A 140,119-nucleotide genomic window follows, 5' to 3' on the forward strand; every position below is an offset into this window, starting at 1 on the left:
CACAGCAAGCATCCCCTCTCTCTTCACACACATGCAGAGGTGGGGCAGTGCAAAGAGACTTGAGGATGTCATCATCCTCCCCCCACCTTTGCTGGCTCTGACCCCAACAGCCTGACCCCTGACCCCACTGTACTGGCCTGATCTCCCAGTCCGAGTGGGTTAATGGAGACCTGGAAGACCCAGGAAAAGTCAGCTGTATGAGTCAACGCACACGCACAGGGAAGACTGAACATCTGTGTGAGGCAGAGAGAGACCGGCCTGGGTCAGGGTGTCACACAGCTGTCTGGCTAATACTCTACTGGGGACTGGGGAGGAGGGACAAGGGAGGGGAGGAGAGGAGAGGAAAAGAAAGAAAGAAAGAAAGAAAGAGAGAGAGAGAGAGAGAGAGAGAGAGAGAGAGAAGAGAGAGAGAAGAGAGAGGAGAGAGAAAGAGAGAGAAAGAGAGAGAGAGAGAGCACACACACACACCCCTGACGTCCGTGTAGGTCAGAAAGTCAGATCAGAAGAAAACAAAACCCTGTCGTGATCTGCCCCCCGGTCTCTCTACGAGATAGGAATCAGGGCTGGGGGACGGTTCAAAGACCAGGACACAGGAACCGAGAGGCCAAGACTGCAGACAATGGGAGAGAGGGAGGAGGAGGGGGGAAAAGGGAGGAGAGGAGGGCTAGGGAGGAGGGAGGAGATTAGAAGGGAGAGGAGGGGAGAGGAGAGGAGAGAAAAGGAAAGGAAGGGCATAGGAGAGGAGCCCTCTCACAGGGGAGCAGCACTCCCGGCTGGCCAGGGACCAGGCTGGGCTGACACCCAGAACTTTGATCTCCTCCACTCATGGCCTCAGACTCCTTCCACCTGCAACCCCCCCCCCACCCCCAACACACACACAACCCTGAGAAAGGGGGATGCACTTGGACTAAGCAGGCCTCAACAGACATTTATGTATGTTACTAGTTTGTGTGTGCGCGTATGTCTACATACGTGTGTAAATGTGTATGTGCCTATCTGTCTGTATGTGCACGGGTCTGTGTGTGTGTGTGTCTTTGTGCACATGTGTGTATGTGTGCATATGTGTGTGTGTGTGCGTGTGGGGGGGACCGGGAATCTAACAGGCAGTAGCTAGTTCTGAAGCCTTTATCCCCTTACCGTGGCGGGTGGGGCGAGGGGGGGGGGGGGGCGAGAAAGATCATGTAACAGATCGTGAAAAACCTCAAAGGAGACAAATAATGGAGCAGTCAGAAGTACACGTCTCTTATCTGAGCCGCCAGCGACTCGTGGAACATTCCAGAACACGAGCCTGGGAGACGAGCGCTCCGAGGGAGCGCGGCGTCGAACACCAGACACCTGCCTCTCTACACGTCTCATATACCTGGCCTCATTCAGGTCAGGGAAGGAATTAACAGTATGAGGCATGAGACAAAAAGATGGCTGGAGATTTAAGGGTTAAAAACGGGCCTGTGTGTAATAGAGACGGAGGCACACACAGACATGCTGCTGTTACAACTACCGAGCAGTATTGCTCAGTAGTCTGCTCACAACAAGCGATTATCCAGCACACACACACACACACACACACACTTTCTCCCGTCAGCTGCTTAACCCAGACTAGAGCTGCTCAATCCATAACAAGCTAATAGGATCCCACCTCTTTGGATCACACTACTTTGACACACACACACAGCACACCACCCTCCTTCAGCACCCCCCCCCCCCCCCCCCCCCCCCCGAACGTTACTCCGTCTCTGACCACCGTGATCAAGTCAGAGCTAACGCACTTCCAGCCGTCCACCTCCCACTGCTGGATGAACACAGTCTGACCGTGTCAGGAACACCTGCTTCTCCCGCCTGACTCGCTGAGGGGCCGTGGGCTGGTAACCAATCACAGCCAAACAATTACCTTTTACTCATTTAGCAGACGCTTTGATCCAAATATAGAATGTTTGCATGTAGACAGACAGCAGAGAAAGGTAGGGAAAGATCCATGTGGCGGCATAGTACTAAGCGTGTTTCAGTCAACGAACGGTCTGTATGTACCAGGCACAGTGCAAAGTAACCCCATGTCAGCTACAGGCAAGGTGTAACAATGACAATATCTAAAGGGCAACACTAAATTCTCAACTATAATATGACATTGTACAGTGCAGCTAAAACGTCACAACACTAAAGTTCTGGACCTTTAAGTAGTTCCCATTCTGCTGATCTAATAATAATAATAATAATAAAGTATTTATTTAAGAGATGCTTTTATCCAAAGTGACCTACAGAGGGGGATTTGAACCTCTGATCTCCAGTCAAATGTTCTAACCACTGAGCCAAACCTATCCCCTTGATGTAGCTTTGCTGCAGCTGACCGGAAGAGAGATAAATATCTGTTGGCCCAACTACTGATGGCTCAGCCTATGTTGTTTTCAGCGCTGCAAGACAGCTGGCTCTCTTCGGAGTCCCTGTGATGATAGCTGTTCATCTAGGGCAAAAATTACAGCGCGCAGTAACGACACATGCTGCTTTGTATCCCCGCAGATTACGTTATGTTGCGCTGCGTTTTGGCACCGGCCAGCACAAAACCACATTCGTGATCGCTCATCCATACACACCGAGCCACAAAGCGTTGTTACTCACCCTCACGGGCGTGCTCTTGGACTGGGTTCTCTGAAGCTGCGCTCCAGTGTCCCCTGCTCCCTCGGCCCGACGGATTGCACCCTGACCCCGGGAACAGCCGTGCCGTTGGCACAGACTCCGGTGGCGGGCCGGGCCTCGAGGCCGTTGTTTGATCCCGTCGAGAAGCCGTACCAGGAGGATATTACTGGGTAGCTCGTCCACTGCGCATTCCACGAGCGTCCGGCACTCTGGGCACCGCAGCTCCCCCCGCGAGCCCAAGATTCCCTGAAGACATCGCCGGCAGAACGTGTGCTGGCACGGTAGGACCTTAGCCGAGGCGTCCAGACGCTCGAGACACACCGGGCACTCCAGCAAGTCCAACAACACCGATTCGTCCATTCTCGCCGTCCTCTCCTCTGTGTGTGGTTGCTTCTACTTCCGTGCTACGGGCATCGCGGAGGTGTTGAGCTTTGTGTCGGGAAACTGTGGAATCTGTCACGTCACTCCCATGCCGAGGTTATGGCCATAGCGTCAGCATTTAGCTGTAGTACAGAGAAAGGGAACGTACAAACGGTCAATAGCTGTCATAAACATTTCTTGTCACCGATCCAAGTCCAATTAATCTACTCTGCACGGTGCACACAGTCTCTCCAGAACTTTGCCAGTCTTATACAACTACAAACTATGTGGTACGTTACAAGTTCACGACTGTAACATTCCAAAGTCCCGCTGCTACGACATACAGCTGGGTAACAACACTGTAGCGATGCTTGAAAAAAAATATTCTTGCTTGTTCCCAGTCCCGCGGTCATTAAGCATCGAACCCCGTCAACAGCACGATAATGGAATCAAGACCAGTGATGAGGCACAAAGTGCCTTTGTCCGGTTTATTACGTTAATCGTCGAGGTCTAGCTGTATCTAGCCACATCCAGACGAGAATAGGAAAACCGCGCATTGTACAATTGTACTGCGTCGACAGTCAAACCCAGCTACGAGCTAGCGCTGAGAAATACAACTTAATGTTAAGGAAGCTTGAGGATCACATGAACCCAAAAACCTCAATTTTGTCTCTTGTTTGTATGTTTTTCTCGCAGTTAAAGCAGTTATTTAGTGGCTATAAAACTGTTAACTGGTAACACAAAACGTGAACCAACTTGGCTAGTCTAACTCCCCGACAGTACGGGGGTTTTAAGAAGTTGTATCCCTACTCATGCGTCATACTTTGGTTAACTGACTGGATGTGAACAGTTTTTATGTAAAATGCAGTTATTATCTATGAGAATTTGTGTTTTCTGTGTGACTCGCTGAGAATATGTGTCTTAGCTAGAATATTCACGTTGTGTTTCGTCCTTGAAAACAAGTCTTACCTCAGAAAAGGCCTCCGTCCAGCTCCCCTCTCAAAACTGAATTTCTCTATAGGACCCCTCTCTGCTAGCGCAAGCGAGGAATGTGCTAGCTGGCTAACTTAGTAAAGATGTGTTCGGAGGACTCGTCGGGAGTCCAATGTTTTAGGATTTTTTTTTACAAAGCCTCTCTGTATCCTGATTTACCATAGTAAAAAAAAAAAACTTTGATCGCCGGGGAATACGCGGTTACAGAAGCGCAGACAGGAGCAACCAACTCCGGCAGCACTCCCCGAACGCCATGATGAAGAAGTGAACTGGAGTGGATTCGTGGTGGAGGGCGTGATGTGTAGAGGAGGGGGTGGTAAGTAACACTCTACACGTGTTGTTGATGCAGTATTTACTTCCTTAAGAGATTATTCATTACATTTAACATGAAAATAAATAACTGACTAAATGAACATTAGTATTTGTAATGTATTAGGTATTTCGCTACTTTTTGAAAACCGTGGTCGATGTCTGCATTATTGTTAGATTTGTATCATCGGCCGCGACAACATTTCTGTCTGTTTTGTGAACATGTAAGCTATAATTGTGTGTGTGTGTGTGTGTGTGAGAGAGAGAGAGAGAGAGAGAGAGAGAGAGAGAGAGAGAGAGAGAGAGAGAGAGAGAGAGAGAGAGAGAGAGAGAGAGAGAAAGACAGAGAGCCAGTAGGTTCTTCTTCATCTTATAATCAGAATAATATGATAACGAACATAACGGCCGACCCAGGGGTATGAAGAACCAGAAGGAGGATACAGAGGGAAAACCATAAAAACTATGATTTATATTGATTTTCCTTTGTTTGAGGACACTGCATACTGATCAAGAGCAGAGAGAAGAAAAGTCAGGAAGAGGCAGAGAGGGAGAAAAAGGAACCATAAAGAGAGATTTATTCGCGGTTGGCCCTTTTCTGTCACTGGTGATCCCACAGGACCTGACAGGACTGCAGCTCATATTTCATCAAGTTACAGAGACACTATCCTCCCCCAGTGGGTCTGGGGACAACTCGCACACACACAGAATACCCCCCACCCCCTCAGGTCTTAGGCTGGGACAACAACCCCTGCACGCCTATTTACTCTGATGGCACACACATAGACACACACACACACACGAAGACACGCAGACACGCACACAGAAACACCTCCATCTTACACCCCTGGCTAGCCTATTGTATTCACCCTATCCCCCCCCCCCCCCCACACACACACACACACACTACTATACCTTACCCCGCCCCCCCCCCCCCCCACACACACACACACCCCACTTCACACCCTGACTGAACTGTAACCCCAGGAAGGGGTGGTGGTTGTCAGCAGAGAGCATGAGTTATTCACCTTGGGAGAAAATTACTGTTCAATATGACCCCCATCTGAAGACTGAAATAAATTGGTTCACAGAAGGGGATAAACATGGGATGAACACACACACAATGAACACGCACATACACACACACACACGACTAAAAACACACACACTACAAACACACTTGCATACATCACAAACAAACACACACACACACACTACATACACTACGAACAAATACACTCACATCCACTACAAACACTCACCCGCACACACACAGTTCTAAAAACATGATGGAGGTGACAGCTGTTATTGCCTATAAACAAAGACAGGGGGGGGGGGGGGGACTAGACGACACATATGGCCTCCCAACCTGCCCTGCCCCTCCTACCCCCCACCCCCTTCCCCCCGGGGTATAAGGAGAACCTGTCTGCCAGGATGATGTGCTTGAACATCCTCATACACAGCAGGCCTGTGAAGGAGAGAAACAACAGACTTTCACTCCTACATTATATTTAATTATGCGTTATTGTGTTACACAAATTAATGACATGACAAGTCTTCTTTTAGTCCATTTAAAGCCCAATACATGTTGTTTGTTTTTTGTCAAAACCTTTGAAAAAGTGAAAACATCTGTGGTCATGTTCATTGAATTAAATTCATGATATCTAAACGTCAAAAATAAATTGTTGCTATTCTATATGGTAATTACTTTTTGCGATGAAAAGTATTATTTAAATCTAATGGTAACATTCACTCAGCATCTGGTGGCATCTGTTGTAAGGAAGGATTTCAACACTTTCAATGGATCCTTATTTGCATTCCACAGATAAGGGTTTTAACCTGAGGCTAACAGCTTTCATATTAGAGTAGACACTTGAGCTGAATGTAAATGTTATTGAACGCGTACGTGTGTGAAAGTGTCTGTGTGTGAAATCTGTGAATGTGCGTGAGAGACTGCGAGTGAATGTGTGTGTGTGTATGAATGTGTCTGTCTATGTATGTGTGTGTGTGTGAACAAGTGTGTCCGTGTCGGCGTATGAATACGGGTGAGTGTGTGTGCACCTTCCTCTGAGAGCTGATCATCAAGATAACTAATGGGCTGGTGGGAAACGCAAACCACAAACTCATTTAACGTGCTCCCCAGGAGGTCCCAGTGAGAGGAATATGACAGAAGAATATGGGCCGGCTGCCTATTAACCCTGATCCATTTCAGATCAGGCTTTTTAATCTCCCTCGTAATCACCGCTAATTGTAGAGAGACGCATACTGATGCGGTGTTCACATCCCTGGCCCAACAACAGGGGGCACTGTCTATTATATCTATCTATGGAGTCAGGTGTCTGAGCGGTGAGGGAATCGGGCTAGTAATCCAAAGGTTGCCAGTTCGATTCCCGGTCATGCCAACTGACGTTGTGTCCTTGGGCAAGACACTTCACCCTACTTGCCTCGGGGGAATGTCCCTGTACTTACTGTAAGTCGCTCTGGATAAGAGCGTCTGCTAAATGACTAAATGTAAATGTAAATCTATATCTACCTATCCATCTCTATCTCTCTCAGCCTTCTAATCTCCATATTCTCCTCCTCCCTTCCGCACTCTCATCTATATCTGTATATCTATTATATCCATGTATTTCTCTTTCTATATACCGTATAAATATACTTATCTCCATCTATATCGAGATGGACCCAGTGGATCCGATGGACATATGTTAAACAGCTAGGCTCATTAAATATTCATCACATTCACCATGATGCCTTGCACAGTACCAGGGGTGTACATAATATGTACATAACATCAACAGCAGGCCATATATTCTAACCTGGGGCTCTGTGTATGCATAATGATATTTTCCTGTGGAAACAGTCAACAAACAGAAGTGGGCTGGCAGGAGATGGAATGGAATTTATGAAAGTAGACAAGGTGGAAGACGTATGATCCTGAAGTCAACATGATGAATATTAAAACACCTTGCTAGCAGGAGCTGAGCACTCAACAGCATAGTCAGACCGTCTAGTGTGTGTGTGTTCTGTGTTCACAGACCAGTGGCAGTGGTTGATGCATCCTCAGTTCTGCCCCAGCCTCCAGTTCTCCCTCAGCCCTCCAGTCCCACCCCAGCCTCCAGTCCTCCCCCAGCCCTCCCTCAGCCTCCAGTCCTGCCTCAGCCTCCAGTCCTGCCTCAGCCTCCAGTCCTGCCTCAGCCTCCAGTCCTCCCTCAGCCTCCAGTCCTGCCTCAGCCTCCAGCCCTCCCCCAGCCCTCCCTCAGCCTCCAGTCCTCCCCCAGCCCTCCCCCAGCCCTCCCCCAGTCCTCCCCCAGTCCTCCCCCAGCCCTCCCCCAGCAGACCTCTTCTCCTCACAGAGGGATAGGAAGAGAAGCTACAATTACCCAGCAGCCACTAAACACCCATCTGCCCTGTGAGAAGAGCAGTTAGAGGAATGCTTCTGAACACTGCAGACTGAAATACAACCTTGCAGTTACTCCTCCAGTCTGGCCCAGCCATGCTGAGTCAGTCATTACACACGCACGCACGCACACCTCCAGTCTGGCCCACAGACGCACACACAAAGTGTGTATTTTTTTGTGAAAAATGTAAGCATTTATTGAATATTATAAAGATGTACAATATTTATACTTTATCATCAAATAGTAACAGTGCTTTAAAATCTAGAGCCATTCTTCTTTATATACCTCTTTACGATCCTCTCTGTAGAGTAATAATCTGATCTCACATACATAAGCAGACAGAAATCCAGTACAGCTGCTACTATGGCAACATACAGTATAACCTTCTCACCAGAAAGTCTCACCTTTCGCTGCGATTGTTAGTGTTAGCTGAACCGGTAAGAAATGTGGAAAAAATGCCTTATATAACCTTTGACCTCTGCCGTTATGCAAAACACGAGTAAGAAAAAGGTTTCGACTGGAATCTGAACGAGTCTGAGAAGAAATGTAAGATCGTGTCCGAGGTTGACCTGGTTTCGGTAGGTACAGTAGCGACTGCAGTCCGGAATGAGAAGCAACTGTATCTGTGAGGAACCGAAGAATCTACTAACAGTTCCCTGTGGATATACTGAAGATTCACCAACAATACTTGTGGGTCTACGGTGTTCCTCCCCACCTGCCAAACATGCTTGATTCTACCAGCACACACCTGACAATACAGGAAAAAAAATTCTGAAATACAAACACAGACATCTACAGTTGACAAAACAATAAGTGTCACTTTGGTTACTAGAAAGGTCAACTTGACTCCCTCACACGGATGCCAGTGGTAAAGTAAATATCAGAATGTTGAATGTGGAAGCAGGAAGTGAAGTCGTACACAATGTTCATCATGCATGGACGCCCCGGGGGCCAATCAGAGGCCGTCCTCTGGCTCTCGCTGAGCATCATGGGAAGACGTCAGATTGTCCTTTGCTGCAGAGGGCTCGGTCACACACACCCCTATTCATCATTATCTAGAGGACAGTACAGAGGGAAGGCAGAGAGAGAGAGAGGGACGAGTGAAAGGCAGGAAATGCGAGAGGGACCGAGATAGGAAGAGAGAGAGACAGAGAGTGAGAGACAGATAGGGAGACAGATTGAGTTACAGACAGGAAGTGGGAGAGAAAGAGAGCGAGGAAGAGATTGAGGGTGACGGAGGGAGAAAGATAAGAAGCGGGATAGAGACACAGAAAGAGAAATATGTTTAACCAAATGACTCATTGGACAGTATGAGTAAACAGAGAGCCCGGGGGTCAGAGTTCAGACAGAGAGAGAGAGACAGACAGACAGAGAGAGAGGGAGAGACAGACAGAGACAGAGACAGAGAGAGACAGAGAGAGAGACTCCTCACCTTCCTGGTAAGCCCCGTCTGCCATTACCAGGTGCAGGATGTTGGGGTACAGGTGCTGGTGCCCAGTTCCCAGGATGCTTAGCACCATGCTAGAGCCCATGTCAATGTTCTCGTCCTCGTCCTCGTGAAATGCCTTCACACACACACACACACACACACACACAACCTTGTTGTAGGGTTAGGGTTCCAAAACACCCAGGACTTTGTTGTGGGCATCAGATGCTCCCTACCTTGATCTTGTTGTAGGCCTCGATGAAGTTCTCGAAGCCCATCTCCTGCTCCAGGTTGAAGCGCAGCTCCTCCAGGCGGCTGAAGATGCTGTCCTGCTCCTCCGCCTCACCTTCCTCCTCCTCACCGCTCCCGTCTGCAGAGACAGGCGGCCGTCACTATACTGCCACTAATACTCCCCACTAGCTTCTCTATACTCCCTAGTCTAACCTTGTGCTTCTACCATGTGACCTGGGGGGAGGGGGGGGGGGTGAAGGAGGTGACCTTTGACCTCCCGACCTACCTGACTGCCACTCCTCGTTGAGCTGGCTCTCGCTGCTCTGAGGCTCCTCCCCCAAGCCGTTCGTGAGCGTCTCTCCTGGATCCTCCTCCCCCAGGCTCCGGTTAGACCCCTCCTCCTCCTCCTCCTCTTCATCATCATCCTCATCATCGTCGTCCACCACCATGCCTGTGAGGCCGTCCTCCTCCCCTCCAGCAGCAGGCCCGTTCTCCTCTTCCTCCCCGGGGGGGTTTCCGTTGAAGTCTCCCTCCTCTTCCTCTTCCTCCTCCTCCTCCTCCTCCTCCTCCTCCTCCTCCTGCAGGAGTCTCTCCATGGAGGCCCGCAGCTCACGCAGGTCCTCGTCCTCGTACGCGCTGAGGGGACGGCACACACCGAGTCAGCCACACACACACACCTGTCTCTCTCGCACACACACCTGTCTGTTGCCCATACACCATTCTCGCACACAAACACCTGTCGTCCACACACACACCCACACACACACACACACACCCACCACACACACACACACACATCATCCACACACACACCCACCACACCCAGCATGTCTGCTCTAAAAGGCACACAGAATATTCTCAGCTCGAACACTTTAGTGTAGCTCAGCTATAAATAGAGAGAGAGCAAGAGAAACACAGAGGAATGTGTGTTTGTCTGTGACTGTGTGTGTGTGTACGTAACTGTGTGTGACTGTGTGTGTGTCTTACTCCTCAGTCTCTGAGTTGTCCTCGTCCTTCACCGCCCCCTCCTCGTCCAGGTCGTCCATCTCCAGGGGGGGGAGGGGGGCGGCCTCCTCGCCGGGCCCTGCCGGGTCCTGCACACAGCCGAACACTCTGCTGAGGTCTGGCAGGGAGCAGGTCCTCAGCATCTACACACACACACACACACACACACACACACACACACACACACAACCAAGGTCACACACAGTTACACAAACACTCAAGCACACCCCTAATGTGACCCACACACAACAAACACCACCCACACACACACACGCCCACACACAGTGAGGATGTAGGTTCATACTTGTCAGAGTTGGAGTGCGCTTGAGTGCCAAGCACATCTGAGGTTACGGGTCTGAGTGTGTGTGTGTGTGTTTCAGGGTCGGTGGAGTGGCCCCTGGTATGTGGAAAGATTGCATTAATAACGCTCTGTACAGAGGGAGCCATAAACAAAACACACACACACACAGCTCACCTCGTGTAAGAGAGGACTCCCTGTCTCTGATGGGTGTTATGAAACATGCAGGATGATGGATGATCCCTCCCTCTCTCTCTTTCCCTCCCCTCTCTCCATCTCTCTACCTCCCCCTCTTCACCTCCTTTCCTCCATCCATCCATCTCTCGCTCCAGAAGCCCATCCAACGTTCCCTCCATCATCCCTCTGCTCCAGATCATGTGATTAACAGATATGGCTCCATTCCAGGGTTCTTCATTAATAAAACAACCTGAAGCGGATTCTAAAAATACCCCATCCCTCCCTCCACTCCACCCCACTCCACCCCCTCCACTCCACCCCACTCCACCCCCTCCACTCCACTCCACCCCACTCCACCCCCTCCACTCCACCCCACACAACTCCACCCCCTCCACTCCACCCTCCACCCATTAACTCCCACACCCCCTTCCATAGAGATAGCTGTGCTACGCAGAGGAGGACGTCCAGAGCCTGGACACCGAGGAACCACTACGGTCACCTCGACCTTTTGACTCTTGCCCTCACGCCGTCGCGCGGTCACCTTGGGGTTGTTGGCGTCGAACATGCCGGTGGAGAGTCCGATGAAGAGGGCCTGGTGGTTCTTGGAGCGCAGGGGGGACACGGAGCGCGAGCGCGAGGCCAGGGACGAGGAGGACTCGTCCAGGGAGGACTGGGCCGAGAGGGCGGCCAGGGCGGCGGTGCGACGGTGGGCCGGGGAGAGGAGCTTGAAGAGGGGCTCCTCGCACACTGAGACAGCTGGGGGAGGAGGAGGGGGTGGCGAGAGTGGGAGAGAAGGAAAGAGAGAGGAGGGAGGGAGAGAGGAGAGTTGGAGGAGGGAGAGAAGGATAGAGAGGAGGGAGGGAGAGGCAGATTTGGAGGAGGGAGAGAGTGGGAGAGAAGGATAGAGAGAGGAGGGAGAGAGGAGGGAGACAGAAGGATAGAGAGAGGATGGAGAGAGAGGGTGGGAGAGAAGGATAGAGAGAGGAGGGAGGGAGAGAGGAGAGTTGGAGGAGGGAGGGCGAGAAAGTGGTGGTGAACTTCCAAGTACAGCAAAGAGGAAACCTAAAGAAGACTCTAGAAGACCATTCCTCTCATCTAACCTGAGGGTTCGGGTTGAGTCTCTGGTTTCTCTGCAGCATCTTCAGTCTCTGCTGGAGTTACACTGCCCTCTGGTGGCCTGACAGGGGAAGCACAGAAAAGTCAAGGATATATTGCATACCAATAATTCATAAATATGATTTTGACTCAGGGAATGACTGAATAAGGATTAGCCTTATATTAAAATGATGATGACATATTTGAGTATTGAATCCTCAATGTTGGCCTCTCCTGGTTGTCTACATCCAGACAAGGAGGAGGTGCCAGTCAACCCACCCAGGCTTGGTGGCCTCGTGCTCCCACGCCAGCACTACTCCAGCAGGGGGATGTGAGGCCTTCCTGGGGCCGTCCTCCAGGACCATGGCCTCCAGGTCTGCTGGATCTAAGAGGGAAGAGACAGCGTCTCACTAGCTGTTGGCCTAGATAAAGAGCTTAAGCCCTCCCCCAACCCCCACACACATCTGTCCCCCCACCCCACCCGGCACCACCTCCCCCCCCACACCACCCAGCACCACCACCCCCCCCCACCCCCCCAGCTCCATCTGCATGAGCCCCTCTCACCTTCCACACCTGGAGACGGTGTTGGCAGCATCTCCTGTACGTGGGCCGGGCTCTCCTTCTGCCCCTGAGTGTCCCCAGAGGTCACCCCTACTGCCTGACCCTTGACCCCTGCCCTCTGACCCGCAACAGCAGGGGTCAGCTCTGTTGGTGTCGCCGCTGTGGCTCCTCCCACAACCTCCATCTCCACCCTCCACCCACCGTCTGGAAAGCGGTCAGATTCGTTTGACATTTGGTTAATTTAGCAGACACTTTTATCCAAAGCGACAAACAAAACCAAAAATCACAGCCCAACCTGTGAGCTGATAGGCTTGCTATACGCTAGGTGGATGCTGATAGGTGGTTGAGTAGTGACTCACCAGGAAGTGGATCCCTGCAGACAGGAAGTGGATCTTTGCAGACAACAAGTGCATCTTTGCAGACAGGAAGTGGATCCCTGCAGACATCAAGTGCATCCTTGCAGACAGGAAGTGGATCCCTGCAGGCAGGAACTGGATCTTTGCAGACAGCAAGTGCATCCCTGCAGACAGGAAGTGGATCCCTGCAGACAGGAAGTGGATCTTTGCAGACAGGAAGTGGATCTTTGCAGACAGCCAGTGCATCCCTGCAGACAGGAAGTGGATCCCTGCAGACGCTGACATTCTCCAGCAGCTGAGTGAGTGGCTGAAGCTCCGCCTCCTGTAGAACCTTCAGCACCCGAGAATCGGGGCTCCGCCCCCACGCCTTCCTGGGGGCTTCCTCTTCCTGCAGAGCCTCCATGCAGATCACCTCACCAGTAGTGTGCTCTGAGACACACACACACACACACACAGATACATGAACCCACATGCACGCACAAACCACACACCACTTTAGACAGATCTCTCAGGTCAACATGCGTTGCACCCAGTTATGGAGAGCGTGTGACTGACCAGCCGTCCTGAAGCAGGTCTCCTCCAGAGTCTGCTGGGCCACAGAGAAGACCGGAGGACCTCCAGCCTCCCACCTCTTCCGATCTCCCCCAGAACACGGCCTCTCTTCTGGGGACAGAGTCTGGGGGCCTAGGGGGGAGATGGAGCAGAAGCACAGCACTTAGCAGCAGCGCATTTAATTTTTTCTGTATGTTCTTCCTGCTGTACTGTCCATATGCACCGTTTGTCTAAAAGCGTCTGCTAAATGAATGAAAGATAGCGTGAGAGAGCCCAGCTCACCTGCTGTCCTAGTGCCCGTCTCTTCCAGGGTCTGTTGGGCCACAGAGAGAACCGGAGGACCTCCAGCCTCCCACCTCTTCCTGTCTCCAGCGGATGACGGATGCCCCTCGCCAATTGGTCGATTCTGCAGGGGGGCGGGGCGTTTTCCATCAGAGGGTGGAGCCGAGCCACGTTGCTCCTCTTCTTTATTCTTCTTCTCCTGGTTCTCCTCTAGGGTCAAGGTTCTCTGGTCCTGGTTCTGTGCTGAGCTGTGGGTGTCCTGGTTCTGGTTTTGTTCTGGAGCCTGGCTCTTTAGGTCAGGGTTCTCTTCTGGGCTTTGGATCTTCAGGTTGTGGTTCAGTCTGCGAAGAATCTCCTTCTTCTCACTCTGGAACACCAAAGCCAGAGTTAGCAGACTGACCAGCAGACTGACCAGCAGACTGACCAGCAGACTGACCAGCAGACTGTCCAGCCAACTGACCAGACCAGGGGACAGACCAACATCACTCACCAGTATAACTGCAGCTCCCTCTGCCCCACTAGACTCCTCCTTCAGGGGAGAAATCTGCCCAGACGCAAGATGAGACACATACACAAGCTCTTAAACATGACACACACACAATATTAAGTACTCATGTGAGGAGAAACGCGATCGGCCAGGTGTACTGACTGCACCGACGTCCTTTAGCGCGGCCGTCATGGAGATGACTGGAGCAGAGGGTTTGGATGCGGGTGGGGCTTTAGCTACAGCTTCCGGAGGAGGGGCGGGGCCTGGTTGAGGAGGGGGAGGGGCTACAGCAGCTACCGCACCATTCGCTACCATGGCAACCTTGAAGCCTCGAGCTGCAAGCTAACACAAAACACAGGGGAGGGTCAGACGCTAGTGGAGGAGGAGGGAGAGATGGTGGGGAGGAGGGGGGAGAGAGAGGAGGTACCGGGGTAGGACAGAGGGGGGTGGAGAAAGGAGGTGAATCGGGGGCAGGGGGAGAGAGGGAGGAGGAGGGGGTGGAAGAGAGGGAGGAGGGGAGAGAGAGGGAGGAGGAATGTGAGCTTACATGGTCCTCCCAAGCCCTCTTCTCTCTCTCATAAGCTTCTCTCCTCTTCTTCTCAAGTTGTTCCTTCAGAATGATCGCCCGGGCATTGGCCTGGGCCTGCCCCCCCCCACACACACACACACACACACACACACACACACACACACACAGAGTTAATTACATACTCTCAGATCTACTGGTGGTGTCTTTAAGAATCTTCCTCTTCAATGATCAACAGACACTGACACCTTACACACACACACACACACACACACTACAGACAGACAGACACACACACTACACACCTTCAGAGCCTCAATCTTCTTCCTCCTCAGTTCCACCTCCTCACTGGACTCCTGGCTGTCAGAACCATCACTGTCGTACTGAGAGAGAGAGAGTTAATGGAAACGACCAGAAGCATCACCACCATGTCTGGGTTAGAGGACCTGATCAAAACCATCATCTTCACCATGTCTACCAGGTGTGGTGTGTAACCAGGTAGGTGTGTAACCAGGTGAGGGTCCGGTACCTTCTGTCCTCTGAGACGGGCCTTCAGCTGCTGACGCTCGTTGAAGTTCTGCAGCCGGATCTGCCTCAGCCTGGCCAGATACTCCTGGAACAAAACACACACACACGTTACACACAAACACATGATGCTGGAACACACACACACACACGTTACACACAAACACATGATGCTGGGACACACACACACACACACATTACAGTGGGACTCACTCACACACACACATGCAACATAGGACAGACACACGTTTGCATATTCAAACAAATGTATGAAGACCACAATGGTGTCACAGTGACATTCACAAAATGTAGTGTTCCCATATTAAGTGTTATAACACACAGCTTTGAGCTTTAGGCATCAGCATTTACAACCAAGCCACGTCAGCAGTTTAGACACGAGAACAGTTGATATCCTGTTAACCTTTCCTCTGCATGACAGCATGCATGTCGAACAGACCAGCCAAACAGTCGGACAGGCAATATAAAGGAGCACAAACATTTCATACAGAGAGGACCAAATAAAAGAGCTTAAACGGATCCAAACAAATTAATATATCAGGCCTGACACATCTGCTAGCCAACACACACACACACACACAGCATGCAGTATAGGGCGTGTCCAATGGAGGGCGCTGTTGAGGGCGTGTCTGGAGGTAGTGCCATGCAGACACCAACAAAGAAGCAGCCAAACTCCGGATGATGTCAGAGAGATGGAGGCTGGAGGGGTGAGGCATGGAGGAGGCTGGAGGGGTGAGGCTGGAGGATGGAGACTTGAGGGGGGAGTCTGGGGGGGGCAAAGCATGGGGGAGACTGGAAGAAGCGGGATGGACAAGTGGGGCCGGAGGGATGAGGCATGGGGGAGGCTGGATGGGTGAGGCGTGGGTGAGACTGGACGAGTGAGGAGGGGGGAGTCTGGAGGGAGCAGGCTGGACGAGTGAGGCTTGGGGAGTCTGGAGAGGTGAGGCCCTACCTCCTCCTCCTTGGGCCTCCTGCAGGGGGCAGAGCTGCCCCGGCCTCCGTAGACGGCTGCCAGGTTTTGCCGAGCTCCCTGTTCAGCGGTCAACCACACTTTAGACACGCATAACCTATCCCTCTCTCTCACACACAACCTCCAACACACACACAACCTCCTTTCCTCAGACTTAACACTCTGCTCCTCCATTGACCCCTGAACCAATTACACACACAGCAACCTCAGAACCCCCCCCCCCCCCCCCCCTCTCATTGTTTTTCCAAATCAACCAGCGGGGGAGGGGGATTCAAACCTGCAACCTCAAGTCAGTTAAACGCTCTCCCACTGAACTACACCCACATTCCCAGGATGGGAGGAGGAAAGGGAGGATGGGGGGGGGGGGAGGAGTGCGTACCAGCTGTCCCTCCGCGCGGACCTTGTTCAGCATGGCCTCCCTCTTCCTCTGCAGGAACTCCTCCACCTGACACGCCCTCCCCGCCGCCACCTGGCCGCGCTGCCTGCAGAACAAGGCGCACGCTGATGACATCACTAACCCCTAACCCCTACCTGCTGAGGTGGGGGTCATTAGCAGCTGGTGATGGTGGAGGGGTTATCAGGTAGAGATGGTGTTACCTGCTGATGTGGGCGTGTTTGGTCACGTGCTCCAGCCTCCTCAGCTCTCTCCTCACCGCCACGCGGTCCGGCGCACGGGCAACACCGCTGGGCAGGACTGGACCGGCCGCAGCGGGCACACCCCTGACACACACACGTCATAATCAGGAGCAAGGCAGTCATAAACACAGACAGCCTCTCAGCCATTCACACCGACAGTCGTACATCCACAGGAGCCGATGTGAACCCTCACCTGATGGGAATATGGTCCCCCATGGCAGGCCCTGGCTCTCTGGCGCCCTCTCTGGGCTGGGGTTTGCATAGAAGATCCAGGGCAGAGTGGTACTGCTCATATAGGCCTCTGCCAGGGCCTGGGGCTGGGCTGGGAGAAGGACCAGGGGCCAGGTCTGGACCCCCCCCCACCCCACCACCTCCAAAACTCTGCTGTGAGGGGAGTGAGTAATGGAGAAAAATTGAAAAAAAAAAAAAAATATATATATATAATAATAATATACACATTAAATAAAATAATATATATATTTTTTCAATTTTATTTTAATCATTTTAAATATAAAGGATGATGATGATGAGGTCTCACCTTCCTCTCGGGACTGCTGCCCCCACTGGAGGTGAGGACGTGCCTCCAGCCCTGCTCTCTCGCCCGGTTGATCCTGTTCACCTGGAGGCAGAGGTCACAGGTCAGAGGTCACAGATCGCTAGGGGCTTTACAGGCGTGTGTCTATCGGACATCGACCGGTCACTCACCTTCTCCCTCTCCAGCCTCTTCATCTGTCCTGCTCTCAACAGGAACATCTGTGGGGGACATACAGGAACATGACATGAGGCTTGAGGGGGGAGGCTGGAGGCGGGACATACAGGAACATGACATGAGGCTGGAGGGGGGAGGCTGGAGGGATGAGGCTGGAGGGGAGAGGCTGGAGGAGGGACATACAGGAACATGACATGAGGCTGGAGGGGGGACATACAGGAACATGACATGAGGCTGGAGGGGGGACATACAGGAACATGACATGAGGCTTGAGAAGGGGAGGCTGGAGACTGGAGGCGGACATTTTAAGGATGCTCACCTGCTCCCTGTGCTTCCTCTCCCTCTCTATTAGCTCCATCCTCTTCTTCCTCGCGCCTTCCTGCGGGGTGGAGGGGGTGGGGGCAGAGAGAGCTCGGTTAGTCATGAGGCGGAGCACATCTACAGAGAGGAGGGAGGAGCAGCACCTTTGTAGGAAGAGGAGGAGAGGCAGAGCTCTCTTAAGGGAGGAGGAGGAAGAGAAGTGGGGTCAGACTTCTCTTCAGGGAGGAGGTGGAGGAGAAGGAGGGAGGGGAGGCTCTCTGAAGTAATGAGAGCAGTAGGGGGAGGAGGGAACTCGTTTCTTGTTAATAGGAGGATGAAAGGGGAGATATCTGGTAGTTAAAGCAGGTGAGGGAAGGAAGAGGAGGCAGCTCTCAGTTGTACCTCATATTTTCTCCTCTCTTCCTCCACTCGACTCACTCTTCTCTGGTTGACTGCTGGGGGAGGGGCCTGGCCAACATATGACATTGTGGTTCAGAGGATGTAAACACACACACACACACAAACACAATACCAACACGTGTAAGATGAAAGACATCTACACAAACACACAGCGAGTGAGGCTCAAGACACAATGAGCAGGAAGGTAGGTAACCATGGAGACCCTTCAGCTGGGGGGGGGGGGGATCCCGCTGACAGAGGTCAGCTCCACGACCTCCAGGGGCCCCCCAACACTAACCGGTTTGTGTTTCGCCGCTGGCTTCCTGTCGGCAGGTTTCTTGGCTGGTTCTGAGGTTTTCCTGACGGTCAAAGGCACTCCGTATTTGGCGGCTGGTTTGGTGATCTTCTGGGCCGGGGCTAGGGGCGTGGCGGCAGGGGCGGACCGTTTTGCTGGGGCGAAACACAACCATGCTCTTGAGTCTCGTTAAAAAGGCCAGGGGTAACAGGCGTGTGCAGAGTGTGAGGTGTCTAGGGTGTTTCTGCGGCTGTTTCCGAAAGGGTGTTTCTACGGCATTTGTGGTGTGTTTCTGTGTGATTTATGGGGCGTTGAGGGGTGTTTCTGAGGTGCTGAGGGTGTTCACCTGGTGCCACCTGCGCAGCACATACTCCTGGCTGCTTGATTCGGAAGGCATGGCTGAATTCCTGAGCAAGAACCTGAAGGGGGGGGGGGGAAGAGAGCGATGACTACGCCATAACTCACAGAGGAGAAGAACAGAGGAGGAGGCGGATGGAAGGGGTGAGTGTTTCCATTTGGGGTGGCAATGCGTCCCACCTGCGGGGTGAGGAACCGGTGTATCCGGTGAATGAGGAAGGGCTTGTCCAACACGCTGCTGACTGAAGGCCGCTCCCGGGGATTGCGTCTGAACAGCAGGCCCAGGAGGGAGCGCAGGTCCTGGGAGTAGTGGGTCGACACTGGGGGGTAAGAGCCACGGATGATCTTCAGGACCAGGTTCTTCATGTTGCCGGCCTCGAACTGAGAAGATGAGATGGAAAACACTGAGAACGACTGAAGCGTCATGTTGGTATAGAGAAAATATTGTAGAGGTGATACAGATATTGTGGAGATTATAGAAATATTGTCCAGATATTGTTGATTTAATAAACATAAAGACCAGATATTGTCGAAAATGATCTATGTATGTAGACATGATATTAATATGCCAAAGCTCCACAGGAAATAATCTGCTTATGAAAAGCTGCTTGCAGGGATTGGCTGGACATGCATGCATTATATATGAGGGGTCAGCTGAGGTCACCACCGCTAACTAACCAACTCCACCCCAAACCCAGCCTCCATCACACTCACACTGGATACTTACTGCATGCTTAAGGGTGCACATTTCATACAGGACACACCCCAGGGCCCAAATATCACTAGAGGAGAGAGGGAGGGGAAGAGAGGGAGAGGGGAAGAGGGGGAGAACGACACAGAACGACAGAGAGAGGGGGTAAGTTCCTTTGGGTACAAGCTTCCCTTGTTCACTGAATGTTATTTTGTGCTCGCCGCATGCGGCCAGATAGGGCCTCCACAGTTGGAAAGGGAGGAAAACGGGACAGAAACACACTAAAAACGTACGAGAAACACACCAGAAACACACTAGAAACACCCCAAGAGCTCCACAGTGCTGGGAGCAGAACAGGAGGTGCTCCAGTGTGGAGCTGCAGCATCTAGCTCATTACAGACTCCTGTAACTGGGGTTGATTAGATTACAGGCATATTTAAATAGGGCCGCGAAGAAATCAATAAGAGCTGCTTCCTGTTGTGGATGTACACGAGCCGAGGGATTTTATAAAGCGGACACATGACACCGTGACATCATCCCCGGACCACACACACTCACAACCACGCACCTCAGTGACTCAGCACGACACAGCATGTGTGTGTGGGTGTGTGTGTGCATGTGTGCATGTGTGCATGTGTAAGAGCTTGTGAATACCAACGGTTTGATTTCAGCGACTTCCACCCCTTGTAAATGTGCTGTGACACTATGTCTGTGTGTGTGCTTGCATATGGGTGTGACTTGAGTGCTGAGTAGAGACGCCTTTTGCACCTGTGTGTGAGTGTGTGCGTGTGTAAGGGTTATTAAAGTTGGTCAACTACATGAAACCCCTGCGTCCAATGAAATCTGCCCCTTGTCAATGTGTTGGTGACACAACCGATGACCCCAGAGGTCCGCGACCCCAGGCTGTGACAGACATGAGGTAGGCTACCTCTTATTATTGTAGGGCTTATTTTCACAGATCTCAGGTGAAAGGTAGTAGGGCGTCCCAATGCATGTCCTGGCTAGCTCCGCAGTGCTGAAAGAGAGAGGGGAGAGGAGAGAGATTTGAGCATCATGGTGGAGCTCGGCTCCAACACTTTCATCCCAGGGTTCTCCAACCCTGTTCCCACAACACTAGCATACCCTATGTTCTGTACATACAGTATGTCATATAAATGTTATTTAACCAAGAAGACAGTGGCACTTACCTATTGAGCACCCGGGCAATCCCAAAGTCTCCCAACTGGACTGTTCCATCTTTGGTCAGAAATATATTCTAGGACATGGATTTGACAAGACAGTGTTAGTGTTATGACTGTGAATACCACTAAGTCAGCTCTTTTACCCAAAGCTACTTCCAAACAGAAAATCAAGCATCAGAAGTGCAGAGTTCTAACAGTTTTATATAAAGTAGATGGATAGAGAGCCTTCCCAAAGGATATCCTTAAAGTATAATTAAAATGTATTAAGCTCTGATTTAAAACATTGTAATGTTTTTTTATTTTCAAGTATACAGTTTTCCTGCTTGGGTTGTGTTCGTTCCTACCTGTGATTTGATGTCCCTGTGGAGGATCTTGCGGTTGTGAACGTGCTTCAGAGCCAGACAGATCTGAACGAACCAATCAAGAATCTACGACAGAGAGACAGAGGAGGTTCAGGTGAAACCAACTAGAGAGCCTGTTGACACAACCATTAAGAGAGTGAGACAGACAGACAGACGGACAGAGAGAGAGAGAGACAGAGATGAAATGACAAAGAAACACGTGAATCTGTTTCATCAGTGGGTCCTGAGATGTACCTGCTCCTCCGAGAACAACGATCCTTTCTGGGAGTTGATCTTCTTGAACAGGTCCCCACCCTCACAGTAATCCATCACAATATACAGACATCCGCCCTCTGGAACAGGCAGAACACGCACACCAAACACAGACACACACATGCGCCATATACACACAGACACACACAGGCACACACAGTAAGCAAAACAAGTCTGGGTTATTTGATATAACGATTCAGTCGCCAAGGAGAGATAAGCCCTGTCATTCCCGTGTCTCTTAACCAGGCTGACGTTACACCAGACACAGCAGGATGGTTATTAGAGATAGCATAGCAGGAGGTCATCCTCCCTCGCATATTAATAGACCTGGTGGAGTGCAGGTCTCGCAGAACAGCTTCGGCATTAGCAACAACCAGTAAAAAACACACGCCTCTCTCCCCGCTGGTGTAGAGGAAATGACGAAAGAATATATTTGAAGAGTTTGCTTGTTTTACTAGTTTTCCTTTCTGTGAGGTCTACTTCCTAGTGTTGGAGGGACCCTATGCCAGCTGGTTTAGATGGAGCGTGTTTACCTTCGAATGACTCTTTGTACTGGACGATGTTGGGGTGGCTCATGTTAGCAAGGACCTCCACCTCTTTCCGCGATTCCTGTCTTTCCTTATTGGACATCTGAGAGAGAGGGAGACCTTGTCTTTAGCAAAGTACTGATTAAAACATTTGAGCAAACTGTGGCTTTCTCTTTTGCCTACCCGAGAGATGTTAATCTCCTTGATGACAAACTGTCGTCCATTTTCCTTGGATTGGACAAGGATGGCCTTTCCAAAGGACCCCTCCCCAATCTTCTTCACCTTTTCATACTTTTCCATGTCTATCTGACGTCAGCATCCTCATGCTCGAGCTACAGAGGGTACATTGTATTGAAAGCCTGAAATAAAGACAGACAAAATAAGAAAGTGGTCAACTAATGTCAGCGACTTTACACATGCTAAATAAGGATACTGGCGGCGGTCAATATGGCTAGTGACATGCAAAATAATGTTCACTGACTGGGCTTGCGAGTTTGTCCCGCACGGTACTACGAACACGTTGTTGACAGAGTAGTCCAAGCACACTGGCTACTGTTCTGGCCATTGATTGTATAATGGAACAATAACGGTTTTGAGTGATACGGATGCTCTAACGTGTTAGGTTCATTCATATGACATGGCTAAGGCGGGCCCATAGGGCCAGCTGTCAGTTTGCCATGGGCTGCTAATGCTGACAAAACGATAACACTAGTTACTAGTTAGCAATTTGGGTTTTACCGCCAGAATATATACACACTGCCTAAACGGAGTAAAGGTAGGTCTGCGTGTGCGTTCGAAGCAGGTAACTTAATAAATGTCTTATTTTTACTGAAAAGATATCCGTTTACTTACCATACGGCTTCTCAGACTTGCTGCTGCTTTGATGCATCAAATCGGACCACCTCAACATCCCCTTCTTGCTCTCCATCTAACTATACTGCATTGATCACGTTCAATTGGTCAAATGTCTTACAGTCGCTCTCTTAGAGGTTCATACAAATGCCAATCAATGCATCTCCCGCCCTTTAGGTTTGTTGCAGTGAACATTTACCCTAGCAACCACACGCTTGCAGTAGTTACGAGTGGAGAAAGGAGAGCTTGGCTATGTAATATAATGATACTATTTAATTAAAGAAAACAGACTTGGTCCGTTTTGTCGGCGTGTTTCCATAACTAACCACACAATGCTTTGAATGTCCCCCAGAGTGCAAACATTGCACATCCAGAAAGATCGTGTGAATAATAATAAATATGAAATTTGCTTTTGTTCACTAGTAATTTGTAGTAGCCTACTCGAGTCCTGCCAGGGACATATGAAAAACTAAAGATACAAGTTTGTTTGAGAGAAAAAAACCTTTATTAGCTAACTATGGGCACTGGTTTGTGACAACATTATTACATGAACTTATATTTTATAAATCAATAATTTATTTTAAATAATTACGAATTAAATAATTGTACGTTATAACATTAAAAAACAATCACATAGGCTAACTTTTAACTAACAGCGCCAGAGAAGCGCTCTGTTGTGCATGTACGTGCGACTGTACGTAACGACGTGACGGATTTCTGCCTTCACGCAATCCACGTAAGTCTGACCCAGGTTGTTTGAGTTTCTCATGGAGTAATGATGGCACCTTATCCAGAAGAGGTGGATGTATTTACTGGCCCACACTGGCGAATGAAACAGTTGGTGGGTCTTTACTGCGAGAAGGTGTGTATTAGTATTGTTTGTGCCTAGGCTGATTGCTGTGATAACTAAACCGTTTACTTTTGCGAGCGAGATGGCTGGATCCCTACAGTAGCTCTAGCTGTAGCAGCACTGCTGTCATTCCGCGGCTACGCCAGCTAGTCTATCTATGCTATTTCGCGTATGTAGCTCGATCATGTTCGTTTTCTGGAATGGGTATGTTTCTGGTTTCCTGATCTAGCTAGCTGAGCCATATTATCGAACTTGAAGACATGTTTTTTTTTTATTCCACTCATGACTAAATAGCTAGAGCTAGCTGGTAGCAAAATCGTTAAGCTAGTGGTGAATAACAGTAGCGTTTTCGTAGTTCGCTGGATAGCTACGCAGTACAGTTTAAGCTGCTTATGAACTCAACTATCAGTTATTCTCCGGTAACCTGCAGGTTAACGTTTAGCTAAATAACTCGTGCTTCTAATGTACTGTCAGCAGAAAACGATCCGTTAGCTGGCTCTGAACTGTTCAATATGGATTTGTTTGTACTCGAATGATGTAACTTAACGTTATGTGTCACGTCATGTTCCCCACAGCTGTCGCAGACCAACTTCTCCAACAACAATGACTTCCGCTCATTCCTCCAGTCGCTCTGTGCCACCTTCAAGGAGTTCAAGATGCATGAGCAGATCGAGAATGAGTACATCATCGGGTTGCTTCAGCAACGCAGCTGCACTGTGTACAACGTACACTCTGACAACAAGCTCTCGGAAATGTTGTCCCTATTTGAGAAGGGGCTCCGCAGTGTAAAGGTGATTCATATCGTGTTAAACCGAATTTATGTATACTATACTAGTAATGTATTAATTTAGCAGACGCTTTTATTCCAAGCATTATACAGGTTGCTTCGAACCTGAACATGTCAAATTCTCAACCAATGAATTTTACCCAACCCCATATAATTATAGTTATAGAACGATGTAGGGAATACAACAACCTATAAAAGCCTTTAGGCTCATAATCGGGAGTTGCCTGAGGGTATTATGATGGCTGTGTGCTGTGTATATGATGGTATTTCAGAGTGGGCCGCCAAACATGTTTTGGTCTGCTGACTTCTGTTGTATCAGGAGAGGTCAGTGATCTGTGTGGGGCTTGGAGAGGAGTCATGCACCATTGTTCCTGCTTACCACGGGCAAACCAAACATTGCCGGCTGAGAATGGCGCAATTGTGTTAATTTTTACATCCGTTGTTTCCCAATGCCTGTGTGTTGAAAACACACAGAGGAAATTCCTCAGCTGTGGACAGACCACATTTTAAAATCAAGAGTGGAATTGTCCAATGTTTTTATTTCTGCTCATATAAACCACATGCTGGGGTGCTGTTATGGGGGGACATTCTATTCAGTCCAGTTCTGTTGTCTTTTAACCAGGTATCTTTTTATGGGTCACAACAACCAAATGTCATTACGTGATGCTTGTGTTGGTCTGCTGACCAGTGTCACCGGACTTGTAAATGGTTGTTAGGTGGTGTCACACCTTAGCTTGTCATTCAATTGTGTGGTATGATATTGCAGACGTTCGTTGCCTTGAGTATGGGGGGGGGGTGTTACTGGGTGAAAAGGACAGGAGAGTTCCAAGTTGTTTACCTGAGTCTGTTGAATGTGAACAACAGTGTGTCTGTGTTGTCAGACATCTGTATCTGTGTGGAAGCAGCTCTATATGCAGCTGTGTGTGTGTGTGTGTCGTAAGGAAGCTGTATGCATGTGTTGTCAGATAAGTAATGTAATGCTGTGTTTTCAGAGTGAGCACGAGCAGCTGAACTATGCCCGGCAGCTGAAGGAGAGGCTGGAGGCCTTTACACAAGACTTCCTGCCTCACATGAAGGAGGAGGAGGAGGTAACACAGTCCCCTAGCTACATTAAGTCTACTAGCTGTTTACCAGTACCCTAGCTACACTAACTCTACCAGCTGTTTACTAGTCCCCTAGCTTTACTAACTACCAGATGTTATTGTGTACCATTTGTGAGCCAACATTATTATGAGGGGCGTCCTATATCAGGAGGATCCCTGTTGTAATCATTAGTGTTATTATTATTGTTATTCATTTGTGCTGTTTATGAGCTGAGATGTCCTCGCTATAAAGGGCATCCTATAAAAAAACATGCAGTATTATATAGTTTGTGTGCTGTTTATAAGCTGAGATTGGCGCGGCAGTGAAGGGCGTCCTATAAAAAAAACCACACAGTTAGTCATTGTCATTATTGTGTTGGGTGCGTGTTGCAGGTGTTCCAGCCCATGCTGATGCAGTACTTCTCCTACGAGGAGCTGAAGGACATCAAGAAGCAGGTGATCGCCCAGCACTGCAGCCCGCAGCGCTGCGACTCTGCGGCCGAGGTGCTGAAAGGCCTCAGCTTGTGGAGCCAGGCGGAGGAGCTGCACAAGGCCTTCAAATACTCCGACCACGAGAAGACGGACGATGGTTAGTCAGACGCCATCTTGTGGACGCCATGGGTAGAGCTCGGGGGGGGTTTGTGTGTTACAGATCTTATCGTCCCACGACCTCAGAGAGTGTGTGTGTGTGACCTTGCTTGCTACTGCTCCCCCAGAGCTGGAACACGGCGCGTCGTCCACTCACGTGTCGGCGCTGCCCTCCGAGGTGCTGCTGGCGATGTTCCGCTACCTGGGGCCTGACGACCTGTGCCGCTGCAGCCTGGTGTGCAGGACGTGGTGGGAGCTGACCAGGACGGGCTTCCTGTGGAGACACCTGTACCCTGTACGCTGGACCAGAGGTAGGAATCCATCCATCCGTCTATCCCTCCATCCATCCATCCTTTCATCCATCCATCTGTCTATTGTTCCATAGCCATCCATCTCCCATTCAGCTACCATGTAAGTACTGCTTATCTGCGTGGATTGATGCTCACCCATCCTTATATCTGTCTATCCATCCCGTCCTTCCTTCCATCCATCCCTCCATCCTTTCTACCTTACCTCCCTGCACCCTTCCTCTCCCAGGAGACTGCTACCGGGGCCCCCCGGCAGGGCTGGACATGGAGCCGGACGAGGAGTGGGTGAAGAGCCTGCAGGACGAGGGGCGAGCCTATCAGGAGCGGGACGAGGACGCAGACGTGGACGAGTCTGGTGAGCTGTCGTCCAGGACGATATCCTGTCAGGAGCGAGAGGACTGTCGGCTAGACTGTTTTGAGGGATGTGATAAACATTAGAATGGTTGTTAATAAGGGAGGTTCAGTGTTTCCCCTACCATTATATTGGGGGGGCGCCCCGCCCCCCCAACGGCACCCCCTGCCCCCCCTGGAAGGTCAAGTAAATAAAATTGTAAAAAAATATATAGTGCCAGATCACAAAATAAGTCATTTAAGGTTACCTTTCCTATAAAACAGGTCTATAGCTTGCTCTTTTATTAAACAAACTAAATGACCTTATGTTATTTATCTTATTTACACGACGGCATGTCATTTCTGAGGTTATAGAGGATGTTTATTAGGTTGTTAGAAGGGAGGTTATAGAGGATGTTTAGGAGGAACATTACTGGAGCCTGGTTGTGGTACCCCTCACATCCGTCCCCATCTAGATGAGTCCTACGAGGACTCCCTGGCGATCCGAGCGGCCCAGCGGGAGAAGCAGCTGCTGAACGGGATGATCCAGAACATTCTCCCGGCCGTGGGCCCCTCTGTCAGGACTGTCGTCCTGGCCTACAGCTCCACCGTCTCCAGCAAGATGGTACGACCACCTCCGGATGAACGCTAGCTGATGGGAACCAATGCTCGTCCGTCCATGATAATTGTATTAATCATACGGGGGAGGGATTATAACCTGCGACCTCTTGATCTGCAGTCAGATGCTTTAGCTTTGGAGCTTTTGTGATCTTGTTCCAGGTGCGTCAGATCCTCAGTCTCTGTCCAAACCTCACCCACCTGGACCTCACCCAGACGGACGTCTCAGACTCAGCCTTCGACAGGTACAGGAGGACCCTCTTCCTTCTCATCTCCTCCCCCTTCCCTTCTTCGCTCCCCATCTACCTCAACCCTCCTCACTTTGAGATGTAGTTTTTCAGGCCTCGTTATATTTGACAGAATGTATTTATGTCGCGTACGCTTTCATCCAAAGCGACATATGGACAGGACAAAATACTGCCCACGTTTTTTCTTATTCTCAAACTCGCTTTTTTTCCCCCTCTTCCTGTCTCTCCCAGCTGGTCCTCCCTGGGGGCGTGTCGGTCTCTGGAGCACCTCGACCTATCAGGCTGTGAGAAGATCACTGACCACGCCCTGAAGAAGCTGTCAGTGGGGCTGGGGGACCTGTCTCTTCCTTCGCCCTTCAAGAACCACTCCGACCGGCGCGCCAAGCTCCTCAAGGCCCCTCCTGCCCCCCTCCGCCTGCTTGATGGGCGGGGCCAGGATCCAGCTGGGCAGGGCTTGTGCCCGGATGGGTGTGGCCTAAGTCCGGCTGGGCGGGGCCGAGCGGCGCTGATCTTCAAGGGGCGTAGGGGCGCCCCCTCCCCCCCCACCCAGGTCTGGCTCCTGGACGCGGCGGAAATGGCCGACATTGAGGACGCCGCAGAGTGGAGCCGGCGAGGGATGTCTGTCTCCGAGGGGCGGGGCTTCTCGGAGACGCCACCGGGGGGAGGGGCCTGCTGCTGCAAAAGCAGCAAGAGGCGGAGCCTCAGGACTGGTTATGGCGCCCCCCTGTGGCCTGGTCAGCGCGGCCAGCTGTCCAGCTGCGGTCACTCAACATGTTGCTCTGACACGGCCCTTAGGACTGGTGCCGGGCCGCAGTGTCAGTCCCCTGCCATGGGGGGCAGCGGCGAGCTTCGGACTAAACGCTCCGCCGAGGAGCCGCAGGGCCCAGAGCCTGCTCCCAGGACTAACCAATCAGGAGGGAGACGTTCTCTGAGGTTCCTGAGCCTGTCGGGTTGCTATCAGGTCACAGACCAGGGCCTCAGGTAAACACACCTGGGTTGAGTTAACCTGTTGATAATCACCGTCCTGACACCGCTTATGCGCAATCGCTGTTGTTAGGCTTAGTGAAGCCAGCTAACTAAAAGATATCCTGGGTATGTTGAACTTCGGTTTGTAGCACAAGCCTCAGATAAACACAGACCAGGGTCTCAAACACCTCCCTCTGCCAGGGGGTTCTGAGACCATGTAGAGGTGCCTGGACCTGTGTGTGTGTGTGGTCTTGTTTATCTAAGCGTGTGTGTGTGTGTCTCTCAGGGCTCTGTCCCAGCGCGGTGGCCTGCCTCTCCTGGAGCACCTGAACCTGTCAGGCTGTCTCCTGGTCACCGAGAGCGGCCTGCAGGACCTCGTGTCTGCCTGCCCCGCGCTCAACGACGAACACTTCTACTACTGCGACAACATCCAAGGTACATCTCGCACTCAGATACATACATATACACACACACACACAGATACACATACTGACTACATACACGCACACGCACATACTGTGTATGATGGTGGAAGACAGGTAGGTATAGATCAGCTGCAAAGGGACTCGCATGATCCTGAGCTCAGCACTCCTGCTGTGTCTGGCCTCTTCCTGGGACTGTCTGAAGACACCCCAGCCTGCTGAACCCAGTGTAGGTCTGGTAGCCTGGTACATATGGTGGTGTGTGTGTGTGTTTGTTTGTGCATGAGACAGTGTGTGTGTGTGAGCCAGCATGTGTTTGTGCGTGTGTGATCTCACCATGCTGTCTCTCTCCAGGTCCCCATGCGGACACGGCCAGTGGATGCCAGAACCTGCAGTGTGGATTCAGGGCGTGCTGTCGCTCTGGAGAGTAACCTCCCCTCAACCCCTTCCTCTCACCCCCCTTCCCCCTTCCCATCACCTCCCTCCCCTCAACCCCTTCCTCTCACCTCCCTCCCCTCCACCCCTTCCTCTCACCTCCCTCCCCTCAACCCCTTCCTCCTTCCTCTCACCTCCCTCCCCTCAACCCCTTCCTCTCACCTCCCTCCCCTCAACCCCTTCCTCCTTCCTCTCACCTCCCTCCCCTCAACCCCTTCCTCCTTCCTCTCACCTCCCTCCCCTGAACCCCTTCCTCCTTCCCATCACCTCCCTCCCCTGAACCCCTTCCTCCTTCCCATCACCTCCCTCCCCTCAACCCCTTCCTCCTTCCCATCACCTCCCTCCCCTGAACCCCTTCCCATCACCTCCCTCCCCTGAACCCCTTCCCATCACCTCCCTCCCCTGAACCCCTTCCTCTCACCTCCCTCCCCTGAACCCCTTCCCCCTTCCTCTCACCTCCCTCCCCTGAACCCCTTCCCCCTTCCTCTCACCTCCCTCCCCTCAACCCCTTCCCCCTTCCTCTCACCTCCCTCCCCTCAACCCCTTCCCCCTTCCTCTCACCTCCCTCCCCTCAACCCCTTCCTCCTTCCTCTCACCTCCCTCCCCTGAACCCCTTCCTCCTTCCCATCACCTCCCTCCCCTGAACCCCTTCCTCTCACCTCCCTCCCCTGAACCCCTTCCCCCTTCCTCTCACCTCCCTCCCCTGAACCCCTTCCTCTCACCTCCCTCCCCTCAACCCCTTCCTCCTTCCTCTCACCTCCCTCCCCTGAACCCCTTCCTCCTTCCCATCACCTCCCTCCCCTCAACCCCTTCCTCCTTCCCATCACCTCTCTCCCCTGAACCCCTTCCTCTCACCTCCCTCCCCTTCCCCCTTCCTCTCACCTCCCTCCCCTGAACCCCTCCCTCCCTTCAACCCCTTCCTCTCAACCCCTTCACCCCTTTCTCTCACCTTCCTCCCTATCTCACCCCCATCCCTTCAACCCCTTCCTCTCACCTCCCTCCCTCTCCCCCTCTCTTCCATTAGCCTTGACCTCCATCCCTCACCCCCTCCCTCCCTCACCCCCTCCCTCCCTCACCCCCCTCCACTCCCCTAACCCCTCAATGCAGTCTCACCTCCTCCCTCATTCCTCCTCCCTCACCATTGTTTTTCATTGCACTTTAATATTGGAATAGTATTTGCTGTATTTTGTGTCACCCCTATAAAAACTGTTATTTTGATGAAACTGTAACACAAGATAATGTTGGCTTTGTGTTGGGGGAATTTACGTATCTTGGAACCCTTAGAAAAGGAAGACATATAAATGGTGGTGTTTGATGAAGTATCTGCCAATGTAAAATGTTTGCTTTTTTGATCTGGAAATGTTTTTTGCTTTCAAGTGTTTCAGGACAGCTAACGTGAGCAGCGAGTACTCGCACGATCCTCTAGTGAGTTTAACCATGTGTCTGGTGACTGCAGTCTCCTATCCTCCTCTGCTACGGTGTCTTAACCCATTATTGATATCTGACGTTTTAAAGTTAAATGATTAACTGATTAAAGTAGCAGCAATAGATCCGGACATATGTGGCGTGTTGTGGTTCCTAATTTCTCCCGGCGCATAATGCATATAGATGCATAACAATTCTGTAATTCTGCAGAGTGGTTTCAACATGTATGTTCAGGTATTTATGAACAGGTCTAGTTCTGTCAAAATGGTGGTTATGTTCAAGCCAGTGCGCAGCTACGTTCAACACTCCAGTTTCCATTTAAACAAACCTCCTCTGTTGTGTCAGGGCTCAACGCGCCCCTGGTAACCACCCTGCTGTTGCTAGTCACATGACCCTGCCGAGTTACGGAGCTGGTGTCTGAGTCAAGTAAAAGCATCGTGACACAGTGAGTGGGGGGAGGAGCGAGCTGACAGGTATGGAGTCAGTGTAGAGGGTTATGAGCTAGGTGTGTGTGACCTCACCCTCCAGTCATCCACAGGGTTCTCATCTGAGCCGGAAACCTCCAGGTGAATCTGATCTCTGCCTCAACACCCCAGCGATAAGTCAACATTCTCACTAGAACTCTCCAGACAGGAAGTCGATTTCTCAGTAGGTCTCATCTGACAGGAAGTCGATTTCTCAGTAGGTGTCGTCTGACAGGAAGTCGATGTGTCAGAAGTGAGGAGTAAGACTGGATGAGAGCAACCCCCTAGAGAGCAGCTGTGGAAATAACCCAGCACAACACAAACGCACAACACAAACGCACAACACACACTCAGAACCTCACGTTTACCTTCAGGAGAAACGCTGTGCTTGGACAGTCTCTGACTTCTAATCAGTTATGTCATATTCGGAAGCAGAAATAATAAGTGTCTTGGATCGAAAACGCTGTCTGTGACCTGTGTGTATGTGCGTGTCTGTGTTACTGAGGAGAAGGGAATGGCTATCATGAGCAAGATGTCATCTGAAATGAAACAACTCATTCAGTTTATTACATAAAAGGTTCATGATGTAAAATGACATTAATAGTTGTAAAATTATACTATAATAGTTCCATAAACATTTACAGTGCTGTATTCTGGCATTTGAAACCGAGCGTGAACTTTGGTAAAACGCTGACATAAAAGTGCTAAAAAGCCTCAGTGTTTATGCTTACCCTCTCGTATCAAACTGACGTACAAATAACTTAAACCTGAATTGTGCTTCACAAACATCAACATACAAAATCAGATATTCCATAAAAACAGGACGTCACGCACACTCACCATACACACACACTCGCCCTACACACATATATACTACACACACACCCACTGTCTGCCTGTCCAGGTCCGCCGTGCTAGCGTGTGCGTACGAGCGAGGCCAGGTACACCCAGACAGAGAGGACCTTGTTGGGGTAGGGGTGCACGTACACGGCCAGGGCAAACTCCACGTTGGACGCCTCCACGTTGTGGACCCCCGTGCTGTAGACCGCCTCCACCACGGGCCGGATCTCAGAGAAGGGCAGGTGGAGGGGGAAGCCCGAGATCTGGAGGAGGAACATGGAGAGGTTTATGAGAGCTGGAGCCTCACCTGATAGTCTCCCAGCCTCCCCACAAGGCCCAGCCTCCCCTGCAAGTCCCCCAGCCTCAGCCCCAGCCCCAACCTCCCCCTGTAGTCTCCCAGCCTCAGCCCCAGCCTCACTCGGTAGTCTCCCAGAAGGCTCTGCAGCTCCAGGCGGTGCTCGTCGGCCACGTCCCGCCCCCTGCTGAGCTCCAGACGGGGCAGGAAGTGGCGCAGCGTGGAGGTGCAGTACCGGTTCCAGCGTGTCGGCTGCCGGGGGCGCCACTCCATGATCTTCTCCTTCAGGATCTTCTCTACCCTGCAGGGAACACGTTCAGACCGGGTCAGACTGCTTTAGACTGGTTCACACAGAACCCCCCCCCCCCCCTCACCTGTCCTGCAGCTCTACAGCAGCTGTCTTGTCCGTGTGGCGATAGACCAACTCCTCAGGCTGCAACACAAGATAGCACAGGTCAGCAACATGGCCTTGGTACACGCACACACACACACACACACACCACCTGGAGAGTGTACCTGCACACTGGAGAGCCCGGGGTTGGGGAAGGAGCGCGAGAAGAAAGGCTTCCACAGCTTGGCCTTGGTCACGTCAAAGCTGATCCTCATAGGAGACGTGTACACCTGGGTGTTGAACCACACCTGGAGCACGCAAACACACAGCAGTTACCACCGGGATTAGAACAGCACACGGCATTCATTAGCCCTGGGATTAGGAGGAACGGCCTCACGTTGTCAGCGCTGACCAGGCAGCCCACGGCCTGCAGGGGGCAGAAGGTGTCGTACTGGCCGTAGAACTGACCACTGCAGGGGTTCCACACCAGGTAGCGACTCTGCTCGTAGGTCAACACGTAGGCTGTGGGGCCCTGGGAGGAGAGGACACACACAGTGTTATACAAACACACAGAGCATCTCATACAAACTGCTTCAAACGCAGTTTGAGGTGACGACCATCACCTCAGGAACAGCCGTGCCGATGATGAGCCAGGTCTTCTTGCCCAGGGACAGGAAGTAGTTACACAGCAGCACGGCGTGCTCCTCCTCATCTCCCGCCAGCAGTGTCAGGAATTGCTGCCGGTAGAGAAGAAGATCAGAGAGACAGATCTGTAGAGGATGAAGGCCCGGGACAGGCCGAGGTAGAGAGAGAGAGGTTTCACTTACATCGCAGGTGCTCCACAGATCGCAGACACCAGCGAACGAGACGTTGTCCGGCAGGGAGGGGATGAGAGACACAAACCTGGCAACCAGCTCCTGGGAAGCGACAGAGAAGGAAGAGGGAGGTTTAAAACTGGCTGCTGTGCGGCACTCCCACCACCAGGGGGGGCTGAAGCTAACTTTAAAACATCAAGGTTGAGACAACGACAAAAAGGAACATAACGCGGAGGTTTGCACAGTACTGACCGTGGTGTCCTGGGGGCTGTTGGGGGAGGCGTCCAGCAGCTCCTGGGGGGGGTTGAGGGGGCGCAGGAAGCGCGTGATGAACACAGTCTTCCCGTTGATGTCGATGACGGTGGTGAGGCACGGCCGGTCCGGGAGGCCCAGCGCCGCCTCGCGCTCAAACGCCTCCGACGCCTGCAGCACCCGCTCGTTCTCCTGGGAGTCAAACTGAGACAGGGGTCGGGGGGTCAGGGGTCATAGGACGTTAGGAGGGGCTAGTCTGATCTGATCTAGTCTAGGCTAGCAAGTGGCTCAGTCATGTGACCAGCGACTCTGTCATGTGACTGAAGAGTTACCTTCACCTCCTTCATCTAGCAGAGGCAGCAGAGCGAGGAGCAGAGAGAAGACAGGATGCAAACAATAAACCGATAAAAAAATCATATGGATGGTAAAATCAAGGTAAACAAAGGAATAAAATGAAATAATTAACTCATGTCAAGACACCAACTGACCGACAGGCAGGCAGACAGAAAGACAGACAGACAGACAGGCAAGCAGACAGACAGTTAGACAGACAGGCCTTACCTTCTCCCTGACCGTTTCCCCAGGCACCAGCTGGGGTTCTATGGTGATGAAGAGGGTGATGAAGGCTCCCTCACTCAGGCTGCGCACCGCGTCGTAACCCCCCTCACTGCCCAGGCTGCGCTCCTTGCTGTAGCCTAGCAACACCGCAGGCGTGTCCACCTTGAACGTGCCGTCGATCTGCCACAACGAACACACTCGGATCAGACAGGGTAGGTCAGAGATCTGCCTGCTGTGCTGTGCTGTGGGCTGGCCTGCTGTGCTGTGCTGTGGGCTGGCCTGCTGTGCTGTGCTGTGCTGTGGGCTGGCCTGCTGTGCTGTGCTGTGCTGTGGGCTGGCCCGCTGCGTCTCACCCTGGACTGGAAGTAGATGGTGCTGAAGGGGATCCTGACGGCTCCCAGCCAGTGCTTCTCCAGACGAGTGTGGAGCTCCCTGCCACGGTCCAGCTCCTCCTGGAAGACAGCAACACACACACGTCACGACACAATCAGCGTCACACACACACACGACACACACACTCAGTGTCACACACACACACTGAGCCTCATCAGACACGATGCTGTGCCGATCCCTGTCGACACACAAGGTCCTGGGACCCCCCCAAGGTCAAGAGGTCACAGCTGCTGAGGTCACACGGTTCCCACTCACCCCTCCCACCTCGTAGACGACCTCGTCGAAGATGTTGATGAAGACCTCGTCCTTCACGGCCTGCAGGCTGGCGGTGCTGTAGTCTCCGTTGGGGGCACTGGGGGGGAGGGGGGGGGGGGGGGGGGGGACATTGGGAGGTTGGTCAGCATATATCCAATGACATCAATACTGAGATCATATGACAGTCAACGGTGTTGCCAGGGTGAAACAGTGTTGCCAGGGTGACCAGGCGGGGCCTCACCTGAAGGGCAGCGCCAGCTCCTCGTTCCAGCAGGGGTTGGGTCCGTCGGCCGTGGTGGTCTGGAGGAGCGTCCTCTGGAACGACACCTCCACAAAGGGCCGCACCTGGACCTGGACACACACACACGTAAGATACACACACACACACACACCTCCTAGCCCCCCTCCCCCCACACAGGTGGTGTTCAGGCAGCGGTGTACCTGGTTGAGCAGCCAGTCGCTGCCCTGCACGGCACTCTGGGAAGCCGGGCCTGCAGAGAAGGCCTCTGTGAAGGAGCGAGCCGACTTGGACGCCACGGCAGGTTTGCTGGGAGACAAATAAACAGTTAACAACCAATTATACCTCACCCTAACACTGTCCCAATTATACCTCACCCTAACACTGTCCCAATGATACCTCACCCTAACACTGTCCCAATTTTCCTCACCTTAACCTCCACCCTGCCTGATTGGGGATGGCATAAGGAGTACCTTTCGTGAGGTAGGGTAGGGGGTACCTTGTGTGAGGTAGGGGGTACCTTGTGTGAGGTAGGGGGTACCTGGTGTGAGGTAGGGTAGGGGGTACCTGGTGTGAGGTAGGGTGGGGGGTACCTGGTGTGAGGTAGGGTAGGGGGTACCTGGTGTGAGGTAGGGTGGGGGGTACCTGGTGTGAGGTAGGGTAGGGGGTACCTGGTGTGAGGTAGGGGGTACCTGGTGTGAGGTAGGGGGTACCTGGTGTGAGGTAGGGTGGGGGGTTCCTGGTGTGAGGTAGGGTGGGGGGTTCCTGGTGTGAGGTAGGGTAGGGGTACCTGGTCTGGGGCTTGCGTACGGGGATGTCGTAGGCACGGATGATGTTGAGCAGCAGCTTGATGTCCCCGTCTGAGAGGTTCTGGGCCGTCACCTTCTTCCTCTCCTTCCTCTGGGGCTTCAGGGGGCGCTTGGGCTCGGCCAGCTTGAACAGGTTCAGGCCCAGCACTCTGGGGGCCATGGCAACACACACACACACAGTTAGCCCCAGCACACTGAGGGTACAGCGATAATAGCCACATCACACGGTCACACACACAAGCCCACACACACACACTCTCTCACGTGCACAGACGCACACACACACAAACAAACAAACAAACAAACGTATGCACGCTCAAAACACACGGAGGTAACCACATCTGATACAGGAGGAATCAGAGCCTGCTGCTGCTGGAGGAGTGTCTATCCTTCACTGAGAGGAAACTATGGCAACACTACAGTATTATGGGATGCCACCTACAGGCAGACACACACAGGGAGAGGTCAGGGGAGTAAGAATAGAGAACCCTAACAACATACCCGGGCCCTGCACCCCTGCACCCAGAGAAGAGGACATGACAGAACAGAGCATGAGGTTATCAAGCAGACCATGAACACATGAATCAGAGCATAACCACATGAATGAATGAAAACAGATAAGGTTAGTTCAAATAATGATTGCGTGCATGCCACCCAAAACAGAGATTGTGCAAATGAAATCGGCAAAAGGACATTTGAAAAGCTAGAAAGCTAGCGATACATGTGTAGCTAGAAAACCACCAGAGGTCCGGTCATATACATCCACGCTCACACAAACCAGACACAAACACACCAGACCATATACACCTGACCAGACCAGATCAGACCAGACCAGAAAGCCCAGGGTTATGTTCTCAGGCCTGGCAGAACTCAGGACAGCGTTACTACTGGCTAGACCTGCCCAGAAATCCAGTTCACACTGACAGCTCTACTGGACTGAGACAGAGGGCCGTGAAGAGCGAGTTAAGACTGACGCCAAGAGATGAGAAACTCCTAAAACTGTGGCTCATCACTCACCTGCTGTCTATGCTAATGTGAACCATATGTTCCGAGTATAAATCTGTCACACACATCCTGCAGTATGCTGTGGGTCCACTGAACGTCATCATGACATCATGACGGTGTTTTTACCCGATGCTTGGAACCTCCTCCTCGACAACCAGGTCCGACAAGAGGAAGTGATGCTTAGCAACCAGGAAACGGTTGATGACCGACTCTCTGATCTGAAAGAGAGAGAAATAGGAGAGAGAGAGAGAAGACAGATGGCGAGAGAGAGAGAGAGAGACCGAGTCAGACCCACTGCAGTATAACTACATTTACATTTAGTCATTTAGCAGACGCTCTTATCCAGAGCGACTTACAGTACAGTAAGTACAGGGACATTCCCCCGAAGCAAGTAGGGTGAAGTGCCTTGCCCAAGGACACAACGTCATTTGGTTTGCACAGCCGGGAATCGAACCAGCAACCTTCTGATTACTAGCCCGATTCCCTAACCGCTCAGCCATCTGACTCCCCTAGCATGTCAGGTGATACCTCACGCAGGTCAGAGAGGGTCTCACCTTCTGCAGGTACTTGGCCACCAGGGCCCTGTGCGCGTCCAGGTGTTCCTTGGTGTCGATGACCTCCCCCTCCTTCAGCCTCCTCTCATACTCCTGCAACGACAGAACAACAACAACCCTGGCTGAACCTCCGGAACCTTCTCCCTCGAGGTGTCCTACCTGGAGCACCGTGTCTACGTGGAACCCCTTGCCTACCTGGAACACCTTCTCCGTGACCTCTCGCTCCAAGGCAGGAACACACTTGTAATTGCGGAACTCGGCCACTTCCTGACTCCGCAGCCGGAGCAGGCGGAACCTGCGGGAGCGCTCCATTTCCTCCTCCGACAGGAAGGTGAACTCCTCCTGCAGCTGCTCCAGACGGAAGTACTCTGGCGCCCTCACCTCGCCACTACTGGCCACCTGGGGGGAGGGGGGGGGACAGAGAGAGAGAGAGAGTAAGAGACATAGGGAGACAATGGCATAGAGATAAGAGAGAGAGAGAGACAGTGGTCGAGAGAGAGATATCAAGTCAAAGTGATGAAGTGAATCTCCTTCCCGAGGCCTCTTGGGGTTGTGACCCCCTGACCTTGCTGACCTTGAGGAGCTGCATGATGGCGGCGTTGTTGGGGTCGTTGGGGTCGAGGCGAGACTCGGTGGCCCACTCGCCCAGCTTCCTCACGTCGCTCAGACCCGACGCCCCGATGCAGGCTACCGCATCCAGCTGCTTCAGACCACTAGACAGAGAGAGGGAGAGAGAGAGAGATGGAGAGCGGGAGACAGCGAGAGCAAGGGTGAGAGAGTGAGAGTGAGCGAGAGATACAAGAATGGAGAGAGGGAGGCAGAGAAAGAGGGATAGAAAGAGAGGGAGAATGATGAAGGGAGAGAGAGTGAGACAGTAGTATGTCAGCCATATGTTCAGCAGTCTCGTACGTGACCAGGGCTGGGTCCAGGGAGGGTCTAGTTCAGGGTCCAGTACTGGGACCAGTGCATGACCAGCACGGGGTCAGAAGGTCCTACCTGTGCATGGCGCTGGGGCGCTGGGCGGTGGGCGGGGCCAGGGGCAGGCCGTCCTCCCCCAGGGCCCAGGACACACAGCAGGACAGCTTCCCAGAGGTCAGCAGGGTCAGACGGTTACTGCCGTCCGCCTCGAAGGAGAAGGGCACGTCTGAGAGAGAGGAGGAGGAGGAGCAGGAGGAGAGGAGAGGAGAGGAGGGATAGAAAAAGGGAGACCGAGAGAGAAAGAACAAGAGAGAGAAGAGAGAGAGGGATGGACGAAGAGAAAAAGGAGGAAGAGTGTCTAGTCTCACTGAATATGTGTGAGTATGTGTATACATACAAGTGCCTGTGTGTGTGTGTGTGTGTGTGTGCGTACCACTGCCCACGCCCTCGTGGTCAAACATGACCCTGAGGTTGCTGCTGAACTCCAGCTGCTCTGTGGGGGCGCTGCCTGTCAGGGTGGAGGGCTCTGGGGCTGGCACACACACCTCCGCCAGGAGAGAGGACGACGAGCCCACCGCCTCAAACACCTGCAGGGTGGTGGACATGGACGCACAGACAGGCAGACAGGTAAGCAGGCAGACAGGTAAGCAGGCAGACAGTCAGTCAGACAGACAGACAGTGTTTAAAACCTGTTAAGCCCTCTGTTGTACCAAGACAAGGCAGCCTGTTTCTATGTAGCGATCTCATACTACATTATCAACTACTGATCTCACAGGGGCAATGTCTGAAAATCCTGACATCCAGGAAGTGAGACCCTCCAGGAAGTGAGACCCTCCAGGAAGTGAGACCCTCCAGGAAGGTAGAGACCCTGCAGGAGAGAGCTTCTGTACCTGCAGTTTGATGCTCTCAGGCCAGTTGATGATCTTCAGGTTGAAGATCTGACCAAAGTGCACTCTGAAGTCCGAGGTGAGTGAGCGACTGTCTGTTCTGGAGACTTCTTTGTCGTTGTACAAGACCTTGATGAAGAGAGACCGCTTGGCCACGTCCTCTCTCCGGGAAGACTCGGCCCTGCAGGAGAACACATGCCCCAGAGACTCACGTCACAACCTGCCTGCCATTGCAGCTTTTTTATTCCCTGTCGGCCTCTCTCCGCCTCTCTGTCCGCCTCTCTCTCCGCCTCTCTCTCCGCCTCTCTCTCCGCCTCTCTCTCCGCCTCTCTCTCCGCCTCTCTCTCCTTAAATATTTATGAACCTTTAGATTTTATTCATTGACCAGTGGTTTCTATCCAAAGAGAAATAATGACATGCTCCACATGCTAATAAAATTAAAACAGTAGAGCAGAAAAATCAAGGATCAGCCGAGTGCCTGACCATAGCGTTACCTGGGACACTGGTCGTTGGTGGTGATGTTCCCTGACGTGGTGAGCTCCGGGACCAGGATGGGATCTCCTGGTTTCCTGCGGATCCTGGACGCTTTCTCCCGGACTTCCTGCTCCACGGAGCCCAGGTCTGGAACGTCGGGGGGGCGGGGCTTGGCGGGCCCCTCCCCCAGGTCCCCGCCACCTTCATCCTGGTCGTCGTCTTCGTCATCGTTGTCGTCTTCATCTTGCTCCTCCTCCTGGCCCCTCCTCTTCTTCTTCTTCTTCTTCTTCTTGGCTCTCTGAAAGGGACAGGGTTGCTCATTGTGACACGGCTGTGGGGGGGGGTTTCCCGCCCATCCTCCCTCTGGAGAGCGATGATGTTCCTTCTCCAGAGAGAGAGACCCCCACCTGCTTCCTCCTCCAGTTCTTCCACTCGTCCTGCTGCCTCCTGAAGTCGGCCGCCTTCCTGTGGTAGTCCTCCTCGGCCTCCGCCCGCAGCTCCATCGCCTCCATCTGGATCTCCTCCTCCGCCTCCTGCTCGTCCGCCTGCCGGTCCACCTCCTCCCTGGTTGACGGGGGGAAGCGGGGACAGAGGGAGAGCGATGGAGGGGGCAGAGGGAGGCGGGCAGAATCGGGGAGGGGGGGGTAAAAAAGGGGGCCTGGTGGATCTGTCTGTGTGTATGTGCATGTGTGTGAATATGTCTGTGTGTATGTGTGTGTGTGTGTGTATGTGTGTGTGTGTGGTACCTCCTGAGATAGAGCTTGAAGGGCGTGTTGGTGAACCTCTGGAAGTCCCTCAGAGCTTTGATCTCCTTCCAGGACTTGATGATGCTCTTCAGCAGCGTGCGGTCCTTCTCCTGCTCGCTGTCCCTCAGACGCCGGGTGTTCCTGTCACAGAGAAGAGCCAGCTTCCTGTATCATCCAGGCCAGCTTCCCTGTTTCCCCCGGGGATACCTAGGCCCAACCAGGCCTTACCCTGCCCCAGTCACCTCAGGAGCGGAGCCCATCTGAAGGAGAGCTGTGATTGGTTCCTACGGTTGGTTGCTCACCTGACTTCCTGTATGTATTCGGATATCCTGTGCTGCATGACGGGGCTGAGGCTGTGTCCTCGATGGGTCTCCAGCATGGTCCTCAGGGCATTCCTCAGACCACTCAGCTACAGGAGATAGGAGGTAGGAGACAAGGAAATGGGAGGTTACAGGTAGGAGACAGGAGGTAGGAGACAGTACCTCATATCACTGAGGCCCCCTCCCCCCCCTAGGAATGAGGAATATCTTATCAGTGTCTAGTCTGTACCTTAACAGTGAGGTGTCCGGTGAGGTTGTTGTGCTGCCTGGTGAGGTGCTGGTCGTACAGCTGGGCCAGGCGGGCTGCGAGGACGTGCTCGCGGCTGAAGAGGGGGTGGTGGGAGAAGATGAGGCCCGACACGTCCACATCCAGCTGGTAGTCTCCCTCCGTGTCCCTGGGCCCAGTCAGGTACAGGCTGGCCGGGCTGGAAAGCAGAGCCTGGGGTGGACACACGCAACACACCCCTCAGCAGACACACAGGCCCCACTGACTCACACAGCCGTGGCCGGGTTATGTGTGACGTGTTAGTGTGTTTGTGGTGGAGTGGTTTAGTGTGTGTGTTTGTGTATGTGTGTGTGTGTACCTTCCTGTAGAACGTCTGCAGGGCGGGGTCCAGGTCGCCCTCCAAGTGGAAGAGGGGGGGTCTGGTGGACGACTCCTTGATAGGGTCGGGCAGGGCCATGATCCTGCCATCATCCCCAAACCACTTCCTGCCCTGCTCAGAGAAAACAGCCAATCAGGGACCAGAAAACTGGATACATACTGATGAAAAATGATGACGATCACTGGCTAGTTTATGTTATCATGTTTATATTTCCTATTTTGGAATTGATCAAGTATTTGTAGTCTAATCCACTCTGATCTAATCCAATATAATCTAGTGCTGTGCTGATCAAACAATAAGGGTGTCGGATGGTCGCGATGGTTTAGGTTAGAGTTAGGGTTTATGTTACTGTGGTGTTGCTGGTTTCAGGGGTCAGGGTGTTTCCAGGGTTACCATGGCGCCGTTGATGTACCTGCTCCTGCTTCAGGATACGGTTCTCCAGGATGTTCTGATTGGTCAGGCATACAGGTGGCCTCTCTCCCACGTACAGCCCCTCCTCCTCCAGGAAGCGAGGACGCATATTCTCCGCCAGCTTGCAGGCGGCCGGGGCTGTGACCACGACACAGACACACGAGTTACAGGGGAGGGACTTGTTCTCAAAAGACGCTCCTAACCTCCCTCCTATCAACCTCACAAATCACCTCATAGTGTTCAAGAGTTTTGAAGTTAAGTTACATGTTAACAAACACATTTCCTAACAGCATTACGACAGGAGACAGGATTTTGACAGGGGAGTTGGAGTGTTTTGCGGAAGGTACCTCTCTCTGGAGACCAGCTGTTATGAGTAGATACTCTTGTGGAGTTTTAGATGTTCTCCTTGGCTGACTGTTCTCCCTGGGTGACTGTTCTCTCTGGGTGACTGTTCTCCCTGGGAGACTGTTCTCCCTGGGTGACTGTTTTCCCTGGGAGACTGTTCTCCCTGGGTGACTGTTCTCCCTGGGTGACTGTTCTCCCTGGGTGACTGTTCTCCCTGGGAGACTGTTCTGTCTGGGTGACTGTTCTCCCTGGGTGACTGTTCTCCCTGGGAGACTGTTCTCCCTGGGTGACTGTTCTACCTGGGTGTGTTCAGGTGTGGCCATGCTGCATCACCTGTCCTCATGCTCGGCACGAACAGCAGCTCTTTTTCCCGCTGGAGACGGTGCCAGTAGCCCACATACTCCGCCTTCTTCACCACCAGGAAGTCCTGAGCTGATTGGTCGATGATGAAGAGGTCCTCCTCCTCTCTCACCAGTGGGGCGTCCTCGTCCTGCAGCGTAAACAACAACATCTGCATTACTGCAGGGTAAACAACATCTCACTGCTCGCCCTACACATGAACACTGTATGTGGTCACGTTTCCTCTCCTGTGCGTCTGATGGACATGTTTCCTTGTTTAGCAGTTAGGAGGCTCTTTGTGGCCTTAGAGAACACGTCTGTTGGACATTGGTGCTGTCAGCAGAGACGAGTGGAGAGTCCGAAATACTCACTGCACAGAACCACAGCAGATCTTTGGTTTAGTTCTGCTCTGGGACATGAACATGAGCTTCTGCTTTGCGTCCACAGTCGAGGTCGGTTGGGTTTTAGTGAATCAAGCGGGCTGAACGAAAAGCTCACCACATTTATTTTTTGGGGGGGAAAATTAACATTGTATTTAGTAATGTGACGCAAGTTCAGTTTTACCCTCTCCTGAGAGTTCTCATCTTCCTGTCCTCTTCCTGCTTCGCCTTGCTCCTCCTCCTCCTCCCCCTCCTCCTCTTCCTCTTCCTCCCCCTCGCCTTCTTCGTCCTCCTCGCCAGCTACCCTGGGTCTTCTCTTTCTCCGGCTGCGTTCCGTCTCTTCCTGAGACTCGGGGTCAAAGTTGAAGGTGAAGAAGTTGTATGCCTCTTCTGCAGTGGGTAGACCCGTCTCTGCCTAGAAAACCAATGAGGTTCAAAGATAGTCATTAATAAAAATACATAAATCCCCAAATAAGGTAATTAAGGGAGCCACAACTCAAGGTGATTTCTCTTGGCCTTCTGCTCACTCTGGTCTCCAGCCTCACACGCCTGGCAGCCTCCCAGAACTTCACTCTGGTGTGGAGGGGGGAGGAAGAGTCCTCTCTCCCGGTCCTGTCCGGGTCAGCCTGCAACACACTGGGGTGATCAGCCCTCCAGAAGGAGAACACCGAGATCCTGGTTCTAGTGCACCGTGTGGCGAGTCATGGTGCTGTGTCACGGGGCTGATTCGTGTGGCGATTCGTGTAGTTGTGTCTGTGGGGGTCAGGGGGTCCCTCACCTCTCGGTCAAACCTGGTGAGGGCGTCTCTGTCTCGGAGGCTCTGCAGGCGACTGGCAGGCTCTATCGAGGCCTCCTTCTGCAGCATGCTCTCGGCCTTAGACTGGAACAACAGCAGACACATACTGAACACGCGCCACATCCCTGTACATCAGCACGCGCCACATCACGCACGCAATACAGCCTTTATGATGCTATTCCCTCTACATAGAGCTTTATGTAGGGAATTCTGGGTGCCGCAGAGGGTTCTGAGTGGTAGAGAGGGTTCTAAGTGGTAGATAGGGTTCTGTGTGGTTGGGAGGGTTCTATGTTTACCCTGGCAGCCAGGAGCTTCTCTTTCATCCGGATCCTCACAGAGCTCTCCAAGTGGCTGGGTGTGGCCTGGGCCTGGACCTGGGCCTGGGCCTGGGGCAGGGGGGGCAGACCTGGAGGATGCCACAGGTTATGAGACAACACACACATGGACAGCAGATGGGAAGTGGCAGGTATAAACAAGAAGTGGCATGTCTAGACAGGAAGTGGCAGGTATAAACAGGAAGTGCATGGGGACGGACCTCTCTGGCCACCGGTGGGGGGTCTGGAGAGGAAGGATGGCTCGTCTGGCTGGTCATCCTCACTAAGGCGCTGGACGTCAGAGATCTCCTCCACAGTATCCTGACTGGGCTCTTCTGCAGACTCCTCCAGAAGCTTCAAAATGGGAATGAGCATTGGAGCAAATCAGACACACTAATCACGCAGAACCAGACCTCCCCATGAGGAAGTTAACACAACGCAATTTAATTCCAAAGTAACATTTTAATCCCAAAACAACCATAAAATCATTGACAAACTTAAGGTGAAAGAGACAAAGTAAGAAGTTAAGTAAGAAGGTTACCTTCTTTTTCCGTCTCTCCCTCTGGGCCTTCAGGGTGCGTTTGAGTGTCTCTCCAGGGTCCTCCTCTCCACCCGTCAGCTCCTGCAGCAACACAATCGAAGATGAAATAATCAAACACACCCTCCAACTTCTTAACTGCTGTGGTCAACCGCCTCAGGGTCTGTCTACACTAGGCTGAATAAACTAAAACCATGACTAGGTCTCAGCTCACCACAACTACATTTACGCATTCTATATTTCATTTGACCTTCTCAGGAGAGCTTGTTTGTAGCGTCACAATGCCGCTCTTGAAGGAGGAGAAGAGGAGAGAGTGAACACAGTGAATGTATTGGTGGGACAGGACACTGAAGCACAGAGCAGGACTCAGGGAGGAGAGGAGACTAAGCAGATCTTCAGAGAGGAGAGGAGAAAGGAGAGGACAGCACTCAGGGAGGAAAGGATAGTCTAGACTGGTCTTCAGGATGGAGAAAGTAGAGTCTACGACCACAGAGAGACTACTGGAGAGAGAAGCAGTCTAGACTGGTGTTTAGGTAACAGCAAGGTCAATCACAGGATATTGAACTCACAAACACAGCACACACTCAATGAAAGCTACAGGCTAGCTACAGTGGTACAGCTGCAGGTTAGCTAATAGCTACAAGCTAGCTACAGCTCCCAAATAGGTATAAAGGCCAGCTGGCTAGCCTGTAGCTACAGCTATGGGACAGCTTAAGAGCTAAAGAGCTGTGGTAGCTAGCTAGTTGCTACAGCAGTCAGGGAGGCTGCAGGGAGAAGCACACCAACCTCCATGGTCGTCTGTCCTCTGTCCTGACTCCCCTCTGGTGGAACCAGAACCTAGCAGGTAGACAAGAGCACTTAGACACAGGGTGTGTGTGCGTGTGTGCGTGAGAGAGAGTGCTTCCCATTGGTTTAAATTGTTAGTAAAAGGTGCCTCCCTCCTGGGTCTTGTTGAGTCTTGCTGAAGAACAGACTCTTTTCCTCTCTTCCCCACACTTGGTCGGTCTGTCTGTCTCACACACACACATTCTCTCTCCTATCTCCTCACCCTCTCTCATGAAATCCAGAGGCCAACCATTCATAGGCTATTCCACTCAGAACACAGGCCAACAAGTAGCCTATTATTGGCTGTTTGAGAAACATTTTGAATTTATTAGATATTTCTATGATGGAATAACAATGATTTATGCAATTACCTGTGTGTCATCTTTGACTTTTACCAGAGATTCGTGCAAAGCCTGCCGTTTCTTTCTCAGTTTTTCCCGTAAATCACGTTTTCTGCGCAGTTTCTCCCGTATATCTCTGAGATGGGGTACAATACAAAAGTTAATACACTGACGTGAACAAAATTGAATTCATCCAACAGACGTAAAAATAAACGATGACTTAAAGCTGTCCATTTCTGAACGAAAGTTCACGTAATATGAGTACTTACCCCGTGGAAGAGAGCATGATGTTGCTATTCTAAACAGATAGCACTAAACTCTTCAGCTCTTCAAGTAGACTCCGAGGAAACAGCAACACTGTATCCTAGTGAAGCGGCCAACTTCTCTCTGCATTCATTGTAACAAGTATGACTGCCAATGTAACAACTTAACATTCACTCCGTGGAACAATGGTGGCTAATGGTTACTTTGTGTTGAGTTTCTCGTACTAAAACATGATTGGCATGATGTAGAAAAGACTATAGCCAGGATTGGGTAAAGGATACCATAATTACAGAGCTTTGAGGAAAACGATATCAATACAGAAATACTTAATTAAAGCTCAAAACATGAAACAAAGGTCCATTGTTGATGTTAACGGGTTACAGCTACATAACACCACTTTCAACAATGCGATAGCAAACTCATAATTTGAGTAATTCCCCCCGTGTAATATTACTAAATAGCTTACCGCTATGCCGCTGCCTGGTAACGGGAGATCAACTACCTGTCTACCAACCTTGAAACTATATTTGGTGTATCCTACCTTGACTCTTTAAACCGCCCAAGAGAAGCCGGGTTTTCATTCATCCAAAGGGATGTCAATCCAACAACGCCAATCTTTTTTTATTTTTTTATTTTAATTTGCAAAAACACAAATCATTACAAAGGTATTGACAGTACGTAAATAAATAAAGTAGCCTACGTAAATAAACATAAACCCATTACAACAACGCCAATCTCTCAACGCGTCAAACATTTCCGTTCTACGGTGTCCCAAAGCTTCCATTCCTTAGAATAGGGGGGGGGGGGGGGGGGGGGCACTGCTTATAGCCAAATGTGCTAGGACCGCCACTGGATCGAATGGTTATAAATGTGGTGTGGAAACGCTGTGTAATGTTAAGGAGTTAACAAGTTAAAATTGAAAGCACATTGCAGAATTCCAGTTATCTGGCAGCAGTACAGATCTAAGAAGGGCTTGAATAATTTTTTTGATATCCAAAGAATTTCACACTTCTTTGCTCAACATTATGCAGACTCGACGTCAGTGTGGATACCTCCACACAAAAACATGAATTATATATTTCATATCAGACTTAATGTTTTTGACTGTGGAGTTTTTCAAGCTATATCGCCTTGCTGTCAGATTCGTAACTCTCAGCTCCTCCTCCTGTTTCCTATTGGTCCACACATGGACGCGGGTAGGAACCATAGGAAGTGGAACAAGAAGCTAAGGATTTGCACGAAACGAAAGTAAAAATGGACTCCAGTCCACGTCTACGGATAATCGAATACCATACATAAAAAGTAAAATAGAAAAAATAAAAAAAGTCTATATGGAAAGTTCAGTAGAAGATCAAGGATCAGAGGTGCGTAGTTCTACAGTTGTTTTGTTGTCTGAGTCCATAGTCAGTCGCAAATTATTTAATTGTTAATTATTCTTCCGTCTATGTGTGTTAACAGTGAACAGTATTACATTGTTTGTATAACGGTGGTCAAAGTCTATAAAGTAATGTTGGACTTTGTTCATAGATTGGCACTGCCTCTGAAATGAGTGTCTCTGGAGAGAGTGAGGACGGCACTGCCTCTGAAATGAGTCTATCTGGACCAAGAGAAAAGAGAGGCACTGTCTCCAAAAGAAGTGTATCTGGGGAAACTGAGAACACAGCCAAAAGGTACAGAAAAAATGATCAAGTTAATCTAAATGATTGTTTGAGTTTCTCTATCTGGATACTTGTCAATGTGATCTTATCAGTTGCATTTTTATGCAACCTCGGGTAAGTTTGTGTAAAGTTTGTAATGGAGTAGGCTTCGTTTATGAATAGTACGAGTAAAATATGTGTATTTACACTATCAGGTCATAGTCAAGGTTAAGGAAATGCAGGGGCGAAAATCTGATCAACTTTGGGGTGCACAATAACTTTGGCATTTAGTCAAGAGCAGTTCCTAAGGGGGAATACACCTGTAGCCTAAACTTAAACCTAAAAATGCTTATAATGTGTCTATAATCAGCAGTCCCTTCATTGATCACCACATACATTTCAGGATCAGACCAGCATCACCTGCACCCAGCTGTGTGTCCATGAAGAGTGACAAGTCTATGAAGTCACCTATTGTGTTCAAAGACATTCCTACTGAACAAAGTATTAAACAGCCAAGACCAGCCTCACCTGTACCCAGCTGTGTGTCCATGAAGAGTGACAGGTCTATAGAACCACCTCCACGTTTCAGCTCAGAAGATGGACCTTCTAATGAGGAAGGGTGGGTAATGTCTACTGCTGGTATTCAATGGTACTTTTAAGGAGACACAAATGTCTAGAATTTAGAAGTATAAAATTTAATCATTTTGTTTTATTTTAGTTAACCAGGTAGGGCTCATTGGTTTGTAAAATACATTTTTGAGAGCTAGCCCAAAATAGGCAGCAACAATTCTTTTCACTATTACAACTTGAAAAACACAAAAATATCTAGTAAAAAAAACGACAAAATCACTGGAGTAAATATAATTATGAAGCAGATCATTACAGATCAGGGAGTTAGCCTAAAAATCAATTACTGTCTATCAATAATTTTAAAACATCAATCTGTGACTGATCTGTGACAGACTGTGTTGTAAGGTGAAGATACACAGGCATGAAGGTACACAGGCATCACTGCGATGTACACAGAGGTGTACACAGGTGCCACTCCTTCCCCCAGCCCACCAGATGTGCTAAATCTGTTTTTAATTATTATTTTATCATTCACAGGTATCAGCAGGACACACAGTCTGAACAGCTGTCCTCTGTATTCACGGTATGTTTTGTATGTTTCTGTTCACCTCAAACATAATCATTGGGAGATTGTTATGATGCAACTGTATAGAACATGTTAATTCTCTGTTTCAGGAGCTTGATGAGACTGTCATCACATATGTGAAGAACGAGTTGAAGAGGTTCAAGAGTATTCTGAGTTCAAATTTCCCAGAAGGCTTAGAGAGTGAGAACCAGGAAGTGATGAACCCTGAACATCAGAAGCAGGAGAGCAGTGCCCGAAAGGGAGCTCTGAAGATCACACTGCACATCCTGAGGAACATGAACCAGAAGGAGCTGGCAGACAAACTGGAGAAAAGTAAAATACTTCACTTAGCCTTTGTAAACTGCTGGATATCTCTTAACTCCATCAAGTCTTATTATGGAGTTGGCAATACAACACAAACAATAATTGTGTGATTATGCACATAACCTTCATGTTTTCAGCATTAATGTCTTTAATATTCGTAAATTGCATATGATAAATACAGTATGCCCGTGTTCGTTTATTCAGGTGTGCATCCTCATCATAAACTCACACGGAAACTCAAATCTAAACTGAAAAAGAAGTTTCAAACTGTGTTTGAGGGCTTAGCTAAACCTGGAAATCCAACGCTTCTCAATGAGATCTACACAGATCTCTACATCATCGAGGGTGAGAGTGTAGGGGTCAGTGATGTACACGAGGTGAGACAGATTGAGATGACATCCAGTAAGGCAGCAAGACTAGAGACAGCCATCAAATGCAACAACATCTTTAAACTGTCAGCAGGACAAGACACACTCATCAGAACCATTCTGACAAAAGGAGTCGCTGGCATCGGAAAAACTGTCTCTGTGCAGAAGTTCATCCTGGACTGGGCTGAGGGAATAGCCAATCAGGAAATCCAGTTTATCTTTACACTCCCATTCAGAGAGCTGAATTTGATGAAAGAAGAAGAGCTCAGTCTGATCGAACTTCTTCATCACTTTTCTGTGGAAACAAAAGAATCGGGAATCACCAACTACGACAAGAACAACGTTCTGTTTGTCTTTGATGGTCTGGATGAGTGTCGACTGCCCCTAACCTACAAAAAGAGGTGGTTTGATGTCACAAAGCCCACCTCATTGGATGTGCTGCTGACAAACCTGATCAGAGGAAACCTGCTTCCCTCCGCTCTCATCTGGATAACCACTCGACCTGCAGCAGCCAATCAGATACCTTCCGATTGTGTTGACTTGGTGACAGAGGTACGAGGGTTCAGTGACCAACAGAAGGAGGAGTACATCATGAAGAGATGTAGTGATGAGATCCTGGCCAGGAGAATCATCTCACACATCAAGACATCAAGGATCCTCTACATCATGTGCCACATACCAGTCTTCTCTTGGATTACTGTTACAGTCCTTGAACACATGTTGAGAAAAAAGAAGAAAGAGAAGATAACCAAGACCCTGACTGAGATGTACACAACCTTCCTGGTGTTACAGACCAAACAGAAGAAAGTGAAGTATCAGGAGAAAACTGAGACAGATCCACATTGGGATGAAGAGAGCATTAAGAGCATTCTGTCACTGGGAAAACTGGCCTTCCACCAGCTGGAGAAAGGCAACCTGATTTTCTATGAGGACGACCTGACAGAGTCCGGTATTGATGTCCGTGATGCCTCTGTGCACTCAGGAGTGTTCACACAGATCTTCAGAGAGGATAGTCCAGTCTTCCAGGAGAAGGTGTTCTGCTTCGTCCATCTGAGCTTCCAGGAGTTCCTGGCTGCTTTGTTTGTGCTTTGGTCTTTTCTTGACAAAAATGAGAATCTCATGTCTGAACCTCAGTTCACCTCATCCACATCTGAAATTGAGCTCTACAAGAGTGCTGTGGACAAGTCCTTGCAGAGTGAGAAAGGACACCTGGACCTTTTCCTCCGCTTCCTCCTGGGCCTCTCACTGGAGTCTAACCTGACACTCTTACGAGGACTTCTGCCTCAGACAAGAACCATGTCGAGCCGTGAGGAAACAGTCAGGTACATCAAGATGAAAATAGGAGAAAATCCCTCGCCAGAGAAATGCATGACTCTGTTTCATTGCCTGAATGAACTGAATGATCATTCTCTAGTGGAGGAAATCGAATACTATCTGAGACCAGGATGTCTCCCAAGCAAGCAATTGTCATCTATACAGTGGTCAGCTTTGGTCTTTGTGTTGCTGACTTCAGAAGAGAAGGTGGATGTATTCGACCTGAAGAAATACTCCAGATCAGACGAAGGTCTTTTGAGGCTGATGCCAGTGGTCAAAATCCGTAGCACTGCTCTGTAAGTATTAGTGTATCTGTATTTGGATATCTAGCTTCTACCTTTTAAAGACGGTCACCCCACTAGCACTGTGTATTAGTAGTTAGCCAACACTCAAGTTCGCCAGGTGTCTAATTTTGACCAGGAGATACAGTTTATGGATACATTTAAAAATAATTGTAATAAGAAATGTATGGTAAGCTGCCTGGGGTAAGATCTACAGAGTGTTTGACTATAGGGAGGGAAGTTTTTTGCTACACTGGCTCATCAAAAGTTTTGTGAATTTAATGTTATTTCAAGTTAGGGTTAGTTTATTCTTCTTGCTACATGTTAGCTTTCTTTCCAATTATGCTAATAAACATAATATAATAACTAAATGTAAGGTGTTACTGCTTATACTAGATGAAACAGAATTACCTTTGCAAGAAGGTGTTCAACTTTAGGGGGTGGTATGTATAGTGGTTAGTATATCTATATTAGGACATATGACTATAATTATAGAGCATAATAATCATGTATGTTCCGTCTGTAATTTCTAAAATATTGGCCTGTTATGGTATGAAAACAAGAAAGGGATTACATGTTTTGTCTTCTGTTTTCCTATTTTTATCCATTCAGGCTGAATGACTGTAACCTCTCAGAACGGTGCTGTGAAGCCTTAGCCTCAATGCTGCCCTCCTCAGATCTGACAGAACTGGACCTGAGTAACAACAACCTGGGGGATTCAGGCATGAAGCTGCTGTCTGCTGGACTGGGGAGTCCACACTGCAAACTGGAGACACTGAGGTCTGTAAACACACCATATACTAATTCAAGTACAATTAGTTTTCCTACTTTTAACACTATTGAGTGGTTGTTGTATGTTAGAAGAATCTGAAAAGGGACTTAATTGCAAAGAACTGGAACATGCACTTGATTTTTCTACTCTTAGGTGGAGTCAGTCTGTTTAACATCATCATTACCTTCACTCATCGTAGGCAGTCTTTAATCCTACTACCAGAGGATTTGTAAATCTTTTTGAATTTGTCATCATTACAGGCTGTCAGGCTGTCTGGTCACAGAGGAAGGCTGTGCTTCTCTGGCCTCAGCTCTGAGATCCAACACCTCCCTCCTGAGAGAACTGGACCTGAGCTACAATCACCCAGGAGACTCAGGTGTGAAGCTGCTCTCTGCTGGACTGGAGGATCCACACTGCAGTCTGAAGACACTGAAGTAAGGAGAAATCACATCGAAAATATTTTGCAATGACTTAGCTTTCATAGGTCTCCCTCTAGTCTCCTGTCTCTCTCCCACCCTCCCAACTTAAGGGGGTGGTCTGTATAGTGGTTAGTACATTTATATTAGGACATCTATAACTTTAATAAAACCCATAATAATCATGTATGTTTTGTCTGCAATTTCTCAAATATTTGCCTGTTATGGTATGAAAACAAGAAAGGGATTAAATGTTTTGTCTTCTGTTTTCCTATTTTTATCCATTCAGGCTGAATGACTGTAACCTCTCAGAACGGTGCTGTGAAGCCTTAGCCTCAATGCTGCCCTCCTCAGATCTGACAGAACTGGACCTGAGTAACAACAACCTGGGGGATTCAGGCATGAAGCTGCTGTCTGCTGGACTGGGGAGTCCACACTGCAAACTGGAGACACTGAGGTCTGTAAACACACCATATACTAACTCACATACAATTTGTTTTCCTACTTTTAACATTTTATTGAGTGGTCGTTGTATGTTAGAACAATCTGAAGAGGGAATTCATTGCAAAGAACTGGAACATGCACTTGCATTCTCACCTCTTAGGTTGAGTCAGTCTGTTTAACATCATCATTACCTTCACTCAGGACAGGCAGTCATTATTCAATCCTACGACCAGAGGTTTTGTAAATCTTCTTGTATTTATATTAATTACAGGCTGTTAGGCTGTCTGGTCACAGAGGAAGGCTGTGCTTCTCTGGCCTCAGCTCTGAGATCAAACCTCTCCCTCCTAAGGAAACTGGACCTGAGCTACAATCATCCAGGAGACTCAGGTATGAAGCTGCTCTCTGCTGGACTGGAGGATCCACACTGCAAACTGGAGACACTCAAGTAAGGGGAGATCACGTCAAAAACATTTTCCAATGACTAATGCCTTAATGATCGGTCGTGTTTATTACAGTCCTGTGATGGCCATGATTTTACTGTTAAACCTTTAGATTTATTGATTACTATAAGGATGTGAAGTTTATTTCAGCAAATTTGTCAAAAAGTACTCAAGAACATTACCTACCTTGTCTTAAAATCACACATTACACATTACAGCAACTGATGCGATGGATGCTGTGTGTGTTATTAGATCAGTTCTATAGTTCCTCTGCTTATCTCTACAGTTTAGATCCCGATGGAGAGTGCTGGATCAGACCTGGGCTTCAGAAATGTGAGTATAACTTTGAAGAATAAAGCTTTTACCTGTCTTTGCTGTCTTGGATGAAAATATATGTTGAATGAAAGAACATCTTTAGAGACCTGAGTTCTAACACCATATACATTTTCTTCCAAGGAAAAGGGTGAGAGAGAGGGAGAGAGGGAGGTTGTGGAGAGAGGAGAGAAAGTTGAGCAAGAGAGAGGGAGTTGTGGAGAAAGGAGTGAAGAAGGGTGAGAGAGAGCAGGTGTTGGAGATTAGATGAGTGAGACATCTTTTAAGGGGCAAGGAGAGAGAGGTTGGGAGAGAGAGATGATGATGAAATTGAGAGAATTGAAAAAAGGAAACATTCTGATGTGAATGATGATTATTAATTCACTGTCTTGTTCTCCCCCATCAGATACATGTGAGCTGACTTTTAACGTGAAGACTAAACATAAATACCTCTATCTGTCTGAGGACAACAGGAGGGTGACACTCGGGACAAATATGCAGATTCATTCTCCTTGCCCTGAAAGATTTGACTTCAGGTCACAGGTGCTTTGTAGAGAGAGTCTGCATGGGCGCCACTACTGGGAGGCAGAGTGGACAGGAGGAAATGTCTCCATAGCAGTTGCATATGAAGGAATCAGCAGGGAAAGAGCTGATGACTATCGGTTTGGATACAATGACAAGTCTTGGTGTCTGGTCTGTGATCATAACGAATACGAAGCCCGGCACAATAATACCTGTACCACAATTCATTTCCCATCCCCCAAGTCCAACAGAGTTGGACACAGAGTTGGAGTGTATCTGGACTGGCCAGCCGCCACTTTGTCCTTCTACAGTGTCTCTGATAAAACACTGACACACCTGCACACGTTCCACACCACGTTCAGTGAGCCCCTCTATCCAGGGTTCCATGTTGGGAAGTATGGCTCCTCTGTGTCTCTGTGTCACATAGAATAGCCTACTATGTTTACCTTCATGGAAGTCACACTTCTCTTACTACACAACTGGAAGGCAGGATGGTGTGTGATCATGACCACACACACACATACACACATATAGTCACATATATGTTAATGAAGATGGAACTGTATATAGTGTGGAAATATTGGTGTTGATTGGATTGTTTTAGCGTAGCGGCTGTTTTTAAAAATAATTTTAAATGCCGATTATTACCGGTTGGCAAGTACTCAAGCTTTGAGGTGCAAGTATTCAAAGTTGAACTGGCCAGCTCACTGCTTTGTGCACTTGTGTATAGACCCCCAAAATACAATAAGGACTTCATCCATGAGTTCTCTGATTTTTTATCGTTGATTGTGCCTGACTTTGATAACCTTTCAATCATTGGGGATTTTAATATTCATGTTTGTTGTCCATCAAAGCCATTGGTTAGCCAGTTTTTACAACTCATGGACACCATTTAATTGAACTCAGTCTGTAACTGGCCCTACACATGATCTTGGCCATACACTCAACCTTGTTTTATCTTTTGGTTTTCCTGTCTTAAATGTTGAGTTGGATGATACTTGTCTATCTGACCATACGCTGTGATTTGTAATGCATCACTCTCTTGTCCATTACCTAAGCCTCATATGCCTGGTCGCTACATTTAGCCACTGGATCACTCCACTGCTGGGCTGTTTTCTGACGCCTTCACAGCTTCTCCATTTACCACACAACACAATGACACTTATTGAGGGACTTGTTGCACTTGTTGGTTAGTTGTAACTGATTTAACTACTTGTACTCGCTGTGAATTATATTATTGTCGCTTGTTTTCCTCCAGCACTCTAGCACTTTCGAGGATCGTGTTGTTTAACTGTAACTTGTTTAACTACATGCTCTTCTGGTTCTACCCATTGGCTCTTATTTGCTCTTCACAATGTATGCTTCATGTTTTGGCTACCCACTTTGTTTTTGGGGCTATCTCGTTGTTTATGAACATTGACCTATGCACCTTTTGCTCTTTCTTGTAAGTCGCTTTGGAAAAGAGCGTCTGCTAAATGACTAAATGTAAATGTACCAGCCTCTCCTCTCTGGGTACAGAAGAGCTGTTTAACACCATAGTTACCGGTATTCTTGATACTGTTGCCCCACTCAAACTTAAGTGATGTGATAACTTTGTACAGCACTTTGGTCGGTGTTGGCTGTTTTTAAATGTGCTTTATAAATAAACTGACTTGACTTGTTTTGCAAATCTATCTGTCACACTCAGTGATTTGTAATAGAAAACTGTTGTCTCCTTGCAGATTTGAGGAGAAATAAAGATGTTTTTGAAAACAAGAAATATTGTGTACTTGGAGATTACCCTATCGTTCTCTTTTGTAACAGACACACCACCAAAACACAAAAATGATTAAAGAGTAAACACATTACATCATACTACGACAGTGAGATCACATCACAACAATGATATCATACTATGGTAATGACATACCTCAAAAACACATGAATATTATGAAGAGATTTAATGTATTCTGCTAGATGCGGTGATTAATAATACAGGTCATAAATAAGAACATTTAAAATGATGTGAATACTACAATTTCCAGTCCTTCCCCTCCCTTCACTCCACTCTAAGATAATAGAATAGTACTTTCTAGAATATCTATTAAATATCTAAGCATAGTCCTCAGACAGTGTGTCGAGGTAAATGGTGTCGGCGTAGAGCAGGAACCCAGAGAAGAGACTATCGGACCAGCCCGGGTCAGAGAACAAGCCGTTCTGGTCCTTAAAGAAGATCTCCAGCCACACCTCGTCCTCAGGGTTCAGGAACATCACGGTGGAACCGGACGCCACGTCGTGGTTCCCCGTGTTGGCGTCGAAGGTCTTGATGCGGTACTGCCCATTCTGCACAAGGCCGATGGCCAGGTGCTTGTCGGCCAGGGTGATGTCGTAGGAGAAGTAGTAGACGCCCGGGTAGGCGCAGATGAACTTGCCCGTGTCCGGGTTGTAGTGGCCCCCCTCGTTGAAGAGGACCTTGTTGAACCTAATGGGCGTCTTCTCGGCTGGGTAGCTGCTGGTGATGCCGACGGAGAAGGCTGCTTTGGGCACCAGGCTGCCACACCTGCAGGCGCCCGGGGTCCCCCGTTGGCCTCGGGGGCCCCGGTCCCCCTTCTGGGCATGGGGGCCGTGGGCCCCCGGGGGGCCCGGGATTCCTTGCTCTCCCCCGGGGCCTCTCTTTCCCCCTGGCCCCCGGTCCCCCCGGTCACCATGCCTACCCGTTGGCCCCACTCGTCCCTTCACACCTGAAACACAAGATGAACTGTAGTTCAGACGCTGTTGTTGTTGCACCCTGGTAGCGGAGATGTGTTACTTTTCACTGTGCCTGGCAAATACAGACAGTTAGTTGACTCCAAGCACTGAAACCCTGTTAGAACTAAGCACTTCTGGTTTCTTATCAGTTTTGACAAGGGTATGGTGTGTGTACAGTATGTGTGTTAACAGAGATAGCGTCTGCCAGGATTGTAATCTAATGACATCATGGAAATCCCAGGTGTGTTCATCCTTCCACCTGGCAATCACAGCTCGCCTGCAGATGCAGGAAGATGATCTCTATATAAAACCTTTATAGACAGTGATTTATCTCTGTCCTCATAAATACTTCATCTTTTGTGGCAGCTTTGCCCCCTATTATATATCACTGTCTGGATCCTTCCATAGGTGGGGGGAGGGGGGGGGGGACAGACTGGAGGATGAGGGACCTGTCATCACAAGTTATGCCTGCAAGAAGGAGTCCATGTTGGTAAAACTTAAAAAGTTGGTAAAAAAGTATGTATGTAGTATGTCAGTGATTGGACAGTAATACATTGTCTCGTTGATATCAGAAAGGATATCAGAAACGCTTGGGCCGGTATAGCAACAAACTCAGTCCAGCATTAAAATTGTTGTTATGACAAGGACATCAGACAGGTAGGTAGACAGGCAGGCAGGCAGGCAGGCATTTTTAATAACCTCCTAGTCAGGCAGGGGTGAGGGTGTGTGTGGTCGTCAGCGTACCTGCGTCCCCCTTCTCCCCCTTCTCCCCCTTGCGTCCGTCCCTGCCGTCTCTCCCGGGGATCCCCACCTGGCCCTCCGCCCCCGCCCCCCCGCTGGGCCCGGGCTTGCCCGGCGTCCCCGGCAACCCCGGAACACTGCAGACCAGACGGGGTGCGACTTCCTTCGCCTTCGCCAGCTGCCCAATTACACACTGGCATAGACAGGCCACGCCCACCAGCGCCCACATCCTGCACTCTGCAGCAGAGCGGCGGAGATGGAACAGCCTTAGACATAAAGGGAGATAAATGGAAGAGCCTTAAACAAATAGCAGAGGGAGGGAGATAAATGGAACAGCCTTAGATTCACCACAAGGGAAGGAGAGTGGGGGGGGATGGTAAAACAAAGAAACAAAAACAAGTTATTTCTTATGGCATTTTGCTCAAGTGAACCACCATGAGAGGGAGTCAGGTGGCTGAGCGGTTAGGGAATCGGGCTACTAATCCGCCAGTTCGATTCCCGGAGTCCCTGTACTTACTGTAAGTCGCTCTGGATAAGAGCGTCTGATAAATGACTAAATGTAAATGTAAAATGTAAATGAGAACTGCAGCTCTCTCTCTCCGAGACCCTCCCAAACGTTTCCCTCTCTGGGTTCCCCTCGTCAACCCTCCACATGTCATGTTTGAGCATCTGAAGCTGGAGAAAGCTCGGCCCCCTCTGCCAAGCATTCCACTGGCCTGACATAACAGCTGTTGTGTTAGAGGAACCTCACAGCGACTGAAACACAGGCTGGAAAACACAAACGCGCACACTAACCCTTGGCAGCTCTATGGAGGAACCTTTCAGTGAACTATTTTCATTAGTTCATATTAAAACTAGAGTTCTGTCTGGATACTGTTGCATAGTTCAAAGAGAGAGAGAGACACACACACAACATGAAGGATCTGTGTCCAATACTTCAATTAGTGTAGACACAAACTAAGGAATAGACAGACAGACAGATAGACAGGCAGACGGACAGACAGACAGGCAGGCAAACACAGTCAGGCAGACGACAGACAGACAGGCAGGCAGGCATACAGTGCTAGACTCATCCCTGTATGTATGTGATGCCAGTCATGAATGGAAACAGATATGTCTCGTGTGTTAATGAGGGCTGTTTCAGCTCAAGGCTAGCCTCGGTGGTGTGTTTTGGACATGTGAGGTAACCATGTCGGCATGGAGCCAGCGTGAGGTTCTCTCTGTGAGAATCCCCGCCCACCATTTCCGCCTCGCAGAATTGATGTCACCTTGGGAATGGCCTAGAACACCAACCCTGGTCTAACACACACACACACGCTCCCCCCCAGCCCCTCCCCACCACACACACACCCAACACGCCCACACTCAACCAACGCAGAGACGAAACCATGCAGAAAAAACATCGATTCTCACACAAAAACACACACAGACATCATGCATGCTGTTCAGCACACAAGGAGAGTGAAAAGGATCCTGAAAGTGTGAGTTAAAAAAGGGAAATGTATTCCATCGCAGTTATTGCTGAGGTGAAACATTGTCCTTGTCAGTTACTTTACTAAACACATCTAAACAACATGCTTCCTGTGTTTTGTCACTTGGGATGGGTGTAGCACAGTTCTAGAGCATTTGACTGCAGATCAACAGGTGGCATGTTTGAATCACCCAATGAATGTTGCCCTTCAGATAAAAGCTGTTGAACACAAACGTCATCATTCCTCCCTTCCTCATTCATAGATTTGGATAAAAGTGTCTACTGAGAAAAAACAGACTGTTCCTTGAATTGTAATACTGAAATAATGTTGGAACTATGCACTGCTCCTTGATTTTTTGCTGTACATTCAACCTGATTAATTTGTATGCTGCTTTGGATTAAAGTGCTAAATGACACTCTAGACGTGATGCAGTAAGAAGATAGCATGCTCTCACCTCACAGTTGTAGGTTCTGCAGGTGAATTGTCACTCCAGGCAGGCTAGTGTCCTGTTGGCCAACATAGTCAGTCTATCAACATCTCCTCTCTCTCTCTCTCTCTCTCTCTCTCTCTCTCTCTCTACCTCTCCTCTTGGTCTCTCTACCTCTCCTCTCTCTCTCTCTCTCTCTCTACCTCTCCTCTTGGTCTCTCTACCTCTCCTTTCTGTGTCTGAACCTCTCCTGTATCTCTCCTGTCGTCTATGTGTCTCCCCCGTTCTCCAAAATGTGTGTGAAACACGACATCTATGTTCTCAGAGTTCTGCTTCAGTGGGACAGCAGCCGTCTCCCAACCTCCCCTCTCCTCCACCTCTCCTCTCCCAGCCACTCCTCTCCTCCTCCCCCTCTCTCACCCCAACCACTCCTCTCTCCCTCTCCTCCCATTCTTCTCTCCCCTCCCAACCTCTCCTCTCTTCCTCCCCCTCTCCCCTCCCAACCATTCCTCTCCTTCCCCTCTCCTCCCCCCTTCCAACTATTCCCCTCCCTCCCTCTGCACTCTCATCCCTCCTCCCAATCACTCCTCTCCTCCTCTCCCCCCTCCCAGCCTCTCCCCTTCCTAAACCCCAGCCCCAGCTGGTCCTAACAAACATCAAATAAGTGACTCAGAATCAGTGGAACCAAATCAAAACTACAAGACCAGTTCTGAGGTGTTCACAATGTAAGTAAATATTCCAAGCAGAGAATTTGAATTGACTGAAGACAGAAGGAAGTTAACTCTTTCTAAAAATCTATGTGTTGTGGCATGTACTGTATGACCGCGTGACAGTTCTAAACTGCAGGTGCAGAAAGCATACACTAGATGGTGCTACAGAGCCGCAGAGGAACTATTGCTATGTTTCTGTTACCCTGGAGACCCAGCCCTCTATGAGGAAACACAGCTGTGGAGTTGAAAGACAAACCGGCACTCGACCCCCACCTTCCACTGTCACCCTGTCACACCTGCCCTTCTGTCAAAACACACAAATATTTAATACCTTCCTGATCGTCTATAGGTCCTGGTCTGGGGGGTAGGGTTGGGTTGGGTGGGGAGGGGGGAGAAGGGGGGTAGGGCTGGAGGTGTTGGGTTGGGGGGGTAGTGTTTGTAGGACTGTAGGCTGGGGGGTGTTTAGTAAACCAGTGCACTGGGGAATGGGTCTGACGCAACATTCACAGAGAAACATCTGCCATCACGTGTTCCAACAGAACGGGTCTTTATTCAGGAAATCAAAGCAAAAAGATTGTTATCAATCATCCCATTTAAATACGAAACGAAAATAAAAATCGACATGATATTCATTTTGCATATCAAAGAACCAGTCAGTAATTACAATCCATAAACACCCCATAAACCACTTTTTTGTGAATCTATACACAGACTCTGATTTAGAAATTAGTTACTTTAACAATAATATTACAAAGATTTTGATTTAAAAATAATTAAACATAAAATAATATCTTAGCCATCAGCAATCTTTAAATTATATATATATTCTTTTTTTCACATAAAAATACTGAATATCAAATTATATCAATGATACTTAATATGAAAACTTATTAAAAGAACTCCTATTTAGTGAAATAAAAAACGGAATAAAACAGAATAAAATAAAATAGAAATATGCATGAAAAGTCGGTCCATTTGTTAGCAAAACACTAAAATAACTACAATCATTTACATCAGTACAAAGATATCTGGATTTAAAAATAGTTGCAATGAAAAAAAGGGGTTTTCTTTTCTGACAGTAAAAAATGACACTGGATCAGAAATTTGCAAAATATGCAATGAAAAAAATAATTCTGCATTAAAAAGGTTTACACTGTAATTCATAATTTTTATACAAACATTAGAAACAGTATTGCACGTCACAACACAGATTCGAGGTAATCCAGCCTTTCAAAATGTGTTATATTCAAGTTTCAGAGTGTCTATGAGTGGAGCCAACCAAAGGCTTTCATACAGAGAATCTCAAGTGTCTTCCATGAATATTACAACCTACGATGTTTTCTTCCTTCAAACAAAATGTGTACTTATATATTATATCATATTATAACAACACGGTTATTGGTATCTTTGAACAGAACCCCGCCAAGTTAATCAAATACAAGGGGACACACAACAGAACAACAACCCAATCAAAATAGAAAAATACAATCAAAATCAAATAGTTATCTGACTACAAAAATAGTGAAATAAATATGATTCATACAAAAAACAAAGACGCACATACAAAGTAACAGTGTTCGACACAGAAAATAGGACACCATCCTCACCAACACAACAGGAAGTGCAGAGTTGCAGGACAATGGAGAGCTTGGAGTAACGCCTTCTGCTGGGGGGGAGGGGGGGGGGACGTGGGAGGGGGGTGCTTCAGGAGGGGGGTCAGGGCGGGCGGGGGTCAGAGACGTCAGCACTCAGCATACATCAGCAACTTTGTCACTCCCTTCCCAAAAACACATTATATATTAGAAAATAGCACATCACTGCTTCATTGGCGGAACATAGAAAACCTAAGAACCACAACATCTCTCGCTTCTACTTCTTAAACTTATATCAAGTAAATAAATCATCTGGTGGATATTTAAATAGGTAGGTAGCAGTCGGATTAACGCTAATGTCCTCAATAAACAGAGAGACTCTGCAGAATTAAGAGGACCTACAGTGGACGGCAGAGAAAGGGGGATAGGAAAACGAGTGCATAATCCTTTATAAATACTGGTGACAGACAGGGAAGGGAGAGAGAGAGACAGAGAGAGAGAGAGAGAGAGAGAGAGAGAGAGAGAGAGAGAGAGAGAGAGAGGAGGACAAGGGATTGGGAGGGGGTGACAGTGACTGTCACAAATAAATTAATCAATCAAGTATGTGAATAAATAAAGATCTGCTTAGTGGAGATAAAGATCTCGTCTCCTACGTGGAGAGTAACAGTAGACAGTTAGAGAGCTGACACCAGCTGACACCCACCCAGAACACAGCAGGAGAGACCCACGTCACAGACCAGGACACACACACACATGCTGGTCTCTCTCTGGTATCTGGTCTCTCTCTGGTCCTCAAGGGTGTGTCTGCTTGGGATACCTACAACAGTCTGACAGGCTACAGTACAGTGCGGTAACCTTGGTAATTATTAAAGGGGGGAAGGGATTAAGGGCAAAACTGTTTCGATGTTGTCTTTCTGTGCTACATATAGATTGAATTCATCTAACACCTGAATCCACACTGACAACGCCACAGACGGCACTGAACAACACAGACACAGACACTAAGCCGAACACCCTGATTCTCACCAGGGTCACAAAATGGCGGCCTTCACGAATGTACACAACAACCAGTATCGGGTTTTGTATCATGTAAACGGATCAAACCACATGGAAACATCAACGCATGCAAGATATATTTTTTTCAACCATTTTTTTTTTACGTATTTGAGTTACACGCTATCTGTTGATTAACTGTTTAAATATCGTACAACCTTGGCTTCAGGAAATATTGACCATGCTATTCTGCCTGGGCTTAATATTTATTGGTAGGATGTGAGTGGTGTATGTGCTCCCATCTCTGCTGTGTGTTGGAAACTATTCCTCATGCTGGTGTGATGACACAAACATGCACCTTGATTTTCCTATTCAACCCTGCCAGGCTAATAGTGTGAGGCCTATGCCCTCTGACTGCAGGTGTGGTCAACTATAACACTTCCATTCATATAGTAACATAGCAGCAAAGCTTCTAATATAGCTTGTGATAAAACATTTTTAAATAGAGCTTAGTACAAACCAGATTTGTATTTTGAGGTATGATTTTTCGGGTCAACGTGAGCACAGATATAGCTGACGCGCTGAAATAAACCATTAGCTAATAGATCATTAGGAACTATAGATATCATTAACTACAGCAGATATCAACTTTAGCTGTTGTTAACCTGTTCTGAAATCAGGAGACAGTGAAAACAGAACTAGCAAGTTAAAGTTTTTGCGAAATGTATCACTTTTATGCTTCCTAATGTTTAGCTACCTTTGGTAAGGACCTGGGGTGAGATTGTAGAATCAAGGATTTCCCAGAAAGCGCTACACTTTCTAGAGAGCAGCTAGCAGCAGCAAGACTCACAGACAGACAGAGACAGGCTGCCCCCCCATGCAACAACATTCTCATATCTACCTTAAATATATAAAAATAATTTGAAAAACTACAAAAACGCAATCTATTATTTTTGTTTTTTTTAAATGTCCTCTCTTACAAAACATGAAAGTACCACAAAAGTGTTGTTGGAGCCTGAGATGGGAACGGGATTTTGGTGAAAAACTGAGGCTTGTACTGTTTGGCTGCTACAAAAGATACAGACTGTATATATATCGACATACTGTATAGTATTTATGTCTTTTATACTGATAGCTTAGGGGGAGGACAGGCAGAGTGACACACTTCCTGTCTGTCTGCGCATCACTTCCTGCCTGTCTGTCTTTAATTCCTGGATGCTCCCCCCACGCCCCCCCACGCCACCTCAGTTCCAGCGGAAGTGGATCTGTCGGGGGCGGTCTGCGCCCTCCTTGACCAGTGGCTTGTGGAACTCGCGGCCGGCGCGCGAGTGGATGTTGGCCCAGCAGAAATCACAGTAGTACTGCAGACAGGTGACGTTGGCGCAGAAGAACGGAGCGAACTTGCCCCCACAGCGGGCGCCCTGGCACTCGTCACACAGCTGGTCGTCAAGGACGTAGGGCTTCACCTCCACCTGGGGGTGGGAGGAGGAGGAGGAGGGGGGGAGGAGAGGGAGAGGAGGGAAAGGGAGGAGAGAGGAGAGGGGGTGGAGAAGGAGGAGGAGGACGAGGAAGGAGAAACACAAGTAGGAGACAGAGAAAAAACATATTCAATAACTACAAGACTTTTCATCGCCATGACAACCAAACACTGACAGAACAGTGCTGATTAAGATGCCACATAAACAAACACTTCAGCAAGCAACACTCTCAACCACTCTGTCTGGCTCTCTCTTAACTAAAGAGAGTCTGTATGTCTGCTGATTGGAGAGATTGTCTCTTTCTCTCTGCTGATTGGAAAGATGAAGAGGGGGGGGGGAGCTTACCCGCTTGTCAATGTCTCCGTGTTGCAGCTGGACAAATCGGGCGCTGATGGCAGCAATGTAGCTCTGCTGATTGGAGAAGGCCACACGCCCCGCCCCCTTGGGATACTTGAGCTCTGGGTCGGTGTCGATGCCGGCGTAACACACACCTCCGTACAGGCGATCCATAATCATGGCCAACTCCACTGGAGAGGGAGAGGAGGGAGGGGGAGAGGGGAAGAGGGAGACAGGGAGACAGGGAGGAAGAGCGAGAGAGGGAGGGAGAGAGAGAGAAAGGTGGAAAGAGGACACCAAAGAGTTAATGAAACAGAAGCACGTTAATAATGGGGGGGGGGGGGGGGGGTGACAAACCAGGAGGGGGGAGAGAGGAAGTAGGGGGTGTGAGAGAGAGTGGGGGAGGAGAGGGGAGGTGAGAGAGTGTGGGGTAGGAAGGGCGATGGCGAGGCTGTCAGACTAACAGATCCACAGTACACACAGCCAGCTTTGCACCCCTAAGCATCCAAACACAGTAGCTCTTCATCTGAACCCTCAGCTCCACCAGGCTGACCCGACACCCGTGGACAGGTACGGGGGCTGGGGTTGAAGGAGAGGCCTCACCTGCTCGGAGCGGCCGGGGCACACCCCCCACGAAGATGGTCTTGCGGGGGTCGAGAGGCTGGGAGCCGTCCATCACAAAGTCACTGTCGCCCAGGTTCCAGGGCCGGATCTGGACCTGGGGTGGATGGGATGGATATGCACATTACCCAGAATGCCTTGCCATCTCTGACAGCCTATGCTGTCTCAGCTCTGAAACAGCTGCAAGACACACACTTAAGAGAGACAGGTAGAGAGAAAGACAGGGAGAGAGAGATGAAGGGAGAGAAAGAGACAAAGAGAGAGACAGGGAGAGAGATGAAGGGAGAGAAAGAGACAAAGAGAGAGACAGGGAGAGAGATGAAGGGAGAGAAAGAGACGAGGAGAGAGAGACAGGGAGAGAGATGAAGGGAGAGAAAGAGACAAGGAGGGAGAGAGACATGGAGAGACACAAAGAAAGGGGGAGAGAGACCGACGCAGAGAGACACAGAGAGAGAGGTAGAGTTATAGAGAGAGAGGTAGAGAGTTAGACAGAGAGAGAGGTAGAAGTAGAGAGCAGTACTAACAGGTTTATCCTTGATAGTGGGGCTGGAGACACAGAGGTACAGCTTGCCGTCCTCCTCAATACAAGCCTCGATCAGCGCCTGGACAGAGCTCTCCTCCTGGAACAGCAGGAAGGCGTAACCTAGGCAACACACACAACACTCACTCAGGGATCTGTACAGCGTACAAAATGGAGACCGGGTAAAACGATAGGTCTAGATACACGAGCTGGAAACCACTGACAGCACATTACAATCATGATCAGTGGATGTACATGTGAGTGTGTGTGTGAGCTGTCAACAGGTGTGTGTGTGTGTGTGTGTGTGGGGGGGGGGGGTTAGCTGTACCTTTAGGGGGGAAGTAGGACTTGCTCTCAGCCTTGTGAGGCCAATCCACCACCAGGTGACCGAAACGCCGGAAGCTGGTCGTGATCTCATCTGAGGAGAGACAGAGGATAAACAACTGACGAAGGAGGGAGAGAGAAGAGAGGAGGAGGAGAGGAGAAACAAGAGAGGAGGAGAGGAAGGTGAAGGGAGAGGAGGAGGAGGAGGAGAGGAAGACTGCTCACCTTCGTCTATATCGGGGGGAAGCCCCCCCACAAACACCTTGCGGGAGAAGCGTTCGAGGTGCTCTCCGTTCTGGTGGGGGTAGCAAGGAGGCCCCAGCCCCCCTTGGTTACCATGGCCGTCGTCAAGGAGACTGTCCTCAATGGGAAAGAGGGAGGAGCGACCTGGAGAGGACAGGAAGGACAGGTGAGACCAGAGGAGAGACCAAACCAGAAGAGAGACCAGACAGAGGAGAGGGGACAGGTGAGTCCAGTATTAAGGAACACAACTAAAAGGGTTAAGTTATGTAGGAGACCAGTCTAGGATGCAGGTCATACAAACAAAGCTCTAAAGGTTTAAGAGCACTATGAACTGTTTTGTAAATACACACACACATGCGCACAACATCAGCTGTAGACACACACAGACACGCATACAGACGTAACAGGAAGTTTACCTCTGCGTCTTCCATAACCCCTGGCTGCATGTGAAAAATAACAGGAGTTAGGAGTAGTTCTAGCGGAACATTCATCTCTCTTAAGGCTGGAGGCTAAAGGTCACTACCCCCCTAATAACTGTGTGTTTAGTCTGAGCAAGAGTCCAGTATCTTCCGGATTTCAACCAATGGCCCCTCCCCTTGACACAGCAGGAAGAAGATTGTCACCTTTCATTGGATCCTGCTCGGCCCGCATGATGTCAATCAGAGAGCTTTCCAGGGAGTGCATGTTCAGACTGTCGTACATTCTAGGACGATCCTGAGAGAGTGAGAGAGAGAGAGAGAGAGAGAGAGAGAGAGAGAGAGAGGGAGAGATACAGGTTTGAACCGTGTCACTATGTCCCCTGGTCTATGTATCCGGACAGTAGTTCTGTGTGTCACAGCTGAGGTCTGGCTCGGGGGGGGGGGGGGGGGGGGAGGGTGCACGAGAGAGTGGGCACACGCACGGATTAAAATTCTTTCCGTATTTATTCACTTAAGAAGTGTGGATGTATGAGGCCATGCTGGAGAGTTACTCTTACTATGGAAAGAGAGAGAGAGATCCAGGAATGTATAATGGCCGGAGAATTCTCAACTGGCCCGTCAGCAGAGCCACATGAGGACATGACCACATACACACACACACACACACTCTAGGGCTAGCAGTCAGACACTCCACTGTGTGTATGCAAGTTTCATGTTTCTCTCCCTGTGTGTATCTGTGTGTGTGTGTGTGTGTGTTACTCAGAGCACCAGAGACTCCAGCATGGCACTAAAGGTCCAGTTCCAGGCTGTGGTTGTGTAACAACAGATCACTCCAACATGGCCAGGGTCCACACACGCACTCTCACACACACACACTGCTTATAGCTGGCTTTAAAGGGGAGGTGGAGGAGGGGGCCAGAATTAAGCCCAGCTTGGAACACAAACATGGAAGTTTAATATGTGGTATGGCGGAGGACAGGGTGAGCGGACATCCTGTTCAGAGTGAAAGCTGAAACGGCCACGCTCCACCACACCAGCCCTGCCTCCCTTGTGCCGGCTGGAGTCATCGGTTCTAGAACGTTGCTTCAATAAGACTTTCCTGTTCTAGAATGTTGTCTCTGTGGGAGTTATCTGTTTTCGAATGCTCCCCGATGGGAGTTATCTGTTCTAGAAACGTTGTCTCCGACAGAGCTGTCTGTTCTAGAACGCTCTCTCTGGACAACGGCGGCGTGCCGTCGTCCGAACGGTCCGCTGGCGTGGTTACGAGGGCGTTCTGTCTCTCGTTCGTCATCCCCGCTCCACTGTCCGGTGACGTCCCAACCAGAGGGAGGGGAGAGGGAGGAGGGGGTAGAAATGTACAGTGATGTACAGAGGGGGATTCGAACCTGACCACCTTTTGCTTTGCTGTCCATTGCTCTAACCACTGGTCTAGGTTTTACAGAGCCGGTTAAACGGCACTCCCTCCTGTTTCATTGAGATGTACTAAATCAGACTTGTCATCGAATTTACGTTCATTCTGTTTCTATAGAAACCATCATTGACCGTTTTCTCTGCACCCAACTCTCTGTTTCGAAATATGCTCTTCAACACCCCTCCCCTCCTGTCTCTGTCTCGCCCGCAAACACACACCCCCCCCCTCTCCCTACCCCCACACACAGAGCCTCCCTACCTGGTGGGGCAACAGTGAGTTGCTGTTGCTGTCCGTGTGGTACATGGCCTCCTCCACCCAGGACTTGGGCCCCATGCCTGGGGAGCGGGGGTACTTGGGTGGGGCGATCACAGTGCTGGAGAACGGCTTCTTCATGGGAGACACCTGGCTGACGGAGCCGGGCATGCCCAGGCCGCCCCCGCGACGCTGGTCCCGCCCCCAGGACCCCCCCCCGGAGGACCAGCCACTGCCCTGGTGGAGACCCCAGGGAGCCTGCTTCCCCACGGGCTGGAGAGGGAGGAGGGAGGGGAGGGGGAGGGGGGGGGACAGAGAGAGGAGGTGAGAGGGATGAGGGGGAAGTAGGAGAGAGGAGGCCAGAGGAGGTGAAGGGAGAGAATGTTTCTTTGGGTGTGTGGTAGCTTGTCAGCCTGTCCTCCCTGAGCATGCGCCCCCAGCAGCAGACATGGTAAGAAGATTAGAGCTTTCGACTCTAATACTGACTATCCCGTTCTCACTAACACCACACATGCACATTACACACTCTCTCCCTTTCTTTCTCTCTCTTTTTCTTTCTCTCCTTACTCTGTCTATGCTTCTCTCTCTCTCTCTCTCTCTGTCGTTGTCTCTCTCCCTTCTCCCCTCTCCATAGCACTCCCATAACGATCACCCACAGAAACAGTCAGGAAAAGAATGTCTCACGTTTAATCATCCACTCTAACAGGCTTCAACGTTGTGTCCTCTCTGTTAGGTATGACTCACACACACACACACGCACGCACACACACACACACCCAACACCACCACACCCCCAACATCACACACCAAACACTCACACCCAGGCACACCCCCAACATCCCACACCCTACACTTATGTCCTACAGAGCTAAAACAATGTTTGCAGACACCCCCCTACAGTGAAATTCCCCCCCCTCCCCAGCCCCCCAGCACTTATCAGCCTCCTGAGTGGGTCACATGACATCAGGATGGATCAGCGGTCACGTGCCCACTCACAGTGTAAAGATATGTGACAACAGGCGATCGTTTTCAGCGACCCTCCCCGACCTCTCCACCCATGATACTGCCCCCCCCCCCACCACACCCACACAGAGACATACACACTACACGCACACAGACACATTCACACACACACACACACCGACACGAATACACACACACAAACGCACACTCAGTGGGCCCAGCCGCATGTTGCCAGCGTGAGACCAGAGGCAGCGTGAGACCAGAGGCAGAGTGAGACCAGAGGCAGAGTGAGACCAGAGGCAGTGTGAGCTGCAGGCTGGCATCTCTGGAGAGCAGAGGGCTAGAGGCCCTGTCACAGTCCTCGGAGAGAGGCCCTGTCTGGCTGGGGTTAGCTTACCATGGAGCAATACCAGGGGGCTGTCTTGGTGAAACAGACACATGTAGTAACAAATTAATTAACATGCCATAGGCCCTAGTGCAGAGAGGCATGGCCTGTTAAATCTCAACATTACACAAAATCGAACTTTACCATTCATTTACAACCATCCAGTGGTGGTGATGGATGGTTAGTCTTAAGGACCGTTATATTCTCCCTTGGCGGGGCAGCTTACCTGGTGGTGGTGGTTATAGTTGTTCCTCTGCTGCAGGTAGGCGCCCTGGTGCTGGCTGCGGGGGCTGACGGGGGAGCGGCGGCTCTGTGGCGGCTGGGGGACGTTGATCTGAGGCGAGAAGGGACTGTTGAAGCCCTGCACGTTCATCCCCGCGCACGGATTCCCGGACACTGGCGAGAAACTCTGGAAGAAGGCCGGGTTCATTGAGGCGGGAATGGGCGGGTAGAACCCGTTGTCAGATTCGGAGTTGGGCATGTGGTTAATCGCGTTGGCGTGGATGGGATTGGCTGAATTAGGACCGGAGGGCGGTGGGGAGCTTGTCTGAACGGACCATGGGGTCCCGAATCCCAGGAGGGGGGGCGAGGCCGAGCCCGCATTCTGCATCTCTTGGGTTTGGAGATTCGGAAAACCGGCTCCGAGACCTCCGGGCAACATATTGCCAGTGTTGCTGCCATGGCCGTTATTGATGTGGTGGGTGATGGCGGAGTCCATCTGGAGATGATCCTTGATTGGATTTGCTCTAGCGGGCGACAGCGGCACGGCGGGCTCCTCGCCGGCTTCAGTCTCCTCCTCTGAATCGCCGTTGATTCGATCAGAACCGGCGTGTGCGCAGCGGTCAGCGACGCGGAGAACGGGGAAGGACTGCTTCTGCGGCAGGTGACTGGTTTGTCCTCGGGGTGGGGGCAAGGCTGTGCTGCCAAACTCAGTGTGCTGACTTAACTGCTGATGTGTTTTCCGGTCGTGCTGAAGGTCACAGATAAACTGCGTCGTACAGAAAATGTCTTCGCCGAAGTCGGACAGGTCCTGGATTTGGTTCAGGAGGTTGTATTCCAACGCGAAGGAACCCAGTTGCTTTCCTGCTTGGCTGTCGTTGACTTGTTTTCCGGTTTTGTTGATGATATTTTGGTTGTCGCAGTTGTTCTCAGGCGACGGGTGTCGTTGTGCTGTTGTCACCCTCACAAGCTCATTGTGCATGGTTTGCTGATGCGCGGCGGCTGAGACCCGAGCGGGCGAGAAGGCGACGCTACTGCTAGAAACCAAGGGCGAGCAGGGGCTCCGGTGGCCTCGAGAAACCGGAGAAGTGAAGGATCTGAATGCGCGTTCACCAGGGAAGGAGCTGCGTACGTTCGCTGCCTGTAATAAGCCGCACCCGTAATCACCCATTTATTGATGTGAAAATACGTGTTAGAAATCGTATCCAAGGACTGCCGTTGTAGGTTCGCAGTCTCAAGTGAGGGAACAATACGGGAGACGAATCTCGGCCCAATTAATAGCTAGAGAGGAGGGGTTTAGCCAGCGATGAAACAGCCAAATTTTCTTTTTCGTTTTACGCAATGAACACAATCATTCAATGGCCGGTAAAATTTGGCCTTATTGTACGCAATCCTACCCTGACCAAGCGCGCTACCCCCTCCTCTCGATACCGGCTCCGTTGCTGCGGCAGCGGATTAAAGATCCCCGAATGAAGTGTACGTCACGACCGCATCATGTTCTATGGCTCGCTCCGCCCCCGGTCTGAACGCCGAGCTCTTCAATCCCGAGCTGCAAAGAACACCGCAATGTCCACGTCACTCTTTTCATTATTCATAAGGTGCAGTGTGCCTACATCAAAATAACTCCTCATAATATACATTTCCTACACACTGTTTTAACAAAAAACAAAGAATGCACTGTAAGGTGTTGCTACTAGTGACCATATGATTCCATTCACGGCTCGTGCATTAAAAGCACTGTTTCCAACACCGTGCACGGGAGACCTTGACCCTGGTCAGGACAGTGAGCAGAGCAGCAACGTAGAGCTGCCTGCAGGACGTGGCCAATAACTTCCCTTAATGGCCGAGATGACCATGAGCACACTCATGTTCGTCAGCTCTCTTGTCATCTCTCCGAAATAAACACACTCCATTGCAGCGGCCTAAACACAGGAAAGGAAGAGTGAACATATGGTCTGGCTTGTGTGGTTGTAGCGATGGGTTCCACGTCAGCCTCGGCGTCACTCAACGCACCGACTCTCGATGCTAAAAATAGCGTTCTAATGTGTCTGTGCTTGTCACAGAGAATCCTTCGCGTGCATATGTGACACACAAGATTAATACGGTTATATTTGAGTTGGTTCCTCCTCGCACTGCCCCTGCATGATGTGTCACTGCAATATTTGATACACACCCTACAACCACAGTCAGGGGGTGTGCGTGTCTGTCTACTGACTACCTGTGTAGCATGTGTAGCATGTGTTGCAGTTAATCGGTTTATTTATGGTAAATTGAAGGCAAATGAGCCTGTGCTTTTAGGACACTATCTGGTGGGGTGACAGGCCTCTGCTAATCTCAGAGAATCCCAGACCCCCCACCCCACATGTCAATCACCCAGGTAAACATCCTGTCCTCAGTTTCTCCACTAAAAACGGGTGTCGTCACACACACCTCGCCCAGGTGTGAGAGTGTTTGTGTGTGTGTGTGTGTGTGTGTGTAGCAGAGAAGCCGGGCGGGGTGAAACCCAGTCCTCTGATGAAAGACTTGATTGAGCAAACAGATTTAAACATTTGTGTTGAATAGTAATCTATGGAAGACAGACAGGTTAAAAACACCCAAGACTGACTAAACCTTGAATAAATAATCAATACCTACACTATAAAAAAGAAGTCCTAACCTATACAAGTTACTATGCTTCTGGACAATTTGTATAACATAAGTATGCCAGGTGTAGCCCTCTGTTACTGGTCCAGGTGTAGCCCTCTGTTACTGGTCCAGGTGTAGCCCTCTGTTACTGGTCCAGGCGTAGCCCTCTGTTACTGGTCCAGGTGTGGTGTGTGTGAGTCTGCGTGTCCTTGCAGGAGAGAGTATGCTAGAGGTAGTCCACAGTGAGAGCAGATAGTAATCTTTAATCAACCTGCCATCTGCTCCTGTATAACCAGGAGGACTTAGCAGCACACACACACACATACACACACACACACACATGCACATGCACACAAACTCACACAGACGCTTCTATATTTTAATGTATTGTATAACCCTTCCAAGGGTTCACATAAACGATAAACTGATCAATCATCTGCTGTTTCTGTCCAGTCACTGAAATCTTCTCTCACGAGGGTTCCCTCCCAGCCCTGAGTGCCCTCTCAGCTGTTTGGAGGTGGGAGGGTGTGTGTGTGTGTGTGGGGGGGGTCATGTCCCAGATGGGACAATCCCACCAGCAAGGAGGGCAGGTGTAGGGGTTGGTGCTGAGTAGGCTGTGATTGTCAGTGTGTGTGGGTGTGTGTGTGGTGTGTGTGTATGGTATTTGTGTATGGTGTGTGTATTTTGTGTGTGGTGTGTGTGAGGGGTGGTGGGGGTGGGGGTGGAACAGGGCAGGCTGCCAGCTGCCAGCCCCCCTCCTCTCCTCTATTAATTAGCAGAGACCGGGGGAGGGGCTGTGTTGACTGGCTGGAACCTGGAGAGCAGGGATGGGGAGGTGCTGGATGGGTTGGGGAGGGTGTTGGGTTGGGTTGGGTAGGTTTAGGGAGGGTGGGATGGTGGAGGTTGAGCCAGGGTGGAGGGTTCGTTAAGGGAGGGAGGGTAAGGGTGAAGGGTGTGTTGGGGAGAGAGTCCGAGGTTTTCCATCTTTCCTTCCTCTGGCCTGGGAAGAATATGACACTTTCACATCAACACATGTACACACACACACACACACACACACACAGACACAGACACACACAGACACACACAGACACACACACACACACACACACACAGACACACACACACACACACACAGGGTCTCACATAACAAGTCTGCTTTGAGTCAATCCCCATGATTGCAGAAAATTCAATTACTAAAGAGACAGAGTGTGTGTGTGTTTGTTCATCAAGTACATTGGCAGAACCAGCTCCTCGTTTTCTACAAAAGTGCACCAGCTGAGGTCAAAGGTCAAAAATGACAGGTGCCGCTAACCTCCAGATGCACTGTTTGTGTGTGCGTGTTTGTGCACGTGTGTGAGTGTGTGAGGGTGCGGGTTTGTGTGCATGAGTGTGTGCTTGTTCGTGAGAGTGTTTGTGTGCGTTTGTGAGCGAGAGCGCGTGCGTATCTGTCTGTGTGTGTGGGGGTGGGGTGGGGTGGGGTGGGGTGGGGGAGGGACTGAGAGGAGGCCTGGTCTTTGTCATTGAGATGTGCGCAGAAACTGATTTCTATTTCCCCTAGTAGACAGTCCAGCTGTGATACAAGCCAGTTGGGTTCTCTGTACACGTGTAGGTGTGTGTGTATTTAGGTGTGTGTGTGTAAGAGAGAGAGAGGGGGGGGGGGGAACAGAAGCTCCACGTGTGTGTATGTGTGTGTGTAGGTCTGTGCGTGTATGTGTGTGTGTGTGTGTGTGTGAGAGAGATAGAGAAAGAGAGAGAGGGAGATGGGGGGAGAGAGACAGTAGCTCTGCCTGGTCAGTTTATACTCCACACACCAGGGGCCGAGACTCTCAATAATGCATTATTAATAATACATCTGCTAACTTGAAGCCATGCTCATAAACACACATGGAAGTGCACAGACACACACGTCAACTACACACAGAGATACAACCCCCCACACACACGCACATACACACATGTATGGTCATGCACACAAACACGCAAACTAACACACTGATGCAATTTACAAGCAACATCAAAAAACACTGTTGTGTGGCAGGCTGTCCTGGAATAACACAGGCCTTAATACATGTCCCTGTGCATTCTGTGGACTGGTTCCTCTGCTTGGTGTGTCGTGGTATGTTATGGTAAGATTGGTAAATTGTGTGTTGGATTAACATTTACATTTGATTCATCAGATGATTTTATCCATGGCAACATACAGATACTGCGCATAGTGCTCTTTGTTTGTGTGTGCCATGTTTGTGTGTACTGTTTCTCTGTTTATGTGTTGTATGTTCTATGTTGTGTGTACTGTGTTGTAGTCCTGTCTGGCCGCCAGTTCCATCTGTTGTTAATCATGACTGCCCCCCAGTGTTTATCTTGAAGAATTACATCTCTTTGGGGGATTATCAGTAAACCATGTCTACTTCAGTTGGCACATTTAAAACACATGTACTGCTTCTAAACAAGACTTTGTAGCAATGTTGTTCATCTCATAATCACATTTGAGCCTGGCTGTTTTGGATTAGCTTGAGAAGGTCTTGAATCAAAGTTGTTCTAGAGTTGGAGGCCATGCAGTGTGGCCCTTAGGCCAGAAGAGGGGGCTCTCCACTTTCAGAACAGTCACCGTGTCTTCAGTGTTGAACGTGTTCAGACGCTTGTTTGTTCCTTGGCAACGAAACACAAACTCAAAGTCTACTAAATATATATTAAGTATACTATAGTATACTATAACATACTAAACTGGGTATCTGTGTCTGTGTTCATTTGTTGACAGTACAGGCTACTTGAGGTAACATCAGTGAGTCCACTTCAGCATAATTTTTTATCCGTGTTTATCTGTGATGTTTACATTTACATTTACATCTTTTTACTTTGCCTGGGCCCTTTGCTGCATATCATCACCTCTCTCTCTCCCCCCTGCTTGTTCTTTCTTTCCCTACCGTCACTAAAGAACAATAAAGGCAGAAATGCCACCAAAATATAAGTTAAGAACATGTATTTTGTGCCTGAGACTTTAGGACTGTATGTTTTCTCTCTATATTTGCCACATTCTCTCTCTCTCTTCCTCCCTTTTTCGTCCCCTATCTGAGCGAGCCGAGCTGCACTTTCCTGCGACCGCGACAACAAACGGTGTTTACCTCAGCGCGCTCCAGCCAGACCCACCGCAAAATCACCATTTACACGACACACCGTCTCAGTCTCCACAGACGTGCGTCCGGTGTGAACGCTCTCCTCGCTTCACGTGGCCCCTTCACGTGTCCCCTCCCTGGGGTTCCGTGTCATGTATGACACACGCCTGCTGCCTGGGTGCAGCTGTGCGTTCCTCAGGGGTGTGAGGGCCACACCCAGACCTCTGCTGAACATCCACAGAGCCAACCACCATCTAGCTCATTTTATTGGGCAATTTTCTATGCTTTTTTTTGATAGTTTAAGTGTGATGGGAAAGGCAGGGAGAGAGAGAGGGGATGTCATGCAGCAAAGGACCTGGGGAGGATTTGAACCCAGGCAGCTGCGGTAAGGCCTCAGCCTTCTGGGTACTCAAACTTGTCCATTGAGGTACAGGGGCGACCCAATGTTATTGTTTTAATCATAATGTCTTGTTGGTATTGTTCTGTGTTGTATTGCACTGATCTTTTGTTGATATCTTCCTGCCCAGGGACTAAATATGTGAATTAGCTTAATGTAGCTAACTCTCTCTCTCTCTCTCTCTCTCTCTCTCTCTCTCTCTCTCTCTCTCTCTCTCTCTCGCGTCATCCCTCCCTCCCTCTCTGTCTGACAGGCGGTGTTTACAGTACACATACCCAGCCTGGAGCACTGGTTCTACAGTTTCAGCTCGACCAGCGTCTGGGGCGTCGCTGTGTGGGATTGTCCGTCTGTGTTTACATCTGCCGTCCCCCCCGGGGGACTGTGGCTTGGCCGCCATGCTGCCTCCTCGCTGGGGGGGGAGAGGGAGGCGGGACGCCGGGACACGGCCCTCTTATTGGATGATAAAAGGAAGTCGGACACTGACATGACACTCTCCGCGCTCTCTGCCTCTCTTCATCTGGCTTCAATTGTGGCTTTTGGTCCTCTTACTTTCCAGGGTTTCCAGGAGAGAGAGGGAGGGTGGGAGAGAGATGAGAGAGAGACAGAGAGAGAGAGAGAGAGAGAGAGAGAGATGCAGAGAGATGCAGAGAGATGCAAAGAGATGCAGAGAGATGCAGAGAGATGCAGAGAAAGAGAGTGAGGGTGGGAGGAAGGGAAACAGAGGGACAGGCAGTGGCTAGACTAATTTTAGAAACGAACCACTCTTGTGACCAGACTGTCCAGTGATGGTTATCTGGGTTTATCTCTGCATCTGGGAGTGCTTCTGAGATGCCACACAAACTCTGAGGGAAAGCTTGGATGAGAATCCTGCCGAGTAAAAGGATCTGTTACCAGCACACAACATGCTAACACAGGAAGTATGCAACTAACATGCTCACACACAGGAAGTATGTTACTAACATGCACCAAGTAACCTTCTAACGGGATATATGTAACTAGCTGGCTAACTTAGGAAGGATGCTACTCTATTGAACGCTGGAGTGAAGTGAGAACTCACAGTAACAGAGCAGAGTTTTCAGGTTTGTTTAACTTCTGTAGAGTTTCTCCAGAAGTCCACATTTGGATCCTTTCAAAGCTGAGGCACAGCTCCAGCACCAGCTCATCCACATTCCTCCTCTCCCACCATCATCCTCCCTTTTTGTACCTTGACCTGAGACCTTTCCCTCTCTCGCCTCCAGTCAGCAGAGATGACTCCACTCAGCTGAGCCAGCGATGGTGCGTTACTGCCTCCAGCCACCAGGGGGAGCCCCAGAGCTCAGGGAACTCTGGATTTTGCCGACCCAACTCTTAGCTTGTAAGCCACTGACATTTTTTCATATTTTCATGATTGAATGTTTTAAATGTGCTAAAAAGGGACACACGTCATCTTGTCTGTGGATCCAACTGCTCCCCAGGGCAAACCAGGCTCTCCGACCATCTCCAGATATCAGCTAGTCCCTCTCACAACATGTAGCCAGTCAGCGCTGAGGTACTGTGTCCACAATGTCATTGAGAGGAATGGCTGTGTCCATTCAGGGAGGCCAGGGTCAGAGGTCAGCCTTTGTCTCGTGTGCCCCTGCGTTTCCACCTCTCACACAACATGACAACATGACAACAGGAAAGGGAAATCGTAAATGGCGGGGCTTGTTTACAGAATGTCCGTTGCCATGGCATGAGGTCCTGACCCCCACCCCTCTCTCTCCCCCCTCCCCTCCCCCCCAGAGTGAATGGTTGGTGTGGGTACGTAGTGTGTGGGGGTTCTGTTACAGCAAGAGGGAGTGTCAGTATAACAGCACGAGTTGTGTGACTAGTACCAGAACATGCTTGGGTCACAGGCTGACTGTCTTTCAGAGGGACAGAGTGGAGCAGAGTGATTGTGTACATGTCTGTAAGTTGTAACATAAGTTGTGTACGCACAAAAGCGTGTGAAGTAGAAATAATTGTATTTACAAATTGTGTTTGATGTTCTCAGGTGACACCTCCCCTATGTCTCCCACCACACACATGCACACATGCTCACACACACACATACACACACACACATGCACATGCATTCCAGTATGATAAGATAAGACATTCCTCCTCAACATTAATGTCTTTGGGAGGGATGAGAATGTGTGAAGACCACGAGAGAGAAGCAGCGACTAGGCACAGCGTTACAACACACTCACACACATATACACTCACACCCCCTCACACACACACTCACTCAGATGCACACTTCACACAGACACACACACACTCCCCCCCACACACAAACGCCCTCACACATACACTCACTCACTCACTCACCCCACACACACACACACACACACACACACACCTCACACATACACACGCACACTCACCTCCCATCAAACACACACACACTGCAAATAGACAGGGGTCAGAGCAGAACAATGACACCCAGAGAGCAGTTATCTCCCAGCCTGACAGACAGACTAGCCCAGTCCCCGGGAGTCCTACCATAGAAGAAGAGACACAGACTACACACCGTGAATACAGTGTAATGTGCATATAAAACCCAGCAGAAACTGCCAAGATGGACGCCAGAAAAGATTAAACCCAAACAGTATTCTCATTTATCCACTGACTCGACACACAGATGGAACACCAGCCATTGTAACTCTGTGAAATGTGATTTCTCGGTCCTGGATGTAAAAATATGTCTGTTTCCAGTTGGTGTGTGTTACAATGAGATATGTCTCTTTTTTCCAGGTCGGAGAAAACTGTGGCTGTGCTTTCCACCTCCTTTCCCCCCCTCCTTCTTCTCCCCTCCTTCTTCTCCCCCTCCTCCTCCTTCCTTCACCTCCTCCCCCTCCTTTCTCCTTTCACCCCTCCTGCTGGGCTAAACTGTCCCCAGTGTGGATACACTTTCAAGACTTTGGCATGTAAATAGCTGAAGTGTGTGTGCGTGTGTGTGTGCGTGCGAGTTTGCGTGCACATGTGAGTGTGTGTGAATAACTGAGGTGTGAGTAAGTGTGTGTGGGGGGCGCCCCCGCATGTGGGTGTGTGTGAGTCTGCGTGTAGGCCTACGTGTGTGTGTGTGTGTCCATCCCTCGAGTGGATTCATTTTCACAGCTCCGCAGAGTGGCTGTGAGCAGATTGAATTTGGCATCTATTTTAATCTCAGAAACATGAGAACCAGGCCTGTCTAATCACTGCCCGGCCCATCAAACACTGCTATTGTGGGATTTACACGTCTACCACGGGGGATGCTGTCAGTGTGTGTGTGTGTGTGTGTGCACGCTGATCTGTGTGGTGTATGTGCACACGTGGATCTTAACGTGTGTGTGTGTGTGTGTGTGAAATAAGGTTCAGAATTCCACACAGTGACAGCTGAATGAGGGTGCAGTCTGAAGAAGACCCACCAACTGTGTCTGAAAGTCTGTCTGTAAAACAAATCTAAGTATGGCTGCAAGCAGCAAAGGCATAGTCCTCCTTATGATTGCAGATCATTTCACAATTGACATGGTAGCGAAATGCATTCCACAGATGCATACAACATGTCAGGGCATTTAGATCAATGGACGATTTGAAGTTCATTTTTGTATCTTGTTGTACAGGAACATACGTCATGTGGACATTATGGGTTCTTGATACTTTTTTGTTCCCCCGTGAGCAAAGAGGCATGCATACCAACATTCAGACATTTTGGCCCGATGGGGTCAAAATGCCGTCGATTTGAAAATGACAACTTTGAGACGTGGTCCGTTGCACCACCCATGCTCTTATCAGACGCATGCTTTCTTATAAGTGTAAGATAAGATAAGTAACAATAATAATACCAACTAACAATAGCAATAGGTTTCCTCCTGATGGAGAGGACAGTGTCCAGAAGGCTGACATTTGTCCAGATGCAATTTCAACTGGGCAGTGGGCAGTGCTATGCTGTGGTCAGGCCTATGCTTTCTTAGTGTAAATCTAGTCCTTAGTTTCATTGTGCGAAAGAAGAGGAAAAAATTACCAAGCTGTTTTGTTGATTCTACTTTATAGTTCTGGAGAAGAACACATTCTGTGTCTGTTAGCAGTAGTATTAGTTGTGGCCAAACAAGCCACATAGTTAGTTTTTACGGCACAATATTGTCTCTTACTCAGCACCAGTGGCGTGCGCAAAACACAAGCTTACCTGCCGAAACAGCACGAGCAAGGGCCTAGTAGACGTTTTTCTTAGCCCCTGATAACGGCTGTAATATCGCCGAGAGGCACAAACGCCGCTAGATGGCGATGTTGTACCAAGTCCGTTGGGGCCCCACACAGATGTAAAGTATCGATACCCTCGCGTAATGCAGGCCATAGCAAGATTATGCAAATCCACCTTTTGAAAAATTAGTTTACCGAAATGTATTGTTACGATATAAACGGTGTGGTTTAGGCTATTTGTGTTTAAAGCATAACTTCGCATGAGACAGTGCGCGTTCCTGTTTGTTTCTCAAGGTCAGATCAACCTTGTTCTCCACCGTTCATCTTACGGGCCTTCTCATCTTTCAACACCTCTGCTCTGGCGTAAAAAGCGAGGGAGGGGGATGACAGGGAGGTAGGGATAACGGGGCAGAGGGCGGTTTCAGACAGGGTTCAGGCAACTGCGACCTCAAGCACGGTTAACGGAGCCAGCAGCGGCATCTCCTCAAACCGTGAGCTATCTCAGCGGTGCGGTGCGGAGCCCTCATCACCCAGTCACTCGTTCAGCGTCAATGACACCACCAACAGACCTCAGTTAATGGCGTTCATCTTGGATAAATATTGACTTCCCTGGGTTACGGCCGGGGGAACAGACAAAAGCGTCCCGAATGCTGTTTCGTGTTTTGACACCTTTAGAGAGGTCGTTCCTGTGCATAAAACAGGCGTGGATCCCGTTATGAGCACAACCTCTGCCCGTAGGCAATTAAAGTTGTTTACCGCCCAACCTCCCCCCTCCTCCCCCTCCAACACACACAAAATCCAGGCAAAGACAAGAAAATACGAATCAAAATGTACCTTTCACCCAGCTGTCTGTGATCAAACCTGCCCACACACATGTAGCCCGGAGGGGTGCGTGACAGCAAGGGCGCTTCTGCTCAGGGTGATCGTTTCCTGAGCGCATGACGGAGGGAACGGCTCCCAACAAGAGATCGCACGAGGGGGATCCCCGCTCTTAAAATAACAGAGACCGAGACACGAAGATTTATTTGTCTGTTCAGAGACACAGACACGCCGTATTCAGACTTGTTTGCATCATGTAATTGTAACGTTAGTTTCGTTCATTTAAAAAACCCACATTCCGAATAAAAGTCTTAAATGTGATCCTGTTGTGAATTTGTGCCAAGCATGTCTTGTCATACATTCGTTCATCATACCATTTTAAGTCAATACAATTTTAAGTAAATAAAGTAATTAAAATGGGGTTTCCATTCATAAAGTGATGGTATTTCAAGGCCGTGCGTGTGATAGGTCTGCAGTTGATTCTGGCCGGCCACTGGTTGGTTTTGTGTGCGCTGGGGCTGTAATCTCCTGAAGGAGTGGGCTGGTTCTTGGAGTCTCCTCTAGGCAGAACGCAGGGGAGAAGTTCGCACCAGTTCAGTTTTGCTCTCAGTCAGTCTCAATAGCAGCCGCGCGCCAGGGGAGGCACGCGCAGCCAGAACTCAGGATACCCACTCTGTCTCGAGACGAGCTAAACCTTTTCAGAAGTACCGCACGCACCCCAGATCTAATCCTATTGCAAACACACCAGAACCGAATTAAGGAATCTACTGGACTCCGGAAAGGGACAACTTCATTGATTTTGAAAGTGCCCAAAGTCCCGTTTTCTTTCTTGTGTTCTCTGGGCTTCGGTCCGTTTGAATCCCATCCTCCAGAAGACACAAGTTTCATACTCATTTCAACATTCATTGATTTTAAAGGTAAGAAGTCTTTTACATTTTTACACGAATCCACGAAATTTCGTGTCGTAAACTAAATGTGTCTGACTTGTCACTTACACACTTGACAAACTTATTTCAAAACACGATAAGTGACCACTTTATAAACATATCGGAGTTTAAAAACTGAGTTTTTTATACGAGTGCTGTAAGATGGTTTGTGAAGCGCTTTTGTAGATAGCTTTGTAGGCAGAGAGGTCCTTAAATATAAAGCCTTTTGGAATAAAAGGCGACTGCCTTTGAAACGCCTTCCAGATAGCAGGGGAAGAGGTTTTGTGGTTTACAACTCCGGGAAGTTAAGGGTTTCAAACACATTTCAGTCAAGCCCGGGCTAGCGTGCTCTTTTAATCTGTTTCCTAGTTCGGCTGTATTTCACTGGGCACGATGAATGTCGCGTAAAACGGATGCACTTTTGCTTGAGGTTGAAAAGGACACGCGGAAGGCAGCGTCCGCAGGCTCTTGGTCTGGGGCTGAAATTCCGTGCTTTGTACTCGTCACCGGGTTCCCATGCTCTCCGGGGTGACGGAGCGCCCTCAAAAGACGCCAGACGCAATTCATCAATATGCGTTCTCGCCCCTTTCTACGGTGCTCTGCACAAACTACGTTCGCTACATTGGTCCTTTTCATTGCGTTCCTGACAATATAAAATGCTACAAATGTTAAGGGGTAACTGTTTTGGGGCACCAGTGTTGGTGGGTCATTTCCTGTGTGGAAAGTGGATGAATGCACCTGCGAGAACCGTTATCTTTGGCAGTTCATCGATAGCCCAGTGACTCTGGACACAGTTTTATCCTCTTGGGTTAGAAAGCAAAGTATTAATTTGAGCTTTTCAGCCTTCTTCTTCAGATACGTTTGTTAGGACTAAATAAGTGTTTAATTCAGTGCTTGGTTAAATAATACTTGGTTAGAGCATTCGAAAATTGTGGTTTCCAGTGTTATGGAATATCTGAAGCTTTTGTGGAAAAAGGAAATTCAGGCCTATTCAGTTGAGATGTTTGGGAGCCTATAGTTTAATCATTTAAGATATTCTCTGACCGGGGAAGGACGGCGGAAAGATACTGTTACGCTTTCTTTCCCCTCGTCCGCAAGACTCCTGTTTTTCCGTTTCTGTCTCCGTGGGGTTAGGAGCTTCACAATGAGAGACAGACTGAGAATGGGAATTTGAATAACTGTATTTTATCGGCAGAGTGAAGCCCCACTGCCTGCCGTAGGCTACTTTCTAAGGAGAATGAACCATGAACAAAAAGTCTTAAAATGGGAAGGTCTTGTGTTGCATACCGTAACTAAACCGTCATTTGCATATGAACACCCCCGACTGAAAGAATTCCGCCAGTGTTGCCATAGCCATTATGCGTCCCGAGCGGTGACAGGCGGCCGTGTAGGTAGGCTACAGTCTTCCTCGAGTTGCCTTTGTCCAGTTCGGTGTCACTTCCAGAGTCGTTGGCGGAAATTAAGGACGTAGCAACAGGTTTTTACACCCTCGTTTAAATTATTCATCATAAACACACCCACTCCCAGGCCCTGGCGCATTCACAGCGCAGATCTACCATTATTCTCCCGTAAACACAGCAGAGACGGCGGCCTCAGACCCGCATTCTCTGTGCCACCGAAGGGCCGCCCAGTACGCGCTCACTGCCCGTCAGAACAACACGGAAAGTGATTGACTCATTTCACACCACATAGCTCCGGAGCTCAGGCTCCTTTATACAGTGTTTGGTCGGCGGGTGAACGACTTTCCCAGGGGGTATTTTGTGTGCTAATCGGTGTGATCTCCCCCTCCGCCGCCGCAGTGACAGCGATGAAGACCACATCAGTCAAAAGTCCCACCCCCCACCTCTCATTTGAAAGACTCATTTGTAGTGCGGTAATAGCGGGTGCCCCCTGCGACCTGACCCGCTCTTCGGAGAAACATTCCTGGATGCGGCCTCGACCATAAAACCGAGAGGCGGAGACGGAAAATAGCGAGGCCCACGTCTGTCCGCCGGTGCTGCGCCAGAACGTCTCTGCGGCCTGATGATGCGAGTAGTTGAGAGAGTCTTAACTGCGCGTGATGATTTGGATGGCATGAAGACAGAGTGAGAGTGATGATGTACACTTATACACATGCTCTGGATGAGAGGAATGTGATGGTGTGGGAAAACACACACACACTTACACACACACAGGCACACACACACGTATGCACACACACTCAGACAGGCACTCACACACACACACCCCCTCCCCCCCCCCCCCACACACACACACACACACTCCATCACAGACTAAATTCCTACCCTTGGATGCGCTCCCCGAACCACAGTCTCTCTACCAATTCATTAATGAGCTGTTTGGCCGTCCAAGAGCACCAGACCTGCTGTGGTCTGGCCCTGGATACAGGACAGGGCTCTGGGCCCTGGTTTCATCTCAGGTTGTGAGCCCTGGTCGACCCCCCCCCCCCCCCCACAACGGTCAACCCCCCCCCCCCCCCCCCCCCCCCCCCTTTCCCCTCGTGAGCTCTACCGTGACAGTGGTGATGGAGGCCTCCACAGCTGCATGGCTACTGTAAATCAGCTCTGTGGAGAGAGAGAGAGAGAGAGAGAGAGAAAGAGAGGAAAGGAGAGAGAGGAAAGGAGAGAGAGGAGAGAGAGAGGAGAGAGAGAGAGCGAGGAGAGAGAGAGAGAGAGGAGAGAAGAGGGGGAGAGAGAGGGATATATAGGTAGGGAGAGAGAGAGAGACAACAGCAGTGAATAAGAGAACAGTCAGAGTCTCCAGGCTCTCGGCCTGCCAGACGGCCGACAGGAGGAATCCAGAGTGTCTCTTTATTTGTGTTTGAAATGAAAGTGTCCTTTCTTCCTGGCGGGCTGATAATGAGCACCATGTGGAAGCAGACAGGAGGTTAGCCGTCGTGACAGAACAGGAGGGAGGCTGGCCTGCCGTGTGTGTGGGGGGGGGGGGAATAAACACATACCAGCTTATGTATACACACATGCACACGTGTAGGTAGACGTGAAGCACACCGAACCACAGGCATGCCCGGACACACACACACACACGTACACAGAGAAACATGCACGCACACATACAGAGATACATTCACGCACAGAAGCAAACTCAGGTGTACACAAAACATGCAGGCATGTTGTGATGTTGGACAGTGGGAAGGCAGGACTGCTGTGTGTGTGCGTGGGCGTGTGTGTGTGTGTGTCTGAGTGCTTGTGTGTGTGTGTGTGTGTGTGATGAGGGGTAAAGTGCCCTGTGAAGCTGTCATGTTATCCATCACTCAGAAGGACCTGCATACATGCTCGACACATGCTAGTCATCAAGCTGCACTCTCTTTTCATACACTGGCTGCTGGAAAAGTAACTCACACACACACACACACTCAGTCACACACCCACGCACAGACACAGACACATAAACAAACCAACATACCGACCCTGGTCAAAGAAGCTGAGCCGCACGAACTGAGCGGGGCAGTTTATGCAGCGTAATGACCGGGCGATTGGCTTACGACACGGCCAATCAGGTGTGCGAAGAGCTCTCTCTCTCCCTTTCATCTTGTTATTAATGGACTGATGGATGATTCTAACAGAAGTGATTGATGCTGTTTCAGAGATTGCCTCCATCTGGGTCGTGTGTTCGAGTGTCGTTCCCTTGGCCGGGTGTTGTGTGCATAGCTAATGTTCCACAGGACTGTAATGGCCGCCTGATTAGCGCTGTGCTAACGTTGTTGTTCTGTGGGGGAAGGGCCAGGGCCAACACTCCCTCTGCAGCTTAAGTCCAAATAATAAAAATGATGTGTTCATTTAGCTGATGTTTTTATCCAAAGCAACATACATTTGAACCTGCAACCTCTTGATCTGCAGTCAAATGCTCTGGGAGTCCCCAGCCCACAACTTCAGCCCCCAACCACCAACCACCAACCCCAGCCCCAGCCCCAACCCAAACCCCCAACCCCAGCCCCAGCCCCAGCCCCCAGCCCCCAACCACCAATCCCAACACAGTTTTTTCCCCCCACAACCAAAAAGAATTTCAAAGTTTTGAACAAAGTCCACTCCGGAGTGAAACTGAAAAGTAAATGAATATATAAATAAAAAAAAAAAGAGGCAGCAAAACAAAGTTGACACGATTGTGGCCGGCTCTGCCTTCAAATTATCCTCCCCCAAATTACCATCATACATCCTCCCTCACTCTAATTAAACATTAGACTTTATTTGTTCCAGATGCAGTGTTTTGAAGTTTTATTTTGGTAAGGCAGCTTGCTGGTCTGAGAATGGGTCTGGCTCTTGGTCCCAGGACTGTGTTCAGCCTTCCAGCCTCCCAGCCTTCCAGCCTCCCAGCCTCCCAGCCTTCCCAGCCTCCCAGCCTCAGGGGTAGAACAGGGGTAGTAACAGCTCTCCATTTAATATGCAGGTGTCATTTTCCAGAGCCGGGCCATGCATGAGAGCTGAGTGTGGGACTGGGAGGGTGTCACTCTGGGGTGGTTGGTGCCCACGTGGCCGTGCGACACGGCGCTGGTGTCCCTCTCTCCACCTCTGGCGAGGAGCTGTCGTCCACGGAGATCGAGTACGGAGGTCAGGTATCAGATGTTGGGCTGGAGTGCGTATCGAGTGTGTTTCTTACGCTGGAGGTCAGACACCCACACGCGCACACACACACACACACACACACACACACACACACACACACACACACACACACACACACACCACTACACTCACACACTGGATGGGTTGGTGTTACTACAGTCCCCTGATCAGAGAGAGAGAGCGCCCATATCTGATGACATCACCGCTGTTTGGGATTGGTGCAGCCGCAGGGGCCTGTGTGTATGTGTGTGTACTGTATATAAGTGTGTCTGTGTAGCTATGTGTGTGTGGAAGGCTGGATGTGCGTGTCTATGTGTGTGCATATGCCTGTACACGTGTGTGTGTGCTTGTTTGTGTATGTACTGTACGCGTGTGTGTGTTATGATGTGTATGAGTGTGAAACCTGGTGTCAGATCGTCGAACCCGTCCGTGTATGTTTGTGTGCATTGCGTTCGCGCGCGTGTGTGCACTGCGTTCACGTGTGTGTGCAAGTGTTTCCGTGTGTTTGGAGACAGAGAGAACCTCAGCCCAGAACATGCCACCTCGTCGCTGCCTGGTGTATTAATAGAGTCATCTTTGTTCCGGCCGACACGCTTGTGAAGTGGAGAAAGACAAGCAGACAAGACGAGTCTGAGATAAGGATCTCCTCGAACCTCAAAGCGCCACTTAGAACGCTCTCCTCCCCCTTCCTGTAAAGGCGGTGGGGGGGGGGGGGGGGGGGGGAGGGGGGAGGGTGGGTGGGGGGCAGACTCTGACAGCTGCTGTCACGCCTCCTCGCTGGTCCGTGTTTAACGAGGAAGACGAAGCCGTGATGAAGATTTGCGTAGCGTGGAGACATGGCAGTTGTAGACTACTTCCACACCTACTATCTGTCTGCATGGAGGGAGGGAGGAAGGGAGGGGATAGGGAAAGAAAAAAAGGTGTAAGGGAGGGAGGAAGGTAGGGGGAGAGAGGAATATATGGCGAGAGAGTGGGAGACGGGGATGGTGGGTTTGGAGGAGAGAAGGAGAGAGGGTGAGAGGGAGGGAGGGGAGGGAGGGATGAGGCCATGTTTGTACGACAGGACGCCGAAACGGGCCTAGAGATTATTCTGTATGAGCGTGTGTGAGAGAGCGAGAGAGATTAGCTGAATCCACTGGAAGAAAAGAGCGTGATCAAGGGGTGGGAAAGACAGAGGGGATCGAGGGCAAGAAGTGGAGACAGAGAGAGGGAGAGAGAGAGAGAGAGGGAGGGAGAAAGAGAGCGTGAGAGAAGGAGAGAGAGAGGTCATTAATAGGACACCTCTAGCTTGCAGTAAATGACAGTAAAGTATCTGGCTAAGCTGCCATCATTAGCCTGATTAAATCACCAGGGATTTGACTTCACCATCATGTGCAGCTGATGGGAGTGGATCAACAAGGGGAGGATATGGGATGGTTCCTGAGAGCTGCTGGTCTGAGGATGACCAGGGAGCTAGTTCCTCCACTCTGCTCACAGATTCACTCTGATCACTGACAAATATCTCCCCCTCTCCTACTCCCCCTCTCTACAACCCTCCTTCTCTCTTCCCAACCCTCCTCTCCCCCTCTCCACAACCCTCCTCCCCTCCCTCCCTCCCTTCTACTCCCCCCTCTCTCCCCTCCTCTCCCCTTTTCCTCTTTTGGCTCCATGTTACTGTGTGTGTGTTTCAGGATGAAACTAGGTTGGGGCTGTGTGTGTGTGTGTGTTTACATGTGTATTCTAGGATTAGGCTTATTTGTAGAAGTGTGTGTGTGTGTGTGTAAAGTCTGTAGGCTGAATTGTGACAGTGTGTGTGTGTTCTATAGGCTGTATAGTGACGTGTGTGTTCTCCAAGCTGTATAGTGACCATGTGTGTGTGTGTGTTCTCTAGGCTGCATAGTGACGGTGGGTGTGTGTTCTCCAAGCTGTATAGTGATGATGTGTGTGTGTGTGTTCTATAGGCTGTATAGTGGCGGTGGGTGTGTGTGTTCTCTAGGCTGCATAGTGACGGTGGGTGTGTGCTCTGTGTTCCAGAATGAGGCTGTATTCAGGATCCCAGGCCTGGAGGCGGTCCCAGACCCAGACCCTGATCCTGGCCCCAGCCCTGGTCCTTGTCCTGGTCCTAGGGGCGGTGGCCCAGAAACTTCCCACCCGGGACGAGGGTCTGTTCCAGATGCAGATCCGAGACAAGGCCCTTTTCCATGACTCCTCCGTCATTCCCGACGGAGCCGAGATCAGCGGATATCTGTTCAGGGACACGCCCAAAAGGTGAGAGAACACGACTTTTACAAACACGACCCTTTATAAACACAATATTTACAGACATGACCTTTACAAACACAACCTTTTACAACCATGACCTTGACAAACACAACCCTTAATAAACACGATATTTAGAGACGCGACCTTTACAAACACAACCCTTTAAAAACACGATATTTACAGACATGACCTTTACAAACAAGACATTTATAGACACAACCTTTACAAACACTGAGCGAGTAGGTTGTCCCCAGTCAGGCCAGATGAGAGTTGAGTGAGCATGTCCATTCATCATCTGGATGCTTCCTGTAAGTGGACTGGTAAACAGGAAGACACTGTATCATGTTTACAGATTCTGCAGAGGAATGCATAATAGATGAGAGAGTAATATCCATGTGAGCGGGTGTATGGACAGAGGCCAAGGCCAGTGTCTGGGTCTACAGCAAAGGTTCTGTAAATGTGGTGGTGGGGAGGCTGTCTGGGTCTAGGGCTAGGATTGGGAGCTGGTGTTGGCCCATCATGGCAGGGTGAGGGTGGAGCCAGGGTTAGGATGGTGGAGCCAGGGTTAGGATGGTGGAGCCAGGGTCATGAGGGTGGAGCCAGGATCATGAGGGTGGAGCCAGGGTCATGAGGGTGGAGCCAGGGTCATGATGGTGGAGCCAGGGTTAGGATGGTGGAGCCAGGGTCATGAGGGTGGAGCCAGGGTCATGAGGGTGGAGCCAAGGTCATGATGGTGGAGCCAGGGTCATGAGGGTGGAGCCAGGGTCATGATGGTGGAGCCAGGGTCATGAGGGTGGAGCCAGGGTCATGAGGGTGGAGCCAGGGTCATGAGGGTGGAGCAGGGTCATGAGGGTGGAGCAGGGTCATGAGGGTGGAGCCAGGGTCATGAGGATGGAGCCAGGGTCATGAGGGTGGAGCCAGGGTCATGAGGGTGGAGCAGGGTCATGAGGGTGGAGCCAGGGTCATGAGGGTGGAGCCAGGGTCATGAGGGTGGAGCCAGGGTCATGATGGCAGGGGGATGGTGTCGCCCGGGTCTTTAACGAGGGTGTCTGGTCTTCACAGGTACTACTTTGTGGTGGAGGAGGACAACACGCCGCTGTCAGTGACAGTGACGCCGTGTGACGCCCCGCTGGAGTGGAAACTCACCCTGCAGGAGCTCCCAGAGGACGCCAGCGGAGAGGGATCAGGTACCTGGACACCCTGACCCTGACCTTAACCTTGACCATAACTCCAACACTGAACATGACACCCAGCACTAAACATGATATACAACACTGACCACTGAACACAACACACAACACTGGAAACTGAACACGGCACCAAACACCGTCTTGAAAGTGTCAAGTACCCCAAAACTAAATCAAGGATCAGAAGGGCTAACAGCTCTAACAGAGTTCTAACAGTATCCCAGTAGTCAGAGTCAAGGTAGAAGCTATAATTACCAAGCCCAGTGCAAAGTAACCACATCTCAGCTACCAGGCACGGTGCAACAATAATAACATCTCAACTACGGTGCCACAATAATGTCTTAATGATAGTGTTCCACGGTGCCTGATGACAGGAGAGTGTGAAGGAACCAAGGTTTGCTCTGGTGCTCTGGTCTTAGTTTCCACAGCTCAGAGGAACCGAGGACAGACATCCAGTCTACTGCCAACCCTAGAACTCCTCCGGTAGACCAACAGTCTTTCTATGAGACACGCTCGTTGTCTGAGGGAGAGAGCGGAGGTTCATAGCCTCAAATAGGGCTGGCTCCTTTTCACGAACCTTTCGCGAAGGTGTTTCGTGAGCTGGGTTCCTAATTTAACCACTTCTCAGTGTGATTGGATCAAGTGATTCGCCCTATCAAGTGATTGAACACATGACGTGATTTGCCATATCAAGTGATTCGCCATATCAAGTGATTCGCCATATCAACTGTTTCGCCATATCAAGTTACCTTTCAAATCAAGTGAACGAACCAGATTCCTGCAGGACATGCTTGGAGTGAGGACTCTCAAACAGAGTTGTCGCTCATTGGTTCAGAGACAGAAATAGAGAGAGAGAGGGAGAGAGAGAGAGAAAGAGAGAGAGGGAGAGAGAAATAGAGAGAGAGGGAGAGAGAGAAATATATAGAGAGAGAGAGAGAGAGAGAGAGAGGGGGGAAAAGAGAGAGAGGGAGAGAGAGAGAGAGAGAGAGAGAGAGAGAGAGAGAGAGAGAGAGAGAGAGAGAGAGAGAGAGAGAGAGAGAGAGAGAGAGAGAGAGAGCTCTGTAAACACACAGACAGCCTAACCCCTCTGTCTGGCCGCCTGTGTGTCGCTCTCCCCCCTCAAGGTCTCGTCCGTGAGTGGATCTGTGAGCTTAGCTTCAGTACCACGCCATGCTCTCTGGCTGACAAACATAATATTATGGTTCCATGACCAGTAGAGGTTCGAGCTGGCCCTGGGCCGGCTCATGCAGAGGCTACAAGGCATGTCTTTGTAAACTCTGCTTGCTTGGAGAGGCCAGGTGAATACCTGCCTGTGATCTCCGTGGATGTTTGGAGAGAAAACATGGATGCCGGCCGGTGAGGGGCTAATGGTCCGCGAGGCCCGGAGAGATTCACCATGACCCCATGACACATTAAAGAGGTTGTTCTTAGCACCTGTGGAAATTAGTTAACATCAGGTCCAAAATGAGAAAACACATTTTTCAAAACAAACCTCATGGGGAATGAGAGTGGAGAAATAAGGTTTGGTCGATGGAATAGTTTGATGTCCGTGCGGAGAGATGACGTGCGTGTGTGTGTATGTTGGAGTGAGGTGATGTGTGCGTTCCTGTGCGTGCTTGGAGGGAGCCGATGTTGTGCGTGTGCGTCCCTGTGTGTGTGTGTTGGCATCGGAACCGGCGTGTGCGTGTTCCCGTGTGTGTGTGTCGGCAGGCATCTGATGGCGTGTGTGTTTCCTGTGAGTGTGTGTGTCGGCAGGCATCTGATGGCGTGTGTGTTTCCTGTGAGTGTGTCTGTCGGCAGGCATCTGATGGCGTGTGTGTTTCCTGTGTGTGTGTTCCAGGTGAGCCTGAGCCCCTGGACCAGCAGAAGCAGCAGCAGCAGCAGCAGCAGCAGCAGGGGACGGTGGACGAGGGGGCGGAGCTCTTCTCCTACAAGGGCAACGACGTCGAGTCCTACGTGGCCACCAGCACGCCGTCCGGACTCTACCAGCTGGAGCTGCTCTCCACCGAGAAGGACAGCAACTTCAAGCTCTACGCCACCACCACCCCGGAGTCCGACCAGCCCTACCCCGAGCTGCCCTACGACCCCAGGGTGGACGTGACGGCCCTGGGCCGTACCACCGTCACCCTGGCGTGGAAGCCCACCCCCACGGGGCAGTCGATGGGCCAGCCGGTGCAGTACTGTGTCGTCATCAACAAGGAGCACAACTTCAAGAGCATGTGCGCCGCCGAGGCCAAGATCAACGCCGACGACGCCTTCATGATGGCGCCCAAACCCGGCCGCGACTTCAGCCCCTTCGACTTCGCCCACTTCGGCTTCCCCCCTCCCGACAACGACTTTGGCAAGGACCGGGGCGTCGCCGGCAACAAGATCTCCCGCTCCTTCCAGGCCAAGCCCCGGAACGCCGACATCGTCAAGGTGTGCATCGGCAACAAGAACATTTTCACTGTGTCCGACCTGAAGCCCGACACGCAGTTCTACTTCGACGTGTTCGCGGTGAACGCCGCCACCAACACCAGCACGGCCTACGTGGGCACGTTCGCCCGCACCAAGGAGGAGGCGCGGCAGAAGACGGTGGAGCTGAAGGACGGCAAGGTCTCCGACGTCTTCGTCAAGCGGAAGGGCAGCAAGTTCCTGCGCTTCGCCCCCGTCTCCTCCCACCAGCGGGTGGCGCTCTTCGTCCACGCCTGCCTGGACGCCGTCCAGGTGCAGGTGCGCCGCGACGGCAAGCTCCTCCTCTCGCAGAACGTCGAGGGCGTCCGGCAGTTTCAGCTGCGCGGCAAGCCCAAGGCCAAGTACCTGATCCGTCTGCGAGGGAGCCGGAAGGGCGCGTCCACCCTGAAGGTCCTGGCCACCACCCGGCGCACCAGCAAGCAGCCGTTCCCCTCCCTGCCCGAGGACACCCGCATCAAGGCCTTCGACAAGCTGCGCACCTGCTCGTCCGCCACCGTGGCCTGGCTGGGGACGCAGGACCGCAACAAGTACTGCGTGTACCGCCGCGAGGTCGCCGACGGTTACGGCGAGGAGCAACGCCGCCGCGAGCAGAACCAGTGCGCCGGGCCGGAGACCCGCCGGAAGTCGGAGAAGGTCCTCTGCAAGTACTTCCACAGCGCCAACCTCCAGAAGGCGGTCACCACGGAAACCATCACGGGGCTGGAGGCGGGGAAGACGTACCTGTTGGACGTTTACGTGGTGGGGCACAGCGGGCACTCTGTCAAATACCAGAGCAAACTGGTGAAAACCAGGAGATACTGCTAAAAGACTCTGAATAAATCTATTATAATTAAATCTATATATATGAAAAAAAAAAGTTTATTTAACTCTAAGTGATATTCTACTAAGGAGTGCGTACAGACTGAGGCAGCCAGGGAGCCCGTGGCCCAGACTGAACTGTTCGTAGAGAGAGATATCAACCTGTATATTTATGTTTACATTTCGTTGTGGCGTGGCGAGCGACCCTGTAGCCCGATGAGTTCTGAGACCGCCGCCGCGATCTCGGCATCTCGGTGCCAACCTCTAGACACAGCTTCAAACAAGAGCATTCTCATTCCCCTACGTCTGTGTTGTTGCTGCATGACTTTTGCGTTGTATTGGTTTGTTCCTCCAGTTTCAATTCAACCCGCAGAGATCCCAACCCCTGTATAGTTCTCTCCCTGGATGTATACACGAAACGCTGAGGAGAGATTTAAATTATTTTATACTTTGTTTTGCCTCTTGTTGTTTCATTTTTTGTTGTCGTTGTTGTTTTTTGGGGGGGATTGATCGTGCGTTTTCTATTGACTCTTTGCTGTTAGGAGGAGTTGTGGGAGGAGCTTAGGAGGAGGTTTTCCAGTTGTGGGAGGAGCTTAGCGTCCGTTGAGACATTCCTGTGTGTATCTCAGCCAGTGTAGGCCCTAGAGTCCGTCTGTAAATGTGTTGTGTGCTGAAGGCCTGTGTTGTCACTGTATCACTGTGTCTGTCACATGTACAGAGTTGTCCTGCCAATATTCATGTACATAAACACTAAATATAGACCCAGTAATCCCGGTGTCACCCAGGGTGTCGCGTTCTTCTCTCACACATCACACGATCAAAGCCACAGGCTGCGCATACGCAGCATTCCCAATATTGTGTTTATGGATTTTGCATTAAGCCCCGGTTACGTCTGCATCAGCAGAACCTGATCCTCGGGCAGAAACGATTACGACATCCAAGAGCATACTCCCCAGACAGCATGCTGATGAATAATTCAAACCAACGTATTTCAATCTCCTCAGACACCTGTTTGGTGGAAAACCGCTGTGAGGCTGAGTGCTTCTGCTAGCTAGACCTGGTGCTACATGATGATAATGGATTCATTTAGCAAATGGTTTTATCCAAAGCCATGTAAAGAGTGGGATTTGGGCCTGCAACATCTTGAGCTGTCGACAAAGGTTCCAACCACAGAGCTATACCCATCCCTGTTTAAGAGTGGGTGAGAATCAGTGTCTGTAGGACAGTGTGTGGGTGTGTCAAATGCCCTACCACTGAGCTGTACCTATCCCTGTGTAAGAGTGTCTGTGTATGTGTGTGTGTAACAGTGTGTGTGTGTGTGTGTGTCAAATTCTCTCCAACTGAGCTCTGCGTACATCAGGCACCTGATTTAGCTCTGTGGATCAGAGGTGACTGACTCACTATTTCAGCAGCACATATATCAACTGCAACGAGGCTCAGAGGAGAAACACACGCATCTACACCCACATCCACTCACATCCACACATCTACACACACACACACAACCGTGCACACACACATGCAGGTCTACACACACGTGCATGTAAAAGCACACGTCCGGCAAACACACGTCTACACACACACACATTTACACATGCACGTCCGCACACGCACACACACATACACACACATGAAAGGTGCCAGTCAAACCAAGGCTTAGGGGAGACAGGGGAGCTGTCCTCTGGTTGGACCCTGGCTGACCAGCTGCTGCTTGTGAATCTCCAGGTGTTTCCACCTCCATCCCCCCTCCTGTCTCCTGCTAGCCCTGCTCCATCCAGCAGCCCTGGGTAGCACTGCTCCATCCAGCAGCCCTGGGTAGCACTGCTCCATCCAGCAGCCCTGGGTAGCCCTGCTCCATCCAGCAGCCCTGGGCAGCCCTGCTCCATCCAGCTGCCCTGGGTAGCCCTGCTCCATCCAGCAGCCCTGGGTAGCCCTGCTCCATCCAGCAGCCCTGGGCAGCCCTGTTCCATCCAGCTGCCCTGGGTAGCCCTGCTCCATCCAGCAGCCCTGGGCAGCCCTGCTCCATCCAGCAGCCCTGGGCAGCCCTGCTCCATCCAGCAGCCCTGGGCAGCCCTGCTCCATCCAGCAGCCCTGGGCAGCCCTGCTCCATCCAGCAGCCCTGGGTAGCCCTGCTCCATCCAGCAGCCCTGGGCAGCCCTGCGTAGCCCCGTGTAGCCTTGTGAAGGCCCTGCAGTCCAGTGAAGGGATGCTAATGAAGCTGGCCGCTGGGCACCTGTGTGGTCAGAACCACACAGACCTCCATCTTTTTTTGTCTGTGTAAGAGTGTGTGAGAGTCCGTGTGCATGTCTGCATAGGTGTGTGTGTGTGTACACAGTGTGTGTGTGTGTGTGTGTGTGTGCGTGTGTCCCTTACAGCCAGGTCTCCTTCTCTACCAGGGAAAGAGGGGGAGGGGGAGGGCTTGAGAGAGAGGGGGTGGGGGAGGAGGGAATGGGGGGTGGTGGGGGGAAACATCAAACAAAAGGTGGCCAGAATCCTACATCTACAGTCTCAGGTTTGGGCATTACAGTAAAATGCACACTTACATTCGGAAAAACCTTGGATGGAGCCATCTGTGTGTTAGTCAGACTGAGGTTTCCCTGCAGTGAAAATATTTACTCAAAAGTAAAACCCTCTGAAAGTATTTATTTCAGTGCGATCCTCCGCCATGTTCTAAATGTGGTTTCTGTTCCTACTGGCTCAGAGGCCCTCCTTTGGCAGTAAAAGGAGCCAGCGTTGGGTTCCAGAACTCAACTCCAGGCTTGAGACACTGCGGTAGAATTGTTGGGGTCTCAGGGATAATGTGTACTGGGATGAGGGAGAATGTGTACTGGGATCAACTCCCTGGAGAGAGACAAAATCCTCTGAGAGATATTGAGAGGCAAAAATACTGCAGTGTTTACTGTAAAATACTGTACTGTGGAAGTAGTTGTTTGGCCTTTCTTCAGGATGTAAACACACCCCAGTCTGGTCTCAGTGGTGTGTCATGAACCTGGGAGAGGGTCTATGAAGGATGAGACATATCAACTCATTTGCATATTTGGCGGAAATAAATTGCTCATATGAGGCTTCGGGGTTCTAAACAGGTTATTGGGTTAAAATAAGGTTTTGGCGTTCTAAGAAGATTTGGGGTTCTGGTGTTCTAAACAGGTCCTGGGGTCCTAAGTCGTGTTGAAGTGTTGTCCTGGTGGTCTACGTTTTCAGTGTTTAAACAGTTTCCCTGCTGAAAGAAACTCATTCAAACTCAAATGACTCAAATTAACCCTGAGAGATTAGCCTTTTGTGGTGATTCATTTACATTAGACTGAACAGCAGGCCCTCTGAGATCTGGTGCGTCCTGTGTGTGTGTCTGTGTGTGTGCACGTGTGTGTGTGCATCAGTGTGTGTGTGCTTATTTGTGAGTCTTCCTGTGTGTGTGCACGTGTGTGTTTTCCTGCGCGCGAGTGCGTTCGTGAGAGTGTGCGTGAGATTGTTTGAATGTGTGTATGTGGGCTTCTTCCTGTGCGTGTCTGCATGCGTGTGCGTATGTATGTGTATTTTCCAATGCGAGTGTGTGTGTGGTCAGTAGCAGTCGGTCTGGATCACCTGGGGGGACCAGTGAAAGCTGAGTGAAGGTTAATGGGTCAGGAGGTCCACTGGGGGTCACAGGTCAGAAAAAGGTCATGACCTCTAATGGTCTCTGCCCTGACTCTCAGACCAAGGCGTTGAAAGAGAGGTCACACGTTGGGGGTAGGAGGGGTGTTAGGGTGGGGGGGGTTGGGGGCTGGGGAAGGAACACACAAAGGTTTCACTTTGTGTATGTCCGTTTCTAATTTAAGGTCAGTCTCTACTTTTTCAGCATGTCCTCAAGGTCACTGTTACAAACTGAAACCAAGTTAAACGGAATAACTCATATGATTCATTTCAAACTTAATAATGACGTGCAGAGTAATACTTACAAGTCACAATATATATGAAATAAAACTGTACACCACAAATAATCTTAATGAAGAACATTTTCAGTCACTGTTTCAAGAGGAGTTTGAGTCTGTCGCTTTGGATGAAAGCGTATGCTAAATGAATAAAATGTCATGAAGGCAAGTGGAGAAACTGTGAACTGGTTCGGTTAACCTGAAGTGAAAGGGGAAATTGACCATATGTCCTTCAGGATTTGGACTACAGAGCGTAAAGTGCTGAGTTGGAGCAGCGTTGATCCTGACGAGCATGAGGAGCCATCCTGAACCGCTGTCCAGCTCAGCGACTCTGCAGTAAACAACCGCATCATGACTCACACACTCTGAAGTAACCTTGCCAACCAGCCCTGGTCACGTGGACTGACCAATCCCGGAGAAGCCTCGTGGGCAGCCATCTTGCATCAGGAAGTGATTAGGGTAAACAAGGGCTGCAAACATTGTAAACAACACTGTGGTTGTACTGATTAGAGGAGAGGAAGAGATTGCTTGAAGACGTGTGAGTCTATCAAGCAGACAAACACACAAACACACTCAGGCCTGTGTACTGAACTCCTCTAATCTCCCTGAAGAGGAGTCAGGATCAACACATTCAGGTGGATTATGTGTTTCCTCTTCCCTGGCGGGGATGGAGGCCTGATGTGTGTGTGTGTGCATGTGTGCGCACTTGTGTGCGTCTGCGTGAGCGCAAACTTGTCTGGCGTGTGTGCGGGTGTGTGTGTTCTTTTCCACCTCTGGCGTGTCAGCTTGTTTAGACAGTGTGATGGCCGCATGCACAGATGGAGACACATCCAGAGTGAGGTAGACCTCCTGTGCAAGGTGATGACCTTGTATCATCACTCTCACGTTCTGGCTGAGTGAGACATCCTCCTAACAACACACACACTCTCACACACACAGATATTCTCACACATACACACAGTGTCTCTCTCACACACAGTCTCTCTCTCTCTCTCTCTCTCTCTCTCTCTCTCTCTCTCTCTCTCTCTCTCTCTCTCTCTCTCACACACACACACACATACTCTCTCTCACATGCATACTCTCTCTCTCTCTCTCTCACACACACACACACACACACTCTCTCTCTCACACACATACACACTCTCTCTCACACACAAACACACGCACACACACACAAACAGACACTCAAAAACACTGATTGCTGCATTTGGATTAGAGTACAATGTGAAAATATTTAATTATATGCAGTGGAAAAACAGTGCTGTATTTGTAACAGTGGGATGAGAGGGATAAGCGGATACAAACAGACACAAACACCACCAGTGGGTTTGTTATGTTGTCCCTCAATCAGCATCACAAGAGTTCCAAAACTGCCTTCCCCAAACACCCATGATAGCGTCTTTATGAGTTACCACAAACAGGCACTAAACTTGAGCCAGTCACATGATTCCACTTGTCTCGCTCACTGAGCCAAAGACCCCCGGTATCAATAATCGGTGTGTCTAGTTTATTTAAGTTATCATGAATTATAGAATGGTCCAGTCAGTTATCATGAAAGATTGATATTATTGTTAAGACTAAAGATGACATATGGACAGTTATCTTCACTTTGTCATTAGCGCTGCGGCGTTAGCAGCTACGGCAGCATCTTTCACCATAGGTAGCCTCTGGCTACGAACTTTCCACCAATCAGGACGCTGCCTCGGAATCCAGCACAGAGAGAACATGGAAGTATGACCTGGACCGCTCCACGGAGAAAGATCCACGCTGAAACTCTCCGGTCTTCGCGACAACAGATCCAACTCACTCTTTGTAACAAATAGGCTGTAGAAACTGTCACTGTGCGAAGTCATTCTGAGTAATGACAATGTTGGGTATGTATGTACCAGACAGATTTTCTTTGAAAACCTCCCAAGTCCAGGATGGGATCGGGCTTTATACGGCAAGACGAGTGAAAAAGGTTAGTTTAATTGGACAAGACAGCTCGATAGGGTCAGCTTTACACCGGTAAAAGATGCACCAACTTTCAAAAGTGAGTCAAAAAGTGACATAGAGAGTTTTCCGTTTGCGGTACGTACATGTTTTCTAGCCTCTCAACCAACACGAAGGTTCTCTGACGTGTAGTGCCACGTAGATACCGATTAACACCGATTCCCGTGTTAGCACAATGCTCAACAAAGCATCCACACCACAACCAAATTAGTGTAATTGTCAGTAAGATACTAATTATAAGGCCACTACATTACGTTGATTGCACAAATCAAAGATTGCAGAGAACTTTGTTCAACTGTCAAAACAAGTTTGTCGCTCCGTCAGTAAAGTAGGCTAGGCAACAATATCGGTATTTTTCAGAAAATTTCCACTTTGATAAATAGACCGGATTATAATCATGGCCACTGCTATTGTCACGCTGTTGCTAAACATGTAATAATTCTCTACATATGGGTAAACCCGCTCCTAAAAGAAAGCATGAATGCTTCATTCATGAAGAGCACATTGACCACGCCCCCAGCATTTTGAGACAGTTCCCAGGAAAGATGTCTATAAGAGGATTCTTCCAGAGAACAATGATCAACACGATCACTTAACATCCATATCCCAATAAACATCTGGTGAATTCTCCACACTCATTGTGTTCTAGTGAATACTATTGGATGTAGAAATGGTGTGGCGTGATGTTTATGACTTTGCTTTTCTTCCCAGGGGGAGAAATTTGGTCCATTTGCAGGAGAGAAGAAGCTTCCGGGAGAGCTGGACGAGAGCACCGACACCAGACTGATGTGGGAGGTGAGGACCGCCTAAAGTCACTCCTCACCTCACCAACCTCACACTCCCAAGATCACTTATTGGAATTACATTCTTGAATTCTATTGACTCTAAAATGCAGACCAAAGGGAACAGTTAAGCACAGGAATGTCAGTGATGTTGTTGTGAACCTGCTGGTGGGGTCTGTGTGGCAGGTCCGGGGGAACAAGGGCGACGTGCTCTACGTCCTGGACGCCAGTAACCCTCGCCACGCCAACTGGCTTCGGTTTGTCCACCAGGCTCCATCACAGGAACAGAAGAACCTGGCAGCCATTCAGGTACAGAACCAGAACCAGAAGGGGAGGGATGGAGAGAGAGAGAGAGAGTAAAAGAGAGAGAGAGAGAGAGAGGGATAGAGAGACATACATTTACATTTAGTCATTTAGACACATAGGTGTCTGACCAGTGCTGGAGCTGCTCTCACAGGGTCAGAACATTCACTTTATGAACTTAGAAACTCTGTTTACTATTACTATTAACACACACACACACACACACACACACACACACACACACACACACACACACACACACACACACACACACACACACACACACACACACACACACACACACACACACACACACACACACACACACGGTGACCTTAACCGCTGTAGCTACCAGCCACGTTGCTGGGTCTGGCAAGTCTCCAGCCTCCAGCGAAATAATCCCTCAATAGAGGAAAGGGAGAGGGATGTAGAACGAGATACCAGAAGAAGAACAGGACCCGAGGTCCTCACACTGTGATTGGCTCATTAATAGCCCAGGCCCAACTGTATTGGCTGTTTAAAGGTCAGTCATGTGTGTTGATGCTCTGTGGTCCATCAGCACTGACATTTATTGTGGTTTGTGTCTGTGAGATGAATCTGTGTGTCCATGTAAGGCCCTCAGCCAAAGGGACATGAGACTCTGATTTAATTAGCTGTTGACCTTTAAGGAAATGGAGGAGAAGGAGGACAGTTTAGGAGTTGGAGTGCTTGACCTCTGACCTTAATCAAGCCCAAGCAGACTTCGTCTAATGACTTCAATCCTCCGCACTCTCGTTCTGTCCCGAGTATTAAAATGTATCGCTCTCTGTGTGTAAACACCCGTCCTCTGTGTTCATCAGTCATCTAGTTAAAAAAAAAAAATGGTTAAGCAGTCCCGTGTAAGTGTGTCGTTTGAACACTGATGACAGTGTTATACGTACGTATGTGGGATTTGTATAGCTGTTCTTCTGTCTCCAGGATGGGGAGAACATCTTCTACCTGGCAGTGGATGACATTGAGACAGACACGGAGCTCCTGATTGGCTACCTGGACAGTGACATGGAGGAGGAGGAGGAGGAGGAGGAAGAGGAGGTCATCAAGGACGAAGACGAAAGTAGCAAGGAGGCCAGCCATCTTGCTGAAATGGGTGGGCCGCCATGAACATCTAGCATAATCCAGATGTATCCAGTGGTACACGCGTGTGGATGGAGACCATAATGTGTGCCCATTTGTATGCTTGTATGTGTGTGTTTGTTTGCGTGTGTCTGTGTATGGGTGCGTTCATGCATGTGTGCGTGTATGTATGTTCATTTGTGTGCGTGTAAATGTGTGTGCGGTCATGTCCGTCTGCGTGCGTGTGTGTCTCTACGTGTGCGTGTGTGTCCAGAGCTGGTGATTAAGAAGGAGGACCACCCGTGCCTCCTGTGTGAGAGCAGCTTCCCCAGCGAGGAGATCCTGGCTGCCCACCTCCACAGCCTCCACCAGAGGCCTGAGGAGAAGGAGTGGAAATGCAGGAACTGTGGGAAGAAGTTCCCCATCAAGCAGGCCTTGCAGCGCCAGTGAGTCGCTCCACCATTAGCACCATCAGCTACCTTAGCGGTTAGCGCCTAGCATTCTCCTACCTCGGAGGTTAGCATCTAGCATTCGATCCTATGATAGCGCTTAGCAGCTAGCATCAACCTATCCCAGTGCTGCTCGGATGTATTTGGTAGCTCCATGTCTCCTGCAGACCGGTGTTTATGTCGATGTTCTGACCTTTGACCTTTGCCCCAGCGTGCTTCACTGTGCCGAGGCCCTGGGCCCCGCAGGAGACACCTCCAGAGCTCACCAGTGCACCATCTGCCACTCCAGCTTCACCTCAGAGTCCAGGTACACACAGCACGGCTCGCACGTGCCTAGAGGCCTCCAGGGAGAATGCACTTCCTGTTAGAGAGTGTGTTTCACATCTGGTAAACTGTGTTTCCTGTCTGAGAGACTGTGTCCACCATAACATGAGTGACTGTGTTTCCTGGAAGTTAAATGGTGTTCCCTGTTTAGGACACCTTTTGGTCCTGCCTGAGGAAAAAAACTGCTTCCTGCTTAGCCGTGTTTGATAAGAGACTGTGCTTCCTGTCTGAGGGTCTGTACTTCCTGTTGGAGGGACTGTACTTCCTGTCTGAGGGACTTCCTGTGTGTAGTTTTGAGCAGCACAAGGAGGCGTGTCGAGGCGACGCCCGGTTTGTCTGCAAGGCTGAGAGCTGTGGGAAGAGATTCAAGAGCAGTGATGCGCTGAAGAAACACAAAGGAAATGTTCATGCAGGTTAGCCTCCTTTTTGTCTCTCCCTCTCTCTCTCTCTCTCTCTCTCTCTCTCTCTCTCTCTCTCTCTCTCTCTCTCTCTCTCTCTCTCTCTCTCTCTCTCTCTCTCTCTCTCTCTCTCTCTCATGCCCCCCCCTTCTCTCTCACACACAGCTAATCATTTTCATGAGGACTTGCAATGATTTCAAGTGGCCATCATTCCCTTCTGTTGCAGTTACAGTGCTTGAGCCTGATCTGTTAAACTGGCCCCTCTCTCCACACAGAGACATCGTAATGACTGACTCTATGTGTCTAGCTGCTGGGCAGCTAGACACATGATACATCATTCCTGGATGCTAGTGAGGAGATGTGGAGAGCAGAGGTAGTCCAGATGATGGATAGATGGATAGATGGATAGATGGATAGATGGATAGATGGATAGATGGATAGATAGATGTGATAGATTAGGTCTGTCTGTGTTTCAGGAAGTCTGTGTGCATCAGGAAGTGTGTGTCTGTGTTTCAGGTAGTGCACGGCGGAAGCTGATGTGTAACATCTGTAACAGGAAGTGCTCTTCTTCTATGAACCTACTGGAACATCGCAAGGTCAGTCTTCCTCATCTCTTTCATAGCATCCGTCATTCCCCCAGTCCGAATGATTACATAGCCGACCTGACTCTAGAGAACCCATGAGCTTCTCTCAATACATTCAACCCGCTAGCATTTGATATTCCAGGCAGACTGGAGCAAATGCTTGGAGCATCTGAGAGGATTTGGGAAAGTGTTTGGTTTGGTATCCGTGTGAGCAGTGTAAGACCTGCTCCTGCTGTTTCCCTGGTGGCAGGGCCAGCGCCGGGATCAGATAGATTTCCTCCTCATCCATCAGTGCTCTTCATTCCTCCCAATCTCAGGTTCCCCTGACGCCCTCTCTTACTCTTATTCTCTCTCGGCCTCTCTCTTTTCTCTGCCACTCTCTCTTTCTGACTTTGTGTTTCTCTCTCCCCCTTTCTCTTTTTCTCTTGCTCCCTCTCACTTTTTGGCGCTCTCTTTCTATTTCTTCCCTTTGCTCTCTCTCTCTCTCTCTCTCTCTCTCTCTCTCTCTCTCTCTCTCTCTCTCTCTCTCTCTCTCTCTCTCTCTCTCTCTCTCTCTCCGTCTCTCTCACCCTCAGTCCACCTGTCTCTCTTCCTCTCTATCCCTCTGTCTCTCCCTCCTCTCCCCCCCCCACCCCCCCCCCCTCTCTCTCCCTCTCTCTCTCCTCTCTCTCTCTCTCTCTCTCTCTCTCTCCCCCCCTCTCTCGTTGGTTCCCACCAGGAGCTGGACTTTATGTTAAACTTGTTACATTTTCCGACCGTGTGACAAGGCACAGCCAGGTCGGTTACAGTTTCACAAGCTCGGGCCCCACAGAGCTTGTGAAACCCAGGAGACAGACAATGGGTCTTCAACCGCCGGCGTCAGCATTCCTCTTGGTGCTCATCTGGAAAACCCTTCCCCCCCCCCCCCTGCTCCCCCTTCCCTGAATCTGAGAAATGACAGGATCTCAGAGAGGTTCTAACATTACCGTATCCTCACAGACTACTGTGCTAGAGGCAAGGTATTCACATCGCCAAGCTATCTCATCCAGAGCCATCTTCGCCTGCGTCCCCGCTGAAATATTAGCATGATCTTTTGACGTTGACTATCTGATTACTTTGGCTTTGGCTCCTTAAGCGATGGTTATTCGGCCCATTGGGGGTTATTTATGAGTCTGGTTTGGGTCTGGTTCATTTTCCTCTGTCAACATCAGTCGGTGAGGGGAGCCAAGAACACACATCCATCCTGTCTAATGAGACCCTACGTCCTCTGCCTCACCCATCACGCCCTGGCCTTACCAGGAAATACTGATGCTGTTCATAAAACAGGTCACTGAATCAAATAACGTGTTCACCTTGGGCAGAGTCTTCTATGTGATCCGACTCTCTCATCTGAGCACATGTTAGCTGTGAGTTTAAGGAGGAAACAAGAGTAAGTGAGAGAGACAGAGGATACCTAAGTGAGCTATCCTTTTCCTATAACAAGAGTTCCAGCTGCAGCAGAGAAAGCAGGGATGGTCTACCTACACACCAGAACAGGACAGCAAGTCCTGAGCCCGAATAGAAGGAGATATCACCACTGAGTTTAGGACAAAGACACCCCCTTTGTGTTGGGTTAGCAGTGGAGCCCTCAAACTTTCTCTAATGACGACTTTGCTCCAAAGCTACTTACTGTGAAGCAGACATTTTCATAATTTGATACTCAATCTGGGTCTTACTGCTGCAGTCTAGCTGCACGGTATTAGCATAACTTATTCTAGCTAGCATGAGGCAGACAAGCTATCAAATGGACTATTATTGTACAGTAACTGGCTATCAGGGAAGGGATTGGAACTTTTCATGTCTCTTATAATGTTTCTGCTCGAGACATTGGAGAGCATTGAAAGGAAATCTTTGTGTGTGCGAGAGCATGTGCGTCGAGTAGGGGTAGAGTGTACTGTGCGTGTTTAAAGAGGACAACTTCAAGGTCACAGTGGTAATTAGAACACAGTAAACACGGCAGGACTGTAATGCAGCCCTCCTTTAACAACAAGCACCTCTCACAGTGATGTGGACCACATGTTTAGCCTGCTGTGTGTGTGTCTGTGTGTGTGTGGGTAGGTACACGAGATCTTCGACTGCCATGCTTGTGACAAGAAATTCATCTCTACCAATCAGCTAAAGCGGCACATGATCACACACTCTGGTAAATACTCACACCCGCCCCCACACACACACACCACACATACAAACATACCACACACACACTCAGGGAACCACACACGTACCGCACACACCATGCACTCACTCATTCACTCATTCACTCATTCACTCATTCACTCACTCACTAAGGTAACTACTCACACACACATACACACTCAGGGAACTTCTCTCTCACACACACATACACACAAACACACACACACACACACACACACACACACACACACACACACACACACACACACACACACACACACACACACACAGGTAACCACACGCACACACACTGCCTCAGGCTGAGTCTGTGTCCGTGTGTCCGTCCAGAGAAGCGCCCGTACACCTGTGAGGTCTGCAGTCGCTCCTTCAAGCGCTTGGACCAGGTGACCGCTCACAAGATCATCCACAGCCTGGACAAACCCTACAAGTGCAAACTCTGCTGGAAGGAGTTTGCCCACCGCAACGTCTACAAGAACCATAAGAAGGTGAGGGGAGGAAGAGGGAGGAGGGAAGGGGGGGGGAGGAAAGAGAGAGGAGAAGAGGGAGGAGATGGGATGGCTGAGGGTGGAGGGAGAGGGAGAGAGGAGGGCGGAGAGGTGTATGGATGCTTGAAAGGGGTCAGGGGTCAGGGTGAGGAGACAGATCGTATGCAGATCTGATCACTGTTATGATGAGGACCAGGCATCCCCAGAACACACAGTCAGTCATAGTAACACAAACACAAACTGATCTTAATAGCTTCAAAGCTGGCGCAGTGTGTTTAATCCTGCCCCTGACCCCAGCCCCTGACCCCAGCCCCCGACCCTGATGGGGTTTGTTGACCCTGCGGAGTGTGGCGTCCCTCAAACAGACAGGTGGGAGACAGAGAGGGCCTTCAGATAAACAGAAGCACTTTGAACACATAAACCCCTCCAGCTACTTGTCTTCATCAAGTCAACAAACCCCTAACCCTCGGCCCAGCCCCAACCCCACCCTGCCCCAACCCCACCCTGCCCCACCCTTCCCAGCCCACCCCCAAATCCAACCCCCCCAACCAACCAACCCAGATATTTTTCGAGAGAAAGAGATCCAGGGAGACAGAGAGAATAAGAAACCGAAAGAGAATGACAGAGAGAGAATGCGAGCGATAGAGAGAGAGAGAGATCATCCTGTGGATGTGGTGTCTCTGCAGACCCACTCGGAGGAGAGACCGTTCCAGTGTGAGGAGTGCAAGGCCCTGTTCAGAACACCCTTCTCCCTGCAGCGCCATCTACTCATCCACAACAGTAAGTGTGTGTGTGTTTGTGTGTGTGTGACAGAGAGTGTATAAGGCCCTGTTCAGAACACCCTTCTCCCTGCAGCGCCATCTACTCATCCACAACAGTAAGTGTGTGTGTGTGTGTGTTTGTGTGTGTGTGTGTGTGTGTGTGGTGAGAGAGAGAGAGAGTGTATAAGGCTCTGTTCAGAACACCCTTCTCCCTGCAGCGCCATCTACTCATCCACAACAGTAAGTGTGTGTGTGTGTTTGTGTGTGTGTGTGTGTGTGAGAGAGAGAGTGTATAAGGCCCTGTTCAGAACGCCCTTCTCCCTGCAGCGCCATCTACTCATCCGCAACAGTAAGTGTGTGTGTGTGTGTGTGTGTGAGAGAGTGTATAAGGCCCTATTCCCTGCAGCCCTTTTGTGTGTGTGTGTGTGTGTGTGTGAGTGTCTGTGCATGTGTGTGTCTCCCCAAGTATGAGACCCCAAGTATAAGACCTCATTGTCCTAACAACACCAGTCGACAGCAACCAAACAACCAGAAATATTCCCACAGATGCTTCTTCTGATTTCCTGGCCCCTCCAGGGTTAGGGCACAAGGTAGAGGAACCAGGGCTGGGGGCCAGATAGAGGGACCCGGAAGGGCTGGGCTGAGCAGGGACTGGGGAGGACTGGGGAGGGCAGATCCTCCAGACAGGGTCCTGGCAGGATGGAGTCCTGCTCGTCCTCTCCCCAGTCTAGACCGACGATGACACAGAGATTGTGAAGCTCGAGGCATTTCCTGTCAGCGTCTCTGGAGATAGATCACTCCTCATACAGAACTCTGGGATACGGAGCCTCCGGACAGACCAGCGCCATGTATCAGGTGCTGGGATGGCAGTGTGTGTGTGTTGGAGTGAGTGTGTGTGTGTGTGCGACTCATACTGTGAGAAAACGAGGAACAGCTGGGATAGTGTTTTCACTGTCATACAGAGTTGTAGTTTTCAAATCAGCAGAACATGAAGTGTACCTTCAGCTAAGGTCAGGGTTCACAGTGGGCTTCCCTGGAAAGCCATCCAGACACTTCATGAAGGTGTGTGTGTCTGAGGGTGTGCGTGTTTGTGTCTGAGGGTGTGTGTGTTTGATGGTGTGTGTGCTTGAGGGCGTGCTTGAGTGTGTGTTAATGTGCATGGTTTGTATTAACAAGAACACAGTAATGCACAAAGACTCGTACTTGTGTTCCACTTCTGTGGTAATGGAGCATGAGCCGCCCTCAGTAACCAGCGCAGCCTCTGCCAAGCACACACACACACACACACTCTGTGCCAGACCATAGAAGCACTCTGAACGCCTATCATGGAAACTCCTCATGTCCTGAATCTCAACAATAGCCTGTTGTATAGAGCTGCAGAGAACAGGCGCGTAAATAACATCATGCTTGGGTGTGTATGTTTGTATGTGAGTTTTGATGTATTTGTATGTGTATGTTTGATTGAGTGCCTGTGTGTGGGTTCTTTTGTGTTTTTTGTACCCGTGTCCGTGTGTGTGGGTGTGTGTGTGTGTGTGGGCTTCTCGTTGGGAGTCCAGGTTGTCTAAGTGCTGTCTAGGGACATTCATATCTTTGAACGCATCATTAAACTAGGGACTAGTGTTTGCTGTGGAATGAGAGAACAATTCTACCCACAGTTCCTGTGTCCTGTATGTCAGTGTGTATACATACACCGAGTATGTGTGTGTTGATAAGTGGGTGCGTGTGTACGTGTTTTAAAACGGCGTGTGTTTTAAAAGTGCTTAAGGGTTTATAAGTGTGTGTGTGTTTGCAAGGCTGCTGCAGGTGGAAGTAATTTTGGGAGTCATAAAAAAGAAAGAAACTAAACCAGGACAAACCCAGAGAGCTGCATAGCAGGAGCCCTCCACTGTCCTCCACACAATAGTGTGTGTGTGTCATTTGTGTGTGTCATTTGTGTGTGTGTGACAAACCCACGGAGCATTGTAGCAGGAGAGCGGGAGAAGTGCCCCCACTCTGCTCTTCACCACACGCCAATCCCGCTCAAATAGCTTGGAGTCCGCCAGGGAGAAATGACTTTTGGGTGTTTACAGGAACCACAATAGCCGTCTCTCTCTCTCTCTCTCTCTCTCTCCTCTCTCTCTCTCTCTCTCTCCCTCCCCCCCTCTTCTCGTCCTCGTCCTCATCCTCGTCTGTGTCTCTGTCCCCGCGGCAGGTGAGAGGACGTTCAAGTGTGACCAGTGCGACGCCACGTTCAAGAGGAAGGACACGCTCAACGTGCACATCCAGGTGGTGCACGACGGCCACAAGAAGTACAAGTGTGACCTGTGCGAGAAGGCCTTTGTTACGCCCTCCGTGCTCAAGAGCCACAAGAAGGTGAGTCGACTCGCGAGTTCAAACGTCTCGCGGCGGGGGGGGGTGGGGGGGGGGGGGGTGGGGGGGGAGGGAATCGGTGCCGGGAGGCGGGCCCGAGGAGGAGGCGGGTTCAGGAGCGTTCCGTTCTGGATCGAGGCCGTTTAGAAGGCGGATCAAAGACGAGTCGACTCGTGAGTCAAATGCCAAGCTTGAGGTGAAATCTGTGAACTTGTAGGGGATTCGCGGAAGACACTTTCGATTAAACGTATGAGTAAAAGATGCGTCTAGAAGGAATCGACTCTTCAGCTGAAATCTACCTTTCGGTCCCGATTTCGACCGTATAGATATATATATATAATATAACAAATGTTTTTCATCACTTGGAACCACCCCTCCATTTCATCTCCCAAAGCCACGAAGCTGATGTGACTATCTGATATGGCATACCTTCCCGTCACTGTAGCCTGGTACCAGATCCATGTTGGAGCGGGGAAAGGCTACCGAGCTAGCCTGCTGACTGGGTTCTGGTCCTGTCCACAGATCAGAGCCGTGTCTGCAGATTAGAGATGGCGGTTAGGCCATTAGCTCCACAGGGTTTCAAAGCGCAGGGCAGATCCTTTCGTCAGATTACCAGGATTAATCTGACAGAGTCCTCACGGCTACAGAGCAGATTGAAACCAAACTGCTTCCTGGCACACGACTGAGGGAATGTGACAGGGAGAGATCAAATATAAGAGTGAGAGAGACAGAGAGAGAGCTTGAGAGAGTGAGAGAGTGAGAGAGTGAGAGAGAGAGAGAGAGGGAGAGAGGGAGAGAGGGAGAGAGGGAGAGAGGGAGGGAGGGAAGGGGGAGGGGGAGGGGGAGGGGGAGGGGGAGAGGGAGAGGGAGAGGGAGAGGGAGAGGGAGAGGGAGAGGGTGTTCTGAATGTTTATCCCCAATATTTCACAGCACAGCAGTTCTGGCCCAGCTCTGGACTGATAGCATTTGTGTTATGACTGTGTATAAAAAGTACAGTGTTTGTCAAGTTATTAATTACACATATATATCATTCATATATTTTCAAGTGTTGTTGATGAATGTATTCAAACAGCCATCAATTTCAGAGTTGAGGAACATTACGTTCCCTAATACTGCAAAGAAGTGGAGAGAGAGAGAGGGTGAGAGTGAGAGTGAGAGAGAGAGAGAGGGAAGGGGAGACGGAGGGATAGAAAAGAAAAAGTGCGAAAATGAGGGAGAGAGAGAGAGAAAGTGACAGAGAGAGCCAAACGGAGGGAAAGAGACAGAGAAAGTGTGTGTGTGAGAGAGAGAAATGGGTTCCAGTCCACAGGAAACTGAGGAGCTTTCCCTTTATGAAGTCAAAATACCAGTGATGTTTCTGCCTGTCGTACAAACAACCAACATGGAGACATGGGAGAGGCATCTGGCACACACGTGTGTGTGTGTGAGTGTGTGTGTGTGTGAATGAGTAGAGTGTGTGTGTGTGGACAGGGCTTATGTAACCAAACCCTGTGGGGGGGCGGGGGGGGGGGGTGGAGGTGGTAGAAGGATGGAGGGATGGAGGAAGGTGGGGTTCCTGTAATGTTGTGCTGGAGTTGAAGCTGTCAGTCATGCTGGTGTTTATTTAGAGAATTTATAACAGACCAGGAGCACAACTCGGAACACACGTTGCCACATCGAGTGAAGAGGACGCAAGGAGAGAGACAGATGGAGGGAAAACAAGATATATAGAGGGAAAGAGAGAGAGAGAGAGATACATTCCAAAAAGTGGAATGAAGTAAGACTTGCTAGAGCTGCAGCCCTCTCTCTCTCTCCCCCTCCCTCTCTCTTTACCTCCTTCTTTCTCTCTACCTCCCTCTCTCTCCTTTCTCTCTACCTCCCTCTCTCTCCTTTCTCTCTCCCTCCCCCTCTCTCGGGGTCTGAGAGATCCACCCCTGGCAAGTAAAGAGCATGTCTGTGTGTTTGTGTGTCAGTATGACAGAGAAGTACTCTCTCCCTAAACTTTTCCATGTTTTTGACCCCAGACACACACAGGGGAGAAGGAGAAGATATGTCCCTACTGTGGACAGAAGTTTGCCAGCAACGGCACCTTGAGAGTCCACATCCGAAGCCACACAGGTCAGTAGAACACATACCCAACCAGGCTAGCTAGCAACAGAAGATAAGCTAGCTAGCAGGCTAGCCCCGAGGACCAGAATGCTAACACTGTTACAGAGAGTTGAGGTAGCTTGCAGGGAAGTGGAGACTTAACTAGCTGTGAATTGGAGGCTATCTTGCAGGCTAGTCCCCAGCCCAGAATGCTAACACTGGCCCAAAGAGTGGATGTTCATTAAACTGCCTTTAACTGGAGAGCTACACATTCCTGTGTGTTTCCCTACCAACAGACTGGTGCAAAGTTCTGGCAGAGCCACACATTCTCTCCTTCCCTCCCTCCTTTCTCGCGCCCTTGATCCCTCCCTCTCTCCACAACCCCTCACCCCTGCCCACCGTTCTTTCTGTGTCTTGTACCTTAACTGTTTTCTTCTCTTCTCACTCCCTCTTCTGCGTTATCTCTCCTGTCTGTCTCCACCCCCCCACCCCCCTGACTCATCCCCCCCCCCGGTTCTGCAGATCCTTCCTCCACTCCCCCTCTCCTGCTACTCTCCTCCGCTCCTCCTCAGTCTCCACAGCTCCTCCACTCCTCCTTTTCTCTGTCCATCCCTCCTTGCCTCCTCACCCTCTCCTCCCTCCAGTCCTCCTCACCCTCTCCTCCCTCCAGTCCTCCTCACCCTCTCCTTCCTCCAGTCCTCCTCACCCTCTCCTTCCTCCAGTTCTCCTCACCCTCTCCTCCCTCCAGTCCTCCTCACCCTCTCCTCCCCCCAGTCCTCCTCACCCTCTCCTCCCTCCAGTCCTCCTCACCCTCTCCTCCCCCCAGTCCTCCTCACCCTCTCCTCCCTCCAGTCCTCCTCACCCTCTCCTCCATCCAGTCCTCCTCACCCTCTCCTCCCCCCAGTCCTCCTCACCCTCTCCTCCCTCCAGTCCTCCCCCCAGTCCTCCTCACCCTCTCCTCCCTCCAGTCCTCCTCACCCTCTCCTCCCGCCCAGCTCTCCATCTGAAATCCTCCCCGGCTAAGTAGCTCCGACAAACAATGGCGGCTTCCCTTCCTGGTTCTCTCTCTAATCCCTGGAATGCGTTGCTATCTTAGGCTGGATTAAGACGTCCAGTCCAAACTCAATCAGAGCTATCCGACCACCATCGGCTCCTCCATCACAGCCATCACCCCCCGCCATCTAAACAGGCAGATCCCCCAGGATCCCTCACACCTCCCCCCCCCCCTCTCCCAATCAGAGCTATCCGACCACCATCGGCTCCTCCATCACAGCCATCACCCCCCGCCATCTAAACAGGCAGATCCCCCAGGATCCCTCACACCTCCCCCCCCCCTCTCCTCTAGCGCTGTGTGGGACGAATGTAGCCGTAAATTCCGACCGTTCCTCGACTAGGACCACCGCAAATACTGTTGGGACGACGCACTCCTGATCCTCGATGGTGCACTTCTGATGTGCTTTCTGGATGCTCTGTTTTGTACATCTGTTTGGTCGTAAGCGTCTTTTCGAGATGAATGAGATGTAAATGTGGCAGATGTGAGAGGAGCTGGGCTGACGGGGGGAGGTGGATCTGGGCTGGGTGCGAGTGTGGAAGATCGTTTCTCCCTCCCCCAGGGAGGTGAATTCCCACACGTCTCCTAATGGACCTATAGAAACTGGGCATTGACCTCCATCATGGAGGGCTTTTCTAGGTATTTATGAGTGTGTGTGTGTGTGTGTGTCGTCTGTGTGTGTGTGTGTGTGGGGGGGGGGGGCGTGTGTGTATGTTTCTGTGTGTGGGAGCATGTATCTGTGTATCTTTTTAGTGTATGCCTGTGTCTTTGTGTGTGTGCGCGTGTGTCTGCGTCTGTGTCAACGTGCGTCCGTGTGTGTGCTTGCGAGTGTGTTCGCCGGTGTGTGTGTGTGTGTGTGTGCCAGTGTGAGACGCTGCCCGGTCAGATTGTTTTATGTGAAGTAAACAAAGGAGGCTGAGGGGGGAATGTGTGTGGGGGGGGGGGGGGCAGGGGGGGCAGCAGACACCTCAAAGAAAGGAAGGAAGACAGAAAGGAAGCGAGAGAAAAGAGCACTCCGAGAAAGCACCCAGCATGACGACCTTTGACCCCGGCGGCCTGTAAATCTGTCCTGCCGTTCTAAAGCCCCGGACACTCGATTGTTGCCGTTTTGTGGCCAAAAGAAAAAATAACATTTGGTGAAAAGTAGGGAGTCGTGCCCGAAATCGCTTCCTCGACAATGCTCGTCTTGTTCCCTGGGCCGGGGAGACTTATCCACAGGGCAGATGAGTCTTCCCACAGTATCTGTCAGAGCCACGCACACACCAGGAGAGCCCACTGCACACACTTAACAGGACCACACAATGGATGCTGTGGAAAGGGGACCTGGGGGAGGTGGGGAGAGGGGGGGGGTCGTTTATTTGAACGGCCCTGTGCCAGGTTTTACCTACAGTACGACCTGGTAAGGAAGGACCACTGGTATGAGCCTGTACAAACACACTGTGTTTGAGGATTTAACATAGGGGTTATCTCCAGGATGATGCCTTAGAGTCGAGTCACTCTTCAGGGAAGATCCACTACTGCAGCGGTACTTCAACCCTGGTCCTCAGAGACCACTGTCCCGTACGTTCTAGATGTTTCCCCCGCTTCAACGCGCCTGGTTCAAACGAACGAGTTGTGACGAAAGCTCTGCAGAAGCCGAACGAAGACCCGTTCGTTTGCAGGCATGGATGTTCATCGCTTTGGTTTGAGTTAGTTGAAAGAGCTATCTTTGGAAGACTCTTGCTGCACGGCTGTTTATCAGGTAGTTTAGGAGCTATCTTTGGTATGCGCTCTGGGTTTACTGGTCGGGCTAAGTGCTGTTAGCTCTGTCACTCGGGCTGTAAAGAATGACTTTAAGAGGCCTGGCTTTCCTGTCAATAACCTGGGAAAGGAAATGCTGGGCTCTGTGTGCGTGTGACTGTGTGTGTGTGTGACTGCGTGTGTGTGTGCGTGTGTGACTGCGTGTGCGTGTGACTGTGTGTGTGTGTATGTGTGTGTGTGTGACTGCGTGTGTGTGAGAGTGCATGCATGTGTGTGTGGGACTGTTGGGGACTGTTTGTGAGGGTGCATGCAGATGTGTCTGTGTGACTGCAGAGTTTGACGGCATGTGTGTGTGTGTGTGCCAGGTGGAGGTGGAGGACTGTGTGTGTCTCCAGCTTTCTAGGTTTTAGCAGAGCTCAGCCTCAGGTTGTTTGTTTTCCCAGAGGCCCAGGACTGCAACACCAGCTTGTAAACAAACAGCATCATACCTTGTTTACCTGGTAAACAAACAGCTTCATACCTTGTTTACCTGGTAAACACTGGGGCCTTCACTATCTGGGTTCCCAGGGGTCTTGGCAGCCTCCCTATCACCTGACCCCTCATCAACACTATACCAATAGTGTTAGATAGGACTGAATTGAAAGCTTCAATTGAGTATTGAAGGATCCTAAATTACCCAGGGAGGTGGCGTAGTTGACTGGGAGTGTGTTTACAGTTCGATCAGAGAGCGAGCTTGGCTGACGCAATGCACCATGGGAGCTGAGGGAACTTGCCCAGGGCAGAACACACAGGGGCTGGGCGCGTGCTGATGATGTCACCGACATCCCCTCCAGTGACCCCTATCACTCCCAGTGTGAGAGGAGGTAGTAGGGGGAGAAAGGTGAGAAGGGGGGAGGGGATGAGGGAAATGGAGAGGAGGGAGTAGGGGGGGAGAGAGAAGGGAGGAGTTTGTGGAGAAGGAGAGGGGGGAGGAGGGGGGAGAGGGGGTGCGGGCGGGCGGTGCAGGTGAAGACTGAGAGACTCCCGTATGTGTCATGAGTCATGGGTGTGATGATGGCTGCGTTCTGCTTCACGTCTCCAGATGAATCGGCCCTTTACCACACACTCTAGGTCAGCCGGACTGTGTGTGGAGAGTGTGTGTACGAGTGTGAGAATGTGTGTCTGTGTGTGTGTGTGTTTGAGCATGTGTGTGTGAGAATGTCAGTGTATGTATGAGTTCTGTGTGTGTGTGTGTGTGTGTGTGTGACTGTGTGTACGCATATGTGAGTACAAGTGTGTGTGTGTGCACAAGCTTGTGTGTCTGCGCGTGTGTGCCAGAGTGCCAGCGTGCCATGATGTTGTGTGTTATACTGCAGTGGAGGGGGCAGTGAAAGGGGCCCTCGCCAGGGGAAAGGTTTACACGTTCTACAACCCGACATCTCCGATGACATCAACGTGCACGTCATGTTTGGACGCTCACTGAGAATCACAACCACCCGACTCGGCGCTCACAACACAGGCCGTCTTTGTGCTTTTCACCTCGCGCCTGCGTGTTTCGCCGTTTTTACTGGGTCTTTTTAAGTGTTCATTGTGTAATTGAGTCCGATTGTAACGTGCACGTTTTAATCCCAGACCTCGTTTATGGGTCAGAAGAGTACGCTACGCAGCGCTCTCTAGAGTGTAGACATGAAGGATTAGACATGCCTGTTGATTACCCATGAGCCTTTGTGTATTTTGTGGTAAATCGTTCGTGGACACCGACATCACAGCTGTGGCTAACTGAATGCATTACGCTGGATGGCAAGATTAGGTCAGTTTAGCATAAGTGGACTGATGTCCACAATTGGGTTAGAGATATTGTGTGATAACTAGCCTAGACTCTTTATTCCACCTGGAGCGTTTTCTAGTATGTATGCGAGATACAAGCTTGTGATTGGTCCAATAAACTAGCGAGTTTGAGATACGAGGACATGATTGATCCAGTAAAACAACATCTCTGAGATACCCCGGACACATCTGATTGAGTCATATCCTCCATTCCTCTCCATGTGTGCGTTGCCGTAGATACGAGAGAGGCGGGCCGGCCGAGCAGATGTGTCTCGTTTCCTTGGCAGCGGGAGGTGTCCGGTCCAGAGGAGGAGGATGGAGGGATGAGTGGAGGGGAGCGGAGGATGAGAGATCGTTTAGGACGTCTTGTCTGCTCATGGTTGTTAGCTGTGTGGGGGTCTGGGGGCCCAACAGGACCCAGGTCCAGTCCACATCTGTCTGCTCCTGTGAACACAGGACCACCATACTAGCTGGTTCTGGTCTGGTTCTGATGCTGGTCTGGTTTGGGCCTGGTTCTGGCCTGTGTGAGGTGTGTGTATGGTGAGGTGTGCGGTGAGGTGTGTGTGTATGGTAAAGTGTGTATGTGTGTGTATGGAGAGAGGTGTGTGTGAGGTGTGTGTTTTTGTGAGGTGTGTGTATGGTGAGGTGTGCGGTGAAGTGTGTGGTGAGGTGTGTGTATGGTAAAGTGTGTGTGTGTGTGTATGGTGATGTGTGTGTTTTTGTGAGGTGTGTGGTGAAGGCTGTCTGATCCGGGCACATGGGCCAGTTCAGGAGAAGTGTTAGAGGAAGTGGAGGCGCTCTCCGAGAAGCCGGTCTGAACCAGGAGGTCAAGTGTAAAGTTGTCGGCCGTTCCCGAGAGCTGATCAAAGGCGATCGCTTATCGGTAAAAGCAGATCGATATCACGTTACCGTGGCAGCCCCTGTCGGCATGCTCAGAGGCGTGGGGGGGCAGGGGTGGGTAGGAAGGGGGAGGGGGGGGGGGGGCAACTGGAGGAAGCCAGGAATTAATTTGTGATGGACAGCGCTAATGTCTTTCAGACGGCAGCCTGGGGCTACAAAGCGTTCTCCGTAACACGAACACAGAGCAGCAGGCATGCAGCCGGGCAGTCAGCATCTGCTTACCAGACACACACACACACACATGCAAAACACACATACACACACATGCACAACACGCACACACACACGCACCACACACACACACACACACACACACACACACACATGCACAACACACACACACACATGCACCACACACACACACATACACACACATGCACAACACACACACACACCCACACATGCACCACACACACACACATATACACACACACGTGCCACACACACACACATCACACATACACACACAGACACATGCTCATACCCACACACTCACACACTCACACACACACACGAGAGGGGTGCCAAACGGATCGATTAGCAGACAGGGAGTGCGAGGGCCACAGCAGGGGGGGGGAGAGACTCCCAGGGTCACACAGAGACGGTGTCTCGTTTCTCCACATGCTAAATCAGTTACCGTCTCCTCACACAAAGCCGCGGCCTGAGCCCACCAGCCACCAAGCATAATCCCCAAACAATCTCACTCAATCTGGGGAGTAAGTGGGCGGCTTCCCTCTTCTCCAGAGAGGAACCCTGGTCCTCTCAGATGTCACATGCCCCTTCAGGGAGATTACCCCCGGAGTGATAGCAGGGGCTCTGCTTCTGCTCTCTGTTCGAGGGGCCTGTCAGACGTCCCCTTAGCCTCCCTCCTGAACCTGGCCTGTCAGTCAGTCAGTCAGTCAGGAGTGGAGAGGGAGAGGATGGGGTAGAGGGAGAGTCTCAAAGCTGGGGTTGCGGGAGTTGATTGGGGGCTTTTGTGGGGGTTGTGCACATGTTTCTGACTTTGGAGCTGCCCTTCTGTCGATTAGTTTTAGTGAGACTGGTCGTTTCTTTTCCACACCCTCCCTTCCCTTCAAAGAACTTCCTGTTCCTCCTCCTGCTCCTCTTCACCTTCCTGTTCCTCTTCCATTTTCGCTTCCTTTTCAAAATCCTGTTCCTCGTCCCGTTCCTCTCCAACTTCCTGTTCCTCTTCAACTTTCTGTCTTCAACTTCCCATTCCTCTTCCTGTTTCCTGTGTGGCAGGCTGTGTTGGTGTGGCTGGCTGGCATGGTGTCTCTCTGGGTGGCGTCTCTGCTAGAAGCGGGCTCGCTGCAGGAGAGCTCCCAGGGGAACCCATCTCATTAACCTTATTACACACTCAACATCGCCCGCATCAATCTCCACGCTTCTCTCATTAAAACCCCTCTCTTTCCCTGCGCGACAATTAAGCACTAAGTAGAGATTACGCTGCTAAAAAGTGGATGAGAAATTAGATTGGCGCCGCGAGGGGCACACACACGTGAGCACACACATGCACAGACACACACACGCACGCACACACACGCTCATTCTTCCACACATACACACACACACACACACCTTCCTCATTCATCCACATCAATTTGTATGTCTCTGGAGGTGGTGTTTTATTAAGTTACCATTTGCTTGTGTGTCTTCCTCCAGGATCTGTTCCACATTCTCAGACGGCAGCCCTGCAGGGACACAAGCCTAGTTAGCCACCCCAGAAACACCACACACGCATATTACACCCCACAATCATTATGTTACACACACATGAAAGAAGCCAGAAACATTGTTCCCACACATATTTAACTAGAAACATATCCTGCATGTATATTACATTAAACTATGCACATATCATCGTAACCCAGAAAAAAGAGACATTTCTCCTGTCTCATTCTCTCTGTTTCCCTGCTCCTACGCGGGCAGTGGGTTCCAGCTAAACGACCAGCCCAGTCACTGTCAGTGGACTTCTAAAAAGCCGTTTTTTGCTTTCTCATTATGGGGGATTGTGTTTACGAGGGGAAAACTGAACTGGAGAAAGGCGGCAACTTGAGCAAAACGTGGAAAAAGTGAAGGGGGTGTGATCGTGTGAATGTTTTCCAAACGCCCTGTACATACAGCATCGTGTGGGTGACTGCCTGGGCGACATCCCGGTCCAGGAGAGGCGGAAGATTCTGGAAGATTCTTTGCGTGTTTCCTCGGCGGGACTGGGCTGCGGCGACTGTTGTTGTTCACTCCTAAGCCGACGTGCGGCGTAGAGGGCAGGGTCTCAGAGATGTGTGATCAGGGAGCATCTGCTATCTGGGCTGGGGATCGGGGGGATCGGGGGGTGGGGGGGTCAGAGCCGGGTAAGCAGGACCACGTGTCTGCTGGCTGTCACATCCTCTTTACCAGCGCTGGAGCCTGCTCTGATAGCATCTCTGGGAGGCAGACAGCCTTTCATCCTGCCTGGACTGAGACACCCTGGTGTTGAACATTCTGGGATAGAATATTCTGTGATAGAACACTGGGATAGAACATTCTGGGATAGAACACTGGGATAGAACACTGGGATAGAACACTGGGATAGAACATTCTGGAATAAAACACTCTGGGATAGAACACTGGGATAGAACACTGGGATATAACACTGGGATAGAACACTGGGATAGAACACTGGGATAGAACACTGGGATAGAACACTGGGATAGAACACTGGGATAGAATACTGGGATAGGACAGTGGGATATACAGTATCTCTCTGTCTAGCTAGTTCAGTGTGTCCAGTGCAGGTGTGTGTCTGCGTGACTGATGGTCTGTCTCCCTCTCCTCCAGGAGAACGGCCGTACCAGTGTCCCCACTGTGACAAGGCCTTCAGCAAGAACGATGGCTTGAAGATGCACATACGCACACACACTCGGGTGAGTCTCCAGCCTTTCCCTCTAACACGCACAGGCACACACACACACACACACACGCACACACACTGACATTCAAACACATTTTCGTACACACACTTGGGTGAGTTTCCAGCCCCTCCCACACACACACACACACACACACACACACACACACACACACACACACACACACAAGCACACACCCAGACACTCAAACACACACAGACCCTGACGCACACACAGTCTTTGAGGTGATGCCAGCCTCTCTGCTCCGCTAGGCCTGTTGATGTAACTCTGCCAGCATGGACATGATCTGTTTCCCCCACTTCTGTTCCCTCACCTGTGTGCCTCTGTGTGTGTGTGTGTGTGTGCGCGTCTGTGTGTGCCCGTGTGTGTTTGAGAGAGAATTGTGCTTTGGTGTGGATGCATGCTAGACCGTGTTGGGTTATGTAAGTGTTAAAACTCAACCGAGAGCCAAGGTGCAGGCCTGTCCTGTTCCAGCAGCCCTTAGTCGCCCCTCCTTGATGAATGTGTCAGCCCTCCTCGCCCCGCTGGCCTCCAGCAGACACTTCCCAGCCTCGCAGAGTTATGACTCTCTGAATCACCCAGATGTATCTGTGTCCTGTTCCCCAGCACCGGGAAGGTGTCTCGAGCTTCTGTGTTTGTGCTCGGGAGGGAAGATCTAACGAGTGTGTGTGTGTGCGTGTATCTTGGAAGGGAAGATCCAGGAGTTTTATCTGGTCTCCTGTGTGTGTGCTCAGCCACGCGGGGAGAGGGTGCACACCCAGAGCTGTCACACTCTCACACACACACACACACACACACACACGCACACGCACACGCACACGCATGTAAGTGGGTGAGGGTGTGAGCGAGGCTCTGGCTCTGTGACAGACAGGCCTGACAGACGGGCTGAGTTGGGACGCTCCGCAGACAGGATGATGTCAGCGATGATGTCAGCGCACGCATACACACATGTCACCGGGCAGGAGGGGGGCTGCAGGCTTACGGTACGGTCGGGCGAGGAAGTGTGTGTGTGTTGCTCTAAGCGGAAGGACAAGAGAGTCGCTGTGTGTGTGTGTGTTTTTTGGGATAGTGTAGCTGTGTGTGTGTGTTTACTCTTCTCAGCACGCCACAGCCTCGACCAATCAAACACACATGTGATTCTGATTAAGCTGCTGAAGTTGTGCCCGTGTGGAGATCTGGTTATTAATCTCGTAAAGTGTTATTCTGCCCTGGCGACAGTGACGTGTCTGTTAACATGTTTGACGCGAGTGTCAGACGGCTGCAGTTTGGGATTCGATCATCGTTAGGAAGCAAAGAGCAAAAAGGAGCAAAGAGGATTGATCCCGCTGGATTGGTGGGATGGTGCATCACATGTCGGACACTCAACCAGTCCCCTCAGCCTAACTGCCCTGGGGGCGGGATCAAGAGTTTGTGTGGAGGAGAGTAACAGAGAAAGATGAAACTCGAAACTATCGAAACTACATGTGGACCGTACAAATAGTACAGCAGAAGATCAAGGATCAGAAGTGCATCGTTCGACAGTATTTTAGTGGTTAGACTCAAGGAACGGTCTGTATTTACCAGGCACAGTGCAGAGTAACCACATCTCAGCTACCAGGCACAGTGCAACAATAATAATATCTCGACCGCAGTGCGTCAGTATTACATGGTACAGTGCAGCAAAAACAACCTCCCATCATCAGTATGGGCTCTGTGGTGGTGCACTGGCCTGCTTGCCACCAGGAAGTGCACACCGGGCCTAGTCCTATTGGGTCGCAGAATGGCCGGTCAGATGACCCAGTGGGAAGGCAGGGTGAAAGGTCAAAAGGTCAGGGGGGGGAGCAGCTGCTGAGGTACAGATGCTAGCTGTTCCAGGGGTCTGAGTGATGCATTCTGGGTAGTCTACATCACCCCTCTCCATCCATGTGCTCGGTGAACCTTGACCTCCTGACCCTGCCCTGGTTCTTGTTTCTCGTGTCGTCCAGGAGTTTTTCTCCCTGTGTGAGAGCGATGCTTTATAGAGAAAGTGATCCCTATTAAACTAGGATCTGCTATACAGACTGAGGTTTCCATACTCCAGGTTCACACACACACCCACACACACACTTTGCTGGGTGTGTCTTTCTTTCTCATTCTTGCAAAGGCACACACCCTGACCACATCACACACGCGCCACACGCACACACACAGCCACTCAAATACACACAGACTCACACTCTCTTTCAAAGACGAACACAAACACACGGCGCTATCTTTCTCTCAAACTCACACACACACACTCCCTTTCTCAAACACACACACGTGCACCAGACCTGATCTTAACCTCTTGTGGTATCCGGTGTCACTGACCACTCCTAGCCCCGCCCACATGATCGCTCGCTTCCCAGGACCCTCACTTCCTGCCTTTGCCCCATTCCCATGGTAACCGGGTCCTACATGGGCAGAGCCTGCCCTCTATCAGTGAGGGCTGTCAGAGGGACTGGACCTCAGAGAGGAACACACATAACTCTCTCACACACACACACACACACACACACACTTCACTCACTATCTCCATGCTGCCTGGTTCTCTTCACTCCTTACTCCCAGTGTCAGCACCTTCTCTCTCCTTTAACCCCTGTGGTTTTCAATTTGCCCTCAACCACACACACACACACACACACACACACACACACACTTAGAACACACACTGTACACACCCGCACACGCTCTCTGACTGACTAACCCACACCCATGGTGAGATAGCTGGTTTGACTGACACCCAGACAGGCCCAGAGAGGCCCAGAGGAAGCGTGGGGTGGAGACGTGAGGAGGTGAGAGCGGCGGGGCTGCCGAGGGTCTCTGCCCCGGCCCTGTCCTGTCCGCGGGAGAGAGCTCCCCTTTCACATCTCCATACACGCCCCGAGGGAGCCGCCGGGTGTGAACGCAGGGGATATGAGTGTGTGTGCGTGGGTATGTGCGTGTGTGCATTCGTTTGTGGAATCTGGTGCTATTTTGGGGGGGGGGGGGGGATTTCATCCAGGTTTTGCGATGGCATGTAGTGATGATTTGTGTGTAACCCTGTCTTCTCTGTGTCTGTCTGCCTGTCCGCCTGCCTACTTGTCTGTCTGCGTACCTATCTGTCTGTCTTTCAACCGGTCTTCCCACCTGTCTGTCTGCTGTCTGTCTGTCTGTGCAGGAAAAGCCATATAAATGCAGTGAGTGCAACAAGGCGTTCAGTCAGAAGAGAGGTCTGGACGAGCACATGAGGACCCACACAGGAGAGAAACCCTTCCAGTGTGACGTGAGTACCTACCCCCCCCCAACCCTAACCCTGTCCACACACTGGAGTGTGTGTGTGTGTGTGCGTGCCTGTGTGTGTGTGTGTGTGTGGATGCCTTTAGACTCCAGACCTGATGTTGTTTCTGAACACGACTGGAAATCGAAAACATCTCAGATCAGCTTCTCCTCCCGTTACCGAGGAACCACAACCGTGTCATTTGAAGTTAGGAGGGTTTCAAATCCCAAAAGCCAATGAAATAGTCTGTTTCCTTTACCATCAGAAGAGGCTGACAGGATAGGCGGGCTCAGGGAAAGGCAGGAATCTGAGGACATCTCAGATGTCATTTTAGGTGTCATTTGAGGAAATGTAATCTCAGACTTCATCTCGAATGTGATCTCAGATGTATTTTTAGGTTTAAAAGACATCTACTGGGTCTCAGGTCATGAAAATCAATTAAAAGATACGTCAACACTACAATTTAGGTTACATTAACTGTCATGTATCATTAACCCTCATGTCATACCACTTTAAAGTAAGGAAACATTACCTACCATGTGACTATATAGCCATTCCTATAACAGTGACAGTATCGTAGGAATTGCTATGTAATTAAATGGGATAGGTACACAGTGTGTATGGCCGTAGCTTGCGTGAATTCATGTCCCCATCAGGAGGTGACCCCAGTGCCTGTCCCCTGTGCTGTCCCCAGGTGTGTGACCTGTCCTTCAGCCTGAAGAAGATGCTGAGTCGTCACAAGCTCACGCACAACCCCAACAGGCCCATGGCGGAATGCGGCCTCTGCCACAAGAAGTTCACCAGGAACGACTACCTCAAAGTGCACATGGAGAACGTCCACGGGGAGACCGAGGGATAGGAGCCTGACTGTCCTCCTGTCTGTCTGTCCTCCTGTCTGTCTGTCCTCCTGTCTGTCTGTCTGTCCTCCTGTCTGTCTGTCTGTCCTCCTGTCTGTCTGTCTGTCCTCCTGTCTGTCTGTCTGTCTGTCTGTCCTCCTGTCTGTCTGTCTGTCCTCCTGTCTGTCTGTCTGTCTGTCTGTCCTCCTGTCTGTCCTCCTGTCTGTCTGTCCTCCTGTCTGTCTGTCTGTCTGTCTGTCCTCCTGTCTGTCTGTCCTCCTGTCTGTCTGTCCTCCTGTCTGTCTGTCCTCCTGTCTGTCTGTCTGTCTGTCTGTCCTCCTGTCTGTCTGTCCTCCTGGTTGTCTGTCCTCCTGGTTGTCTGTCCTCCTGGTTGTCTGTCCTCCTGGCTGTCTGACTAACTGTCTGTCTGTCCTCCTGTCTGTCTGTCCTCCTGGTTGTCTGTCCTCCTGGCTGTCTGACTAACTGTCTGTCTGACTAACTGTCTGTCTGTCCTCCTGTCTGTCTGTCTGTTTTCCTGTCATTCCACTCAGAACACTTTACTGAGAGCAGTAGGAACATCAGGTTTGTGTACCTACAGTAAGGACTGTACAGAGCGGACAAGTTGACACAGTCTACTGTGATTAACAGAACACCAGTGCAGAGTATGGAGATTATTAGAGCTAGATGTTCTATTATCCTGTACATGTGAACCCTGGCGTACCAGTGTGAGATGTGAAATGCACATGGTCACAACAAACATGTTTACCTGTGTGTGACCTCTGCCTCACCTCCACCCAGAGGGAGCATGCATGGATGCACATCTTTGCTGTTGACAAGTTACTGTTTGTAGCAAACTAAAAGTTTGTTGATAAGACCAAACTGCTTGGAAGACTGTACCGACTTCTCGTTTACAAAAAAAAGAGAAAAAAACTATTTTTTGTGTGTGTATTTCTTTTTGTATATTTTTGGTTTCAAATTAATCTACCAATGGATCCAGTACTGTTGTTGTATATTAAAACTAGTTTTGTAGTCGTGTGAAATGATATGTGTGTTTTCAACGGATGTGAATACTGATGCCTGTGATCTCGAAAACACGACCAGTCCAGACTTCCTGTGTCCCGAACATCACACTCCCTCCTCCGCTCCTCCTCTCTCCACGCCGTCCTTCTACCCTGGGAATTTTTCCTCGTACATTTCCTGCTTGGGGACGCATATAAACACACACATGAAACGTCACCACTCCTGGCAGGTTCATAATTACACCTTGGTGAACCATTGGCATTTGAGCGTCTGGTTGAAAGGGACCTGTGTCTGTTACTACTGATGCAGCGTTGAGTGGCTGGGAATGGGATGGCAGCTGGACTGATTAGAGCCCGGTCACCCCTCCCTGGGTCTTGAGCTCTGCCCTCCAGAGAAGTCTCTGGGCTGGAAATCAGGCTGAGGCTGTGTCTGGGGCTAGGGCTGGGACTGGGGATAGAGGCTTCCTTTGAGGGGTTGGGGTGTATTCTGTGAGTGTCAGCATCTGGAAGCTGGGACGAGTCTTGGGAGGGAGACTTGTCATCCCCCTGGACATCCTCCCAGATGGGTGTCCTCATGCCACATGTAGCAGTGTCCTCCAAGATGCAGAAGCTGTAAATATGCTTCATGAAGCAGGGGTAACCTTGTGGTCGTCCCGGGCGTGTCCCCTGGTTCTCCTGCCACCCTCAGGATCCCCTCTGGCTGGCCATAGTGGTCACCCTGGCCCTGACCTACCCTGGCCTCACTGCGAGTCTGCCTCCCGCCTCCTCGGCCCTGACTCTGATCTTGCGGTCTGGCCACACGGCTGTGCTGACACCCTCGCCATTTTTATAGCCCGTGTTGTAAACAAAGCTGTGGTCACGTCCTCCTCTTCCTTCTCCTTTTCTCGTCTTCCTCCTCCTTCACCTCCCCATCCTCTCCCCCCCCCCCTCGTCTCCTCCGCTCCTCCCTCCCTCTCCTGCCAGCCTTCCCTCCTCTCTGCCTCTTCCTCCTCTCACACACCAAATCACGTCTTCTCGGCTGAGTCAACGATTTCCTCTCGACCTCCATGCGGCCTTGTCTCATTCTTTCGCTCTCGTATTTCTGTTTCTCTCCTGGTTCCATACAGAGTCACTGTCTGTTGCACCGTCCAGTCCTCCGGTCTCCGTCCCCTGCCTCTATCCCCTGCCTCTATCCACTGCCTCTATCCCCTGCTTCCTTGTCCCTCTTGTCGCTTGGGGTGAATCACAACCAGCGCTCCCAGTCAATGTGTTTCTAATTACATGTTTTTACTGGACGCCCAAGCATCCTGTGCAGCCCGTACTGGTGTGTGTGTGTGTGTTTGTGAGTGTGGCCAGACTGGGGCGGGCACCGGCCTCGGCCGCGGACCCACGCCAAACACGCCCACCGCGCTGGAGTGTCATTACCACGGTAACGCCGGCTCTGGGTTTACGGCAAACCGCCGTCACGTCGGGAATGACGCGGGCTGGGACCGTCTCGCCACGCGCTGTTTTCACCGGCGTAACCGTGGTAACAGGTGTTCCGGGGGCGGGGGATGTGGAGAATGGAGGAGATGCCATGTCAGGAACTTTTATGTGTGTGGGAAGGGTGTGTATGCTGGGAGGGTGCGTATGTGGGGAGGGGATGTGTGTGTGTGTGTAGAGGTTGAGAGTGTGTGTGTGGAGAAAGTGGTTGTATGTGTGTGGATGGAGTGTGTGTGTGTTGGGGGAGCGTGTGTGTTGGATGGGTCTGAGTGTGCAGGGAGAGAGGTTGTGGGGTGGATGTACGTATGTGTGGTAAGGGTGTGTGTGTGTGTGGGGAGGATGTCTGACTGGGAAGGGTGTGTGTGGGTCTATTCCAAGCCAACGTTCCAACATTCCAAGACATTCCCCCTTAAAGTTAAGTACTGCTGGTGTCCATGCAGACACTCTCCGGAACCCAACACTGTAGGGACTTCCTCTTCTCCTACTGGTGATGGAATAACACTGCAGTTCAACACTCCATGCCCTTCTGCCCTACATCTGTGGGTGCATGAGTGTGTGGTGTGTGTGTTTTTTTTTTTAATGGCTTGATGGTTTAATCTAATCTCCTGTATCCCAGACTCCAGAGATGAGCAAGTCTGTATCAGGTCACTGGGATTATTCACAAGGATGAAATCAGGATGAGGAATTATCACAAAACCATTCCCAGTTTCTCTCTCCCCGCTCCCATCCACACCCTAACCAGCCCACAGCCAATCAAACTCAAACGCAGGGAAGATTAGACAGACGAGTGCATTTCGGAATTCATCTCAAACGTTTTCATTTCCAAAATGTCCAGTATTTTAATCCCTCGCCATAGAACCACTAGTAAACTGATAGCTGATGTGGGAGTGGGTACAGCTGTCTGTCCCATCCCTCTGAAGAACCCTGCTTCTCTTCCATCTTCACTTTGACTAATGTCTTTTTCTCTTGGTTCTAAGGGTACCGAAAGCGGCATTTCTGGTTAATCACTTCTGGTTAATCAATCCTGTTACAACTCCAAACTTCTGATCCTCGACCTTCAGCTGTACTTTATACATGCACTATTTGTATGTGGCACCCCCCCCCCGCCCCGCTCACCAACACACACACACCCTCTCTGACACACACACACACACAGCACATCTTCTTCTGCTCTCCAGCCCCCCCTAGAGGACATTACTGACTGCGTGTCTGTCCTCACCTCACACGCTGACCGCTGCCACACACAGGAAGTCCCCAACCACTCTACAGGAGGTCCCCAACCACTCTACAGGAGGTCCCCAACCACTCTACAGGAGGTCCCCAACCACTCTACAGGAAGTCCCCAACTACTCTACAGGAAGTGAAAACCAGCCTGGGTCACATCCTACTAAGATATTGGCAAAACTGGAATATTTCCCTTTACTGTATGTAAATGTAGCGCAGATATAAAAGAGCTGGAGAATACTGTGTACCATTATCTCTGATGATCCTCATTCAAAACAATTTTATTTCGGTTTTCATCAAACGTTTTCTTGAGAACAAATAAATCTTAGATGGAAGCCCCCAGATGGGTCTTTGACTGCGTGCCAAGGTGGGGCGCGGCCCACAGAACCAGAACCAGACCCAAATGTCTGGAGCTGCCACAAAGAATAACTGGACACGTTATTTGTACTGGTACGGGAATGTTGCAGTGGGCTGTGTACTGGCAGCTTCGGATTAGCCGAGTCATTTTCCCAGGATGCCTTTCACCCAACCCTCCCCCATAGGCTCAAGGGAATTAATGGCCAGGTGATTGGTGATGACAGAGAAGACTTAACTAGTCTAGTCAAAACATTTGTGCAAACGTGAAGAGTGATCCGCCATTTTTTTGCTTTGGTTAGACAATATCTCATCCCTCTCAACTTCCCTCGCTCTCTCTTCCCCCTCCCTTCTTCCTTCCATTCCCCTCTCATCTCCATCTCTCTCACCCTTTCTCTCTCGCTCCTCCTTTCTTTCCCCCTCCATCCCTCCCTCCCTCGCTGTCTCTCTCTTTCTTTCTCTCTATCTTTCTCTCTCTCTTTCATCCTCCCTCCCTCCCTCCCTCCCTCCCTCCCTCCCTCCCTCCCTCCCTCCCTCCCTCCCTCCCTCCCTCCCTCCCTCCCTCCCTCCCTCCCTCCCTCCCTCCCTCCCTCCCTCCCTCCCTCCCTCCCTCCCACTCTTCTCTCCCTCTCTCTTATCCTTCCTCTCTCTCTCCCTCCCCCTCCCTATCCCCCCTAACTCAGAATGATCAGCTGTCTGCGTCACATGTATCTCTGACAGGAAGTTGTCACATCTATCTCTCACAGGAAGTTGTTGGTCAAACAAACTTAATGAATTCTCTGGTCATTGCTTTTTGTCCAAGCAATTTTACCGTGACCGTGTCTGTAACACACGACAAAACACACACACACACAGAAGGGTGAAGAGAGAGGACCAAGGCTGAGGTTATGTTTCATAAAGGACACCTCACTGACAATAAACAAGAACGGTCTCTGTGGCTCGTAATCCCCTCCACACACACACACACATACACAAACACACATACACACACTCACACACACACACACACACACACACACACACACACACACACACACACACAGCAGCAATGGGGTGGAGAGAGTAAACTACCTCTCTCTCTCTCTCTCTCTCTCTCTCTCTCTCTCTCTCTCTCTCTCTCTCTCTCTGCTTCAGGTAAACTCACCTCTCAGAGTGACAGCCTCTTCATGGCTGGTTCTCCTACAGAATGTGAGCCACCCGCATATTTACCAATCTACAAACAAACCGTCACAATCTGTAATCTCACATCTTTTCTTTGTTCCCTCGGTTTGAAAAGATCTGACAGAACAAGCCGACCGTGAAAACACCATGGCAGTTAAAAGCCAAAAAATGACGTTTTATGTGGTGAGTTATAGTTTGTGGAAAAGCCTCAAAAGAAAGGAAATTCAAATGGCCACCACAGCTCTAACTCTACTGAAGGTCAAACCAGCTTTATTGTTGACACAGCATGAGTTCCTTCCCAACCTCCTGGAAGTCACAAGGTGCTACTCTCTTTCGGTTTTGTCGCGCATTTTTGTTTTCACTCTAATCGCATTTTCGTTGACTGTAAACTGGCCATTTTTATTCAACCCGGTTTTGAATCCAAGCAACACATCCTTGCTTGGATTGTCCTTGCCACACTTAGATCTAGATCTAGAAGAAAATCAACTGTTTTCCTCTCATACGTTCTCATGCTCTTGTGGCAAACAGGGCCTTGGATTCTCATCAAATCGTATTACACTATGCTATCTGGTCATGTTGTAACAGTCGGAGATTTGATTCTCTTGCTGAAATATCTCAATGAATTGATATTCATATCCACTTTCAAACTGAATCACAAACGCATACACATATTAACATTTCAAGTTATTATTCATAGTTGTGTGTTGTAAAAAGAAAACAGTCCTCATCAGATAAGATTACACAATTAGATAAGATTACACAACTAACCCTAACAGACTGAAAAGTACAACAGCACATAAACATTCATTTCCATACGAAGTGTCAAACATAAACGAGCACAATAGTACAAGAGTACAAATGCGTCCTCTGAAATGCATATCTAGCACCGTAGCGTTGTGCATCTTATCCTCTTTAGGAAGGCACTTGCAGCACAGCAAGCCACCTCCGATGAGCATGAGGGCGGTCCCCCCACCCAAAGTAGAGTGAGGGCCCGAGCTCTCTCTTCAGGAGCTGCTCAGGTGCTGCTCGAACGTGTCCCGTATATCTGTGTAGGCCGTCCAGCAAACAGGGATCAGATACAGCACCCCTGCCATAAAGAACACCACACACTTTAAACTTGGACGGCTCACCCTCGGTGCGCTTCCCCAGCACAACCAGCAGGGAGGCAACGATGACCACGAGGGCTTTCGCCACCAGGAAGTCACATTTGAAGTCCCTCAGGGGGGCGTAGGGAATTGCACAGCACCTCCTCGTACGCGCTCTGCACCACACAGCTCGTCCTGGCGCCCGCCCAGGTCTCCTCGGAGCCTCCTCCTATCAGAAGAGAAAGTACCTGCACCATTTATAGACAGACAAGAGAAGCAAAAGTCAAAACCTACTTCAGATCACAGGGAGGGAGACAAAGAACTGCCAGGCCTGCGTCCCAAAAGGGAGAGAGAGAGAGAGAGAGAGAGAGAGAGAGAGAGAGAGGGAGGGAGGGAGGGAGGGAGGGAGGGAGGGAAGGAGGGAGGGAGGGAGGGAAGGAGGGAGAGAGGGAGAGAGGGAGAGAGGGAGAGAGAGAGAGAGAGAGATAGAGAGAGAGAGAGAGAGAGAGAGAGAGAGAGAGAGAGAGAGAGAGAGAGAGAGAGAGAGAAATCACCAACCTGCTGGTCAGGTATCACTCCTACCAGCCTCTGTCTCCTTCTCCCCCTCCCCCACCTGTCGCCCTCAGTCAGACCATTTATTAACAGGCCTTTTCTTTCTTTTTTAGCTTTTTCTATCATATCGAATGAGTACTGTGCGTCAAATACAGAGTGATTTCCCTGTACTCATTAGGGACTGTATTAGAATAATGGTTACGCATGCTTGTGGAGTATTATGAATCAAAACCCCAGCAAAGTTTCAGTTGAAAACCTGGATTATATTGTGACAGGACAGGTGTTCACAGCAATATCAAATATAATATGTTACTAGAGAGAAGATTATGTTATACCCAGTAAGTGAAAGTTAAAATAACTCGAGAGGGTAACATTTCTGGGGAAATTGTGAAGTGTGCTTGTTTCATTTGCAGATGAGTCCGTTAAAAAAATATACATATTACTTCCAAACCTATTGTTTAAACTAATATCAAACATTCAAACATTTGGAGAATCTATGACGGAGTCAAGTGTCTCTAATCTTCTTCTTCTTCACTCTTCCAAACCAAAGTCTGCTCCTCCATCTTCTTCTTCTCTCTTCCACACTCCTCCATGGCTGGGTCTGGTGTCTCTTCCCCTGCGTAGTCCTCCAGCAGAGTTAACTGGCTGCTCTCAAAGGAGCCTCCCATTGGTTAGCGGGACCCTGACTGATTTAGAGCTGTCAGCGCTGATATTTCATTTCCAATAAATCTTTCATTCCATCATTCTTCACCAAAACGGACGTGTGTTGGAAATGGAGCTGTGAGTCTTTCGAAAGCTGCCGAAAAGTCATAACTTATCTGAAGAGGTCCATACTGTTCCGTTTGCGTTTTCATACGTTTCATGTGTTCGGGCCCGTTAGACAGCACAACGATTTCGCCGTCCGTCCGGCAACAGTTGTTTGAGATTACAGCTCGTTTAACGGATTTTTAAAATTGTTTCTCATCTTCAAAGCAGCGCCAGGCCTGTAGCAAGCTGCCCTCCCTATTGTCTTTCACTGTAGTTCATGCCTATGTCATCCTGCTCCAGCGACAACACGTAACTCTAGACGGCAACCGCGGAGAGCATGTTTTCGATTGGTCCACCTGGAATGGACATGTTTTCGATTGGTCCACCTGGGATGGACATGTTTTCGATTGGTCCACCTGTCAATGAGTTGAAGGGCAGGAAGTGCATGCTCCGGAGAGGTCTTGTTTGGAGAAAGCGAGGGCCCGCGTGTTTGGAGCAGCGAGCACGTCGCAGCCCCGGTCAAAACTCGGGTGTTCTGGGGTTCCGCGGCTTTGTTCTCCAGTCGGAGAAGTGCTCCAGTTTGAGTTTCATTAAAAGCATGTTCTGAAATGGGATCCATCCCTTTGTACACTGGCAGAGCAGCAACAGTGTTCACGCTAACCAGAAGCAGACCTCAGAAGCAGAGAGACGACCGTTGCTGGTACATCCCAATGTGTGTGTGTGTGCGTGTGTGTGTCTGCGTGTACGTATGCATGCGTGTGTGTACATGGGTGTTTAGATCTCTGTGTGTGTGTATACATGTTGATTATTGAGTGTGTAAGTGTAGAAGTGTGTGTGCATCTTAATGTCGCTGTGTGTGTGTACACGTGTGGGTGTGCGTCAGTGCCTGGAAGTCAATCTAGAGGTGTCTCTCTCCTCAGTGAAACTGAATCCTCAGACACACACTCTACCCTCCCTACACACACACACACACACCCTGACGGCAACACTTAGTCGCCCTGGATGACATCATCTTTCACACCTCTCAGAAGCTTTTATGCCCCCCCCCCCCCTCTCTCTCTCTCTTTCTGTCTCCCTGTCTCTCTTTTTCCATTTTTCTCCCCGTCTCAGCTAAGAGGACTGGCAGGTGTGATACTGACGGGCGTGAGACCTGGTCCGACGCTCCACCCGTCCCTGATGCAGCCCCTCGCTCGTGTGCAGGTCAAGACGAACCCGAGAGATCCTCTCTCACATGCCCTCGACGTCGGCTTCTCAAACTCTTCCCCTGGCAGAGATCAAAAAGGTGCTGTTCAGAGGAGCGGTTCTTGGATTCTCGCCAAACATCCTCCAAATGCTTTTCTCTTATAAAAAGAAAAACACAAGAAAGAGACTTCAGTTCTTGTAAATTCAATGTGGAAACCCCCTCTAAATGAACCAGGTGTGGAAGTCTGTTAACATGGAAAGCAGAGCTGCTGAATTGGAAAATTGCAACCATTTAATTTTTCATTCCCGTGCACTCGTGGCTGCTGGGAAATTGTTCCCAGGATGCATTGGAACCTCCTGGTTGTTGTGGAGAATCTCCTTTTACACCTCATCACTAGAGCTTCACATCTCCTCTCCAGAGAGAGGAGGAGGAGGAGGAGAGGATGGGGATGAGAGGAAAACCGACGAGAGGAAAGGCGAGGGAAGGAGAAGAGGAGGAGGGAAGAGAGGGAAGAGAAGAGTAGAGGAAGAGAGAAGGGGAGGAAAGGAAATGCAGAGGAGGAGAGGAGAATCGAGGAGAGGAAAGGAGAGGGGAGAAGGAGAGATGCGAAGAGAAGCCCAGAAGCTTCTAGACCTCCCTCAGACAGATCCCTGCTGGGCTGTGTCAGATTCAACAGCAGCCAGGGAACACTTGCTGACTGACAGCCTCTCACTGAGAACTGCAGCTCCACTCAGGCAGACAGAGAAAATAATCTCCTCTTCAATGGGAACCTGTGTGTGTGTGTCTGCGAGTGTGTGTATGTGTGTGTGTGTCTATCAAAGGCCCAGTCTGGTTCAGTTTACATCTGAGTAAGTGCAATTGAGTCTGGTATGTGTGCCTGTTTTGGTAGGTGATAGTGTTTGTTTTATGGTCTGGGTGTGTGTGTGTGTGTGTTTGCGTGTGTGAATATGTGTGTAGGTAATTGAGTGTTTGATGGGTGTGTGGGTTCTTGATGCATGGTGTGTTTCTGGTGTGCATGTGTGTGTGTCTGGTACGTGTGTGTGTGTTTGTGTATGTGAGTGGGTGCGAATGTCTGGTGCGTGTGTCTGCATGTGTGTGTATGTGCGTGTTACTCCCCATGTGCATGGATGTGGACATCTGTAGGTAGCAGCAGTACATTAAGTCCTCATGTTAACCACTGTCTTTGTACATGCTTTGAGAGTGTGTTTGCTTGCGTGTGCGTGTGTTTTCATTAGCGGCACTTTACCCTCCTGTGGCCAGTGTAGAGGTTAGCCTGTGTGTGGAGAGAGTGTGCGTTTGTGTGTGTGTTGAGAGGAAAGTGTGTGTGTATGCCTGTGTAGGGTAGAGAGTGTGTGTGCAGAGAGAGTAGAGTGTTGTGTGTGGGAAGGCTCAGAGGGGAATAACTGAAGAACAGGTTCAGACAGACAGTCCCTGGCACACACACACACACCCGCACACGCAAATGCATGCACGCACACACTGGGGCTGGAGGCTGGGGGCTGAGACTGGGGGGCTGGAGGCTGGGGGGCTGGAGGCTGGGGGCTGGAGGCTGGGGGGCTAGAGGTTGGGGGCTAGAGGTTGGGGGCGGGTGAGGGTGTGTGTAGCCACAATGGGGTCGGGTCCACACCTCATGGAGGCTCAGAGAGCTTTAGGTAGAGGATTAGAGCCCCAACCCCCCACTGGTCCCTGCCTCCCCTCCAGCCTCCCTCCAGCCTCCCCCCCCAGCCTCCCTCCTAACACATCTGTCAGCCACATGCCCCCGCCTCACTCCAGCCCCTTCAAAGAAACAATTAGGAACAATTATCGCAACGTATAAATTAATTTCATCCATGATTAGAATGTTTAGGGAGAGAGGGACCTGCCTCACCAGGTGGATGTAATCTGGAGGGTCAGTCTCAACAAGGGGGGGAGAGAGAGAGAGAGAGAGAGAGAGAGAGAGAGAGAGAGAGAGAGAGAGGAGAGAGAGAGAGAGAGAGAGAGAGAGAGAAGGAAAGAGAGCAAGATAGGGAAAGAGAGAAAGAAAGACAGAGAGAAAGACAGAGAGAGAGAGGGGAGAGAGAGAGAGAGAGAGAGAATAAAAGAGAAATGAAAGAAGAAAAAAATCTCAAGCTGTTTATTCAAGCACTTGCTGGCCCTGGTCAAGTGCCCGCTCCCCCCCTCTCCCACCCTCACCAGTAAAGACATCTGTCCCTTAATACTGCTTTAATGGCGGTCATTCATTTTAATGAGGCCTGATTTCAATCTCCAGATAATGAAAGCTTGTAGTTCTTTTCTCTGGGTGGCTGTGTGTGTGTGTACGTAGTAAGTACCTAGCTCTGCAAATAAACAGTCCCCCAGTGAGGTCTGGGGTGTGTGTGTGGGGGGGGGGGGGGGAGGGGGCTGGGGAGGGCTTGGATGGGGTGGGGGTGTCCACTGGGGGTCTGCCTGCCTGGTTCATGGTCGGAGAGAGAATAGGGGCCACTGGGACCGACTACTGGAGAACACACACACTGGACAGAAACACCTCACACACAGACACATACACACACACACACACACACACACACACACACACACACACACACACACACACACACACACACACACACACACACACACACACACAGACTACTGGAGAACACACACACTGGACAGAACCACCTCACACACAGACACATACACACACGCACACACAGACTACTGGAGAACACACACTGGACAGAACCACCTCACACACAGACACATACACACACACACACACACACACACACACACACACACACACACACACACACACACACACAGAGACTACTGGAGAACACACACACTGGACAGGACCACCTCACACACACACACACAGATCAGATCCAGTACAGGCCAGGGGCCGGGGTGGGCTAGGGGGGAGAGCGTGAGGCCCGGAGGCCGGCCCGGTAACACAAGCATCACCTGTAATTGAGTCTGAAAGCTGGAGAACAGAGAGGAGAACTCTGATGGTCCAGGGAGGTTCTGGTGTCAGCTTCCTGACAGGCCACAGCCAGGAACACACACGATCCCTCTTCCTGACGTGTGTGTGTGTGTGTGTGCCTGAGCACTTGAGCATATGTGTGTGTGTGTGTACCTGAGAGCCAGACTGTGTGTGTCTAAGTATGTGAGATCCACCCCAGACACAGTAACATACAGTAACATACAGTAACAGATAGATTAACACCCAGTAACATACTGTACAATAACATCTACGGTAACACCCAGTAACAGCTGCAGGAACATACAGCAGGAGGAACTGACAAATCTCTCCAGAGATATCGAAAGCCTGGTTCCAAGGACATGGTTGCGTGCGTCCAGGATAATTAATGTGTTTACTCCTCAGATTGAAGACATCTCTTAGGTGTGTCGTCCTCCCAGCATGCCTCGCTGCCTCCTGGCATCGGGGCGGGGGGTAACACTGATGTATGATCTGTGAAGAGGACGCATGTTTTATCTCCTGCGCGGTGACACGGGGGCGTTCGTTTTAACTCCCGGGGCGGGGCGGCTGCGCTGCAGGCAGCCGCGGGGATGATGAAAGCGTGGAGCCACCTTGACTGGACAGAGCACAATCCATCAGAGGAGAGGCCTGTCTGCAGAGGTACAGGGGGCAGGGGGGGTGATGGAGGGGGCAGACGGGCGTACCCTGCCCCTGGGAGCCAAAGCCTTCTGGACAGGATTACACACATTTCAGTCATAAAGTTGACAATGACTTCCCGGGGTTCTGTGGAGGAACACAACGTGAGTCAGGGCAGACCTTGTCCTTCTGGTGTTTTCTATGTTCCTCTGCCGGACTCCTGCGTGGCTGACAGCCCTCCTGGCGAGTGCGACAGCTGAGTCGGTTAGGCTCCCTCCTCTGCCTGCATACCGCTGCCCTCCCTCACCATCAAACTGTCCGCTTTCCGGTGGCATCACCTGAGGGATGTTTGTGGAAGTTTGTGGAGTGTGGGACGTGCGTGAGTCAGAGGAGCCCGGTTGGAATCCAGGAGTTGGGGAGGGGAGGAAGCCATGTTGATGAGCGACGCCATGACACCTGGGATGTGAGGTCCTAGCCCTGACATACAGACCCCGGGGTCTGCCTCCACACCCTCACCCCTCCACGCCACCACCCCTCCACACCCTCACCCCTCCACACCCTCACCCCTCCACACCCTCACCCTCACCCCCACCCCTCCCCCCTCTCTGTGGCACCTTCTCTCTCTCCACACCCCCCTCTCTCTTCCCCCCCCCACCCTCTTTCTCTCCATCCCTCTCCACCCCTCACCCCCCCCCCTCTCTCTCTCCCCCCCTCTCTGTGTACTGATTGTTTCGTACTAAAGGGGACCTCCAGCTGGAGGCTGTAAAAGCAAACTCTGCATGTTTAAAAAACGAGGCAGATTAGCTCCTTTTTATGGTTTCTCTTTCATGTGTGTGTATGTACATGTACGTGTGTGTTCTCTGCGTGTGTATACGTGTGTGTGTTCCGTGTGCGTGATCTGCATGTGTGTGTGTGTGTGTGCGTCCAGTCAGGGCAGGTTGAGAACAGAGAGAGGAAGGTGCTGCAGAGACCCAGAACAGGAGAACAGGGAACAGCTTTTTGAAGTGAGGGAGAAAAAAAACAAAACTCTAATTGGCAGGAGAAGGAGGACTTGACTGGCCAGATGTTCCTGGAAAGTTCTGGAGCGTTTTCCACGGGTCCGGAGCGAGGTGTTAGTGGGCCTCAGATGTAGGAGCGCTCAGGGTCCTAGAATGTTCTGGAGAGAGGGCGCGTTGGGCCACTTCCTGCTTCCTGTCCGCTGGTCAGAGTATTGCATCACGACCACCTGGTCGCTCCCCGACAATGCTGTTGTCAACGTGTCAGCAATAAAAGAAATAAGTGAAATAACCGACAAACAAGCTAAATAAGATGCAAAATAGTATAACATCTGAAAGATAGAGTATAGATATAAAAGTATGATGCCAAGCTGTTTAGGTGTGTCAGCAGTCAAACTATGACAACATAGAAAATGAAACATTCATCCGGATCTTCTCCTGCATCTCAAAACAAGCTGACCTTGTCCTGTTCGCCGTGGGGAGAGCTTATCTCCACAGATGTGTTTACGTAGACAGGTAAACAAGCTACGATAGGCTTTCCTTTCATAAACTGTTTACATGATGTCATAATGGGAGACTGGAGGCATAACAGACTTGGGATCAGTTTACCCAGAGCGTGTGCTTGATGTGTAGTTAAGAGAGCTGGGTTCCCCTGGTGAACAGAAGACTTGTTCATTGTTGTAGCACGGCAACACTACCTACCTACTGTAGGAAGTTATCGTGACACGTAGATTCCGTAAATGTTTACAGGTCCGTTTACTGAGGTTTACAGCAACTGTGTTCGCCCATCAGATTTTTTTTTTTCTCCCAAAGCGACAAACAAGCAGCGCTGGATCAGAAGCGCAGAGGTCTGACAGAGTCTCAGCGCTCAGAGGTGAACGGGGCATAAACACCTAATTGGGGACAACCCCCCCCTTCCCCCCTCCCTCGTTATCCCCCCCTCCCTACACCACAAACCCCATTTGCCCCCCCCCCCCCAGACACACTCACACTGCTATTGGGGGACAACACAGAGCTGTTCTGGCTGCTCTTGCGAATCGTCGGGCTACTCCATAAAAGCCTCCACTGAGAGAGATTGCCTTTACAAGTGTCGCTGGAGTGTGGAAAAGAGCTTGTGAGATCTATAAATGTATGAAGCGGGTGATTTAACCTCCAGCAGGGCCAGCTGTGTGTTCCCGAGGAGAGAGGGGCCGTAAAACAAAGCTAACGATGAGCTGAGGCGATGGGAATCACACATGTTGTTGGTGTACCATTCACCCCTGTGTGTGTGTGTGTGTTTTTTTGTTGTTGATAGAATGTCAAAAGTATGTGAATTTGTGTGCCGATATGTGCCTGTCCGTGTATGTTGGTGTGTTTTGGTGTGTGTCTGCATATCAGTGTCTCACTGTGTGTGTCGGTGTACGAGTTTGATAGTTTAGTACCCCCCCCCCCACACACACACACCTCCCCCCACCCCACACGATCTGGCTGAACCGGATTATGAGATCTCGTGTTTTATACCTTCCCCGATAAAGCTATCAAACCTTTCCTGACTTCAGCCGTGACATCATGCAGGCTCCAGACCCGCAGGTGAGTCCAGGTGGTTTACACAGCGGGGGGGGGGGGGGGGGGGGGGGGGGGAGCAAGGGCGAGGGCCAGATTCCAGAACAGTTCAAGTTTCAAGACACAACCAGCCTCATCAGGAGTGCTTCACGCTAACCGTTGAATCAGAGATCCTGTTTTCCCGCCGTCTCCAAGGAGACTCAGAGGAGGACACTACAGTCACCCTGTAGTTGAGAGATGTTATTGCTGCACTGAAGTTGAGATATCATTATTGTTGCACTGTTGCCTGGTCGATCTGACGTGGTTACCCTGCACTGTGTCTGGTAAACAGACTGCTCCGTCACCACGCGACTGAAATACAAACGTGTTGGGTTACAGTCTGTCCCATCTCAGATCCAGGGTTCAGCCCAGTTCTCCTGTCCGCCGTGAGACCCCTGCGTCTCTCCGAGGAGAGCTGAGGGATCTCTGATTGGACCGGCAGAACCTGGCTCCTCCTCCGGGCCCGTGACAGACGCTGTCTGCATCGGGTCCGTTTGCAGAAGGTCTCCCAGATGGCGTCTGGTCGTCCTGTCTGGCCTCGTTCTCGTCACCATGACGTCCTCCCCCTCCCGTGTCCCCTGAGTCAGGAGAAAACAAACAAAACCCCCTCCGTCCTCGAACCGCCTCCCACGCGCCCGCCAGTCACAGCCACTCTCTCTCTGCGGTTAGAGAACACGTGGTTTCGACGCAGGCACGCCCAGGCACACGATCGACACACACTCACTCCTGCTTCCTCTCCCTGCGCTGAACAGGCCCGGCGGCAGGATCACAACCCGCTTCCTTCATTTGTCGTCGGGAATCAGCGTCTAATTCGGCCGTGGCCTGTGTTGTTGCCTGGATACGTGAGGGATGTCTCTACAGTAGAGCATTCCTTTCAGCAGTAATTACCAGTGTGTGGGGGTAAGTGTGTGTGCTTTGTGGGTATGTGTGTGTGTGCATTTGTGTGTGTGTGTGTGTACATGTGTGTGTGCTCTGTGGGCGGGCTCCTCCCCACACCACACCTCTGGGTTGGATGCTGGGGGAATTTCCCAGAAGGCCGTGCTGCTCCAGGTGTTCCGCTGGGCTTATAGCGGAACATTCCAAGTATTTGCTGCTTGTGTGTGTGTGTGTGTGTGTGTGTGTGAGTGTGAGAGGGTCTTTGAAGCCCACAGCAACCCGCTGACCGCCTCTTCCTGGTCTCCATGCATCAAACGTTTGGCTCCAGCCAGATCCAGGTGAAGTGAACGACTGTGGACGTGTACCTGCGCCGGCGCTGGAGCGGGGAGAGGAACAGCAGCTCTCTGTGACGGGGAGCCCTCCGAGCCCGCGAGGCCTGATCAGCCCTGACCGGACCCTGGTGCCCGGAGAGACGAGGGCAGCTTGGGTTTCGCTCAGGGAGAGTCGAACGCCTCGGGAATGTTTTTCGCGTCAAACACGCGGCGTGGGGGAGGCGGGGTGGGGGAGGGGGAGGGGAGGGGAGGGAGAGGGGAGGGATAGGGGAGGGGGAGGGAGAGGGGAGGGAGAGCGGAGGGGAGGGAGAGGGGATGAGGGGGTGGTTTTCAAAGAAACAGACACGTGTTGCCGCCACTGGATTGATGCCCCCCCCCCCCCACACACACACACACACTGGACAGGGCCACCACACACACACACACTGGACACGCCCCCACCCTCAAACACCAGCTCTCCAGCTGTGTGTAAACCCTCCAACCTGTCTTTGTCTCTGGCACTTATGACATCACATCCCCTGTTCAGCCCCCCAGACACTACCAGGCCCCACTC

The 140,119-nt window shown here is 50.4% G+C and overlaps 9 protein-coding genes across 10 annotated transcripts in view; 4 read left to right on the forward strand and 5 right to left on the reverse strand.

Annotated features, from left to right (window-relative positions):
* Window positions 1–4,185, reverse strand: part of sh3rf1 (SH3 domain containing ring finger 1) — a 12,441-nt gene extending 8,256 nt beyond the window's left edge. The window contains 3 exon segments of the mRNA XM_067229462.1: window positions 2,617–2,745; window positions 2,747–3,131; window positions 3,958–4,185. Coding sequence (XP_067085563.1) covers window positions 2,617–2,745; window positions 2,747–2,988 — 371 coding nt within the window. The 5' untranslated portion in view covers window positions 2,989–3,131; window positions 3,958–4,185.
* Window positions 4,186–7,881: 3,696 nt separating this feature from the next.
* Window positions 7,882–22,770, reverse strand: nek1 (NIMA-related kinase 1). Its single transcript, XM_067229645.1, has 36 exons — window positions 22,759–22,770; window positions 22,090–22,265; window positions 21,913–22,009; window positions 21,362–21,459; window positions 21,110–21,193; window positions 20,772–20,839; window positions 20,513–20,599; window positions 19,621–19,675; window positions 19,074–19,274; window positions 18,883–18,955; window positions 18,540–18,691; window positions 18,245–18,310; window positions 17,862–17,921; window positions 17,539–17,586; window positions 17,372–17,452; window positions 17,027–17,217; window positions 16,795–16,917; window positions 16,577–16,679; window positions 16,180–16,257; window positions 15,214–15,297; window positions 14,990–15,067; window positions 14,706–14,801; window positions 14,321–14,500; window positions 14,162–14,215; window positions 13,672–14,038; window positions 13,393–13,521; window positions 12,841–13,266; window positions 12,485–12,685; window positions 12,200–12,305; window positions 11,926–12,002; window positions 11,367–11,581; window positions 10,333–10,493; window positions 9,632–9,981; window positions 9,351–9,484; window positions 9,121–9,253; window positions 7,882–8,743 (listed from the first exon to the last, which is right to left on the reverse strand). Exons 2-36 carry the CDS (start codon window positions 22,204–22,206, stop codon window positions 8,730–8,732), a joined length of 4,587 nt encoding a protein of 1,528 aa, XP_067085746.1. The 5' UTR covers window positions 22,207–22,265; window positions 22,759–22,770; the 3' UTR covers window positions 7,882–8,729.
* Window positions 22,771–23,528: 758 nt separating this feature from the next.
* Window positions 23,529–30,450, forward strand: fbxl5 (F-box and leucine-rich repeat protein 5). Its single transcript, XM_067229644.1, has 11 exons — window positions 23,529–23,620; window positions 24,184–24,399; window positions 25,388–25,483; window positions 25,871–26,066; window positions 26,194–26,376; window positions 26,603–26,728; window positions 27,180–27,328; window positions 27,484–27,566; window positions 27,801–28,550; window positions 28,822–28,970; window positions 29,312–30,450. Exons 1-11 carry the CDS (start codon window positions 23,534–23,536, stop codon window positions 29,386–29,388), a joined length of 2,112 nt encoding a protein of 703 aa, XP_067085745.1. The 5' UTR covers window positions 23,529–23,533; the 3' UTR covers window positions 29,389–30,450.
* Window positions 30,451–31,865: 1,415 nt separating this feature from the next.
* Window positions 31,866–46,206, reverse strand: cc2d2a (coiled-coil and C2 domain containing 2A). Its single transcript, XM_067229643.1, has 38 exons — window positions 46,135–46,206; window positions 45,896–46,001; window positions 45,486–45,536; window positions 44,703–44,783; window positions 44,383–44,515; window positions 44,144–44,253; window positions 43,830–43,931; window positions 43,579–43,677; window positions 43,236–43,466; window positions 42,666–42,822; window positions 41,989–42,125; window positions 41,556–41,687; window positions 41,201–41,410; window positions 40,954–41,060; window positions 40,652–40,792; window positions 40,313–40,469; window positions 39,926–40,203; window positions 39,435–39,612; window positions 38,978–39,131; window positions 38,623–38,770; window positions 38,201–38,339; window positions 37,822–38,025; window positions 37,627–37,719; window positions 37,199–37,290; window positions 36,049–36,216; window positions 35,462–35,567; window positions 35,262–35,371; window positions 35,021–35,117; window positions 34,726–34,824; window positions 34,376–34,552; window positions 33,815–34,018; window positions 33,575–33,664; window positions 33,371–33,484; window positions 33,145–33,279; window positions 32,933–33,055; window positions 32,791–32,849; window positions 32,540–32,717; window positions 31,866–32,384 (listed from the first exon to the last, which is right to left on the reverse strand). Exons 1-38 carry the CDS (start codon window positions 46,149–46,151, stop codon window positions 32,196–32,198), a joined length of 5,106 nt encoding a protein of 1,701 aa, XP_067085744.1. The 5' UTR covers window positions 46,152–46,206; the 3' UTR covers window positions 31,866–32,195.
* Window positions 46,207–47,460: 1,254 nt separating this feature from the next.
* Window positions 47,461–53,269, forward strand: LOC136935804 (NACHT, LRR and PYD domains-containing protein 3-like). Its single transcript, XM_067229463.1, has 10 exons — window positions 47,461–47,493; window positions 47,657–47,799; window positions 48,170–48,385; window positions 48,874–48,919; window positions 49,012–49,234; window positions 49,430–51,203; window positions 51,801–51,968; window positions 52,221–52,394; window positions 52,666–52,833; window positions 53,092–53,269. The coding sequence occupies exons 1-10, from the start codon at window positions 47,461–47,463 to the stop codon at window positions 53,267–53,269; spliced, it is 3,123 nt and encodes a 1,040-aa protein (XP_067085564.1).
* Window positions 53,270–56,044: 2,775 nt separating this feature from the next.
* LOC136935939 (complement C1q tumor necrosis factor-related protein 7) lies at window positions 56,045–57,828 on the reverse strand. Its single transcript, XM_067229646.1, has 2 exons — window positions 57,566–57,828; window positions 56,045–56,814 (listed from the first exon to the last, which is right to left on the reverse strand). Exons 1-2 carry the CDS (start codon window positions 57,789–57,791, stop codon window positions 56,186–56,188), a joined length of 855 nt encoding a protein of 284 aa, XP_067085747.1. The 5' UTR covers window positions 57,792–57,828; the 3' UTR covers window positions 56,045–56,185.
* A 6,172-nt stretch (window positions 57,829–64,000) lies between these two features.
* Window positions 64,001–71,236, reverse strand: cpeb2 (cytoplasmic polyadenylation element binding protein 2). Its single transcript, XM_067229685.1, has 10 exons — window positions 69,935–71,236; window positions 68,367–68,633; window positions 66,902–66,992; window positions 66,695–66,718; window positions 66,261–66,422; window positions 66,040–66,129; window positions 65,716–65,834; window positions 65,174–65,288; window positions 64,580–64,761; window positions 64,001–64,228 (listed from the first exon to the last, which is right to left on the reverse strand). Exons 1-10 carry the CDS (start codon window positions 71,096–71,098, stop codon window positions 64,001–64,003), a joined length of 2,442 nt encoding a protein of 813 aa, XP_067085786.1. The 5' UTR covers window positions 71,099–71,236.
* Window positions 71,237–81,802: 10,566 nt separating this feature from the next.
* ndnf (neuron-derived neurotrophic factor) lies at window positions 81,803–93,705 on the forward strand. The gene is made up of 4 exons (XM_067229894.1): window positions 81,803–81,983; window positions 88,586–88,819; window positions 89,876–90,000; window positions 91,841–93,705. The coding sequence occupies exons 2-4, from the start codon at window positions 88,587–88,589 to the stop codon at window positions 93,256–93,258; spliced, it is 1,776 nt and encodes a 591-aa protein (XP_067085995.1). The 5' UTR covers window positions 81,803–81,983; window position 88,586; the 3' UTR covers window positions 93,259–93,705.
* A 5,188-nt stretch (window positions 93,706–98,893) lies between these two features.
* On the forward strand, window positions 98,894–123,529 carry prdm5 (PR domain containing 5). Of its 2 annotated transcripts, XM_067229941.1 has the most exons (16): window positions 98,894–99,120; window positions 99,864–99,947; window positions 100,121–100,243; window positions 101,195–101,363; window positions 101,604–101,775; window positions 101,990–102,085; window positions 102,394–102,515; window positions 103,017–103,096; window positions 105,161–105,245; window positions 105,587–105,744; window positions 106,431–106,524; window positions 108,697–108,857; window positions 110,858–110,951; window positions 119,236–119,321; window positions 122,485–122,589; window positions 123,278–123,529. In XM_067229941.1, exons 1-16 carry the CDS (start codon window positions 99,022–99,024, stop codon window positions 123,440–123,442), a joined length of 1,893 nt encoding a protein of 630 aa, XP_067086042.1. In that variant the 5' UTR covers window positions 98,894–99,021; the 3' UTR covers window positions 123,443–123,529. The 2 variants fall into 2 exon arrangements, with proteins under 2 accessions (XP_067086042.1, XP_067086043.1); XM_067229942.1 differs by lacking the exon at window positions 101,990–102,085.
* The last annotated feature ends 16,590 nt before the right edge of the window (window positions 123,530–140,119 follow it).

The sequence above is a fragment of the Osmerus mordax genome, chromosome 26 (genome assembly GCF_038355195.1).
Source record: "Osmerus mordax isolate fOsmMor3 chromosome 26, fOsmMor3.pri, whole genome shotgun sequence".
Taxonomy (NCBI): domain Eukaryota; kingdom Metazoa; phylum Chordata; class Actinopteri; order Osmeriformes; family Osmeridae; genus Osmerus; species Osmerus mordax.

Bases quoted from the DNA above. Each gene is read 5' to 3' on its own strand.
- LOC136935939 (XM_067229646.1), bottom strand. From the start codon at position 57,791: ATGTGGGCGCTGGTGGGCGTGGCCTGTCTATGCCAGTGTGTAATTGGG. The intron at 56,815-57,565 runs GTACGCTGACGA...CTTGTGTTTCAG, and splicing joins GGGGGAGAAGGGGGACGCAG to GTGTGAAGGGACGAGTGGGG.
- fbxl5 (XM_067229644.1), top strand. From the start codon at position 23,534: ATGATGGCACCTTATCCAGAAGAGGTGGATGTATTTACTGGCCCACAC. The intron at 23,621-24,183 runs GTGTGTATTAGT...TGTTCCCCACAG, and splicing joins TGGGTCTTTACTGCGAGAAG to CTGTCGCAGACCAACTTCTC. The intron at 28,551-28,821 runs GTAAACACACCT...TGTGTCTCTCAG, and splicing joins GTCACAGACCAGGGCCTCAG to GGCTCTGTCCCAGCGCGGTG.
- ndnf (XM_067229894.1), top strand. From the start codon at position 88,587: ATGAGGCTGTATTCAGGATCCCAGGCCTGGAGGCGGTCCCAGACCCAG. The intron at 88,820-89,875 runs GTGAGAGAACAC...TGGTCTTCACAG, and splicing joins TTCAGGGACACGCCCAAAAG to GTACTACTTTGTGGTGGAGG. The intron at 90,001-91,840 runs GTACCTGGACAC...TGTGTGTTCCAG, and splicing joins CGCCAGCGGAGAGGGATCAG to GTGAGCCTGAGCCCCTGGAC.
- cpeb2 (XM_067229685.1), bottom strand. From the start codon at position 71,098: ATGGGTGATTACGGGTGCGGCTTATTACAGGCAGCGAACGTACGCAGC. The intron at 66,719-66,901 runs GTGACAATCTTC...TTTCACATGCAG, and splicing joins CGAGCAGGATCCAATGAAAG to CCAGGGGTTATGGAAGACGC. The intron at 64,229-64,579 runs GTAAGCTCCCCC...TCCCACCCCCAG, and splicing joins ACGGAGACATTGACAAGCGG to GTGGAGGTGAAGCCCTACGT.
- nek1 (XM_067229645.1), bottom strand. From the start codon at position 22,206: ATGGAAAAGTATGAAAAGGTGAAGAAGATTGGGGAGGGGTCCTTTGGA. The intron at 22,010-22,089 runs GTAGGCAAAAGA...CCTCTCTCTCAG, and splicing joins AGGAGATTAACATCTCTCGG to ATGTCCAATAAGGAAAGACA. The intron at 14,802-14,989 runs GTGTGTAGTGTG...GGGGGGGGGCAG, and splicing joins AGAAGATTGAGGCTCTGAAG to GCCCAGGCCAATGCCCGGGC.
- LOC136935804 (XM_067229463.1), top strand. From the start codon at position 47,461: ATGGAAAGTTCAGTAGAAGATCAAGGATCAGAG. The intron at 48,386-48,873 runs GTGGGTAATGTC...TATCATTCACAG, and splicing joins GGACCTTCTAATGAGGAAGG to GTATCAGCAGGACACACAGT. The intron at 49,235-49,429 runs GTAAAATACTTC...TCGTTTATTCAG, and splicing joins GGCAGACAAACTGGAGAAAA to GTGTGCATCCTCATCATAAA.
- prdm5 (XM_067229941.1), top strand. From the start codon at position 99,022: ATGACAATGTTGGGTATGTATGTACCAGACAGATTTTCTTTGAAAACC. The intron at 101,364-101,603 runs GTGGGCCGCCAT...GTGTGTGTCCAG, and splicing joins CAGCCATCTTGCTGAAATGG to AGCTGGTGATTAAGAAGGAG. The intron at 108,858-110,857 runs GTGAGTCGACTC...TTTTGACCCCAG, and splicing joins TGCTCAAGAGCCACAAGAAG to ACACACACAGGGGAGAAGGA.
- cc2d2a (XM_067229643.1), bottom strand. The intron at 36,217-37,198 runs GTAAAAACACCG...CATGGCCCCCAG, and splicing joins GAGGAGGTTCCAAGCATCGG to AGTGCTGGGCCTGAACCTGT. The intron at 33,485-33,574 runs GTAAGTGAAACC...CTCTACCGGCAG, and splicing joins ATCTGTGGAGCACCTGCGAT to CAATTCCTGACACTGCTGGC.